This window comes from Mercenaria mercenaria, chromosome 3 (assembly GCF_021730395.1).
Source record: "Mercenaria mercenaria strain notata chromosome 3, MADL_Memer_1, whole genome shotgun sequence".
Classification (NCBI taxonomy): domain Eukaryota; kingdom Metazoa; phylum Mollusca; class Bivalvia; order Venerida; family Veneridae; genus Mercenaria; species Mercenaria mercenaria.
This window is the reverse complement of record NC_069363.1, coordinates 83,716,943-83,861,121: the sequence shown is the minus strand read 5'-3', so window position 1 is coordinate 83,861,121 and position 144,179 is coordinate 83,716,943. Positions and strand designations below refer to the sequence as shown.

Here is a 144,179-nt window from a genome sequence, read left to right as displayed (position 1 = left end):
ATACCATGTATTTGCATAAGGACTCAATATTTTTCCTGTCAGGAATATCTAGCAAAGACGGAAAGTGTTTTTTCTTTGATAACGCCAGCATTTTGGCGCTAACTTTTACCGTGGTTTCTTCTGAGTTAAGCTTAATGTCATGTACATAATCTTTAGTAAAACAACTAAGCCTTTTTGGCAGCTATCTTTGTGCATTTTGGTTCACATTTTGGTAAGTATTTCACACAGATATCATCTGAAATACTTTCTAGCGAGTCTCGAATTTCGCTAATGTACATTAATCCGCCATTTTGAAAGAAGCTTGTGGGAAACAGCAACAATAACTAAGGGGCGGAGTTGATTGATCGGTTTACGGATCCATCCATTGGAGAATGCTTTCGGCCTATGTAGGTCAACATTCATGAGGGGATTGTCCATCGTCAGCAGATGAGCCTTTTTGTATAAAGGTGGAACATTCAAATGTCATGGTCACAGTAACGAAGATGGTTATTACCAATAACTGGTTAACACTTGGGCATACGAACTTCAGACTCAGTGGATTCAATGGATGGTAAAATCTGTACTGGTTTGGGAATCCGTAAGTCAGAGTGTAATTACATTAACAACTTCCTTCTGGCGTCAGTACGTCACAGGTCAAGGTCATATTATGACCTTTAGAGGCCTTGTGACCCTAAGACTGATAAAAATGCTTAGTCCTGTGACTGTGAACGATTGTCCTTGGTCAGTTTGAGTTTAAACATATTTTATTGCTTATATATACATGTATATATACAGAGACAAGACATTTACGATATATTGAAAAGCAAAAGGGTCTTTTTGTATTGGGATCGTAATATCAAAGTTGTCGAAATCAGATTTCCATTGACAACTAGACGACACTAAACTATACAGCGTTCATTCTTCATAAGATGATATCCTGCGGGTAATAGATGACCTATTGCGTTTAATGAATTATTTGGTCAAAGTGTACTTAAGACTGAAAATTACATAACTCGTTCTACTTGATATGCCGTCATGAGGAGCACATGTGTTTTTATAAAATCTTGTTCAAGCTGAGCCTAAGGATTGTTTAGTTTAGTAAATCAGCTCTCGGGCAATGTACATGTATATATAACTGGTTTATTTTTAAGCATTTTGCTTAACAACCCGGGCTGAAACATATTTCGTACGACAATTTGACCTTGATCAATGACATATATATGTGAACTGCGATACGTACTATTATTTAATTGTCCCATATATGAAGCAGGTATTTCAGGAGCCGACGGATGGACGACAGAGAACAGACCATACACATACAGTTAGCTGTTCCAGTCCCATTTTGTTCTTGTCACTCTTGGGCAGCTATTTCATGTAGACGGTTAAGATCCACATACATCGTCTCTTGAAATAACGAAAACTCACCCAAATGAGGACAGCCTGATCTGTCATCCGTCTGTTTTTCTTAAAAGAACATGTAAAATTTACAAGGAACCTTCGTGGTCTGGGTCAAAACCATAATTTCGTCTAAGCATAGACTGATAGAAATTGTTTAGTTCGCTGCGATTTCATTTCTTGCATTACTGCGACACAATCATAAAATCCGAACCGTGCTCCTTGTCGAATATTAATAAAATCTGTAAAAAGGTCCGTTGGAAGCAAAGAATGCAACCAAGAAGAATAATAGCAGACTCGGTTTGACCGAGTCTGTTCATGAGAGCATTATACTCTTAAAGACGCTCGTTTGGCTAAGTCGTCCATTTGTATATACTGTAGCTACTAAAAACGTAGACCTTTACAAATATGCGTTTTATACCGTAGCACTGATAAGAAATTTAAGAACGAAAGAAATCTGAAACTTGTCTTTTTATAAAAGAAAAGAACATGACCTGCTCGGCGCCGTTTCCATATCACATCATTCTTATTTGATATTTTTACTCATCTTGACAGTATTCATGATCGTTTTAAAGCTAATTATAACGTTTTAATGCAACTGTATCCCCATTCTCTAGTTTCAGATTACATAAGCGCCTGGAGTTATATTTTTTTCTTTCCCTCTCTCTTAGAAAGCCTGTCATAATTCTGTTTCTTACAGAATTAGCTTCTATATTTTGAAACGAATCAGATTTCATCTTGATTAATTACATGTAAGATTTTCAATATCGCGCCATATTATTGAATTTCAAGAAAGTGAGATGAATATAAGATTGTTTCCAAGAACAGCTTTAAAGGGACTCGCCTACAGATCTGTGTCAAAAGTTTCGAAACTGAGACATCATTTTATGTTAGCAAATGTAAATGAACATGAAAACAAAAGATTTGTTAGGATATTTCTGTCTATCAAAAGTACATATGAAGCTGTAAAATGGAACAAAACTCTGTTTCTCTTCAATTTACGAATGAATTAGTAAAATTATAGCTTTTCATGGTAGCGTACACAATTCACAATGTTCATAATTTCTTATACTCTACAAACATATTTTTATAGGCTATAAAAATTGTGGAATTTGCTTAAGTAAATCTGCAATTTCTCATACCTCAACATTTAGCTATAAAATGATTTTGCAAGTAAATCGGCATTTCTCATATGTACAGACATACTTATGGGCTATGATGAGAATTGTTAAGTAAATCTGCAGGCGAGTGTCTTTAAATTCATTAGAACATTTTCTGACATTATATCCTTTAATCACGAAACGACAAACGGGAAAGTGACATGATTGAACATCTCGCGTTTAAATAAAATAATTAGACACATCTTACATATAAAACGGAAGTTTCAAGGGAAGAAAATTTTCCTCTGACTAAAAAGACTGGATGATTCTATATCAATGAACAATTGACTTTGAAAATTTAAAAAACTGTTGTTCTGTTATAAAATCTTTTTCTTTTCGATTGTTCTGTACGATCACTATGTCTGCCGAAAGGTAAGTGACTGAAAGTGTGAGTAAGTTTCCAGTAATTAACTTCGTTCTTACAGCTTTTGCGGTAAAATCTGGCCATGTTACGAATTGCTTGAATTTCCAGAAAAAAAAAAACAACACATTTCTCAAAAGCTTTCTAGCCTAAAGCCAAAATGATAATTTCTAACTTAGATAAACGCATGAAACAAAATGTGTTTTGAAACGAATATAACTTAAATGAACCTATGCAGTGCCCCAAATGGGTAAATGGTTATAAATGTGAAAGCCGAATTTATTTTCAATTCTTTCAAGTTTGCGACTGTCTTCTCATCTGTAACCATTTTCACATTTGGGGGTCCTACAAACCTATGTACGCTTTAATCAAATCGCTATGAAAACGGTGCTTACAAACTCAAAGTTCAATCAACAAAAATTCTGCGAAATGAAAATTGTATTTTATCAGTTATAGAGTTGTTTGAACATACAAACATTTTTCAACCGGAATGTATTAAGGAAGGCATATAGGATGCCCACTACAATCTGGTCACTCGGCTGGCGTAAACTTAGAGCATCCAGTATCATTTGGAAGAGAGCTCTTGTTAAAAGCGCAGTCCAAAGTTTCATCATCCCTATTTTAGTAGCGTCATCCGAACTACTCACTTAAAATACTCCATTTACACAATTATAACAACCTTACTTTTAATAGATATTTAATACAAAATAGAAACTAACTACAAATCAGTGCAAACAGTCCTTATTGTCCCATCCTAATCTTTCAACCGAAAGATAGCTCTGACTCATCTCGGCAGAGACTTTACAAGTCACCAACATATCTGAAACCAACACTTTGAAACATGAGTGCATATTTAATTGGATGCTGGTTGCATAGTATTCCCTCTTCTTCTAGATTTCATATCCCGGCTATTTCCAGGTCAGTCAAGTACCTTCACTTCTTTGTCGGCGAGGAACTTAAATTTTATTCTCATTGATTTTGGATTATGGCATGGGGCTTAATTAGTTTGGAAAATGAATGTCCTCAGATATGTCTTTCAATCTATGTCAGATATCTTTTTCATTGCTGTGCCACAAACACGCTTAAACATTCAAACACTATTCACCGACATTGCACTCCCACCATTACGCTAGAGGGACTCTTCACAGTGTATAACATGCACAGTGATTTCAGTTTCTTAGTCTTTTTCCATATTCTTGCATGTCGCTAAAGCAACGTTAACGCAGCATACTTTTGTCAGTGAACATAATATTTCGCCAATCTTCCTATGTCCGTTCTCGGTGACTGACTGCCAATTTATGTAGTTTTAAACACTGTTTGCTGTTTAGAAATTAATTCTGAATAGCTTAGTTTAACTTAAAACCTAATCGTTTCAGCTGTCTCGAAATTGTAGACCTGCTAACAATGACTCCCGATTTCTTTAAGGTTTCTCTTCAGTTGAGTAAATGTCATTGAACTTCATACCGTGCATGTTCTGCTGATATGTGTAGCACCCTGTTTTAAACAGATCTACACATTGACCTACCCGATCTCTTCTTTTCTGTTATAGATATTATGTATCTATGTCAGTTTATAGAATTTGCATTAACCTATTATTTAGGTTGAAAAAGACTTACAATATCTGCAAAATTACTTCATTACTGCAGTAAAAGTTCTTAATTTTGCAAGCTTTTGATATACATAGTTAATAGCTGCAATCGGATTATTTACCAGACAATTCGAGTGTCATCATAAATCCATTTTACCATATATTACAGTAAAACATGGGTTTAGAGAGCACCTGTGAACACAGACCACGTGACACTACAGGCCACATGATTTTTTTTCCGAAGTGTATTTCAATCTGACAAAAAGTGTATTTCAATCTGACAAAAAAAGATCACAGGCAAAACAGACCATCTTAGCTTTCCAAAAGTGCAGTCTTTATACCCAGGTCTTCCTGTATGTCTGAATTTTTAAATTAATATATGACTGTTTCTAATAGTTAATAATATACTTCGCATTTGCTTTAGGCTTCAGCTGTCTTGCTACTTACAAATGTTTTGATTATCGCTTATAATTTACATATAGTGGCAATAATAGATTAACATACACCGCATGATTTCAGCTGTCTAGCAACTTACAATTGTTTTGATTGATTATCGCTTATAACTTACATATAGTGGAATAATAGATTAATATACATTCCATGATTTCAGCTGTCTAGCTACTTATAAATGTTTTGATTATCGCTTTTAATTAAGATATAGTGGCAATAATAGATTAACATACACCCCATGATTTTAGCTGTTTAGCAACTTAAAATTGTTTTAATTGATTATCGCTTATATGTTACATATATTAGCAATAGCAAATTAACATACACCCAATGATTTCAGCTGTCTAGCTACTTACAATTGTTTTGATTGATTATCGCTTATAATTTACATATAGTGGCAATAATAGATTAACATACACCCAATGATTTCAGCTGTCTAGCAACTTAAAATTGTTTTGATTGATTATCGCTTATAATTGACATAAAGTGGCAATAACTGATTAATATACACTCCATGATTTCAGATGTTTAGCAACTTAAAATTGTTTTGATTGATTATCGCTTATAATTGACATATAGTGGCAATAACTAATTAATATACACTCCACGATTTCAGCTGTTTAGCAACGTAAAATTGTTTTAATTGATTATCGCTTATAAGTTACATATAGTAGCAATAGCAAATTAACATACACCCAATGATTTCAGCTGTCTAGCCAATTACAATTGTTTTGATTGATTATCGCTTATAATCTACATCAAAGAGCTATAAAATAAACTTTTATACTTCTTTGTTTACATATAGTGGCAATACCGTACATACACCCAATGATTTCAGCTGTCTAGCCACTTACAATTGTTTTTATTGATTATCGCTTATAATTTACATATAGTGGCAATAACATATTAACATACATTCCATGATTTCAGCTGTCTAGCAACTTACAAATGTTTTGATTATCGCTTATAACTTACATATAGTGGCAATAATAGATTAACATACACCCCATGATTTCAGCTGTCTAGCAACTTACAAATGTTTGATTATCGCTTATAATTGACAAGTAATAGATTAATATACACCCCATGATTTCAGGTGTCTAGCAATAAAAGTTTTAACTGTTTCAAATAATATGCATATAGTGGCAATTATAGATTAATATACACCCCATGGCTTCAGCTGTCTAGCCACTTACAATTGTTTTGATTGATTATCGCTTATAATTGACATATAGTGGCAATAACTGATTAATATACACTCCATGATTTCAGCTGTTTAGCAACTTAAAATTGTTTTGATTGATTATCGCTTATAATTGACATATAGTGGCAATAACTGATTAATATACACTCCATGATTTCAGCTGTTTAGCAACGTAAAATTGTTTTAATTGATTATCGCTTATATGTTACATATAGTAGCAATAGCAAATTAACATACACCCAATGATTTCAGCTGTCTAGCCAATTACAATTGGTTTGATTGATTATCGCTTATAATTTACATATAGTGGCAATACCGTACATACACCCAATGATTTCAGCTGTCTAGCCACTTACAATTGTTTTTAATGATTATCGCTTATAATTTACATATAGTGGCAATAACATATTAACATATATTCCATGATTTCAGCTGTCTAGCAACTTACAAATGTTTTGATTATCGCTTATAACTTACATATAGTGGCAATAATAGATTAACATACACCCCATGATTTCAGCTGTCTAGCAACTTACAAATGTTTGATTATCGCTTATAATTGACAAGTAATAGATTAATATACACCCCATGATTTCAGGTGTCTAGCAACAAAAGTTTTAACTGTTTCAAATAATATGCATATAGTGGCAATTATAGATTAATATACACCCCATGGCTTCAGCTGACTAGCAACGTACAAATGTTTTAAATATGATCGCTTATAATTTACATTTAGAGGCAACAACTCCATAACTTTTTAATTTCAAAGTGCCTGTAGTGTAATTAATTGTCAGTCATATTCTAGTGACCTAAATAGAAAGACCAGCGGGTAAATAAGCCTTACTTAGTCTAGCTCTATCTGACAAGTTTCTAGAATTCAAACTCTGTTCACTTAAAAGAAGTTTTCCATCAATATTTAATCACAGTACTTTGGCATTTGCCATTATATTCCCTGAAACACAAACCTCGGTTCTTTGGTTAGATCAATACACAAACCCTAGCTTACGGATATTTTATACAAAGTGCTAACTCAAACAGTTCAAGTAACACATTTGTTTATATACTGTTATTTGAGCAGCAAGGTGATTAGAAGGAAGTGCTTTGGTAACACCATGCGTATGAGATATATTATCATTTATGTCTAAGGCTTGGAAAGGTTAGTTAGTGCTGTGCGCCTTGTCAGATACTAGCAAAAAATCATTTTGACGTATAGATGGTATATATGAAAAGTAAAAGTAGACTTGTTAAATGAAAGGATATGGAATGTGCAAACATCTCTGGATTCCTCTTTCGTCGCCCCGAGCGAAACTTTTATGTACGTAGCATTAAATGGATTTCATGATCCCACTGGACAAGAAATACTATCATTTATGCGTCAAAATACGGGTTGATCAACGTTTGACATGTATTTCTTTCCTAATGTTTTGAGAACTTTTACTGACAAGGTACCGTTTTATGAGCACATTATATACCAAGTAACTAATGCCAATAAGCTAGGGTCGTCACACTCTAATAAATACTAAGTACACACCGTAACGTTTTTATCGTTTCAATCGCCAGGGGAGGTGATTAGTGTCACAGAATTGGATTTAATTTCACTGTTCATGTTTGACAAATCATTGTTTGGCTTATTTTAATTGCATTAAGTTGGTCAGAAACTTAAATAACCTATCGCTAGGTTCCGTTTACACCGTTATTTGCTCTTCGACCATTGACAAAAGCATATTTTAATGATAGAATGACAATGGTAGAGGCATTAAAGCTTCTTCTCTCTGTCAATGACTGCTTCCGTAATGCCATATCTCAAGCCGATCACAGACGGAATCAGCATACGGGTACATGTAAGTTAGAAAATGCAAACCAAAAATATGTAATTAATTTTCCTGTCAAAAAGCGAAAGATGAAAAAGGGTCATGAGGTTTAAAAACAAATTTATACCTTTTAGACCACCTAAAAGAAAAAAATATGTTTACGGTGACGTACAGAATGATTAAGGTGTCTTTATTTGCTAAAATCTTCATAGTTAATCTTGGAGATAAAAAAAAACGATCAAAGGGCTTTTGTCTGCAAAAAAGGTTACGCCACTGAATAGAATAAATGACAAAGTCGTCATAACTTAAAAAAAAAATACTTACAGGTACAGGTAATAACTACCTATACTTAAAAAGTGTCTCTAGATTTTATACACTATTCTCTTGCGAGGGAGTATTGTGGCGAATGTTTGAAAATGTTATTGGCCTGTATGTATGATTAAGGGGTACAACACCTTGTCACTTCACATGATGTCAAATTTCTGTAACACTTTTCCCATAGCAGTAAATTTATAGGGTTTATGGTCACCCCTAGCTGTAAGGCGTATTTCATAATCTGAAGATATGTAAGACATTTTGTTTCTTAAAATGACCTATATTTTTTGTAGCGACTATGGGACTATAATCGGTTCTGCCTCTTCACAAATTGTATAGGTTTATATAATTTCAAACTGTAATCCTTTGATTACCATCTAACAGCATGGATATCAGACACAGTATCAGTGGAAAGGTCTACATTTGCGGAAGTCTTACCAAACACTTCCCGTAGCTACACATTCCTCAGCAAAGTGTGAATTGTGCGCACTTTGAGTTCACGTTTTAACACGTTATCCAAATATCCAAATTTACACTAAAAACTCTTTTTCCTGAAAGTAATTAATTGTATTATCATTTCTTTGGGTCATATATGGTGGTAAAGAATTCCATTTGGGCTGCATTTTAAAAGCATTATCTTATTTCTACAATCTAAAAATGTAGACACATGAAAGCACAACCAATGCTTATAATCAGGATCCCAGTTATAAGTTAAGGGAGATGAGCCTTTTCCATTTCTAGGCCTATATCAAAAGGTTTTCTCAGTCACAAAGTATCACTGTTCGGGCTTTAACAACAGAATGTATTGGTATATCACAATACATATCAAATAAGACCATCCGAGCAGATGTTAGATATTGACCACATAACGCATGCATAGAGTATCTTCCAGTAGAAAAAAAATCATTTCTTTTCGTCATATCAATTTTATAGCAATCATAATCACCATGCGCGATTTGCATGGCTTGTTTTACTTCTTGCAAATCTCTTAACTTATTGGCGGAAGTTCGAGACACACGTTTACCATTAGTATACATAGTTGTACTATAATTAGCGTTTGGCACTGGTGTAGTTTCGGTAGATGTGTGTTTTTATGTATCTCATTTTCTGAGGGAAAAGTGGTTCTATTGTGGCGTATAGGTATACTCATTTGATTTGTTTTGTACGACAGACAGTCGACGCTATGCTTCCGAAATAGTTTCATCTGCAAAGGCGTCTGCGCCGCAGCAGCCACCTTCTGGTTTGGCTACAGGGATAGAGAAGATTTAAAGGCGTACCTGCTACTGTGAGAGGAATTCATCGGCATCATATTCCTCAGCTCGAGAATATCCTAAAGCACCTGAAACTGAGTTGACATGTTCATCAGCAAATGATTCCTTTCCTTCCTGTACGTATTCACTTTGTGTAAGATTGGACAGTTTTAATTGTTTAAGTTATAATTACTTGCAGACTGTACCAAATGATATTGGAGGGCTAAATTTTGATATTCATACTTAGTTGTAAAATTGCCTTGTAAAGAGCACAAACACGGAATAAAACGGATGAGACGGAACTTTAGCGGGCTTCCTGATAACTTTGTCGATCGCCCTTCTATCAGTTACAATTCAAACTACCATAATAAATCTAAAATCATAGAAATAATACGATCATCTTTGACACTAATTACAGAGCGGAGACTTCAATTTTTATGTTCATTTATTAATTCTTTCATTCGTTGTGGGTAAAGAAGGCTTTTTTTGCCACCTCATTAGGTCGTCTGCTTTCCAGATTACAAATCTGACACCAATTTAAGACCTATGATGTTACGACATGCTTTTTCACGGAACCACGGTTAGCAGTACAATGTACATTTATTCCGAATGGTAATTATTTGTACAGTTGTCAAATTCTAGCCTGTCTGTTGTTATAAAGACAACATGAATGCAAGACATTTTTATAGACATTTTAAGTATATAGGAAGTCTGTCTTGAATATACAGATGTTACAGTTTTGATAGACAAATTAATGAAAAATGTGTTATTTGCAGACAAAAAAATAAATAAAATGACTTGCATGTGATAAACTTTAGCCAAATTATTATTATATCAAATAGTAGATCTAACCAGGTTGATGACGCTCATTTGTGAAGAGATCTCAATCACAGTCAAACCCAATTCCTAGTATTGAGTGTGGGCGGGAATAGGGGTAGGATGTAGAGCGTGGGTGGTCAGCAGAGGTATCGTGAGTAATGGCAGATTATCGAAATATGACAATTTTGCCTGATAAAACTTGAAACAGAGTATATATTCGCAGTTTTATCATGCCATACTAAATGTTATAATCAAGGCGCGTAAAGTGATGATATTAAGTATAGTCAGTTGTGCATATATTGACACAAAAAACTTAAGAGGTTGAAATGTTTGCATGTTCGTGAATTGATAATAACACTGTGCAACAAAGAAATCCGCTGCCTCAATATATGTACGTAAGTACAGATTTATTCGTCGGATATGTGTTTTCAGACATGATTTATGCTAAAATTGTTTTGTTATGTTCCTGAATTAAGACAAGTGCACGCTTATTAAAAAAAAATACGCCTTTCTGCAGAAACGAGGTAAGTTAAATAAGTATAAACGCAGATTACTCTCGGGCTAAGGTCTGATGTACATTCATAAGTTAACCAAGATAAAAACGAATGTATCACTAAAAATGATCGATGATCTAAAAGGCCGCATAAATTAGCTCGGTGCACTTTCACTCAAACAAACACACAAACAAACAAAAAGAACAAAACAAGAAAAACAGTGTTACAGAATGTCAAAGCGTTTTCATTTCTATAACAAATGCATCTTGTATATGTAATATCTAAATTACGTAAACGGCAGAGAAAGCGTTTAAAAACGCAAATTTGGGTTCGACTTGACCAGTGCTCTTTCAAAACTAATTAGCTCAAACCTCAGTATAAAGCCCAGTTGTATATTATCTTCGACATCTCACTTATTTCCGGTTGCAGCCTTTATCACTGTCTTTTTGTCGCTTAAATATAAACTCTTATTTTAAGTTTTGATTTACTTTCTGATTTAAGGAATTATTGCTTGACTTTCATAACGTTTAATTAAATATGTAGACTTCACCGCGCGAAAGAATGCCGTTGCAGTACGAATGAATATATGGTTTATGGTCGAGTCTGTAATAAGATGAGCCGTGCCATGGGAAAACCAACATAGTGGGTTTGCGACCAGCATGAATCCAGACCAGCCTGCGCATCCGCGCAGTCTGGTCGGCTCCATGCTGTTCGCTTTCAAAAACTATTGTAATTAGATAAGCCATTAGCGAACAGCATGGATCCTGACCAGTCTGCGCGGATGCGCAAGCTGGTCTGGATCCATGCTGGTCGCAAAGCCACTACGTTGGTTTTCTCATGGCGCGGCTCAGATAATTGTAATGCCTGTTATTTATAACTCAAAAGCACAGGGTTATAGCATTTTTGAAATGCACTTTAATGTTTTATGGTGTTATCCACCTTTTTTCATGAGAAAAATTAACAGAGTCGACTGGGTTCCAGACAGAGTTGACAGAACTCCAAGAAAAAATGACACAGTGTCGACGATCTGAGACGAAAACGATATTATAATCAATTATTTTGACTGTATCTACCATCGGTATGTTACAGACTACCGTCACTGACTTGTCATAAAAGGACACAAATCAAATTCAACCAGGCATCCAAAAATAGTACAAGAGCCTTAAAAGTCAACAAAAATACAAGAGCAATTTACATGGTAACAGTTATGTGACGATGTTTGGTGGTTTTAGTTAATTTGATAAGAATCCCGTCAGAGATCTATACAAAGAGATGTCAACCAAAATACACTGACTGCTGTATGCCTCTGAGTTTTCGGGCAATTTATTATCATGTTTTGATGATAAAACATTGTTTTCTTCTTATTTCATATAAAATATTCTTTAAAATGTTACTATAAATATGCGATGTAATGGAATTTAAGTTATCCATATCTCACATAAAAACAAGATTTACTAAAATCTTTGATGAATGAAAAGGACGGGTCAAGAAAGACTGTATACATGTTGTACCCAATCTAGGGATATGCACCACATGGCCTTTTCGAAAAATCATGGGAAGTAATTTGTCTCGTGAAAAGCATGAATAATATAAAGATAATTCCATATATAACGTTATAAGAATCTTTCGCTCGGGAAATGTCTGGCTTTTGGGTAACTGTTTTGCGGTAACCGCCTGAACAGCTACCCCTGAGCCAGACATTTCCATCCACACCCCGAAAGCCAGATATTTTCATAAGCACTTTCACTTTAGCACTATTTTATTATAGTAGCGTATGAATTTACACATTCATTCATAAATCACAGCACGTGAGTCATCTTACACCCCGGATGAAAGACGAGTTTTTCCAGCGCGGACAAAAACACGAGAAAATACTAGCCGGCATGCATTGCACGGACTTCACGGACGAAAATATTAGCAGATCGCGTCATGAAATTTAAAGCTCAATGATCGGATTTTGTGACTGAATAGTTGTCTAATTTGAATGTTTTTACCATATAACTGTAAATTTATGACAATTGATAAGAATATTTTAGTGGTAATATTACCGCATGATAAATCGAATTATTTGAAATCCTGAGTATAGGTGAAAGTAGCCAAGCCAGGGGGCTTCATTCGGACGGACGGCTGTATACAAATGTCCTAGTAACGGAGATGGGTAATTGCGTAAAACCATAGTGGAAAGGTCACGGAGCAGGACTAAAGAGAGAAAAAAACGTCTCTAGGTTATTACGAGGAGAAGAAAGAAGATGAGTATTACTTGATTACTAGTCTCCTTTACACTTATTGAGTGGCTGGTCAACCAATAAGTAAATTTATCATAATATGAGCCGCGCCATGAGAAAACCAACATAGTGGCTTTGCGACCAGCATAGATCCAGACCAGACTGCGCGGATGCAGGATCCATGCTGTTCGCTAACAGTTTCTCCAATTCCAATAGGCTTTAAAAGCGAACAGCATGGAGCCTGACCAGGCTGGTCTGGATCCATGCTGGTCGCAAACCAACTATGTTGGTTTTCTCATGGCGCGGCTCATATAGTTTTGATTAGTGACTGGCTAGCCGTATTGCATGATATCAGGAAAAGATTTTTCAAAGGTTTATTTTCTAGTTTTGATTTATTAGTCCAGCAGTTATGACTGTGTTGATTATAGCACCAGTTATGGTTCGGAAATTTGTATAAAGAGTTATGTAATGATTAACAGATTAACCATGGAAACTTTGAAAATCGGATCAAACGCTTTTTTCTCTACCTTTCACTATCCTTCAGCTAAATAATAAAAGTTACTAGAGTCGCCCATATATATTAGCGGTTGCTTAAATATAAGCACATTTCAGATGGACGGTAAAAAAAAAGATGATGGCGCATCCTTAAACTTAAAAGTAACTGACGCGTGGCTGAAGCCCCTCTTCATAGTACGTAGGAGTAATGAAGAGGTATTTGGATTTTTTAGGAACGTCGACTGGTAAAGTTTTGTGTATATTTCAAGTAAAATAGTATACAAGAAAAAATCTCTTGAATTTACTTAATCTATACATATTTCGAAATATACATGTAGGCGGTTTCATGTAATCCTTAGTGCAGTTTCATAATGGATAATTAAGTTTTTACAATCCACAAATAGATAACATGCCGATGCCTGGTGACCCCATGTTTTTGTATCATTTGAAAGAGTTATGTCTGCTGAACAAGAATTAGTAAATAAGATGACCATAATAATATTCACGACTCACCATAGTCATGTTTATTAACTGCGAAATGATAAATTTTCTGTTGAAGTATCATTGAAAACCATAAATAAAAATAAAATAAAATAAGAATTCTGCAACATATTTTTTTCATGTAATTTATATTTTCATTTCCAGTAGACAATACAGTTTCAAATGATACCAATATTTTTTACCTTACCAGGCATCAATATTTGAACTCGAAGCGCCTGGACATCAACTACTGGTCTTGATTGACTTCTGATTTATAAAGGAATTTTTTAACAACAAAGGTAAGTAAATACTAACTGACAATGGGTATATGGGTCTGGAGATAAGGAGTCGTATCCCTAGCTTTTACAAAACATATAGATCTACTTGAAAAGATCTTCCCGGTTGGCATAGGGTTTTCAGTGCCATTGACTGTCAATACTAGTTTTAGGCTTGCTTTTTTTGGATTAAACACAATTATAATATACATGTACAATAAAATGTGCAATATGCACATTACAAACTCTCTGCAAAATTAGGCTGCAATAAAAACAAACATTAAATTATGTTTTCAAGACCGGTAGTAATCGTTGAAGAGGCAAGTAAGTTTTTACTTGACTGCCGTTTACATTATCAAATCCACCGATCTAAATGCATTCATCTGTACCAATATTTCAGTATTAACGGCTGCTGTCTTTACCTAAACACCAAAGCGTACCAACTTCAAAAGTAAATATCTTTGCAGACAAAGCGGATTGGAAGCTGTGGTTTCGAACAATTACAGAGAAATAATTGAACTTTATCATGGAATATTTCAAATATTTCAGGTTTGCGAATAAAAAAGAATATTTGCGACCGATTCATCAAATGATTTATTTTGTCGAAAATTTGCACACTGTTTTTTCTGCAATTTCTTGCTGAATGATATCCTGTTTACGCCATGATTTCGTCGGTAGAGTCCTCTTCAAACAGGGAATCAATCTGTATCATTCTTTCTGCTAAGATATTACATCAGGCCAATACTCACTTTTACCAAAATAGGTACATGTATCGTCGGCAGATCAACGGCATTCACTAGATTCGGTTGAACTGTGTGATATAGAACTTGCTTATTTGTGGACCGGATACCTTTAAGCCGCAATTGCCGTGTGTAAAGGTAGTTTTTTGAATATCAGGTGCTAGTTTTCTTAGATGCAGAAGTTAATTTAGACCAAAAGAACTTAATTGTCGATCCACATATATTACCATAGCATTTTTACTGAAGCAACAAAGTTCTGTCGAGCAGTAAATATAACAGTGAATATTTACATTTACATGACCTTTCGGCAAAAGTTGTACACATTTGACATTGAATAATATTGAACAATAGGTAGATCGCATGTGATTACTGGATTAGCGATCATATTGATAAAAAGTAAAGAAACATCACGCATTCCTCAGTTTTCTAAATAGAAACTCCTTACTTACAGGTAAATGATCCTTGTGGGAAAGGTGATTTTTGATATAAACAACAAGCTGAATAATTTGACATTATTATATCCTCAATTAAAATGATTTAATTTATTACCTCTTTTCGCAGTGATCATAATAACTTTCGAGATATATATTTCACGACACTGGAATATCAATCTTATTCCAGACTTTTTAATGTGTCTTTAAAATAGTAGCTGAGTAATTTCAAATCTAAAGCACAGAGACAAGGTCCTCAGATTTGTTTCTCAACAATCAATGCGATTATACGTCAGTCGTTTCTTATCCTCAGAAAAATAATGTTTATTTTATGTAAAACGTAATAATCAAAATAAGAAAATTCTCATCTGCTGAACTGAAATCTCGTGTATAAATTCGATGACGTAAGAATCTGTGTTGTTCTGTTGTAGGAAGGGATTCTAAACTGTTTGTGAAAGATAACACTTTAATATCACGTATTTTGAGAAACGTATTAGAAAACTACAGAAGATGTGTTTAGAGTGGCATTTGAAAGGGGTCACTGGGAATATCAATAATTAAAAGTTGCGTACATTTTACAAATGGACTAAGCAATCATTGAGACGCTACATTATAAATATTTCAAGGAAATAAAGCGCTTAGGTAATTTTCCCACATATTTATTAATTCTTTGATATAACCAATTACAAAGTAATATGCCGCTGTACGATATAGATTAAGGTAGTCCTTCCGTGAGTCTAGTTACCTCGTCTGACCGTCCGTCTTAGCTGGGTTCAGATTAACGTACATCATTATAAAAAATAAACACTTTGGGACCTTTGATCTGGTTAAACATTGGACAGTGTTATATTTTCCTACTTTTAGAGAGGATGAATAAGTCGGTCCCCTCCGGGGAAGCTTGATTCCCCTTCCCTATTCAATGTTAAGTTTTATCTGAAACCCAAAAAAAAACCTAGGGTCCCCATGTAGAGCTAGGCTAAAACAAACTTTGGGGCCCCGGGTGCGGTGATCCAAAAATTTAAAATAGTTTTTAAAAAAAGGGCCCTCTAGTTTCTTAAAAAATTAAATTTTCCACCAAAATCAAGCAAAAATTTGGGCGAAAGTTTTGCTCAATTTCCCGAAAAATATGTAACAAAAAACAGTCTCTTTTCTTTTTTGTTTTTTTCTTTAAAAAGAATAAATATTTCAGAAAAAAAAAGAGGGAACAAGTTTTAGACTGAAGAGGGGAATTGGGGTGTGCATGGTATGTGCGTGTGTGCACGGTGCGGTGTGTACGTGCGCATACGCGTGCACATTTGGTACTGACAAATTTTCCCAGTGGGGGGGAAAAAAAAACTGGGAGGATTTTACGGAGAAAAATTTCCCCATTTTTGGTGAATTTTGGGCCTTCCCCCCCTAGGTAGAAAAAAATTTTTAAAGAAAATTTTTTTACATCCCCCCTTCAAAACCCCCCAATTTTTTGGGGGGTTGTCTTTTTTCGGCCCCCCCCTACCCTTTAAAATGAAAGCAAAAACCGGGTTCCCAAAAATGACCCCAAAACTCAAAATTTCTTCCAGGCCCCCGCCCGGGGAGAAAAAATGCCGTTTTTTTAGGGGTAGCTTTTCGGCCGTTTCTTTATTATATTTAAAGTGGGTAAAGTGCTTGGTCTTCGGGGGACCACCCTCCGATGAAACACCCCCAAAAAATCGGGTTCCCAAAAATGGACCCAAAAAAATTTGAATTTTTACAGGTTTCCCGCCGGAGAGAAATCCCGATTTTTTAGGTAGTTTTTTGGGCCCCCGTTTCTTACTTATATTTAAAAATTGGGTGGTGTTTGGGTCTTCTAGGACCCCCCTAGCATAAAAGGGAAGCAAAAAATCCGGGTTCCCAAAATGACCCCAAAACTCAAAATTTTTTACAGGCCCCCGACCGGGAAAAAATGCCGTTTTTAGGGGTAGGTTTAGGCCGTTTCTGTACTTATTTTGAAAGTGGGTGAGTGTTTGGGTCTTCGGGCCACCCTAGCATGAAATGAAAGAAAAAAACCCCGGGGGGGTTCCCAAAAAAAAATGCCCCCCAAAATTTCGAATTTCTTACAGGCCCCACCTGGAAAAAATTTGGGGGTTTTTTAAAGGGGGGGGTTTTTAGCGTTTCGGGGCCGTTTCTTTTAACTTATTTTTGGGGAAAGTGGGGGGAAGTGTTTGGGGGTCTTTTTTAGGCCCAAACCCTACTTTGAAATAAAGAAAAAAAAATCCGGGGGGGGGGGGCCAAAAAAAAAAAAAAAAAAAGCCCCCAAAAAAACTCGAAATTTCTTTAACAAGGGTACAAAAAAAAAAACCCCTTGGGAAAAAAAAAAGGGGGGGGGGGGCCGGGGATTTTTACGGGGGGTTAGGGGGATTTTCTGGCCTTTTTTCCCCCTGTTTTTTTATTTTTTAAAAAGGGGGTGATTGCTTTTGGTCTTCTAGGACCCCCCTTTACCCTGAAATGAAAAAGCAAAAAACCCGGGTTTTTTGCCAAAAAATGACCCCCAAAACTCGAATTTCTTACGGGCCCCCCGCCCCTGGGGAAAAAATTCCGGGTTTTTTAGGGTTTTAGCGTTTCTGGGGGGGTTTCTTTTACTTTTTTTAAATTTGAAAGGGGGTGAGGCTTTTTCTTTTTTAAGGCCCCAACCCTACCCGGGGAAATGCAAGAAAAAAAAAACCCGGGGGGGTTGGGGGGGGCCAAAATGCCCCCAAAAAACTCGAATTTTTTTTAAACGGGGCCCCGCCCGGGAAAGGGGAAAATTGGGCCCCCGTTTTTTTAGGGGTGGTTTTTCTGGCCTTTTCCCTGTACTTAATTTAAAAAAATTTGGGGGGTTTGCTTGGGTTTTTTTTCTAGGACCCCCCTAGCATGAAAAAAGCAAAAAAAAAAAAAAAAAACCCGGGGGGTTGGGGGGCCCCAAAATGACCCCCCCAAAACTCGAATTTTTTTCCCGGTTTCCCGACCGGGGAGAAAAAATCCCGGGAATTTTTAGGGGTTTCCCGTTTCTGGCCTTTTTTTCTGTATTATATTGAAAGGGGGTTTGAGGGGGCTTGGGGTTTTTTTCCTAGGGCCCCCACCCGGCATAAATGCAAGAAAAAAACCCCGGGGTTTTTTTGCCAAAAAATTGCCCCCAAAATAAAATTTCTTCCCAGGCCCCTACCCAGGAAAAAGAAAAGGGCCCCCGGGGGAAATTTTTAGGGGTGGGCGTTTCGGGGCCTTTTTCTGTATTATATTTGAAAATGGGGGGAGGTGTTTTTTCTTCTGGGGGAACCACCCTAGCATGAAAAATTGAAAAAGCAAAAAAAAAACCCGGGGGTTGCCAAAATGCCCCCCAAAATTTCAAATTTTTTTCTTACAGGCCCCCGACCTGGAAAAAAAAAAATGCCGTTTTTTAAACGGGAAAGCGTTTCTGGCCTTTTCTTTTTACTTATATTTGAAAGTGGGGGGGAGGGGGGGCTTTTGGGTTCCTTTTTTTTTAGGGAACCAAACCTGCATAAAATAAAAGAAAAAAACCCCGGGGGTTTGCCAAAAATGCCCCCAAAAAACTAAATTTTCTTCCCGGTCCCGCCCCTTGGGAGAAATCCCGGGAATTTTTAAAAGGGGGAAGCGTTTTTTTGGCCCCGTTTTCTGTACTTATTTTTAAAAGTGGGTGGGTGCTTGGTCTTCGGGGACCCCCCCTAGCATGAAATGCAACAAAAAACCCCGGGTTCCCAAAAAATCCCCCAAAACTGGGAATTTTTACGGGGCCCGCCCTTTGGAGGGGAAACCCCAAAAATATTTTTAAGGGGTACGTTTCTGGCCGTTTCGGGTACTTATTTTTTGAAAGGGGGGGGGGGTGAGTGCGGGGTTTTCTGGGACCACCCAGCATAAAATGCAAGCAAAAATCCGGGTTCCCAAAAATGCCCCCAAAACCCCCAAATTTTCTTACAGGCCCCGCCCTGGGGGAGAAATGCCGTTTTTTTAAGGGGTAGGGGTTTCTGGCCGTTTTTCTGTACTTATATTTGAAAGTGGGTGAGTGTTGGGGTTTTGGGGCCCACCCCTGCTGAAAGGGAAACCCAAAAAACCCGGGTTTTCCCAAAATGCCCCCAAAACTCAAATTTTTCGGTCCCGACCGGGAGAAAAAAGCCGTTTTTTAGGGGTTAAGCTTTTCGGGCCTTTTCTGTATTTAAATTTGAAAGTGGTGAAGTGCTGGTCTTCTAGGACCCCCCCTAGCAAAAATGCAAGAAAAAAAGGGGGTTTTCCCAAAAATGCCCCCAAAACCCCGAATTTTTTAACAGGCCCGACGGCGAGAAAATCCGTTTTTTTCCGGGTGCGTTTCTGGCCTTTTCCTGTTTTATTTAAAAGTGGGTGATGAATTTTTCCCTAGGCCCAAACCCAAACATGAAATGCAAGCAAAAAAACCCGGGGGTTGCCAAAATGCCCCCAAAACGAATTTTTACGGGTCCCCCTGGAGAAAATCCCAAATTTTTAGGGTAGCTTTTTCGGGCCGTTTCTGTATTTATATTTGAAAGGGGGTGAGTGCGGGTTTCCCGGACCCCCCTGCATGAAATGCAAGAAAAAAAAGGGGGTTTTCCCAAAAGGGGGCCCCCAAAATCGAATTTTTACGGGCCCCGACCTGGGGGGGAAAAAATCCCAAATTTTTTACGGGTAGCGTTTCTGGCCGTTTTTTGTACTTATTTTAAAAAGTGGGTGAGTGCTTGGTCTTTAGGCCCACCCTAGCATAAAATCCCGCAAAAAATGGGGTTTGCCAAAATGCCCCAAAAAAACCGAATTTTTTACAGGTCCCCGGACCGGGAAAGAGAAATGCCTTTTTTTAAGGGGTAGCTTTTTCTGGCCGTTTCTGTATTTTTATTTGAAAGGGGGTGAGGCTTGGTCTTCTAACCCCCCTAAGGGGGGGGGCAGGGAAAAGAAAAAAAAAGGGGGTTGCCAAAATGCCCCCAAAACCAAATTTTCTTACGGTCCCCAAACTGGGAAAAAATCCCGTTTTTAGGGGTAGCGTTTGGGGGCCGTTTCGGGTTTTAAATTTGAAAGTGGGTGAGTGTTTGGGTCTTCTGGGCCCCCCAAAGCAAAAATGCCCAAAAAAAAAAGGGGGTTTTGCCAAAATGACCCCAAAACTCAAATTTCTTACAGGCCCCGACCGGGAGAGAAATGCCGTTTTTTTACGGGTACCCGTTTCTGGCCGTTTCTGTACTTATATTTAAAAGGGGGTAAGTGCGGGCTTCAAAGGGACCCCCCTAGCATGAAATGCAAGCAAAAAACCCGGGTTCCCAAAAAGGGCCCCCAAAAAACTCAAATTTTCTTACGGGTTTCCGACCGGAGAAAAATGCCGTTTTTTAAAAGGGTTTCGTTTCGGGGCAAGCAAAAACAATCCGGGTTGCCAAAATGACCCCAAAACTTCGCATTTCCTTACAGGTCCCGACCAGGAGAGAAAATGCCGATTTTTACGGGTAGCGTTTCTGGCGTTTCTGTCATATATTTAAAGTGGGTGAGTGCGTGGTCTTCTAGGACCACCCTAGCAAGAAAATGCAAGCAAAAATCCGGTTGCCAAAAATGACCCCCAAAACTCGACTTTCTACAGTTCCCCGACCTGGAGAGAAATGCCGATTTTTACGGGTACGATTTCTGCCGTTTCTCAGTAACTTATATTGTGAAAGTGGGTGAGTGCTTGTCTTCTAGGACCACCCTAGCATGGAAATGCAAGCAAAAAAAAAAAACCGGGTTGCCAAAATGGACCCCAAAACTCGAATATCTTAACTAGGTCCCCGACCTGGAGAGAAATGCCGATTTTACGGTAAGCGTTTCTGGCCGTTTCTGTACTTACATTTGAAAAGTGGTGAGTTGCTTGGTCTTCATAGGGACCACCCTAGCATAAATTGCAAGCAAAAAACTCCGTGTTGCCAAAATTCCCCCAAAACTCGAATTTCTTACAGGTCCCGACCTGGAGAGAAATGCCGATTTTTACGGTAAGCGTTCCTGCCGTTTCTGTACTTATATTTGAAATGTGGGAGAGTGCCTTGGTCTTCTAGGACCACCCTAGCATGAAATGCATGCAAAAATCCGGGTAGCGCAAAATGACCCCAAAACTCTAATTTATCTTACAGGTCCGACCTGGAGAGAAAACGATTTTACGGGTAGCGTTTCTGGCCGTTTCTGTTCTGTACTTATATATGAAAGTGGGTGAATGCTTGTCTTCTAGGACCACCCTACATGAAATGCAAAGCAAAAATCCGGGTTGGCCAAAATGAACCCCAAAACACGAATTACTACAGATCCCGAACCTGGAGAGAAATGCCGATTTTTACGGGTAGCGTTTCTGGCACGTTTCTGTACTTATATTTGAAAGAGGGGTGAGTGCTTGGTCTCAAGGACCAACCCTAACATGAAATCAAGCAAAAAAATCGGTTTCGCATAATGACCCCAAAACTCGAAATTCTTACAGGTTCCCCGACCTGAGAGAAATGCCGATTTTTTACGGTAGCGTTTCTGGGCCGTTTTCAGACTTATATTTGAAAAGTGGGTGAGTGCCATGTTCGTCTAGGACCACCCTAGCATGAAATGCAAGCACAAAATCCGGGTTGCAAAATGACCCCCAAAAACTCGAATTTCTTACAGGTACCCGACCTGAGAGAAATTCCGATTTTATTAACGGGTCGCCGTTTTCTGGCCGTTTCTGTACTTATATTGAAATGGGTGAGTGCTTGGTCTTCTAGGACCACCCTAGCATGAAATGCGAGCAAAAAATCCGGGTTAGCCAAAATGACACCCAAACACGAATTTCTTACAGGCCCCGACCTGGAGAGAAATGCAGATTTGTTACGGGTAGCCGTTACTGGCCGTTTCTGTACTTATATTTGAAAGTGGGTGAGAGCTTTGTCTTTCTAGGACCACACCTAGCATGAAATGCAAGCAAAAAATCCGGTTGCCAAATGACCCCAAACTGTTCGAATTTCTTACAGGTCCACGACCTGGAGAGAAATGGCCTATTGTTTACGGGTAGAGCGTTTCTTTCCGTTTCCTGTACTTAGATTTGAAAGTGGGAGAGTGCCATGTCTTCTAGGACCACCCTAGCATGAAAAGCAAGCAAAAAATCCTGGTTTGCCAAAAAAGGACCCCAAAACTCAATATCTACAGGTCCCCGACCTGAGCGAAATGCCGAATATTGACGGGTAGCGTTTCTGGCCCGTTCTGTACTTAAATTGAAAGTTGGTGAGTGCTTGGTCTTCTAGACCAACCCTGAGCATAAATGCAGCAAAAAATCCGGTTTGCAAAATGACCCCAAAACTCGAATTCTTACAGTCCCGACTCTGAGAGAAATGCCTAGTTTTACGGGTATCGTTTCTGGCCGTTTCTGTATTATAATTGAAAGTGGGTGAGTGCTTGTCTTCTAGGAACCACCCTAGCATGAAATTGCAAGCAAAAAACATCCGGGTTGCCAACAATGACCCCAAAACTCGAATTTCATACAGTCCCGACCTGAGAAAATGCCGATTTTTTACATGGTAGCGTTTTCTGGCCGTTTCTGTACTTAGCTATTGAAAGTGGGTGAGTGGCTTGGTCTTCTAGTACCACCCTAGCATGAAAATGCAAGCAAATAAATATCCGGTTGCCAAAAATGACCCAAAAACTCAATTCTTACAGGTCCCCGACCTTGAGAGAATGCCGATTTTTACGGTAGCGTTTCTGGCCGTTTCTGTACTTATATTTGAAAAGTGGGTGAGTGCTTGGTCTTCTAGGACCAACCCTAGCCTGAAATTGCAAGCAAAAAATCCGGGTTGCCAAAATGACCCCAAAATCTCGAATTTCTTACAGGTCCCGACCTGAGAGAAATGCCGATATATACGGGTCGCGTTTCGGCCTTTTCTGTACTTATATTTGAAAGTGGGTGAGTGCATGTGTCTTCTTTAGACCACCCTAGCTGAAATGCAAGCAAAAAATCCGGGTTGCCAAAATGACCCCAAAACTCGAATTTCTGGAGAGAAATGCCGATTTTTACGGGTAGCGTTTTCTTACTGGCCGTTTTTCTGTCTTATATTTGAAAGTGGGTTAGATGCTTTGTCTCTAGGACCCACCCTAGCATGAATGCAGCCAAAAATCCGGGTTGCCAAAATGACCCAAAACTCGAATATCTAACAGGACCCGAATCCTGGAGAGAAATGCCGTTTTTTACCGGGTAAGCGTGTTCTGGCCGTTTCTGTAACTTCTATTTGAAATTGGGTGAGTGCTTGGTCTTCTAGGACCAACCCTAGCATGAAATGCAAGCCAAAAAAACCGGGTTGCCAAAATGACACCCAAAACCCGAATTTCTACAGGTCCCGACCTGAGAGAAATGCCGATTTTTTAACGGTAGCGTTTCATGCCGTTTCCTGTACTTATTATTTGAAAGTGGGGAGTGCTTGGTCTTCTAGGGACCCAACCTGCATGAAATGCAAGCAAAAATCCGGTTGCCAAAATGACCCCAAAACCGAATTTCATACAGGTCCCGACCGGAGAGTAATGCCGATTTTTACGGGTAGCGTTTCTTGCCGTTTCTGTAACTTAATATTTGAAAGTGGGTGAGTGCTTGTCCTTCTAGGACCACCCCTAGCATGAAATGCAAGCAAAAAATCCTGTTGCCAAAATGACCCCCATAAACAAGATTTCTTACATGTCCCCGACCTGGAGAGAAATGCCGCTTTTTCACGGTAGCGTTTCTGGCCGTTACTGTAGTCTTATATTTGAAAGTGGGTGAGTGCTTGGTCTTCTAGGATCCACCCACCATGAAACTGCACACGCAACACACCATCCGGATTTTCAAAATGAGCCCAAAACTCGAATTTCTCTTACAGGTCCCCCCGAACCTGGAGAGAAATGCCGATTTTTACGGTAGCGTTTTCTGGCCGTTTCTGATACTTATATTGAAAGTGGTGATGCTTGGTCTTCTAGACCCACCCTAGCATGAAATTGCAAGCAAAAAATCCGGTTGCCAAAATGACCCCAAAACTCGAATTTCTTACAGGTCCTCGACCTGAGAGAAATGCCGATTTTTAAAACGGGTAAGCGTTCTGGCCGATTCTGAACTTATAATTGAAAGTGGGTGAGTGCTTGTCTTCTAGGACCACCCTAGCATGAAAATGCAAGCAAAAAATCCGGGTTGGCAAAAATTACCCCAAAACTCGAATTTCTTACAGGTCCCCGTACCTGGAGAGAAATGCCGATTTATATACGGGTAGCGTTTCTGGCGCGTATTTCTGTACTTAATTGAAAGTTGGTGAGTGCTTGGTCCTCTAGAGTAACCACCCTATGCATGAAATGCAAAGCAAAGAAAATCGGGTTGCTCAAAATGACCCAAAACTCGAATTTCTTACAGGTCCCGACCTGGAAAGAAATGCCGATTTTAACGGGTAGCGTTTCTGCCGATACATGTACTATATTTTGAAAGTGGGTGAGTGCTTGGTCTTCTAGGACCCCACCCTAGCAATTAAATGCAATGCAAAAAAATCCGGGTTGCCAAAATGGACCACAAACACTCGAATTTCTTACAGAGTCCCCAGAACCTGAGAGAATGCCGATTTTTTACGGGTAGCGTTTCTGGGCCGGTTCTGTACTTATATTTGAAAGTGTGGTGCGTGTGACTAGTTCATCTAGACTCACCGGCTAGCATGAAATGCAAAGCAACAAAATCCGGGTTGGCAAAATGACCCGCAACCTCGAATTTCTTACAGTCCCGACCTGTAGAGAAATGCGTGATTTTTACGGGTAGCGTTACTTCGCGTTTCCGTACTTAAATTTGAAAGTGTGGTGAGTGCTTTGGTCTTCTAGGACCACCCTAGCATGAAATCAAGCAAAAAATCCGGGTTAGCCAAAATGACCCCAAAAACATAACCCTCGAATTTCTTACAGGACCAGACCTGGCGAGAAATGCCGAATTTTTAACGGTCAACTGTTTCTGCGTTTCTGTACTTATCTTTGACAGTGTGTGAGTGCTTGGATCTTCTAGACTAACCACCTAAGCCTGAATAGCAAGCAAATAATTCCAGGGTTTGCCAAACTCACCTCCCAAACAACACGAATTTCTTTGACAGGTCCGACCTGAGAGAAATGCCGATTTATAACGGGAAGCGTTTTCTGGCCGTTTCCAGTACTTATATTTGAAAAGTGGGTGAGTGCTTTGTCTTCTATGACCACCTAGCATGAAATGCAAGCAAAAAATCCGGTTGCCAAAGACCTCCAAAACTTCGAATTTCTTACAGGTACCCCGACCTGGAGATAAATGCGATTTTACGGTTAAGCGTTTCTGGCCGTTTCACTGTACTTATATTTGAAAAAGTGGGTTGAGTGCTTGGTCTTCTAGGTACACCAGCATGAAATGCAAGCAAAAAATCCGGGTTGCCAAAATGACGCCCAAAACTCGCCATATATACTACAGAGTCCGACTGAGAGAAATGCCGATTCTTTAACGGGTAGCGTTTCTGTCAGACGTTTCTTACTTATATTTGAAAGTGGGTTCGAGATGCTTGTCATTCTAGGACAACCAAGCATGAAAAGCAAGCAAAAAATAATACGGTTTGCCAAATGACCCCCCAAAACTCGAATTTTTTACAGATCCCAGACAGGATAGAGCAAATGCCGATTTTTAACGAGGTAGCGTTTCTGGCTCGTTTTCTGTACTTATATTGAAAGTGGTGAGGTGCTTTGGTCGTTCAGGACCACCCTAAGCATGAAATGCAAGCAAAAAATCGGGTTGCCAAAAATGACCCACCCAAAACTCGAATTTCTTCATACAGTCCCGACTGGAGAGAAATCCGATTTTTTACGGTAGCGTTTTCTGGACCGGTTTCTTGTACATATATTTGAAATGGGTAGCCGCCTTGGACTTCTAGGACCACCCTAGCATGAAATGCAAGCAAAAAATCCGGTTGGGGCGCAAAATGACCCCAAAAACTCGAAATTCTTACAGGTCCCGACCTGGAAGAGAAAGACCGATTTTACGGGTAGAACAAGCGAAGTATTTTTTCTGGCCGTTTCTGTACTTATATTTTGAAAGTGGGTGAGTGCTAGGTCTTCTAGGACCACCCTAAGCATGAAAAGCAAGCAAAAAATTGACCGGGTTGCCAATATCGGCAGTGCACCTCCCAAAACTCGAATTTCTTACAGGTCCCAGAACTCGGTAGAGAAATGCCGATTTTTTACGAGGTAGCCTTATCTGGGCCGTTTCTGTACTTATAATTGAAAGTGGGGTGGAGTGCTTAGGGTCTTCTAGGACCACCCTAGCATGATATGCAAGCAAATAAAACCGGGTTGCCAAAATGACCCCAAAACTCGAATTTCTGGAGAGAAATGCCGATTTTTACGGGTAGCGTTTCCGGCCGTTTCTGTACTTATATTTGAAAGTGGGTGAGTCCTTGGTCTTCTAGGACCACCCTAGCATGAAATGCAAGCAAACAATCCGGGTTGCCAAAATGACCCCAAGAACTCGAATTTCTTACAGGTCCCGACCTGGAGAATGCCCGATTTTTACGGGTTAGCGTTTCTGGCCGTTTCTTTCTGTACTTATATTTGAAAGTGGGTGAGTGGCTATGGTCTTCTAGGACCACCCTAGCATGAAATGCAAGCAAAAAAATCCGGGTTGCGGCCAAAAAACCCCAAAACTCCGAATTTTCTTTTACAGGTCCCGACCTGGAAGAAATGCCGATTTTTAACGGTGCGTTTCTGCCGTTTCTGTACTTATATTTGAAAGTGGAGGTGAGTGCTTGGTCTTCCTAGGACCACCCTACATGAAACCAGCAAGCAAAACATCCCGGGGTTGCCAAAAAGACCAATGACCCCAAAACTCGAAATTCCTTACAGGTCCCGACCTGAGATAAAATGCCGTTTTTACGGTAAGGCGTATTCTGGCCGTTTCTGTACTTATATTTGAAAGTGGGTGAGTGCTTGGTCCTCTAGGTCCACCCTCAAAGCATGAAAAGCAAGGCAAAAAATCCGGGTGCCAAAGATGACACCCAAAACTCGAATTTCTTACAGGTCCCGACCTGAGAGAAATGCCGATATTTTTATCGGTAGCGTATCAGGCCGTATCTGTACTTAAATTTGAAAGTGGGTGAGTGCTTGGTCTTCTAGGGACCACCCTAGCATGATATAGCAAGCAAAAAACCGGGATCCAAAATGACCCCCAAAACTCGAATTTCTTACAGGTCCCCGACCTGGAGAGAAGATTGCCGATTTTTATACGGGTATCGTTCTGGCCGTTCTGTACTTATATTGAAAGTGGGTGATATGCTTTGTCTTCTAGGACCACCCAACATGAATGTCAAGCAAAAAATCCGGTTTGCCAAAATGACCCACAAAACTCCGAATTTATATTTTCTTACAAGGTCCCGACCTGGAGAGAATGCCGATTTTTTACTGGTAGCGTTTCTGGCCGTTTCTGTACTATAGTTGAAAGTGGGTGAGTGCTTGGTCTTCAAGGACCACCCTAGCATGAAATGCAATAGCAAAAATCCCGGGTTGCCAAAAATGACCCCAAAACTCTGAATTTCTTACAGGTCCCCGACTGGAGAGGAAATTCCGATTTTTACGGGTACGTTTCTTTTCTGTCCGTTTCTTTACTACTTAAATTTGAAAGTGGGGTGATGCTTGGTCTTCTATACCACCCTAGCATAAATGCAAGCATAAAAATCCGGGTTTGCCAAAATGCCCCCAAAACTCGAATATCTTACAGGTCCCGACCTGGAGGGAAATGCCGATTTTAAACGGGTAGCGTTTCCTGGCCGTTTCAGTACTTATATTTGAAAAGTTGGTGAGTGCTTGGGTCTTCTAGTCCCACCCTAGCATGAAATGCAAGCAACAAAAATCCGGGTTGCCAAAATGACCCGCAAAAACTCGAATTTCTTACAGGTCCCGACCTGGAAGAAATGCCGAATTTACGGTAGCGTTTTTTCTGGCCGTTTCTGTACAAATATAGAAAGTGGGTGGAGTGCTTGGTCTTCTAGGACACCCAAGCATGAAATGCAAGCAAAAAATACCGGTTGCCAAAATGACCCCAACACTCGAATTTCAAACAGTTGTTCCCGACCTGGAAGAATGCCGATTTATACGGGTAGCGTTTCTGCGTTTTCTGTACTTATATTTGAAAGTGTGGTGAGTGGCTTGGATCATCTAAGTACCACACCCTATCATGAAATGCAGCAAAAAATCCGGGTTGCCAAAATGACCCAAAACTCGAATTTCTTACAGGTCCCTACCTGGAGAGAAATGCCGTATTTTTACGGTAGCGTTTTTCTGGCCGTTTCTGTACTAATATTTGAACGTGGGTGAAGTGCTTGGTCTTTTCTATACCACCCTAGCATGAACTGCAAGCAAAAAAAACCGGTTTGCCAACCTATACCCCAAAACTCGAATTTCTCTTACAGTCCCGACCTGGAGAGAAATGCCGATTTTTACTGAAGCTTTTCTTGGCCGTTACTGTACTTAAAATGAAAGTGGGGTGAGTGCTTGTCTTCTAGACCAACCCTAGCATGAAATGTCAAAGCAAAAATCCGGGGGTTATTTTACTGCCAAAAATGACCCAAAACTCGAATTTCTTTACAGGACCCGACTGGAGAGAAATGCCGATTTTTTAACGGGTACGTTTCTGGCCGTTTCTTTCTGTACTTATATTTGAAATGGGTGAGTGCTTGGACTTCTAGGACCACCTAGCATAAAAGCAAGCAAAAAATCATCCGGTTTGCAACAATGACTCCCCAAACTCGAATTTCTACAGGTCCCTACTGGAGAGACATGCCGATTTATAACGAAGCGTTTTCTGCCGTTTCTGTACTTATAATTAGCAAGTGGGTGAGTGCTTGGTCGTCTAGGACCACCCTAGCATGTACAACTGCAAGCAAAAAAAATCCGGGTTGCCAAAATGACCCCCAAAACTCGAATTTCTTACAGTCCCGACCTGATAGAATGCCGATAATTTAACCGGGTAGGTTTCTGGCCGTTTCTGTACTTATATTGAAAGTGGGTGAGTGCTTAGGTCTATCTAGACCACCCTAAGCATGAAATGCAAGCAAACAATCCGGTTGCCAAAATGACCCCCAAAAAAACTCCGAATTTCTTACAGTCCACGGGGGGGGGGGGGGGGCGACCTGGAGAGAAATGCCGATTTTTACGGGTAAGCGTTTTCTGGCCGTTTCTGTACATAAATTTGAAAGAGGTGTAGTGCTTGGTCTTCTAGGACCACCCTAGCATGAAATGCAAGCAAAAAATCCGGGTTTCCAAAATGACCCCAAAACTCGAATTTCTTACAGGTCCCTACCTGAGAGAAATCGATTTTTACGGGGTAGCTTTTCATGGCCGTTTTCTGTACTTTATATTTGAAAAAGTGGGGAGTGTCTTGGTCATTTCTAGACCACCTGCCTAGCATGAAATGCAAGCAAAAATCCGGGTTGCCAAAAAGACCCCCAAAACTCGAATTTCTTACAGGTCCCGACTCTGGATAGAAATGCCGATTTATATACGGGTAGCGTACACACTGGCCGTTACTGAACATATATTTGAAGTGGTGATGCTTGGTCTTCTAGGACCGACCCCTATCATGAAATGCAAGCAAAAATCCGGTTGCCAAAATGACGCCCAAAACTCGAATTTTCTTACAGGACCCGACCTGAGAGAATTGCCGATTTTTTACAGGTAAGCGTATTCTGGCCCGTTTACTGTACATATATATATGAAAGTGGGGTGAGTGCATGGTCTTCTTTCTAGGACACACCCTAGCCTGAAATGCCAAGCAGTAAAAAATCCGGGAGTGGCAAAATACCCCAAACTCGAATTTCTTACAGGTCCCGACCTGGAGATAAATTCCGATTTTTTACGGGTAGACGTTTCTGGCCGTTTCTGTACTTATATTTGAAATGGGTGAGTGCTTGGTCTTCTAGGACCCACCCTAGCAATGAAAATGCAAGCAAAAAATCCGGGTTGCCAAAATGACCCCAAAACTCGAATTTCTTACAGGTCCCGACCTGGAGAGAAATGCCTGCTTTTTACGGGTGAGCGTTTCTGGCCGTTTCTGTTACTTAATATTTGAAGTGGGGTGGGGAGTGCTTGGTCTTCAATGACCACCCTAGCAAGAAATTTGCAACGCAAAAAATCCGGGTTGCCAAAATGACCCCAAAACTCGAAATTTCTTACAGGTCCCGACTGGAGAGGTAAATGCCGAATTTAAACGTGTAACGTTTCTGGCCGATTCTGTACTATAATTGAAAGTGGGTGAGTGCCAAGTCTACTAGGACCACCCTAGCATGAAATGCAAAGCAAAAAATCCTGGTTTTCCAAATGACCCAAAACCTCGAATTTCTCTTACAGGTCCCGAACCTGGAGAGAAATCCGATTTTTACGGGTAGCGTTTACTGGGCCGATTCAGTACTTATATTGAAAGTGGTGAGTGCTTGTCTTCTAGGACCACCCTAGCTGAAATGCAAGCAAAAATCTCCGCGTGGCCATAACCAACCCAAATTTCGAATTTGCTACCGTAGAAAATCTTACACCCTTGCATATTTAAAGGAATGACTTGAGCGACACCATAACAGTTTACTTGAAGAAATTTAACTACAAGAGATTCCTTATAAAGACTAAAAGAGGGATCAATAACTAAAAACTTCTTTAAATTATTAGAATAACAGAAATTAAACAAATTGATAATTTCTCAGAAATAAATAACTAAATTTCGATTTTTTCAAGACATAAATGCCCCATTAAACGGATGAGCTGGATAAAATTGATATCATTTTGCCCGGAATAATGGTATTTAATGGTGTTTTCAATAATATCATTTACTGCCGCAGATATAGCATGCACGTGTTTAGACATGCAAATTTGAGTTCTATTTAAAAACCTTTTAACAATCCCATTCACAAGAAACTGTGAATTCAGCAGTTTAATTTCCGCTCTTAATATTACTGGTTTATTTACCGAAGAAACTAAGATTTTTACAAGGCACTTATATCTTATGTGCAAAAATAATTATCTGACAATCTCGTTAAAATGGTTGGAGGTCATTACAAATGGGTGAAGAGTTGGGAGAAAAAGAATCTATGAATGAAAGTACGAGACTAGAAAGTAACATATATTTATAAAAAATAACATACTTTTTCAGGATTATTTCTATATTAACTCAGAACTATAAACGGAAAATGCATGCTATATGCCAAGCAGTCTAGACAACTCCGTTTTTGGTATTAAGAGTGTTTGTAAGGCTTGTATGCTTACCAGAAAACAATAAAGAATATTTTTTAGAAACGTTTTAAACAGCACACGAAAACCAGCAACAAAACAAAATTTTCCTTAAAAGGAAATGAAAATATCAAACTTTCGGACGATAGAAAATGAAATATGCGGTTACCGTAACCAAGATCTATTGAAACGTTTCAATAAATCTGTTATGAACACATTCTCTATGCTGCAACATATTTCAATTTTTACATTGAAAACCAATTTGAATGGAACTAGACTTGACTAGAACTTTGGCTTATACAAAAGAAGGTTTACCAACATCAGTATGACTGACTTCATCAGATTCCCAAACTTGTTAAAAATGTTTCTATAAGAAAAGAATACATGAAAAAAAAATCTTAAAAATATATTAGCACTGTCGACACATCCGACAAAAGAGGAAAAATAAAGTGATACTAAATGTAACAAAATAGAAAGAGTCCGCCCGCTTTTCTCAGTTTGGAAAGCGTAGATTTACGGATCGCGGAGTCTATAGTTCGATTCCCGTACGAAACGTATGTTCTCCGTGACGATTTTCTTTGCAGTCATTCATCCTCAGCCTCTGATTCATGTAATACTTTTGAAAAATTATGAATCTTAACCAGTCAGCGCCGTTTGAATCATTACCACATAATGTGGAAGACAAAACGACACTAAAAGTGACTGACACATGACAAATCAAAAACAGTCAGTGTCGTTTGAATTATTACCGCATATTCTGGACCGTTCAAAAAGACAAAACGATACTCAAGGTGACTAAATTGCGAATAATCTAAACCAGACAGCTTCTGTTCAATCATCAGTGTCTTTATTGTGTTACGTTATCAAGAAGATATTTTAGGACATAAACCTGATGCGCACGCATCTAACTTTCCGTTGTGTCCTATTCAATACACTACCGGACATGCATTCTTATCATGCCGGTACCATATAGTTTGTTTCCCTTTGAGTTCCTCGAATTGTATAGGTACGTAATTTGAAACCGCTAATCAGGAGATAAAGCAGATGCAGAAGCCATACCTCTACCATTTAAGAAATTAAATGAATAAATATCCTAGTATCTTCCTGTTTGTTGCAATTTTCTAAAGATTTAGCGCTATTAATAGTAGGTACAAAATACTGTAAATAACTGTTAGGCATTTCAGTGAATATGAATCCCATAGTTTATATTCATACATGACTAAAATGACTAAAATCAGAACCTGAAAGTTGACGTAGAAAGAGCTACCGTATAAGTACTTATTTCTGCGGGCTGTAATAGCTGCTGGCGATTTTTCCAAAAATGAGTGTGGTATAAACTTTTTCTGCGTACCTTATTTCGGCGAGTGTCTTCCTTAATCAAAGTTTGAAGTGAATTTATTCTGCTGTTCTGTATCTACGGTTGTTTCATTGATTTCCAAATAGACAGGTACGTATTTTGACAGTAATATTTTGGCTTCTGATGAAAATTAAAGTTGACTGTACTGATGTAACATCGTCCATCATCACATAATTTTTAATTCTTAAATGCAAGGTGAAACAGTCATTTATTATACGATCATCCAAACAGACACGAAAATGCCTGAATCTATATTTTGCAAACATTCTCATATGTGCATTTAACGGTATGATATTTAGTTAATCACGCCTTTTATAAGTCCCTACAATTAAGCGGTAAACAAGACCATCGCCAGGGGACGGATTCGTTGACAATAGACACAAAGAGACAATGTAGTGTTTGTCACATAATTAATAGAAAAATGCAACTGACAGCCGCCTGCTAAATATGGTGAACGAAAATCAAAACAAATATCGAATTTTTTATCATGGTTATTAAACAGTCACAACATCTTGTCAGACTCATTTCAGCAGCAGATATATTGACAGCCAGGACTCTCGTGTGGGGTTTTTTTTCTCCAAGAATTAATCTATCTAGGACTTATCCGCCCACTTTTTGGCTAATGGTTGTGGAAGACATATATTTGGCACTATGATCCAGTTTTCCAGTCGTATTTTTAACGCTCACGCACTATTCTTGTTCGTCCTAATCGACAGAAAAAATGTCAAAAGTAACACATGTTGAGTTGGCAGAGGAGAGAAATTATTGATCAAACATATTCAAGGTTCAAAAACAGACCAAATTTGATGACCCAAGACTAGACCCAGGAAAACAATCCCGTTCTTGAAAATAATTTACAGCTTCAGAACTTTGTCATAAGTCTAAATTGTTGTGAGTGAAGGCATTGGCGCAAGACATCTGTACATCTGCGTCTTTTGCCTTTTCATAAATTTTAAAGGGAAAGGCAATGTTGTTCTTATGTTAATTTCATCAGCCGGGATTCATTTAAAGAAGTAAAGAATTTTCAAAATTGGAGTGAAAGTGAGAAAATTATGAGCATTTAAATATTCGGTCAAACTGGCGGCCATTTTGTTTCCATGGCAGCAAAAACAAAAATGGCGGATTTATAAATTTTAGATACACATTTGAACTGCATAAACTTATTTCTGTAAAATAATTTCTACACTTTTTACAACTATAATGAAAGAAATTATCATGTTTTACACCTTTCCTCAAGAAACAAGAAAATGAATCTATTTAAAAGGTTATTTGCTAAATAAAGAATTCAGCAGTATATAAATGACATGATAAACATACTAAAATGGCTGCCTCCATGATCAGCCATTTTCTTAAATTTCAAACTGACATATCTTTTTCAATAGTGGTCCGATTTTAAACATTCTTTCAGTGTTATGAAAGGCTTGAGGATGACTTTCATATATAATTAACTTATTATCAGGCATTCTTTATCCTTTAAGTCATTTTGCATTTTTTGTTTGAACCGTTTCCACACACACAAGTCTCAGATTCCATAACAGAATGTCAGTGTGTACAAAAGATATTTCATGTTTACCCAATTTCTGCCTCAGTAATATGAAATTAGGTGCTACCTTAAAGGCAGAGCTCCCTTGAAAAATCACCAGTGCCCCTTAAAAATTGAAGGAGCGGTGTTGGAATTGTCTGGAATTATGTATTCGTTTAGGAAGTTTATGTTCTATAAGATCTATTAAAATTATAAGTATTAATGATAATTCATGATTTCTGAATGCATGTTTTAGACTGCATCAAATTTAATTCTTGACATACATGTATGTGAAATACTCGAAAGATATTCTGTATATAATTAAAAGAAAGTTCGATATAGATTAACATCTGCTCAAAGATAAAGAAAAAAACGTATATGAATAATTTCTGTTATTCTTATTAAAACGTACTGCATCAACAATTTTACATAAATTATTATCATACTGGAAACCAGTCACAAATGATAACTCCTTCAAATTGAAAAGCTTGAACCTTGAAAATTTCAAACCTAACAGAATCTCATTAGGCCAATAGCCAAAGGAATTCTGTCTCTTTGCATGTGAATGTTTGGCAATAAGGACTTAATGTAAAAAGTTAATGTTCCAATTCCAAAGTTAATAGAAATTAGAATTTACGTAATCCTGGAAATGACTAATGTAATTCTTTTAAATGTCATTATTGTCATATTTTGGTTCTTTCTGAAAGGAAGAATGATTGTGTCCAACTTTCAGTCAAAAATACTGCTATAATAGACGCCTGGTATGGGAAAATTGCAATCATTTACATGACTGTACAAAGCTCTTTTAAACACAAAAGACTAGCAATTTTTAAAAGTTAATGATCAGAATTTTACCTAAGTAGAGAAAAACAGTGTTTGCAGAAATTCTCGAAAACCCCTGTTTATTACTGAACTTCTAAGTTAACATATCTATGGCTTTTTTATGGTTAATCTTTTAGCACTGTAGAATAGGGATGGTAGTAAGAACCTTTTTGAGGTTTATTGATAATTCATCGCCAATAGTTTTAGTTTTTTTGATAAATTCTGGTCAGTGATTTTAAAGCTAACGGATGAAATATATGCGAACGGGGAGAAGAGCATTATTTGCTTTTCACAGTTCAATGCCTGTATATTTTGATCCTAAAGCTTTTTTTCTTTTTTAAAAAGTTATGTCTACTGACTACTGCACAGGCACTACATTGGAACCTGACATCAAAACTAAACACTTGTTAAATTTCACATGAATGACTTTAGTTATACAATATTTTCAAAACTCATAATAATACAAAAAAAAACTGAAATAAAAAAGGAATTGAAAATAAAAATCTGGTCCAGGTGAGGTTCGAACTCACGACCTCTGGTTTTCAACGAGAACTCGATAACCACTACACCACTGTGGAGTTATGACGTCATCCTGACAAACATAAGTATATATGATAAATTCGGTAATGGCAGCGTGACGAAAGTCGTTTCAAAATGAAAATATTGTATTTTATTTCTTTTTTCTTCGTAGAAAATGTATTTAGCACTAATTTTTTATTATCAAACGCGCATTTACATTTTTATTCAATATTCAAAGCAATAAGCGAGACGCTTTTGTCAACCGTAAACAGTAAGCGTCTACTGACGTCTTTACTGATTAATTACTGTGTGCATAGTGCACATGAAAAAATTCGAAGAACACCGATTCCAAATAGTACCACGAATTTTCAACTCGATAGTATACACAGTTAGATCTCTCTATTCGTTTTCTTGTTCATACGTCTAACCGTAATGCGACGCTGCTCTGCTACTACTCTCATCTACGTTTCTATTCCTTATCCCCGGCGTTTAGAATTGCCACATACATGTACGTACCATTTAAACAAAAAATAGGTTAATCTGGGCCATGACCGTTTGGTCAAAGTGTCTTGTGAATACGATCTCAATAATTTAATTTGTAATTGAATTTCAATTTGCATGTCTAGAACTAAGATTAAAATTGAGGGAATTCAGTACACTTGCATTAATCTGAAGATACTGATGTTTTTTAACAGAACGATCATGGTTTATGGAATCTCATTTTTGCTGAGTATTAAATACTTTTTCTTCAAAGGACAATTTTCAGCAAAATAACATAAATTTTTTTTTACCACTCCGTTTGAACCATAAAATGTTAATGTTTTTTGGAGTACGGACGTGCTACCAGTGCTTACATGTAAATTCCAATGGCTAGGAAGTGCTGTCAGGTTTCGCTATATGATTGCAAATGTTTAGAACTTTACAATATATGAAGATAACCAAATTACTTATGTAACATAAAAAAGACAATCAATGAAAATACACTGAAAAATGGTGGCTTTTCATTCCCAAAGAAAGGCCCTTGGTTACCTGACATATGCCGAGACTGAAATATTAATCTAATGACATAGTTAAAAGACCCAATGACGTAACTGGAACAGAGATCAATATGATAAGCTAAAGACATAGTTAAAATAGATGAAAATAATAATGTGATGGCTTATTTGAGCGGCGCCATGAGAAAACCAACATAGTGGCTTTGCGACCAGCATGGATCCAGACCAGCCTGCGCATCCGCGCAGTCTGGTCAGGATCCATACTGTTCGCTTTCAAAGCCTATTGCAATTAGAGAGACCATTAGCGAACAGCATGGATCCTGACCAGACTGCGCGGATGCGCAGGCTGGTCTGGATCCATGCTAGTTGCAAAGCCACTATGTTGGTTTTCTCATGGCTCGTCTCATTTAGAGATGAAACTATTGAGGTCATGGCACAATTAGAATACACATGGAAAGTAGCAATTAGTATCGTGGTTTCACAGCTAGAGCTGGGAGAAAATAGTCGTAAACAATTAGCACAATATTTTCAGGGAAAAAACAAACAACACCATATTATAGAAATTATAGAATGAAATGGTTGTTTTACATGAAATTTAAACAGAGTACAAAACATGTTTATTCATCTACAAGACAATTGTCAATTTACTTATATGTAACTGAATTCCGGAAAAAGACTGCATACATAAAGGGGCCACACTTTCGGACAGTTAAACGCCCTTAAACACTTACCATTTTCAAAAACACCTGTTACATATCTCCGTTTTGATGCATTTGCAAGAATTTCCCAGTGCTGAAATTTTACATAACTAGGTGAAACATTATTTTCAATATTTGTTTATTTTTATTTCCTTACAAATGTCATTCATTTTTAAAAGGGCAACTTTTCTAGAATATTTTAAGTATCTACGGGAGACGAAATGGAAAGGTAGATTGTTGGTAAAGATTTTGTTTGAATACCAAATATTTCTGTGTTTTGATGATGTACTCCTGAACCTTAAGAATTAGATAGATGTATAGTATAGTTGTAGAGAAAAAGATTACATCCTTCACTTTTGTAAAACCGTGCTAGCTGAGCATTAACATTGAAAACCAGATTTGACGCAGTAACTTTGGAAGTTTCTAAAATATTAAAATAATTTTCATATCATGTTGGAGAAAAACGATAAAAATTGGCTGTTTCGATTTGTCTTATGTTGCTTCAACCTGATCTAGTCAAATGAGTTCAAAGTTTAATCTAATCTGATATAAAAATGTTGCCGTAAGTTGTTATGTTTAAGGTAGCGAACCACTAATAATATTCTGCGTATGCAATTTCGACATTCTCCACCATGTACCGATATGAGCAGCATTCACGGTCAAAAAGAGGTTAAGCTTACGGGAATATGCAATCGCAAACACTGCATCAGCCTACTTTGATTGTCCAACCACCGATACCCAGGTTGTTGTTGAAGAGTTAACGGAGCTATCACGTGTTCACATTTCTGATTCCCCTGCTGCTTTTCGCAAGAGTTAAACAAGGAAACAAGCAAAACAAACTGCTTGTCCGGTCAATCATTGGGTCAGTATTGAATGCATGGAACCTGGTTTACTTGGTTCAGATTATTACGAGACAGTGTCATTTACATTAATTTTATTGAAAATGAACGGTTTGTCCGATCATGCATTGGGCCAGTGTTGAATGCCTGGGACCTGGTTTACTTGGTCGACACATACGACTGTGAATCAGCTTTACTATTCCCGCGTAAACTGAAGTAAGCATACTTGAATTTAATCTGGTTCAGATTATTACGAGACGGTGTCATTTACATTTATTGAAAATGACACTCCTGTGATGACTTTCCATTTCTGGAAAAAAATGATACAGCATATTGCCTTCTGTCAAACTCGTAATTGGGGTTTCGAATCGTGATACATGTCTTCTAATCATCTTCTGGAAATGATTGGATTCGGTTCATGCTTTTGATTGTCGCTATCATTTTTGAAGCCATGATACAATTATTCCTAAGTTAAGATTTTTTTTAAAAAAAAAAAAACAACAGGGATAGAAACCACTAATTGGACTGTACCAGGAACTCGGAAATGTTATCTCTGCTTATTAATATGTCCAAACGAACAAAAATCTAAATATTTTAGTTTTTGCTAAACAAGATTTATGCATTTTGAAACTTTCCTCATCATGTGAATTAGGTCACGATGACAAAAGATACAGTTCGAAGAAAAAAAAGGCCATGTTTAAATTTCAGAAGGTTCATGTTAGAATTTGTTACAGATATCAAATAACTAACATGTATTTCACAAGAAACAACAGCCATACTTTTAATTAACCAAACAAAAATTCACAGCAGATGTCAATAAGTGATTTACTAGTTTGCTTTAAAGAAAGGTCATGTCAAAAGAAAACATTCTCGCAAACGTTTCTTGCCAAAACGGCCCTTTATATCCAGTTTTTCCATTGCACGATATATACCATTAGGCCAGGCAAACTCGTTAACAAATAGCGTGATAAACGTTCCATTACTGGATATTGAGTGACCTTTCGTAGATTATAATCCGAAGGATATAATTCACTATGAGAAAAAAATCCATTTGATATTTCCCACAAAAAAAGTGTTTTACTTGAAACTGGCACTAAAACTGATTGGTTTTATTACCATAGCTATTGGTTTCAGTGCAGAAAAACAAAATGTTGTGTTCGCCAAACTTTTTTCATTCGATATATTATTTTTGAAATAATTGCACATGCGAAGTGTGAACGTCTTTGAAGCTGGGGACAGAAGCCTTTTGTACAGCTTTAAACATTGTCATACTGAGTTGTATTGCAAACAATATGCATCTGTAACCGAGTCACTTGATCTTGATATTCGCCGTTGAGGGCTCGAAACCTCCCTTAGGATGTAAAGGGTGTAGGACTGTTTATAGTTGAGTAGGTAATGCAGCTGGTTTATGGAAGGTAAACTAAATGTGATTAGGTTGTTGAACTAAACAAACATGAAACAAGCAATTTATTCAGGAACTGTCATTGACTCGTCTATTTTCCATTCGGTCTATGATACGTACAGTTTAATTAGCTTTGCATCAATATAATCTTTTTTTTTTTTTTTCATTTATAATGAAATAAATCAATTCGGTTTTCTGTCGTAGTAACGCATCATGCACAGTTTCTGTCATGGACCGAGATCAATGACGTAGTCTTCAGGGAAACATCTTACTTGTCACTTGTTATCAGTGTTACAACAATAGAAATGCATGACGCTTTCATTAAAATCCGAATTCATTTATTATCTCGTTATTCTACAGGATATAACGATCAAACTGAATGCAAATCCCATAACATATTCACAGAAATAAGTAAGAAAAACTTAACGCTTACTCCTACTTGATAATATGTATTCAAGTGTTATCACATAACGGACTTGCACAAACTGCCTTTAGATTTTCCCTTTCTCTGAATTTTATATATAACAATTACGAGGTCGTTATCCGTAAGCATCTTGGTTTGAGAGCATGTCACCCAAAATTTGTTGAGCTGTCAAAAAGCACATGTAACCTATTTTTAAGAACACCATGTAGTTCTAAGGACCACTATTTTTACTTCCATCTTGAATGTCGATTATATCGTTAAAGTACTTAATGTCGCTATATTATATAAATTTAATCTGTTGGTTTTGAATAATGTCCTACTTGTGCAGACGACATATTATGTAATCTGAATTTCCCAAAGGACATTGAATACACTCATCACATTCTCTTCTATTACTTAAAGAGACATTAAACCTGCTTAGAATATCAGGCGCAAGATATTCCATTTTAGCTTGTTTCCAAATGTCTACAGTTGAAAATACAAATGCTGTAAATATTGTATACAAATTTACTAGTGTCTGATACGAAATCCGGCTGATTTACGGAACACACTGGATAACCGGCTATCCTGACGCCCGCTGGAAATGTTACCCAGCTGGAAATGTAACCCAGCTGTAAATCGGTAGGTAAAGTTTTTCATTTATTTCCATTAAAACGAAGCCAATTCTTGCAAATCTACTTGACAGTTTTGTCAAGGAATGACCATGGCTTACAATTACAATTTCTGGGCCAAATACGATCGTTACGTTTTGAGATATTCGCTAACAATTTCTTCAGTTTGAAAAAATCGAGCAAAAATCCAAAGTTTTGCGCAAATTATTTTGTTTAAGAACAATCTGTGAAAACCTTTATCATTGGTTTAACAGATGTGTCCTTTCGGAACACCTGTGTAAAGTTTCCTGGTTCTACGTTATTCCTGAAAAAAAGTATATTAGCCGTTAAATAGGCACGGTCGAAAAAAAAAAGACTGTCGAAAACAGCCGCTAGTGCTGTCGTTGAACTCGGATGTTAACATTTATAGACTATCCATTAACTCTGATGATTTGGAATACTTTTGTATGATAAAGTATTACTGACAGTGATTTGACGGAAACGTAATTATTTTTTAAAATGGCGCTTTCATTTCAAGAGGCTTTAGGGCTATATTCCTTCACACCCGGGCTCATTTTTAACCTAGCTCACGCCTTCTTCCCATTTTTCCGCCATGCGAAAGCCAACCATATATTTTTTTGCAGTTACACCGAAGCAATATAGTACATATTGCCATTTTGCCAGCTTTTGATGGTGGAGGAAAACCACTACAGGTGCCTCCGGTCTACTACAGAAAGTAATTTCACCTCGGGTTTTGCAAGTGCAAATGATTGCTTCTGGTCGTCAGTCCTTTGAATTTCGTTTGAAGAATTCAGTATCTTTAATGAATCTCAAATGCCTGTTCTTGTTTTGAAAAGTGTTCTTAGTGCGGTGCTTGATAGGTTTATAGTCTTATTTGCTCATACATAATTATTTAATTGCTCCTATTAAATGTAAACCTGCCATTTTGTTTTATTCATAAGTACCTTTTCAACAAATACCAGTTTATTCATGGTCTAAAACTGCAAGTTGTTGATGTAAAGAGGCAAACGATTGAAAACGATTGTTTCAAATCTAAATAAGCGGAACTTTGCAAAATCTCACATTACTGTTAAAAATCAGTAATTTCTTAACATGGGAGCCACGTGTAGCTTTAATCAACAAATAAAAAGGTACATCGGAACTCTTCTTTGCTTGTTTACGATCTTACACAGTCAGCTATCAAATAAAATCGCATGAAAATAAAAGTTCTACTATACGACACAACGTATTTGAAATTTTGTCTATGCATGTAGGAATTGCCAGTCTGACACAAAATACTTATTTATAGCTCTGTGTTAAAGATTTTTTGTTATACTGACATTGGAGGTGGTCATTAATGAATGGGCCTCACTAATACTTGTATCATCGGTAACACATATTTGAAGTTTAAAAATCAATACTTAAAAATCAGTCCATGCATATAGAATCAGAACCCGGACAAGATACTGCAGGCGGACGGACGAAAGGAACAGAGCAACTTTTAGACCCTAAACCAAAAAGACAATTATAATGAAATCTCGGCGTGGCAATAAGGACCATACACAAACTGTTTACTGACTGCAAGTATACACATTTTACACAAATGAAAGACGAAAGAAATCGCAAAAACACAGACTAAACAGATATAAAATATACATAAAGAAGAGACACTACGGGGCATATAACATGTCTACAAGACAGATTTTTTACTTTTATACAGCTGTATTCTCGATAGCCGACAGCTGACTTCAACGACTGCCTATTTCAAATACAGCGGCCGTTTTCGACAGTCTTTTTTCTCGACCATGCCTATTTAACGGCTAATATACTTTTTCAGGAATAACGTAGAACCAGGAAACTTCACACAGGTGTTCCGAAAGGACACATCTTTTAAACCAGATGATCAAAGTTTTCACAGATTGTTCATAAACAAAATAATTTGCGCAAAACTTTGGATTTTTGCTCGATTTTTCAAACTGAAGAAATTGTTAGCGAATATCTCAAAACATAACGATCGTTTTTGGCCCAGAAATTGTAAATGTAAGCCATGGTCATTCCTTGACAAAACTGTCAAGTTGATTTGCAAGAATTGGCTTCGTTTTAATAGAAATAAATAAAAAACTTTACCTACCGATTTACAGCTGGGTTACATTTACATTTCCAGCGGGCGTCAGGATAGCCGGTTATCCAGTGTGCGGAAGGTAGGTGGTTCTACCCTGGTGTATATTTGAGTCTAATATAATGCCCGGAGGGACACCTGGGGTCTTCTACCACCATGAAAGCTGGAATTTCGCCAAATGACCTATAATTGTGTCGGTTTGATGTTAAATCCCCCTCTCAAAAAGCAACAACAAAACAAAAAGTATCTGATAATACCAATCACAATTACCAGGGGATACTGATAAGTTCTTTTTAAGGCATAATAAGATAAAAAAAATGTCCTTTCTGACACGTCCACCGCAACCAAACACTATAAATGCACTCTTGATTTGATTGAGTTGTACTGAAAAGCAGCCCTACTTTCACCCTGAAAAGGTTCTCTGTTTTTCAGTTACATTGCATGAATTCTCTGATCCAATTAAACCAACCGAGTGAAATGTTATGTAGTCCTTGTTACGGTCACCACTCGGCTCTTTAATACAGATGATGTCATAATAAAATAGAAAAAGTGGAAACTCCACAGGTCGCTCAACACGAAAATGAAAATGTGCGGGCTTGGTTTGACTGAGCCTGTTCATTTACAGTAGTGGAAAGGCGTGCTACCGTCCAAGCCCTCTAGCCCCGGGTTGAGCAGAACTCAACATTTACACATGTTACAAGTTCCAAAAGAACAATTTAGAAAATCGACAGGTGTGTTCATACGGTGGTGCACCTGGAACTTCAATAATACACTAGTGTGTAATTCCACGAAAAGCGGCGTATGGTCCCAAGTTGAAATAATGCGCTTGCCTTAAACGAGAAAACAATGGGCAGAACTATAGAAACTGGAATTTAGAAAGGGGATTAGAGTTACGGAGCCTGTATATCACAGAAAATACCGAAATGACAAAATTAGATGCCGGCACCATATCCAAGGGATGATTATAAAAAAAAAGCGCGGATATTGGAACCACCCAAGCCGAAATGTTCAAGCTGAAAATCTCAACTGTACCAATAACACAGCATAAAAGTCGTGCTGAACAATCTGAAAAGATCGAAATATAACAGCCCTGACTAAACGTACGGTAAGATGTTTTTACTTTTAAAAGCGCATGTAACCTTGATACGCATCAATTTCATTCATTTTCTGTTTTAATGACATGAAATTATTCTCTTCCCTCTGGTATTAATACGCCTTGTTCAGTGTCTATCATAGTCCTAGATTGATGCATGAGCAAGGGTAATGATGTCTTCAGGGACACTTCCTGTTTGCATTTTGTCACTTGTAATCAATTTTATTACTTAAGAATAGTATGCTTTGATTAGAACAGAACAGAACATATTTTATTTCTCACAAAAACTATATACAGTTTCTAGTGACAAGCAATAACATTTTAATATTCTCTTGAATGTTGAATGCATGCAGTCTCGCCTTATTGTTCAATACATATCTGGCCCGCCTTTTTACAACTTATTCATGACCATAACTGACAGAATTTGAACACTTGCTCGTATTTAACTTAGGTCTAAACAAAAAATTGTTTGTTTCCGGTATCCCGACCTACCCTAAATATTTGGCCCAATCCTAAATGTTTTTATGGTCTTGGAGAAGTTTTTTTTCTCAACTTTTTAACAAAAAGTTGCAAAACTGCACTTTTTATGCTTTAAATATGGTCAGTGATGTTAGAAATCAACTTACTGATGCTCTAAAGGGATAAACCCCCTTATTTGTATTCAATTTTGACACAAAAATAATTTCCGAGAAGTCCCATTTTATAAAACAAAATTCTTAACAAAAAAAAGAAATACCTGCCTGCCAGAATGTTTTTTGCATGTTACTGGAAACAAACATTTTTTTTTTTTTGCTTGTTTCATTCCAAATAATTCATAGGAATGTGAATAGTATCATTAAATGAAATACACCATTTAAACTTGAGAAATATATCTAAATTTCTACCGTTTTTTACAGTATCCAAATAAAATTCTTATTAAACATTAAAATTAATTAATTTCAAAATTTCTCGAACTGGAAATTTAATTTCCATGTCGGGAAGCTCATGCATAAAATAAAGAATTGCTTGTCTTTCGCAGAGTACCTAAGTCACACAATAATACATATATACTGAGCAAAACTTCCATTTAGACCTCTACATTTTGCCACGTATCATCAGGGTTACTCAGTCAGACACATGCGTTTTTATGAACGTACTGAATGTCACTTCTGAATAATTGTATTCTTGTGTAATGGTATAAGAGAACTGTCTTTCAAAGAATATTGACAATTGTAACATAATTCACAATGCTTACCTGACGTCGTGACATTCCTGCTTCCAACATTCCTATAGCACGCGTCCTTTCATCGAGCGAACCCAAGGTATATTCAATTTATTTCAGATATTTTCTGATTTTTGCTTTCACAAAACGCAAGGCTTCTTGAGACACACAACAAAAAATAATTCAACCAAATTTTAAGAATAAAATGACAAAATCACGATTTGCACGTGCACAGCCAAGCACGAGATTTTTGCAGAAGTAAGAAAAAAATTACCGATGTTTGTGTATACATTTATGTCAATAAAACGATGTTTAAAATTAATTAGCTTACCTTTTAAAATACATGTAAAAAAAGATATCTACATATCATCATTCTTCAAGTGTCTGGAAGTTTTACTCAGTATATATAATGCTTTTTAACGTTGCCCTGCATGTTTATATTATTGCTAAAACAGTATCTCCAGACTTACTTTCAGGCTTCAACACTTACTTCTGACAAATACACAATTAATACTCATGCATGCACATACAGTTCTGGTTTTAAATGTTATGTTTCCTAATATCAAACTGGGCCAAAATCATTTTATGCGATAGTCTGCACCTGTAGATCTAAAAAAAACCCCATCAAAACAAAATATGAAAAGATGATTTTGCTTCTCAAACGGGAAAGAAGTAACTATATTTAGTAACAACTTTCCCGTTCGGAAAATAGGGAAAAAATGATTTCTCGAACGGGAAGTTTCCTTCTAGTGTTATAAACAAAAATATATAGATATTTATATATCATCAATTCTATGAAATAGAAGCCATTTCGGACCTCATGGTTTTTTCTTTATATAAGCCTGAACAAATAATATTATGGTATTGGTGATAAACGTATGTAAAATATAAATGAATGTCGAACTTGAACTTAAATTCTTACTCGCTATATCATGACCTACAAAGTTCGTATGCATTGATTTACCGTACATGGTAATGCTTATATAAGGAAGACAAAATGTTAATGGTCTCATTGTTTGCAAAATGACTTCCGGTGCCGTTTCATGTATAAAATGCCTTCGTTACTATTTTCTGTGTAAACAAAACAAATTATGATTTTATCAGCATTTCCAGGATTCACTTCTTGCGAGACTACCATTGTCTTGGTTGATAAAAAATACAAAAAAAAAAGAAATATGTTATTTGCCATAATACAATGAAAAAAAAGTCACTAAGATTTTTCACAAGGAATGACAATGAATTGCCTCAGATATGTATTGATCAGGTTCTTACAAGCATATAGAGTTAACTTTCCTTTAAAATAACTGTATACTAAGTTACTCTAGATCTGTCGAACAGATAGAAAACTCGATTGAACTCGGTCAAATATTATGTATGGTCAGAATCTGCTATTGATTTTTCCATAGGCTTACGTTATCAGAAATGACATTGAATCTTATAGGTTTCCCTACACAGTTTTTCAGCCAGTCCAAATCCGTCATTCAATAACAGCATTTGACAGCATTTGACGTTCGCGTAAATGTATGAAATCGCAACATTCTTTAGCATCATGTACATCATGCTCTACATAACCTATTATCAAGTTCGATATATATCATCTTTCAAGTATTTCATTACTTACCAGTACGATTCCTTCTCAAAATTCAAGTAAACAGATTAAAGGTGTATAAGCAGAGTCATCGCGTGTGGGAACCAGCTATTTGCATCCAGAACTTCCGTGTCCAATTACCGTCAAGTAATTGCACTGCAGTTGTTACTGAACAGTTCATTTCTCTTGGAAAGAGGCTTGACACTGAGTGAATTCTCACCCCAAGGAATGAAATAGTCAATAAAGAATCCATCTATCTAATTAACAGAAATAATCATGTGTCAATGGAGATCATTTCAACGAAATGTCGATTCTGTAACGAAAATCTGGTTTAATCACTTTCAAATAATCATTTACGATAACATGACTTTGATCGCATTCAAATTCACTCAGTTCTGTCGCGTTCTTGAACATTGTAATGGTGTTGTTGGTTTTTTTTTTTGTATTTAAAACAGGATACAACAAGAAATATCTTTAAAAAAGATGGTCGGCGTGATGTAACTGAAGCACAAGTTATATATGGGCAGAAACCTGTATTTTAAATCTTTTGGCAATGTTGAAAGGGGCCTCTGTGAAGTTTTGTACAAATGAGGACAGTAGTTCATAAGAAGACTGTGTTTAGAAATTGTGGAGGGACACACGACGGACACCAAACAATCACAAAAGCTCACTTTTAGCCTTTGGTGCTTAAAAGATGGTAACAGTAAGCAAACAATATTGAAATACGTTCTATACTTTATTTCTGGAATTGTTGGAAGCAACATGAACCCTTACCCAACTTCAGCTTATTATCAAATTTGTCTATCATTCAGAATATGTACAGTACTGTTTTCATCGGAAAGATTTATTAAAATTTAGAGTCTAAAATTACACAGTTTCGGACATGTTGTTGCAGGTTAGTAATGATTTGCACTGGTTAGAAATTGTTGCTGTAATGCAAGGTAAGAGTTAATGACTGTATAAAACAAATAACCTTTTTGTAAAAATAAAACTTAAGGAAAGGACACTTAACAAAACAAAAATAACTTAACAAGACAACTTAACAAAACAGAAATATGTCCGGATGAGGAGATGAATATTTGGTTTCGTACACCTGTTCAAGTGGTACGCATACAACCCGATGGTGCTGTACTTATAGAGGTAGATTATAGATGACGAACGCGTTGTCATTTCACTCAGTGTCACACATGACTCAGAATGAAGCATTTTCAGCCTTTCCTCCAATCAGCGCCACTCTTACAAAATCTCGCATTATGGCTGAAAATACCGATAATACCTAACCAAGCAATCCGATTGGTACATTATTCAGGCGGAATAAGGTCATACGAGGTCATAAAATCGTGCTTAATACGGCACGCCGAAAAAGTCTTCTAATTGTTATTTCTCTCCTTTTGGCCTCATTTCCTAAAATTAAGAGATTCGTTACGTTATTAGCTAAAAATTGTTCGAACAACTAATATTTTCCGCTCAAAGTTGAAATATGAATTCAAAAAATGTACCCAATTTAATATCTTTGCTGATTTATAGCTCCATAAATGAACCGTACCAGCCTGGCAAAATGGTAAATCCTTGATAAAGGTAATCTGTTTGTCATCACAATGGTCAGTTTTAGCATCATTTATTTTTTATGAAAAATCTTAGTTAAACGTATTGAAGCAGTTTCGATTAAAATTGCGGATTATGCATTTATGCCCTTTAAGTCATTTTTGAAAGACTTAATTAATCTTGATGCCGCATGTATTCTAGCCTCACGTCTGGACCGCATTAGTTTTATCGTTTACACGGATCAGAATATGTATGTATGATGTATATATGTATGTATGTATGTATAGTTTAAATTGAAAATGAAACTGGTGGTCTTCATACCGGTGGTCTTGAACTAAGTAAGGATCATGTATTATGATTATTCATTCTATACCTTACTATAAATAGAAACTAAAAAACCATTGAAAACGGTCATTAAAGACCCATTGATGCATGCCTCAAGCGCCGTTATTAAAATGGTTTCATAATGGCCCTCGGGCAATAATAGCACTAGGTGTGCCATTATGGCAAGAAAACACAGCAAAGCCTTATATTGACCTCTTAGTAATAGTAATCCGCAAAAATAATTACTAAAATTAAATTTTTTCAGTAAAATATATTTGGAAAGATATATTGCATAGTGTAACAACTTGTGACTGCGCATCAAGATATTATTTTATACTGAAACCAACGTGTATGAAATAGAATTATTGCGACAGTTTTGTTGTGCATGTGGTACAATATCTTGAAACGCAGATGGTTTGATGGCTAATTTCTAGTTTTAGAAAGTTATTAGTGAACATATTTCATTGATGCAAAAAAGCAAAAACTAATTAAGTCTGGAGAGAGACATTTTCTGATGTTTCTGAAATGTCTAACTGAATTGAATAGTGCAATTAATTTCCATAAATAAAAGAACGAAGGTCAATGTGAAGGTAAGTATGACATTGGGCTATTATTGTCGCCAATTAAGGTAGTTTTACACGTTTGAAACACCGGAAGTGATAGCGTAACGTCATTTATCCTTAAAACATGGACCCGGCATACGGAAACGAAAATCATTTGAGCCGCACCATGTGAAAACCAACGTAGTGCATTTGCGACCAGCATGGATCCAGACCAGCCTGCGCATCCGCGCAGTCTGGTCAGGATCCATGATGTTCGCTTTCAAAGCCTATTGCAATTAAAGAAACCGTTAGCGAACAGCATGGATCCTGACCAGACTGTGCGGATGCGCAGGCTGGTCTGGACCCTTGCTGGTCGCAAATGCACTATGTTGGTTCCTTCATGGTGCGGCTAATTTTATGAGTTATTGTCAACCCGTGAGTAAATTTATTAAAACGGCAAAGTTGCTATCTTTCTAAATATGATATTAAAAAGTTTGACACGTTAAATAATTCCAAATAATGTCTTAAAATCAGCTTGAGATGAGCGAATCTCTTAAATCATTAGAAAATTTCTCAAAAACAAGCACATGGACCTAATAAAACACTTTTTTATTTCTCCATATTATAGAGCATATGTTCATCTTTGAATGTGTGAAGTTTCATTAAAATGTACATTGTAGAAAAAAATATATTCGCGAAAATGTCATCAAAATTGCGAAAAAATTATATGAACGTGCAGAACTGCCTTAATGCAGCCGTTGCTGAGATTCTCAATGGTTTATACCGTTTTAAGCATGCAGTGTGTAAGGACATGCACGTTGTAGTTATAACAAGCCTCTAGATTGCTGTAGCATTGATTTACATAATGCAATTTGTACATTTTAGTCTAGTTGAAAACCAAAACCATCATAAAGTATTTATCTATTTAGCCATACAATCTAGATCAATACATGTATTATTTCGATTATTAACCACAAGAGAAAAGTGTCTAATGCCACATTAATTTAATTAGGTAATTTTTATGATTATTGTTACCGCTTTCAAAGAAATTAATTCAGTTCAATTAAAAGCTGAACCTTTCAATGTCATATTTCTTTCGCACCATCCTCTTGTGTTTAAACCTTACTGTTTACCATATTTCAAATTGTGTGCAATAAAACAACTTTATATTTGAATAACTTACCCTTTTTATGTTTGCGGCATATTCGAGCTGCATTATGAGAAAACCAACATAGTGCGTTTGCGACAAGCATTGATCCAAACCAGGATCTATGCTGTTCGCTAACGGTTTCTCTAATTGCAATAGGCTTTGAAGCGAACAACATGGATCCTGACCAGACTGCGCGGATGCGCAGGCGGGGCTGGATCCATGCTGGTCGCAAACGCACTATGCTGGTTTTCTCATGGCGCGGCTCATTTATTGTTTTCCTCATCGGTCGGTTTGTTGGTTTGGTCTGCCATCAATAATTGAAGAGTGATTTGACATATGGACGTCAAGTTTCAAAGGGTGATTGTCTGCAGGTAGTATCTGACTCCTATTGTTTTTGGGGTTCGTGTGTCTAAGGTGGATGTCTGGGTTCCGCGCGATAGGAATTGAGCATACGCTATTTTTACTGATAGAATTAATGTCAGTGCTAATTCGATAGCCATATAACTTTCAGGGATTTGTACGTCAAAAGTCAATGCCACAGTAATGATTTCAAATGAATAACTGTTATGCAGTGATCAAATTTATAGGATGATAAATGTCTCGCATTGTATGCGGAGTAGATTTGTAAAAGGTGTACCATTATTTTTATTTTATTTCCTCATTTTTCAAGCCTCATCATGTCTTCTGAGTATTTTCTTCGAAGCTTGGAATGAAAGACAGTTGTAAACAGGACCGAAATACACTTTTAACTGCTCCAGTCCCATCTTGTTCTTGTCGCTGCGGGTCGCTATTTGCTGTTGATGATTGAGTACATCTGGCATCTTCTCCTGAAAATAACAACTGCCATGCGACTGTTCATGCTAAAAATGAACGAGCAGACCGTTTTCTTTTTAAGCTTTTCGTAAAAGTGATACTGGAAAGAAAACTGTCTTGATTTATTAAGTAAAAACGATATGGAAAAAAAAACAACAACGAAGAGTTGAAGTTGTACTGAACAAAGGCTGCCAATTACCTTTAAAGCAAAACATTCAGAATCATCAAGAAACCATTTAATATCTTTTGAGGTTTACATGCTGCTTTCAAACGAGAAAACATAATTTATTGTTTTAAGTCTCGGGGAACCAGGATAGAACTCTTGTATGCAAGAATGACTAGATTATGGAACAACGACTTGCACAAATCTAACCACTCGAGTTGCTCTGTTGGCAGTAGAGTATTGAGGGGTATATAAGTGATTAATCCTCCGGAATCATGGACTCATGTCTATACAGACGGATCAGCCACATGCGCCGTCAAAGATGGAGGAGCAGGAGTTTTTATTCAATACCCATCTGGCAAGAGAGAAACACTACATGCAGCCACAGGAAAACACTGCAAAATTACAAGGCAGAGACTGAAGCACTCATGTAGGCCGTCTCAATGGTTGAAGACTCGGCAGAAGAAAGCTCCTCAGTCGTCTTTCTCACAGATGCACTGTCTGTCATGGAAGCTCTGATCAACAATAAAGCTCCGCAGCTAGTCAGGAGAATGCAGAGCCTGAGTATAACGTGCAAAGTAGCACTTCAGTGGATTCCATCCCATTGTGGACTTGCAGGCAATGAAGAGGCAGACAAACTGGCTAAGCTAGGAGCTCAGTCAGAACAACCAACAGAACCTGTGAGTTACAAGGAGAAAGTCACCATCATCAAGGCACTAACGAGACCAAGGATGGAGGAAGTTGCTGTTTATCTCCTTGATCGGTCTGAACAAGTGATGATGGTCAGGCTCCGCTCAGGGCAAGCTCAATGCTCACATGTACAAGAAATACAGACTGACATCATCGCCAACTTGTCCATGTGGTGAAGAAGATCAGACTGCGGAGCATATACTTCAGAGATGTAAAATGCATGACCAGGAGCGAGCTGCGACTTGGCCGATTAATACCTCAATCCACCAGAAACTGTATGGAGGCATTGAGGATCGGCAAACCACAAGTTTCATCGAGGCTACTGGTCTGACAGTGTAGTCGCGAACGACAAGAAGAAGAAGTGATTAATGATTCTAAAGTTATCCGTGCTCCGTAGAATATATTTTCAAATATTATTAATCTTAACTTACGTTGTGTAGATAATTGATGGTCTTCTATTTCGACGAAATACGGGAAAGGAGAGCTTTATGTTACGAAATTAAGGCGACATAAATCCTAGCAATCACATTTAATGCTGTAACCCGCAATTACAGGCAACTGGTTAATATTGATGTAACTCTGTATCAAACTGAAAAATTAAAGTTCATAATATCCAGTGACAATTATTAAAATCGTTTTATGAGAATCTTTTATGAAATTACCGTTACGGTAATAATTTCAATTATACTACCGCAGTTAATATATTTCCGCATTGACTGTGATGCAGTTTGCATTGAATTGTAAAAATGATAGAATAATCTTGTTTGGTCTGTAATAAACTTCAACATATTCTATTTTTTAAAGAAGTATAAAAGTCTATTTTATTTTTCATCTACAATACTAGTAGCGCTGGTGCTTTAGACTTTTGGACGCTGCATCATTATACTATCTTTACACAATAACTTTTATTTTACACACCGTGCCTTCTGTTATACTTGCGTGTGTAAGGGATTCACCGTACGAGGAGAATAACTCATTTGAGCCGCACCATGAGAAAACCAACATAGTGCATTTGCGACCAGCATGGATCCAAACCAGCCTGCGCATCCGCGCAGTCTGGTCAGGATCCATGCTGTTCGCTTTCAAAGCCTATACTGCAATTAGAGAAACCGTTAGCGAACAGCATGGATCCTAACCAGACTGCGCGGATGCGCAGGCAGGTCTGGATCCATGCTGGTCGCAAATGCACTATGTTGGTTTTCTTATGGTGCGGCTCATTTGCCTTTTCATGTCACTTTGGAACATTGTGGGAATTAAGAGTAAGGGGATGTGGTCAATTAACGGGTTCATGCTCATATGGAGTGTTTACCACTGCCCGTTTCCAGGAGTGTTTTACTGGTATGTATTTTTATCATTTTGCTAGTATGTGTTTGTTTTTCGGGACGCATTATGTGGAAGCCCGTTCGTCCGTTCATCCGTTTGAGTGTCTGATTCTCGTAATATTATATGTCGGGAGCATAACTCAAATACCATACAGTGTATTGAATTCAATCTTGGCAGATAGGTAGATGGCGACAAGATGAAGTACCGAGCACATACACCAGGTTGGTGGGTTCAAGATCAAGATAATAAATGAAGCTAAAATATCAAATTTGTCTGTCAAATTTGTTTTCGGAGTATAAATTAAAAACCGTTTAAGATATCGATTTCAAACTTTGCATGTATGTCGATGGCGATGTGATAATGTGGAGAGCGCATAATTCGGGTACTAGATAAAAAATTAAGGTCACAACAAGGTCAAAACTATACATCATATTTCGTGTCATGAACAAAACGTTATAACCGCACCAAACTTCACATATAGGTAGATGGTTATGAAACGATGTGCAGAGCCCATATACATGGTCAGTGGGGGATAAAGGTCAAGTTCACAAATTGACATTTGCTTCAAATCTGTCCAAAGCTTCGTATTTCGTGTCCGGAACACAGCTTAAAAACAATTCAAAATATTCTACTTTAAACTGAAAATATGGGTAATTCTTCTCGTACCTCAGTATTCCATTCCCCTCGTTCTGACCGTGATTCATGTCCGTACGGACACTTCTGGATTTCTTCATGTAAGGAAGCCATCTAAAGCTGGTTTACGAAAGGTCGGTGGTTCTACCCGTGGCACATGATTGTGATGAAATAATGCCCGGAGGGGTACCTGGTGTCTATATCCACCATCAATAGCTTGAAAATTGCCATATGACCTATAATTGGGCTAATTCAGTCGGTCGAATGAATTCTATTACATCATCTAAGCGCTTATTCAGGATGAAGGATAACAAACAAGGACGTAGTATTTTTTCTGTATTCTTGGACCATCTTGTCCACACAACCCGTTGGTAGGTAATCTCATTTGTATAAAATCTACTCTGACATATCGCAACGATTCTAAGAACAAAATTATTTATTTAACAATTATAATTGATTCCTAGTAATTTGTTAAAACTAACATATATAAATGCAACGCAGGTATGTACATGTGGAAATTACAATCTAACGGATATAAACGAGCTTCCACTTACTAGCAGCTGACGATATCTAAAAGCCCTATCACAAAATACAAAACAAATACTTTTTATGAAAATCATAGAATCTATAGTTTTCATTCTTCCTATTGAAAACTACACAAAATCTGTCTTATATAGAATATTTAAGAATCCTTCAATCCGGGAGAAATTTACCAAAAGTGTACTCAAAAATGAAATATCTTCAGGGATAATTCAGAATAACAGAATAATGGAATAATGGAATAATACTACGAGATTTCAAGAAACAAATGGATATGCGTAAATGCCGTACGCCATAATAAACCTCTACTGAAAATGATCTGATAATTTAAGTAAATGCTTAGTAAATGCAGAGAGCATTTCAAGTGTGTTCGTCTTATTAAAAATATACGTACCATCAAGCGTACGCGTGAGACTATCCAATCTCGTTTTAAACAAGGGGAGACGACTGTAATCTACTGGGTCCGGTAACAACTACTTTCTAAGATTTTTAGACATTTTACATGGCACTGTGTACTTATAGGGAACTATGTAACATTTGAAAATACTTTTGATGAAACATTAAAACTAACTGGCGAATATATGAAGCAAAAAAAGACATTTAGATTTTAACAATTTTATGAAATGGCCGCCATTTTGGTCAAAATGACGTCAGCGTAATATAGGCAAGAACAGAAAGTGAAATAGGAATAAATGCGGAACTTTATTTCTTTATATACTCTTTAATCAAATTAAGAATCGGGTAGTATTATGACCTACAAATGTTATTATCTTGGCTTTTATTTATTGATTTACCGTACATGGTATTGGTTATATTAGGAAAGAATAATTCCTCAAATAATCGTTACCGTTTCATAAATTGATAGTATTCCAATGGCTATATCTGTTTATGATTTGATTTTCATGGCTGTTTCACCAGGCTTAATATTTCACCAGCCCATAATTTCAGGTGTTGCATATTTCTAATTTGCTCTTCAACATTCCCCATAATGTTCATAAGCAATTACACAGAGAGAGTTGATTTGCCCTATGTCAAGAACCTCGAAATAAACGCCTTTAGACAAGTACAAGTTTTGCCAAACATTTCAGACAACATGTTAAAGGCACATCAGACAGTTTTCTTCTTATAGATAGTGTTTGCTCATTAGTTGACTTCAACGAATCCAGAACATTGCATTCTTTTAAAATGTATAAAATATTACAGGTCTCGGTGATCATTTTGAATACAAAAAAATCGTCTTTGTTAGAATGTTAGATAAAAACAATTGTCACAAACACAAAGACATGGCTTTTTGACCTTCAAAACTTTTTACGAGGCCATTTTGATATTTATATGAAGGTTTGGTGTATTTTAAAGTATTCAATCCGAAAACAAACGACATATAAGCAAAATAAACTACCAGGTGTGCCTTTAAATGCAAGTTTCACAATGTTTTCTCATAGTAACTGCAACTTGACTGAAATGTTCAGTTCAATGTAGTAACTCTAACTGGAATGTTGACGACTGAGATCTATTAATAGCACATTTCCTAGTCAAGTCAATCTTAGCAAAATGTTAAGTTGAAAAACAAATCTTAAGGCCTAAACCTACATGTACAAATATACAATTTCGTCTAGTATGGATACGCGTGAATTTAGACTAGGGTTTTTTTTTCAGACCCAAATTTAGGATTTTGTAAGCGTCATTCCTAACATTGCAATTTTCATGTAATTTAACAAACATAGTATCCTACCTCTAATATTAAAAGATAGAAACATCAGAAATAAAAGTAAAGCCTAGAACTTGATTTCTAAGCTTCCTCAAGCAACAAAGATATTTTATAGATCTGAATTTTATGAAAGTTTTGTTAGTATTATAACGTTTTGAGATGTTTTGTGTCTGTGTTCACAAGAAATGAAAGCTCTTGTCACTGATACGTACTTACATCCAAGCATAGATCTCTATTAGTTTAGATTCCTTACGCTTCTACAATTGCGTGGAAAATAAAAGAACAAAAACATGTACGATATAGTCGTCTGGGTATGATTTACCTTTGATATTTACTTAAAAATGTAATACAACATTTCTAATATAAAGAAAGAACAATTCAGTATTTCATGGCGAAAATATTACATTCCTGTTTGTAAGAAAATGTCACATTTATGAACAGGTTTTGTAGCATATGACAGGTAGGATAATTAAATGGTATCGTATTACCGATCAATAAATGATACAAATAATAATCCTACCTCATATGTATCTATGCAACTGTATGACACCAGTTGAAAGGAAGAATGGAGTAATTCTATATTGCTGATATTGCTAATTTATTTCATTTAATTTATTATTTAAGGACTTTCTTTCTCTTTTTGTTTTGTTTTCATAGATAACACATAACATTATGAATAAAATTCTGCTATATTACATGGCGTTTGTATTGAACTTGAAACATTCTCTGATGCCATAAAATATGCATATATTTGACAACTATTTCAAACAAGCTCTTCCCGTAATAATCCATTTATAATCGGGGATTATATATTTATCAATTGCTTGTTGCAGGGGAAATTATATGGAAATAAAATAAGATATTAAATTATATGCTTAAATGTTACACACACACACACCCATTCTTAGTTTTATAATTGTTTTATACTTAAAATTTTAGGTATGTGTAATTATACTGATATATCGAAATCGCTTATCTCAAAATTCCGGCTGTCTCGAAGACATTTTCAAGTCCCGACCCGAAAACGCGTGCACAAAATATCTTTTTAAGCCGAATTTTGGTTACCTCGAAGTAAAACGCTCGATCCCTTGGAATTTGAAATATCAGCCGTGCCATGAGAAAACCAACATAGTGGCTTTGCGACCAGCATGGATCCAGACCAGCCTGCGCATCCGCGCAGTCTGGTCATGATCCATGCTGTTCGCTAACAGTTTCTCTAATTCCAATAGGGTTTGAAAGCGAACAGCATGGATCCTGACCAGACTGCGCGGATGCGCAGGCTGGTCTGGATCCATGCTGGTCGCAAAGCCACTATGTTGGTTTTCTCATGGCACAGCTCATATACGTGTAGCGAGAAGCTCGATTGAATCGGTCAAATTTATGAATAATGAGCGTAAATGTACGCAATCGCAACTTCTAAAGTGCCATATACAACAGTTTATTAGGTTAGGTTTATAGCAGTCATTTCTAAGTTCGATATTCACCACCTTTTTTTTAAACATTTCAGTATTTACAAGTACGGTACCTTCTAAAAGACTGAAGGTGAAAAAAAGCAAACAGAGTCAATTTAAGAATTTCCGTGTCCAATTACCGTCAAGTAATTGCACTGCAGTTATTACTGAACTGATCATTTCTCCTGGAATAGGTTTGACACTGAGTAAAGTATCACCTCAAGAAATAAAATGGTCAATATAGAATCCATCTCTCTAATTAAAAGAAATAATCATGTCGCACGAGGGAACATTTCAACAAATTCCTCTGAAAGGTGATTCCGTATCGAAATCCTTAATTAATCGATGTTAGAGCACTCATATAACTCACGATAACATGACACCGACTGCACCCGAATCACTAAGTTTTCTTGTCCGTTTCTTGAATATGTTTTACATAATTATGTTGTTTTTTTTTCAAATGGTGTTGCTTCAATTTGTTATGTTATAAGCTCAATATATTTTGCAGAGAACTGGTATTGTTTGCCTAAAAATTGGAATGTAAATTTCTTTAAATGTACGAAATCAAACATTTCATTTAGTGCACAGTTATGTACCTATATGTTTTTACATTAAAACTCGTACATGTTTCAAATTCATGGATGATTTTACCTTTTTATTGAAATTTCAAAAATTATTCTTTAAGGAGGCAAGAATGTAGATTCTACTAATATCAACTGCCGTCAAGCCAAAGATTAATAATTTGTAATTTGTGTGTCTGAAAACTGACCATTTAAACTTTTTCTGTCATATATCTAAGCTAAATCCAGTATATCAGTTTTGATATAAAAGTGTGCCCGTTAAGGTACTGGTCCCATATTTATAATCGGCAATTTCCGTGCAATCACGTATCATCGTATGCTAATTCAGCATCCTTCGCCCGTAACAAAAAATGCTTTTTTTTTTCAAAACAAACGGAGAATACCGAAGTTGCGTACAGAGATAACTCGACCGAACGGAAAATACGGATTTTCATTATATGCCTACTTCTTTAAATCGCCTTTGAAAGATAAAATCACCACTGAAGCAGTATGTTCCTCAAGAAACACAATCCAGCCGCAATAGTTGCTGAATTTGTTGACTGGACAATTGATTGTTAATTTTTGTTCCAAGCTGGTCTGTCAACACAACAACGTGTATTGCTGAAAACTAGCACAGAGCGAGTTCTTTCAAAACGGATCGAAGCATTTCTATTTTGTGACTGAAGAACTATTTTCGTTTATGCTGTTCTTGCATAAATGTTGTCTTTGAGGTTGTATTCAATGTTCCTGAATTGTGAATCACTGAAAGAGATGTTACAGATCCTACAAACAAGTGGCTGTCAACTTGCATTGAATGTTCATGTCTACCGTGTTTGAATAACACGAAGAAAATCCTACATATAGCTTATTTAGATTTAATATTTTCTGACCGATTTCATGTCTTAAAAGTTGTTGAGGATCCTACACACAAATTGTCTGTTAATTATCTTGCATTTAATGTCGTTGATATATCTATAAACAAGTTGCTTCTAAACTTGTATTTACTCCCGACTTCTGTATTTGCAGAAATTACAAACACGTTTTTTATCAACGTGAATTAAATGTAACCGCGTCTGCCGTGTCTGGAGAATTGTTGAAGATTTTACAAGAACGTTGTCCTTCAACTTGAATTTAATGTTTTATGACTTCCTCAGAATAAGACAGGTAGTAGATCCTACAAACACGTTTCCTATTAACTTGAATATACTGTCCCCGCCTCTCAATTGCCAGTAGAAGAAATCTTGAAAATCCTATAAACACGTCTGTCAACTTGTATTAACCGGAGGACTCGCAGATTTCTGAGAAGATGGAGTGCTGGTTGGCTTGGAACCATCTGAAAGTAGGAATATTAGGTAAAATTACATTATGCGTGTTGATGTTATATTTAATGAAAATACAAGCTAAAGAGCCCACATTGGAAGAGCCCGGATAAGGCATCTGTAGATACGAGCGTCTATTCATAGGTCTAAATGTATTGCAAATTGAAACAGCACAGCAAAGCTGTCTATACCGACTGCTTTGCACACATGTTTGACAGTAGATATTAGATTCATTCGAATTAATTCTTTCTTTTAAACAGGACGTGTGTTTCCCAATTTTCATCTGGAATCAATACCTTGTTGGCAAAGCAACCACCAACAAAGAGCTTCTGCTGGTCAACAGCTGCGAAAGGTTAATAATAGTACTTATTTACCTCATGTCCTCTAGCGAAGTAATCAAAGCACCCTATGAATAATAGCAATCCACGTATTACTAAGAACTGTTGCTTAGCGTTACATATTTGTGATTGCGGGTATATCTTTCTAGAGACAGTTCCTATAAAAATGACATGTCTGGGGTAGAACTTTTATGACAATGTTTGGTCTTCATATGTCGCAATACATTTGTATAGATCTTGTACTGCAGTTCTTTGGCTGAATATCTAGTTTCAGAAAGCCGTAAGAGAAAATATTTCATTGATACAAATAAGCAAAACCTAGCTTTGTCTGGTGACATTTTCAGCTTCTGAAATATCTAAATATTTTCAATAGTGGTATATCAAATTTAAGCCCACAGGACGAGAGTTAATGCGAAGGTCAGCAAGCAATTGTGCTCTTATTGTCGGTCATTTATGCAACCAATTCTGATGGCTCTTGAAGATTTATATTGCCTTTAGTCTGCAATATGCTAGAAATGCATGTTGTCGATTTACAACATATTTTAATTAGCTCAACACCATCAATTTGCACAATGCAATTTATACAGTTTAATCTAGTTTTACATTAAAACCTACATAAAATATCTATCTGTTCAGCCATATAATCTGAATTAATATTCCTTTGGTATGCAAGCACGAGAGAATTTTGTTTTTATTATTACTATTACTGCTAATGTTACAAACATTTATTAATAAAACTGAGCAATTAATTTTTTATTTAAACTTAATTGTCCATGTCAGGATTTCAGGAAATAATTGGGACATGAAGGACAGTTTAATTGACTCAGTCAATACGGATGCATAGTTGGATCAATGAATTCGGAAGAATACGTTTGAAATGATGGTCAGTACAGTACAACATATGGTCTTCATATATTACAGTATCATACTTGCCTTATGCTCCATAACGGTTTAGGGATTTTTACGTCAAAAGTCAATGTCACAGTCACTTTCAGACTGAAAGTGGTTTTCGATGAAAAACTAGAGAATGCTTAGGCAGCCAACTGTTAAACTATGACTCATGTTGTTTATGGAGTACATTCTTCAGTGTGTTACTCGCTATACGTACCATTATTTTTATTGCCCCATATTTCAAGCAGGTATTTCAGGACCTCAATATGTTTGCTGTACTCTAGAGTCTCGTCGTCGGAGCCGACGGATGAAGGACATAGAAGGACAGGACCTAAACACACTGCTAACTGTTCCAGTCCCATCTTGTTCTTGTCACTGTGGGCCGCTACTTCATGGAGATGGTTCAGCACCACTGACATCGTCTCCTGAAATTTACAAAATTTCGGTCAGCTAGTAATCGCTAAAAATGTCAACTAAGCCGGGTTTTTTTTTCTAAAATATCCCCGATATACATGTATAAGAATAATAACTGAATGAAAAAAAGAATGATTTGCCACATGTAAACAAGAAGCAATCGAAAGTGATAACGAGTATAAAATCCTAGTGTAACCGCCTCGATAGCCTAGTGGTAGAGCGTCCGCTTCGAGTGCGGGAGGTCGTGAGTTCGATCCCCGGCCGCGTCATACCAATGACGTGAAAACTGGTACCAGTAGCTCCCTTGCTTTGCGCTCAGCATTAAAAGGGAAACTGGCCTCTTCTCTCATACCCTCGTGGCGGTGGATTCCGTCAAGAATGAGGTGTCGAGAGGGATTAATATAAGTTTTAGAACATGTTTCACAATCGATCTAAAATAGTATAAACTAAAATCCCAGTGTCAAAATAGTACTGTACAAAGGCTGCACTTTATGCCAATAAACGTACGTTCAAGACATTCAGATCTCTCTATAAAACGTTTGACGTCTCTAGAGAGTTACATTCCTCTTTAAAACTAGACAAACGAATTTATTATTTTCAAGTAAGTTTTTGTGTGTTTTAAAAGTGGTTGGGTGCAAAAAGTAATTTACTTTAACAGCGATAATGTTTCTTTCCTAGCTTCATCCCATTCTAATTCGTCTGATGTTTAATGTAACATATGGTCTGAAGACATATCGGGGAACCAGGATTCAAATCTTTTATGTGAGAATGACTGGATTTCATAAAACCACCGGTCTACCATAGACCAATGCATATGACTTCCTGACTTGAAGGAATCTAACCCTTGCGTAGCTCGGTTGGCAGCAGAGTGGTAAGGATACATGCTTAGTGATTCTAAAGCAACGGCATTTAGCCAGAAGGCATCGGGTACTCGGAAAATATATATTTATATCTAATCAAAGTTGACATCCTTTGTTTAGATAACTGATGACATCTCTGTTTCGACGAAAAACGGAAAAAAAATATGTGAGAACTATATGACAAGAAATTACACGGATGACCTGATTATAAACCACTACATTTTAGGCTTTAAGCCACAATCCAGACAATGATCTGTCTAGTAAATGCCTGATGGTGAATGTTGATGTTACTCTGTATCAGTTTACTATAAATTCGTAAAATTTCGCGGGTATTAAATTTGTTATTTTGACCAAAATTGTTACTTCGTTGGGATCTGGAACCGTGGATTTCCTGTTTTGAAGAATAATTTTAATGAATATGTATTTTCTTTTTTCGTTGATATTAATTCCGTGGATTAGTGCACCCGTGAAATCCATAAAAATTAATGACTGTGACTAAAAATAGACCTGGAGCACCTATGATAAATTACAGACTCATATATATAACGGATTCAAGCAATTTGAATAATAAGTATCTTTAATGTGTATATTTTGTAACCATAGTAATCCTAACATTTACCTTTAGTCAGTATATTATACACTAAATGCGTGCGGACGTATTTTTGCCGTGCGCTCCGACTGATTTATCATTTCCTGACATGCGCAGAAGACCGCCTCAGGTCTGCAGTGAGCAACATCTAAAATTAATATTATTACGAATAGTACAAGAATACTTTACGAAATTGTGCTCTGTTGTAGGTCGTTAATACCATTCTCTAGTGTTTCTGATACACCTTGCATTGAATTGAAAAAACATACGGAGTAATATTGGCTGGTCTACAACAAACTCAAATATTTAAGTTTTTTTTTTCTCCAATTATTAAAAAGCAAGATTCACTTTTCATCTACAATGAAAGTCGTGTTGGTGTTCTCATATTTAATAAATCGCAAGTTGACGCTGCATTCCTCGAGTTTCAGATATTAATCTTAAATGAAGACACTATTTTCTAAGTAAGTAAAATATTACATATTTGGAGAAGGCATAATACTGTGTGTCAGTTAAAATATGGTCTGAAAACTGAACTAAGAGAAACAACTCTGACACGCTAAAACGGAAAACATTTGTGATCTGTATGGCTTATCTCCCTTTCATTGCGGGTGCTATAAGGTTGATCCACCAAAACATACTCACAAAAATCCCCAGAAACTTTCTTTTCAGCAGAGAAAAGTTCATAAGCTGCTCACAGTAATATCACTGCTACATTCGTAATAATAAAAAAACGGTTTCTGATCGGCATTTTTTTAATTAATCATGACCGTATGTAACATAACTGTATGTCTTCTAATGCGATTGAAGCGTAACTATTCCCAGTTTTCTTAAGAGCCTGGAATTAATTTGTTTTTCTCCAAGCTTCCATCAAATCTATTTTATAGAGAATTACCCTCAATATTTTGAAACAAATCAGATTTTATCTTCATCAGTTACATGTAAGACCTTCAATATTGCGCCATATTATTGAATTTCAAGAATGCAAGATTAATATTAAATTACTTTTAGAGGCAGTTTTAAAGGGACTCGCTGAATCAGGTCTATGTCAGAATCCGAAACTGGGAAATATAATTATGTAACTATAAATATGCATTAAAGGTAGTTAACCAGCTTTTGATCAAGTAATGTATATTTTTTCAACACTTTAACATACGAACATTTACACTTATTTATGTTCACTGAGTCCTTAATCCATGTTAAATCTTTACTGGAGATGTCTGTAAAATTTTATTTTCATTGTTTCCCAACCAAGAAAGAGTTATTTTGATACAAGTATAATAAGCCTTGAGAAATGATATGCATATTAGAACCATTGCATTATATTTGACAAAGGCTTGCATTTACAACCCTATATTCAGCAGAATTTCATGAGAAATGCAAGTTAATTATTACCTCCATCTGTTTTGCATATTCTGGTTTACGCGGAAATAAATCAATTCCGAAGTTACCCAAAGTTTTAAGACTTGCATTTAGGTTAAGATGTTTGAAATACCTCGATGTCTATCGTATGGAAATATGAAGGTAGAAAAGATGCTGAAATCGAGAGAAATATCATTTTAAATGTTTACATATTGAAGGGAAGGCGTTGTAAATATAAAGTTGTATAATACGACATACATTAACTGTATGTAATGGATCTTTTTGTTCCTTTAAAAATATCTTAACAAAATATATGAAAAGTGAAAAAATATCATAAAACGTTTCTTCAATGCGAATGACCACCTTTTGATTAAACAGTGTTAACCAGAGGGTTTTTTGTTAGGAAATATCTGTTTACAAAAAGTACTCGTCAAGTTTTAAAGTGTAATTAAAATCTCTGTATCGATTACATTTTTAATTTCATTTCTTTATAGCGCCAAATTGTGAAACATAATTCACGCCCATTTATATTTTTAACACCATACAAACGGATATCTTTCGAATCGATTAAACGACACTGTAAATGGAATGCGTGGGAAGATGGGAAGACACATCAAGAAAAGTGAATCCGTTTTAAAACGGCATTTAATTTTAATGACAAGAAATCCTCAACCCACATCCTTCATATAAAAATCGGAAGTTGCATAAAAGGACATTATTTTCTATAACTGAACAGATTGGATCCCGCGGAGACTCGCTTCTATATCAATTAATTAAGTACTAAGTTAATGGCAATGATCCTTGTGCAGCTTCCTCGGACTTTATACTGTGTTTGGGTCTAATATAAAATAATTTCCCACACATTTTATGTTGCTCTTTTTATCATTTCTGTTGTAATTTACGATCGATATTTCTGCTGAAAAGTCAACGACTGCTTGTGTGAAGAGAAATAAATCTAGTAAATAATTTTTTATGCATAGCTAGTTTATAAACGCCGGAACTTAGCTCCAATCTAGACAAGACGGACAAACGCACCAGTAAAAAAAGCAATTTCAAAATGGGCGCCATGAAATATTTATATACAAATGGCCTTTTTCAAAAGTACAGTGTAAATTGTTTAAAATCTTCGAAATTGCACACCATTTCGAATATATCGAAATATTTTTATTTGTAAACCGTAGCTATTTATAGATTTTCAAGTTGGTCACTAACACAAACTATCTGAATAAGAAAAGAAACTTGTATGGATACATTTGAAATAAAATACTTTGGACATGTACCATTTGTATATGCATTATATATGTTTTGTTCTTGCCTTATTAAGTTGACTAAAATACGAATGCGAAACTATAGCGAATGGTAGATGAACTGCTGGGAAAACTGCGTAAACAGAACTGAAAAAGAAAACACTGCGAAAACGGAACTCTCTTAGTCAAATTGCCATGAAAATGATGCTCATTTAACCAACTTTACCAATCAAAGAATCCCTTAAAGGTCCATTACTAAGGGAAAGTGAGTTGGCAATTTTTTTCATAGCCAGTGCATAGACTTCTGCAAGACACTAAATAATGAAGATTGGCAGGTCAAAATTTACAGAAGGTCTTTGGAACTCAAAGAAATGTACGTGTATTATGTTAAAATTTCAATGAATCGACAGAATGACCCCCCAGGTCTTTTTAACTTTCTTCATACTTCATAGAAAAATAATTGTACATATACTGCGATTTATTTCGAATTTCTACATACCAACTTTCATTTTCCAATAAAATGAAATAGTTTCTGTGCTTTTTAAAAGAAATTAAAATGTTCACTTTCCTTAGTATTGGACCTTTAAATGTTTATTTTTAAATAAAATGAATAACGCAATATACCTGATTGGATTTTGGAAGGCACTCTAGGATGCTCAACATAAGTTTAGCACTGCCATCGGGATCACTCGGTAGGCGAACACTGAGGGCATCCAACATCATCTGGTAGAGGGCGTTGGTCACCAGCGGCTCCGATAACTCCCGAAAATAATCTTTGAGAACACCTGAATTAGATATAGCAATCAAATCAGTTTACCATAAGCAAATATTATGGACTGAACTGTTGTCTTTCTTGTAGCAAATTTTACTCTTTTTAACGGATGCTTTATTGCTCTAGCGGTTGTTATGGCATAAGTCTTCATAATAAGCCATTGCACGTTTGGCAAAAGGACTCGTCTTGCGTCCTAACAGTAAAATCTGGACGTTTTCAGTTGAAAATTCTAAACAAGTCTTCTTTTGTATAGAAAAGATATAGTTTTTAGCATGTTATGCATATGAAAAACGTTGAAACCCTTACACGACTGCTTAAAATAAATCCGACGGTCCGTAGCTGGTCTGTGTTCAACACGTTTCTGCTAGGCAAAAATCAAAACTAGGAGAACAAAATTGTGAAAATTACAAGCTGACACTCTTTGCTTTCTAAAAGCATTGATTGCATACACAGGTCTGACTATATGTCTTATAATACCAGAAATGACATTGCTGTAGACTAGAGATATGAAGCGAAATACAACTGTAGATATACTTTCTTGCTACAAGACGTATTGTGTATGTAGTAACTCTAACAGTTCCTTCTATGGTTTTTATTTCTTTCCTTTTTAGCTTGACTTTTTTAAATGTTTTAGGTATTATTATAGTGGAGGGTTTGAAGAAGTCAAGTTGTGCTGTCTTTGGACAGTATGTGGTTTTTATGAAATATTATTTCTTCTGGTTACCTCTTTCTATAATACTGTATTACAGATATTATAACCATCTTGGTAACTAATGTATATTGTTTGAGAGGATGGTGTTAATCTGTTTACGCCTGATCTGATCTGGTGTAATAATTGACTTTTTAGATTCATTTCTTAAGTCGTGCACCTTTGTGCCAATATCGCCGATCATCTTTTATTTTATTTTCTTATGGCAGATTTTAGGCTTATTAATGTTAGCAAATTAAGTCAAGATTAATACCATCAGCTCAAGTTTTAACTTTAGTTAGATAGACTATGCAATATTGTTGTAAATACTATTATAACAGTCTCTTATAATTCTATCTTTGAATGGTCTTGCATTTTTAAATGTATAAATACTGCTGTTTTTATGAATGTATATGCAAGAATGAGACTATAATAAAAAATGTAGTAATATAGAACCAAATTATTGAAACAATTTTTCAAGGATAGAAACACATTAAACAAAGTCTATTGATTTCTAAAGCTTTCAAATAGTAATATAATTTAAATTTATATGAATTTTAAGAAAGTTTTCATTTACATCAATAACTGAATTTTCAAGATGTTTTTGTTGGATTTTCTGTTTGTTTTTGTATCTGTGATTTCAAACCACAGTTTGAATATGGTTTGCGTATTTATGATTTACCATTGCTTCACTGCTTCCAATCTTTTTGTTAGTTTAATTATTAAAAAAAAAATAGAAAAAGAAAAAAAAATCGACGATACAGTTTTAAGACATTATATCTTTCCTTGTTTCTTGAAGTGCAAATGTCACATTTACGAACAGGTGTTGTAATGCTTAAAACATAAGATTAATAAAGGTGTAATCTGTAGTATGAAAGCCTAACAAATGTTTTAATTATCACATTGCTTATAATTAACATCTAGTGTCAATGTTTTAATTATCACATTTGCTTATAATTAACATCTAGTGTCAATGTTTTAATTATCACATTGCTTATAATTTACATCAAGTGTCAATGTTTTAATTATCGCTTTGCTTATAATTTAAATCTAGTGTCAATAGTAAATTAATGTAAACCTCAAAATTGTCGTTTACATGCGTTCCTTTAATTGATTCATGCCGCACATTCTAGTGACCCAAATAGACAGCCCAGCGGGGGAAATAAGCTTCCAAAGTTCTAGATTACGTGTTTCGTGAATTCCAGCATTGTTCAATTAATGAAGTTTTCCATCAATATTTAATCACAGTAATTTGGCATTTGCTATTGTATTCCCTGAAACACCGAACTACTGCAATTCTCGGTTCTGCGGCTGGATCAATACACAAAGCCTAGCTTACTGATAATTTCTACAAAGTGATAACCTAAACAGTTCCAGAAACACATTTGTTGTCTTGCTTTTATGAAAGAAGACAAAATTGGTACAAACGTGTGTATAACATTTTGTAATTTAATGCAATCATGCTAGCCTAGGAAAGCTTAGTGTGTGCTGTGTGTTTTGTCAAGAACCAGTAAGCCAAATCCCTAGAAATATCGAAGTAAATGACGCAGTCAAAAAAAAAAATGTTTATAAGAGGTAATGAAATGTGCAATATCTCTCATTTCCGCAGCCAAGCACTAGCTTAAAACTCTAGTGTACAGCAGCATTGGACTTCATAATTTTAAATGACGTAAAAACGTACAAATGCGGGTGCATCGTATTTTCTTTTATACTGCAACCGGCACTACTTTCTGGCCATACCAGTGATTTGTCGTACTGATTTACCGATCACGTTTGACAATTCATTGGTCGGCTTGAAGTTGGCCAGAAACTTTGAAAACTCCTCATAAGCTTTCGTTAAATCTTCGTTTACTCTTAGACCCTTGAAGGGAAAATAATAAACGACATAATAGCAATGGTAGCAACATTAAATCTCCATCGATCTAAAATGTTTTCCTGTGAAGGATTGCTACCGTAATGCCATATCTGAAGTAGATTCTTAGATGGAATCCATACAAGAATAAGTTGGAAATAGCGGATAAAAAATTATATGCCATTTCCTTGTCAACAAGAGAAAGATAAAGAAGGGTCATGAGGTTAATAAAGACGTTTATATTGCAAATCAATTTCTCTAGTCCCTCTGAAGGAAGACATATGTTTAAATGAACGTATAATACTAAACTATTCAGATGTATGTATCTTTTAACTATATTTAGAATGCCAATAAACCTATCCACTTTCAAATTTCTGAAGACTGAACACCACAAAATCTAGCTGTTCTTTATTTTATATAATAAAATTCACCTACTTGATAACGCTTATCGACATTTTCTAGCATAGAAACAAGAGAAATCATTCTTGGAAGACACTTGGCCCCTACTTTTCTCTCCATCTTATGTCAATTTTATCATTTTTAATGAGGTAATGGTTTATTCTGCGAAATGGGTCTAGCTATATGTGGCAGTCTTGTGAAAATTGCCAATTTTCTAAAGAATATGAGCCGTGCCATGGGAAAACCAACATAGTGGGTGTGCGACCAGCATGGATCCAGACCAGCTAGGCTCCATGCTGTTCGCTTTTAAAGCCTATTGGAATTGGAGAAACTGTTAGCGAACAGCATGGATCCTGACCAGACTGCGCGGATGGTTGGTCTGGATCCATGCTGGTCGCACACCCACTATGTTGGTTTTCCCATGGCACGGCTCATATATTTTCCTGAGACTGTTACATTTGGAGCAGCAATTTAAGTATTTATTACGTCATTTTCACACTGTTAAATTCTTTATTTAGTAAATAACCTTCTGAATTCTGAATATGTTTATATGTTTCTTGAGACTGAGATGTTGACAAGGTGATTTATTTCGTTATAGCTGAAAAAAAAGTAAAATGATATTTTACAGATGTGAAGCTATACAGTTCAAATAACAGTCTAGAAATTTAATAAATCCGCTATTTTGTTTAATGTTGCCATGGAAACAATACGGATGCTATCTGAGTTCAGAAATGTCTAAGTTTTAAGCCTATTTTTAAAATTATGTCGCTTCCTTAAGTGACCAAAAAAGCTCCTCGAGACAAAACGAATATTTTAAGATGAAACTTTCTAGCTTAGGCGGTATTGATGCACTGCAGATCGATTCCTTTTCTTGCATATCTTAATTTTCAATTAATAGAAGAGATTAAATAAAATCAACGTTTTCCTTTTTAGCATATTTTTATTATAGTAGCGTTCATACATTAATTACAGCATGAGAGTCATCTTACACCTCAGGGTGTAAGACGAGTTTTACCAGAACCGGAAAAGACACGGGAAAATTCGGTCTGGCATGCAAGAATAGAACAATGTTGTCTTTCCATGTAACAATACATGGTATATAGACACTCCTCGATATAATTAAGGTTTGTTGTGGTTGCCTGTCTAGCTACTTTTAATCAACAACTCCATGTTTTATTGATATATTAAAGAATCGATCAAAGATTACGTCCATTCATTTTAACTTTATACCTTAGATCTGTAATATTCATTTGCAACTGTATAGATCTACATGTTGTCACAGTGGTCAACATCTATGTATATATCAAATATAAATAAGTTTGCATGTGATACTTAAATCCAACAGATTTTTTACTCTTTTTTTTACGATTTTGCATTACTAAAGTAGTGAATACGTGTATTTGATAATGGTATACATTTCAAATGACAAACACATTGGTCTGACAAAAACTGCGACAACGCATCGTTGGTCTTTTATACAGTTATTTCTCAAAAAGACTTACCTGTAACAACATGGATATCAGATACATTATCAGGAGACAGGTCCACATTTGCAGAATTCTTCTCGAACGCTTCCCGTAGCTGCGCTTTCCGTCGCGATGACCCACAAAGTCTATATATTCCAACAACATCCAAACCACGACGTTCAATTTCTTCTATACTTTTCACAACCAAGAGAGGAATGTGCGAACTTCCGGGTTCACGTTTTATCACGGTATCCAAATCCACACCAAAAACTCCATCACTTTTCACAGAAGGTAATCGTTGTAGAATTTCTTTGGGTTCTTTATAGAGAACAGTGAGGTAAAGAAGTCCTTTGGGTTCCATTTTAAGAGCAATTTTTTTCTTCCTACCTGGGTCTATAAATCCGGGTAAAAATAAAGACCCATGGAAACACAACCTATGCTTATAATTAGGATCCCAATTATAAATTAAAAAAGACACGTCCCTTGCATTTTCTAGATCTATATCAAAAGCCTCGTCCCAGTCAAAATTGACTGCACCCGTCCGTATCATTGTTCGAGCTTTGTTAATAGAATCTATTGACACAACGCAGTACAGATCACGTAAGGTCATCCGAGCACACTTTAAACCTTGACCACATAACACGTGCACACATAAAATTCCATCATGCCCGTTTGCACGAGCAAATTCATTTCTTTTCTTCAGATCAACTTTATAACAATCAAAATCACCATACGCGATCTGCAATGGTCGCTTTGCTAATTGCAAATCTCTGAACCTACTGGCGGAAGTTCGAGTAATAGTTTTGCCATTAGTATCTATAGCTTTACTAGCCTCGGCGTTTGACGCCGAAGTAATTGAGGTAGATGTGGTTGGGGGCACTTTTTGCCCCTTCGATGAAGAATGCATATGTGGCTTTGAGTATCTCGCTTCCTGAGTGGAGGGGGGTTCTATCGTGGCGTATGGTTCCTCCATTTGATATGTTTTGTACGACAACAGACAGTCGGCGCTATGCTTTCGAAGAAGTTTCACGTGCGAAGGCGTCTGCGTCGCAGCAGCCACCTTCCGGTTTGGCACGGGGGATAGAGATTTAGTGGCGTAGCTGCTACTTGGAGAGGAATAGATAGTACCATATTCATCAGAACAATAACCCTCAGCTCGAGAATATCCTATAGCACCTGTAACAAATAATGAAAATTTCGGTAAGTAATTATAAGAATATTCATAAAAAAAAAATGAAAACAATGAAAATAAATCGTTCTATCCCAAAGTCCGTCTACATACAAACGTATTTTGTTTCTTTATGGGTGGTGGTATCCTAGAGCATACAAGCATCCAACTGTCCGTCCGTCCGTTCGTCCGTTCATTTATTCGTTCGTTCGTTCACTCACTCACTCACTCACTCACTCATTAATTAATTCGTTCGTTCGTTCGTTCATTCATTCATTCATTTTTCATATAAAAGAACCATATGTCCACACTATATATATATTTTAGCTGTATTTCTTTCAGTCACTACTTTTAAGATAATGTTTTAGGTGCATATGGATATGTGCATGCATGTAGCAACTATGGAAGCCCTGGAGGGATAATTAATTTCCGTACTTCCCACTTCTGACTTCTAACTTTTGCACTTCTCACTTCCAACTTCTTGACTTCCTACTTCTAACTTCCACACTTCTAACTTCCGCACTTCTGACTTCCAACTTCCTGACTTTCGACTTCTGATTTCCAACTTCCACACTTCTTACTTCCGACTTCTTGACTTCTTACTTCTTTCTTCTAACTTTCGCACATTTGACTTCTAATTTCCGCACTTCCGACTTCCAACTTCCACACTTCTTACTTCCGACTACCAAAGAGAGAAAGTTGGAAGTCAGAAGTGCGGAAATTGGAAGTCGGAAGTCAGGAAGTTAGAAGTCAGAAGTGTGGAAGTTAAAAGTCAGAAGTGCGGAAGTTAGAAGAGGGAAGTAAGAAGTCAAGAAGTCGGAAGTAAGAAGTGTGGAAGTTGGAAATCAGAAGTCGAAAGTCAGGAAGTTAGAAGTCAGAAGTGCGGAAGTTAGAAGTCGAAAGTGCAGAAGTTAAAAGAGGGAAGTAAGAAGTCAAGAAGTCGGAAGTAAGAAGTGTGGAAGTTGGAAATCAGAAGTCGAAAGTCAGAAAGTTGGAGGTTAGAAGTGCGGAAGTTAGAAGTCAGAAGTGCGGAAGTTAGAAGAAGGAAGTAAGAAGTCAAGAAGTCGGAAGTAAGAAGTATGGAAGTTGGAAATCAGAAGTCGAAAGTCAGGAAGTTGGAAGTCAAAAGTGTGGAAGTTAAAAGTCAGAAGTGCGGAAGTTAGAAGTAGGAAGTAGGAAGTCAAGAAGTTGAAAGTGAGAAGTGCAAAAGTTAGAAGTCAGAAGTGGGAAGTACGGAAATTAATTGTCCCTCCAGGGCTTCCATAAGCTACAGATGTAATTCGTAAACGTCAGCCTTTAACTTTAACAAGCGAAATAATGATTTCCAATTTGTCCTTAGCGTGCTTAAAAGGCCGTAAAATTCATCCGTAAAATTCATGTCAATACATAGAACTTCTCTCAGAAAAAACATGCCTGCTGTCGCTCAATAATAGTGCACGGAGTTGACATATTCGTCAGCAAATAATTCATTTGTGTTCTCAGCAACAGTGTTCTTTTATACACTTACACCTATACCCATAATTCCATGTCCAATGATGTATGGGCGTCTGTGTTCTTTGAATATGGCTTTCCTGTTGGCATTTTGACTTTGTTTTCTTTCTTGTTAGTGTGTTTTTAAACTAAATGTGAAGCACAGTCAATCGTGGTTTATTTTCGAGTAAACCTTCAGCCAATATTTGGTAAAAATGTCCATTTTTTATCAAGCTATTTATATATTTTCAAGGTCAAAAAGTGTCCGACATAAATTTGTATTACAACTATTTAATTAATACCGGTATTTATTTCATTTTTATATCTACATCAGATTTAACCTGACTTGAAAAATGCAAAATATTTCTGTTACATAATGAAGTTATAAATTCAGATGTTTACACCAGCAGATCTAGTCATTATGTTGTTGACGGAAGACAATTATTTTTAGTTTTTAATCATACATGTCAGCATGATGTAAAAGATGCTTTTGGAAATTCTTAAGAGAAGAGACCTCAGCTGACTTCGAACCTGCTACCCGAGGGCTGCTTACCCGGCACCTTATCGATTACACTATGATGCAGCATTACTTGATAATTTCGTATGCACGGGAAAAATATATGAGCCGCGCCATGAGAAAACCAACATAGTGGGTGTGCGACCAGCATGGATCCAGACCAGCCTGCGCATCCGCGCAGTCTGGTCAGGATCCATGCTGTTCGCTAACAGTTTCTTCTATTCCAATAGGCTTTAAAAGCGAACAGCATGGATCCTGACCAGGCTGCGCGGATGCGCAGGCTGGTCTGGATCCATGCTGGTCGCAAAGCCACTATGTTGGTTTTCTCATGGCACGGCTCATATACAAATAAGACATAAATATTATAGCTCAGACTTTTCAATTTGTATTAAATTCGATGTGGGTACAAAGGTCTGCCATTTCATTAGGTCGTCTGCTGTACAGACTACAAATCTGACACACGGTTTAAAGATGAAAAGCTCTGAGAAAAGAGTTATTCTGCTGTTACGACGTTATTTCATGGGAGCCATTGTTAACAATATATTTGTCCCGAATAGTAATTATTGATACAGCTCTCCGAGTCTAGCCTGTCTGTCATTATGAAGACAACATGAATAGAGTAAAAGAAATTTTATAGACATAAGTATATAGAAAGATCATCTTGAATGTATGGATCTTGCAGTTTCAATAGAATAAATGAATGTATAAAAATGGTACGAATTGCATGGAATAACGTTTAGCCAATTTATTGCCCAGATTTCATTAAAAATAGCTAACACATTATACCAGGGTGAGGGTTCTCATATGTGAGGAGAGACATAACCTTGATTTCAATTATAATCGTGAAGGGTTAATGGTGGAGTTCTGTTCGTGGTTGTGAGAGGGGATAAGGGTCGTGGGCAGGGCGTAGGTGGTCAGCACTGGTGTTTTTTTTTTTGGGAAAGCTAAAATATTACACCGTATAAAGACACAAATGGCAATCAGAAAGTTTCGCCCTTATAAAGTTTCAAACAGAACATACGCAATTTCATCTTACTATACTAAACGTTATAATTAAGGCGGACAAACTGTTAATTTTAGAGGTTGGACGAAGAGGTTGAGATTCTACATGTATTTGAAGTAATACATCTCAATACACGTAAAAAAGCACAGTCTTATTCTCAAAATTAGGTTTCATCACTTAACTTTATCGTAAATTTTGAAGTAGTGGTGTTTCTTACTTATGTCATCTACGACTGGCTGAAAATAATGAATACTCGTTCGTCCTGTTTTCTACATAATTCAGCTAAAGTACAAAAGAAGGAACAAAGCTTATGCTGGCGCTAAAGTGAGTCGTACATTCATATGCTAACCAAGATAAAATGAATACATTACTTAGAATAATTGATAATCTAGCAGACTGTATAATGAGTTCTAAGCTCTTTTACTTCGGGTAAACACTATTAGAAAATGTCAAAGTACTTTTCATTCACAATAACACATACATTTTAAATAACGTCAATGGCTAAGGACATTACAAGAGAGCGTTGGAGAAACGCAATTTCATGAGACAAATTGGTCGGGTTCAAATGTAGGGAGGGATGGATAGACAGTCAAACTAAACAATATGGTTGACATGTGGTTTTGATGAAACAATGACCATGTGTGTCTGTAAATGCCGTTTCAAATAACTACGAAATATTGCTAATTTCATGTTGCCGTAAAATGTTTTAAATAACCTTACTTCGAGTGTATCGTATGACGTAAACAGACTTCTCACTTTATGAATTTATTCTTACAACAAAGAATGTATTTGTTTACTTTCGTAACGTTTGATTTAATTTGATTTAATGAGCAGACAGAAATCTGTACTCCGTAAGAACGGAGTCGTACCATTAATGAAAATATGATTTATGGTCGTGAGTAGAATAACGTCATTATAACGTCTGCTAGTTATAAATCAAAAGCACAGAATTATCATAACCCTGCAATTAATTTCAATTTTTTATGATGTTACCGACCTTTTCTCATAAGGAAAACTCACAGACTTGACGGGGTTCTGTGGACAAATAATACAATATAGACGATAAGAGACGACAACGATATAAAAGTAAATGAAAAGAAAGTGTTTAGCAGTACCTACTGCTGTTAAGACCTAAGTACTGGTTTGTCAAAAGTATGGACAAAAATTATATTCCACCAGACATTCAAAAACGATGAAAAATCATAAAACACAAAAGAACTACCAGAACTTTATTGTTTAAATTTTATATAAAAGTTTTGTGGCAATGTTTTGCAGGTGAATTTTTTTCAGTGTCATCTTTTTAAGTATGTCAAAATTTACTAGGAATCTCATGAGAGATACAAAGCACTAAAATCAGCTTTACAACGTCATTTCCAGACGTATCTCACAAAACAAATGTATAAGATTTTGTAACAAGTAGGAACACTTACAAAATATTTAAAGAATACATTACTTATACAGTATTAATAGCGTGGAATATAAAATAAAGCTGAAGCCTTTTACGTAACAATTCTACTGCGTGATTAACCCCGTAGATACAATTTCCATCATTTGACAGAACACAATCGTTTTTTTGTTGTTGTTTTTTTTCAAAAGCACTGACTCAAAGATTGTTCATTCTTGTTTATTATTTCTTTGCTAAAATTCACCGTCGCACATTTTTAACTTTAAGATCCAACTGATTTCTTGTAAAAAAGTACTTTCCAAATTTCAGAAATCTGGATGCTTGCCATATCAAAGGAGTGACCACATCATAGTGTGAGTTCTTATCCAAAACGTTTTTGCTTAAGTTTGCAAATGTTATTGTTTTGTTTGGTGTATACAGTTAGGCAAAAGACTAATGTTAAATATCTAATCTCATATGAATTATTTCATGTCAAAGAATACCGACTTTAACGCATTATTCAGACGCGTAAAGAAAATGAAGAACAGCAATGGTACATCTATAATTTTTAAAGAAATAAATGCCTTTCTATTGCTCCGAAAAAAATAATCTGCTTTTTTTGGGGGGGAGTGGGGGGGTCACACACAGACATTAATTTTGTTCCTCTTTTTCATCAATGATAACATTTTACTGTTGCAAATATTTTGAACTTGAGCACATGTCTAGACATGCTAGTTTGAATCAACAATCCCATTCACAAGATACTATGACGTTAACAGTTTAATACGATTTTTTTAAATTCGATTTTCTGTTTGAATATTATTGCCAAGGTTTCACGAAGGAAATAATTTCCATACGCGTTGATTTGTCACATATGAAAAAAATAACTGTCTGAGTATATGCTACAAATGGGTCTTGATTATGAGAGTAGAGTTTAAAAAAACGGCATTGGTGTGAATGAAACTCATGAATCATGTTTGTCAAATCTGAAGAAACTTTCTATAAGTTAATGCCAAATTAATTCGGGTAAAGAATGTACATGAATATTTATATAAAGGAGTATTTTGTAAGGTTTAATGCTACCAGAGTAAAAATATTTTTAGAAAAGTTTAACGGCACATGTTCATCATCTACACAACAGCTTTCCTCAAAACGGAATGACCATGTTCAACTTTGAGATATATGTCAACAAAAAATCAAACAGGCGGTTGGTCTTCTTTAAAGTCTTGTCTCTTCCGACGAAAATAAAAGTTTCAGTAAATCAGTTCCCATGTAAACATGGACCAACACGTACCTATGTTTCAAGATATTTACTTTTTTAAATCAAAGTCCTGTATAGATGGAAATCCTTTTAAACTTTTCAAAAGAAAAGACTGGAACTACAGTATACAGAGAAAATGTTAATAAATATTTTTCGAAATAATTGTTAATAATTGCATCTCAAAGAAAAATCACACAGACGCACACACGCATGAACACACGTACACATTTTTATATTTTAATTAAATAATTTCAATAGTATTGCAGTTATATTTGTTCGTCACAAAAGTAGGAATGAAGAACAAAGAAAATAAAACTTGACTGTAACGTTTCAGGTGGCTAAAAGTATAAGGTATCTTAACCAGTAACTGCCCTTCAAAATTGATTTGTGAAATTAATTATACATACACATCTTTCTTTTTCATTGTCTAGCCATGTAATAACTAAAACTGAGAGAGGTTAATTCCTTCAAACCAAGCCTGTACCATTTTGGTGGTGTCTGCTCTTGATCCCTAAGATTAAAAACACATTTCCTCAAATTGTATGCCTAATGTCATATGACAATCAATTTCAGCTTGACCATACTAGAAATGGAATCTTGAATCATGCTAAGCAAGCATTTCGGTAAGCATATATTCATAGGTAATTCAAATGGAACCAATAAGCGTCTGAAAGTACACGTTGAAAGTGCTATCTTGCAGACACAGTTGTAGCAGACAATATTGATTTGTAATCAGCCGAGCTTCTTGTGTTTGTTATCTAAGAATGAGTCAGATTTCTATATAGGGATTTGTTCTAGAACATGTTCATCTGGGTTTGACTTATCCGCCCACGTGTTAGCCGATAGCTATAGGAGACAAAGATGCCGGTTTAAAGGCACTGGCCTCCACATCGTTGGACAACAAAAAAAGAGACGTTCTTTCAGATACTAGTATCTGGAAATTAATGCTATATTTTTTAAGAATGCTTGGAAACTTAATTACTGACAGACTATATGTTACGGAAACACATGAGAATTAGTTTCGTGTACTACTTTTTACGATGAAAACGTTTGTAACACTTTACATGAGGTAAACTGCCTCGATTATAAATACCTATATTTAACGCAGATTGAACACTAAATCCTCCATAGCGTTATATTGTAACGACAGCGGAAAATTTCTTTATTGCTGCGGCGGTCCAGGTTCAATTCCCGGCGCGGTCATCTTTATTTCTTGATTTGGCATTTTTAAAACTGTTTAGAATTAAAAGCTTATATTCGAATGTTCATAATATGACCAAACTTCAATTTGAAATAAAGATCATTTTTATCCAAAATCTGGAGGTCAGTGCCTAGTTTTATTTACTTTGCATGCTTTGACGCCTGATCCAGTATCTAAGTCATGTCTTATTATTCATGTTCTTCCTAACTGGCAGTAGGAATACATTTACATCTGGAATGTACAGAGAAAATATAAAAAAAAATGAACTGGAGGTCCAAAGTTCGATCTTCGCTCACGTATTCAGACAAACAATTTAGACCCTCCTATTGAAAATAAAACAATTTTTTCTAAAACCAACAGCGTCTGATTAAATCCAAACAGAAGATTAGATTTCAAAGGCAATGGTGAGCTCCGGACTGTCTGGTAATCATATCTTGGTGATATTATTGTAATTTCTATACAGATTTAGAAGCCTGTTGAAGTCTAAGGATTTAGATCTACGGACCGCAAGGTCGGGAGTTCGATTTCTGGGCGAGGCATATGTTCTCCATGACGATTTAATGAAAGACATTGTGTCTGAAATCATTCTTTTTTCACTTCTGATTCATGTGGAGAAGTTTGCAGTTACTTGCGGAGTGTACAGAATCCAGTAACCTGCCGGCCGTTACAAAGCTCAAATACTGTTAAAAACGGCGCTAGTCCCAAAACAAACAAACAAAAGAACCATGTTAGAAACTGAGGAAATTCAGCATACATGCATCAATCTGCAGATATTGTTGTTATTGATAAAACGATTATAGTTTATTGAACCTGATCTTTGCTGATCATTTAGTACTAAGTCTTGATCACATCTTTCCAATTAAGTATCAATACTTATGCAGAACCCGAAAATGTCGTAATTTCTTGGAGAACCAGTGTGCTACCAGTGCTGGCAATGGTTGTTCCATTAACCAAACACCTTACCAGGGGATGCTGTTAGGTTTCTGTGTATGATTTTACATCTTAATTACCTTACAATGTACTGAGTAATGTGACAGATAAAAGACAATCATATGATTTTTTATTTCCAAGGTAACGTCCTCCCGGTAATTACCTCAACAGTAGAGATTGATATATCAACCTAATGACACAGTAAGAGCGGACATGAACATATTGTCCTAATGGCACAGTTAGAATGAGATAAAAATATCAACCTTAATTCAGAGACAGAACAGAGGAAAATATTGACCTACTCACAAAGTAAGAAGAGGACATAACTGGTATTGTGTCATAATTATAACTGAGATGTAAATATGAGGTTCACAGCAGATGGAACACATCCGGAAAATAGTATCCTAACGCCACAGAGAAGAGTAAAAACAAGTCGTAAAAATTAATAGAGTGCATGAACATTTTCGTATTTGTACAGAGGTTTGGTAGAACAGATCTGATTGGGCATTCACCCTGAAAACCAAATGTAACTTTCAAACGTTCTAAAATCCCAAACTGACTTTCAAAACACAAATAATGAGGAGAGTTACTATAGAAGTTTTAGTTAGTATGAACTCATTGTCTTTCTCCCGTAACTTCCGACGAAACGATACAATACTGGTTGTATCGACTTTGTCTTCTCTTTGCTTGAATCTGACCTAACCGAATAATTTCAAATAATTATTAATTCAATTTTAAAGTCCAGCTTGTTACAAAACAGTTGCCGTATGTTGTTATAAGGCAGTGAACCATTAATTTAATAACATTCGACGTTTTTCATTCGAAACCGTTTTTTTCTATATGCAGTTTCAGCCTTCTCTGGATGTTACAGAAATTCATAAGCTCATTGCCGAAAATTAAATCGTACACACTACATTGGCCTACTTCGATTGTCCAACAACTGCTACCCTGGTCGCTATTGAGAAGTTGACGGTCCTCCCGAGTGTAACTTGTCAGCAAATGAAATCAATCATACAACACACTAGTTACTGCCCTTGTGCTGCTATTTGCACAATGGCCAAGCTAACATTGGGCGAGTATCGAATATAGGTGAGACAACTTAGGCAACACCCTTACTTCGATTGTTATCACTAATCAACAAGCTTAGAAAATACTCGCGTGAGTCAACGTAGTCAAAGTTGAGTCCAGTCAGTTACTGTAACAGCAGTTTTTCGTCCAATGTACTAGGAATATTGTAATATTGTGCCATTTACATTTATGGAAATTGACACCCGTGTGACGACTTTCCATTTTTGTATAAATAATATAACATATTGACTGCTGTCAAACTAGTAATAGAGGTTTTGCTCCAATCTTGATACATGCCTTCAAATTCTCTCCTGGAATTGAATGGATTGATTTCATGCTTTGGATTGTCGCTACCATTTACAAAGTAAATAATGCAATTATTTCCAGTTGTATATTCTGCTATAATGTACAATTTATTTTAGGTGATTCTGTATTCGGAAACCAGCGCTTTGAGCTGTTAAATTGCACCCGTCAGATAAGCAAACTGATGCTGCTACGAAAGGCTGCGTACTCGTACTAGATTCTATTCTTGCGCTTAAGCCACTCTCCCTATATAAAGGCAATCTGTTCTTCCTCATTTAACCTGGCTTCTCATATCTTCATCCCGGGGAGAGACAATGTGATATTCTTAAGTTGTTTGCTTTAAATGCTGGATTAAATCAGTTTAGGTTTACTCCATTTTTAAGTACCCAGTGACAGCTATCACACCCTAGCTCTATATTGAATGTGAAAAACTACGTTATGAATTTTCCAATCAAAGGGTGGTATTCTACGATTGTACGTATAAACACAATCATACTCAATATCCATCCACCATTTGTTGTGCTGCAATGTCGACCATAATTGTTTTTACGTAATTATATCCCTGGTTAACGCTATTTGTAGAGTTGTTGGATCTGTTCATGCAAGTTCTGATCCTGACTATGGTAGCGGCAAATTATAACAGAATCCTTAATAGTGACCTAGAAGAAGACACTGTACCAGGACAGACGAGCCTTCCCTTTTAAACGACTGCGTGTAAAATACAAAGTTCTAAACACTTTATAGTCTTAATGATGTCTTAAACAACTTCTGTAACTTTCGAAGCCTTCCTGACCAAACGAAATACCCAGATGACCCAGAAATAACAGTTCAATCCTTCTCTAAAATTAACCGTTTTAAACAAAACAGATGGTAGGCAATGTCAACAGATTGAATATCTAAGAGACATTTCTTGATGAAACCATCCTTTATACCACGTTGTCCCTTACATGCTGTAATTGTCAAACGATGTGTATCATAAAGGCAGGAGAGCTCGTTGAAAACTTACGCAATTAATGGTCCTTACCTGGAAATTGAGCAAATGTTTGTAAAATCTATTTTGGAGGATACAATTTACTGTTAGAAAAAAAAAATCGTTTTATCTTTAGCCAAAAATGTTATAGTTTTGCTAAAACTGGGGTCGGAACCGGCTGATTTTATCACCATAACAACTGGCTTTAGTGCAGAAAAGCAAAATGTTGTGTAAGACGAGCTTTCCAAATCATGATGGCTAATGCGATTCCAAGTTTATAACAAGCCTTAAAATTTTCTGAATCGTTATCATGTGTACAAATGGATATTTTGATTGTTCATTGTAGTGCTAAGGTTTTTAACAATTGTGTGTATAAACTGCACTAGAATTGATGAAACTCCATAAGCCCAAAGGATTAGTAAATACATACTTTAGGACAAACTTTGTGCACAGTTAACAAACAATGGAAGACCTATTGAAATGTTTTTGACAAATAGATTCTCGTATTTCTCAATATTTTTATTTAATTTGATCCAACAATACACATTTTTGTAGCGCCACTATCCAAATTAGTTTTACACGGTCGCCAGTTGGTACAGTTAATATCGTGTATGTCTGCATGTTCCGTGAACAAGACCTTCTCATCTCTGTGCCATAGACGACATGTGATTCTACATGAAGCGTAGCGGCAAAGCATTGTGCCAAAGTAGCCCATTCTCCGCTTATAAGGGCCCCTCATTCAACTCCTTTATGCTGATTGTTCTTGTTCAATTTCCTTGCAAACGTCTGATAAAAGAAATCAACTGTAGCTGCCGATTGAACACTAAACTGTTAAACTGAACAAGAGGGTGGTGCTACAAAAATGATCATGAAACATTTATTTTTGCATCAAAGTCATATAAACATATGAATAGTGTGTATTTATTGATTTGACCAGAACAGACAATGATAATTTTCCTCTCATGTCATTTACATTTCTTTTCTTAATTGTGCATGATTTCTTGTCCTTAAGTATAACAATACTAAGTTCAAGTGCGGGAAAACTTCTTCCGGCAGTCATTAATGACACTGAAATGATAAAAGGTATTGAAATCTAAAAAAATTCGTCATTCTTGCACCCCAACCTTTTGGAATTTATTAAAAGCACAAAGACATAGGCTACATGTACCAAGGCTACACATGGGCTTTTTTTCCATTTTATGAAAACCGCATAAGATTGATCGAATAATAATTATGTACTATGCAAATTGTTAGCTTAAAATCATCTCTTGGCTTAATAATTTACCATCCAATCTAGGACACGGACATGTTTTCTTGCTTCGTATCAATTTAATCTATTTTTCCTGTTTTAATGAAATGAACCCATTCACTTCCCATTGTTATTTGTGCGCCCCCGTACAGTGTCTGTCATGGACCTAGATTGATGTATGAGCAAAGTTTACTCAGTCCACAGGGACAGATCTAATCAATTTTGGAACAATGGAACTGCATGCTTTCATTAATGTCAAATTCATGTATTCCCGTGCTATTCTACAGTGTATAAATCAATGCACATCGTCCTGTATTCTTATAACTTATTTACAGAAATAATTAACAAAATCTTAACGCTTGCTTGTGCTTGATAATTAGACTAAAAATAAGTATTCCTACACGAACGAGCATGGTCAAAGATAACACTTCACAACATGCCTTAAATATTCTTATGCCCATTAGCCGAAAACAGTAGAAATAAAAATACTCAAACTAAATGCCAATGATTTTACTACAAATTATTGTAACAATGATTCTTTGGTACTGAACAATATTCAGGGCGATATAGATATAGGTATGTGTGTGTGGTGTGTGGGGGAGGGGGGAGAGGATGGTAGGGTGCTTGCGCATGTCTTTGTGCGCGCGTTTTCATAGCCCCACCGTTTACCTGTATGGGTGACTCCTCAAGAAAACTAGCAATTTTAGTTGGAATTACAGAATACGCCCCAATTCCAGAAGGTTCCCTTGTATTGGAGTAGGAATCGAACTCATGACATCTGCTTTCATAGTTAGACAATGTTATCACTGGATCACGGCGTCCGTTCATTATTAGTATAACCGTTTCTTGACCCGTCGGTACATTTCCATTCGCTGTATTTTCATCCACTCCTGTCAGCTGATTATTGAACTTTGTACGGTACATACCTGCCCTAAATACGTTTTGTTCTAAGTTTAAAGTCAGGTTTAAACTTTATGATGTGATCGGTCCATGGTAAATTTCAACTGAATTTAGAAACCGGTTATATAAGTCTTAACATAATTTAGTAAAATTGGCACTGGCAGCAAAACCTATCTCTTCCAGGACAGTCATAGAATTCCGCGGATGCTAAGGGGCGTGAGAGGTGATGCACATTGATGCACATTTCATTACCTCTTATGAAAAGACTCTATCAAACTGAATCTGCTATTATTTTGCTTGGTTGCATTCTATACTTCCAAAGGATCTTCTTGCAGACTTTATTCATATCTTTAGAAACTTCTCTTATCCATGTCAACTGTATACGCTGGCGGCCTGCCATAAATACTTATCTTAAGACCGATTGCTTTGGCATTAACAAATACTTACGACACCTTACTAGCTTATACTATAAATCCTAACCCAGCCGATTTGATACAGCAACGATAAGTGTATTAGAATACAATTTAAAAGATATCTCTAGAGAAAACTTCAAAACAAGTTCGGACTTAAGTTCAAAAACAATAACACGTCGTTCTGGAACAAAACTTTGGTACCGGTGTAATGAAGTATTTCGACCCCCACAGAATAACGACCCCCCGGTCATTATTCTATAGAAAATGTGACTCCTTTCCTGTAAAATATTGACTCCCCTTATAAAAAACTGACTCCCTTTGAAAACTCTATAGAATAACGACCCCCGGCCATTATTCTTTAGAAAAACTGACCCCTCCAAGTAAAATACTGACTCCCTAAAGACGACTCCCTTCGAATCTCATAGAATAACGACCCCGGTTATTATTCTATAGAAAAAGTGACTCCTTCCATGTAAAATACTCACTGCCGAAATTACTACATTCGAACTCTCATACAATATCGATTCCCGGACATTATTCTATTTAAAAAAGTTACTCTTTCCGTGTAAAACACCGGCTCCTAAAAAGACTTTCGACGATAATATCTATTAAAAGTGATCCCCACCAAACCTAACGGATAATTTTACTAGATCTACAACTCTAATACCCTCCATTGCCAATAGTTAACATTTTGATTGTACTACTACTACTGGTGCCGTTACTTCTATTGCTATTACTACATGTACTTGTTCTTCTTCTTCTACTACTACTACTACTTCTACTACTACTACTACAACTGCTACTACTGATACTACTATACCTGCTTCCTCTAATACATCTTGTACATCTACCTCTTCTTCTCCTGCTGCTGTTGTTGCTGTCACTTATTCCTCTGCTGCTGCTGCTGATGCTGCTGCTACTGCAACTGCCACTACCACTGCCACTACTACTACTACTACTACTACTACTACTACTGCCACTACCACTGCCACTACTACTACTACTACTACTACTACTGCCACTACTACTACTACTACTACTACTACTGCCACTACCACTGCCACTACTACTACTACTACTACTACTACTACTACTACTACTACTACTACCGTCTATTGTTGCCGCTACCGTACTTTACTGCCACTGCTAAGTATTGCAACTTCTATTAATACTAAGTTCTATGCTAGCAGTTTCTTGTTCAGTTTTCTTCTGAAGAATTACTTCATACCGAAGTTTGCAGGGATTATTGACACTGGTGTGTTTTGTGAACGTATTGTGAATTGTTATTTTCCTGAAAAAAAAATGTATACACCAAGATACTCCGTCTAGAAATAGGATCCCTTTTCCCGTTGCGGAATGCTCTGATTTCTGTGTCAAGTGATGGTATCTGGGGCTAATGGTCAAACGGAAGGACGGACGGACGGACGGACAAGGGCAAATCTATATGCCCCCCTCCCCCGAGTGGGGGCATAAAATGCAGCAATTAGGCCTTAGATACACGAGTTATCACTAAATTTGACCAAATGACCGGGGGTCGTTTTTTATGGGAGTCAATATTCTTCGTGAGGTTCAGTTTACTTCACGTGGGGGAGTCATAGTACTATGATCTGGCGGTCATACATTCTCGCATACCAGAGGTCTACCGTGGTTCCCCGGATTCTCGCATACCAGAGGTCTATCGTGGTTCCCCGGATGAACCTCTGGCACATTTCGCCGATATTTATGGTTTGGTTACAATACAGGTAAAACGTTTCAGCCAATCAGCGTCGTTTCGCGACAAATCGTAGCGAACCAATCAAAATCGTCCGTGAAATGCGTGACCGCGTCCTTTCCGTATTATCGAGGGAATACGATGTCCATTTACGAAGAATATTATTATTTCTTGATGTAAATCTCTTAACGTCGAATTACAGGAATAAATCTTTATTTATCGCAATCATGGAATACAGCCTTTATCCATCGTAAGCAATTATCTTGTTTACATATTTTTTGAAGTTTCAATTCGGAGTTCCAAATAATGGCGAACAATGATTGGCTGAAACCACTCCCGATAGTAATTACGAGTGCGCATGCTCACCAAGTAAACGATGGAAATAAATCAGAGGTTCGTCTCGGGATTTTGCCGAACCTCTGATGGATGAGAATGAGAATGGCGGTCATAATACTATGACCGGGGGGGGGGGGTCACTTTTTCTATAGAATAATGACCGGGGGGTCATTATTCTATGGGGGTCGAAATACTTTATTACAAACGGACGGACGGACAAGGGCAAATCTATATGCCCCCTCCCCCGAGTGGGGGCATAAAATGCAGCAATTAGGCCTTAGATACACGAGTTATCACTAAATTTGACCAAATGACCGGGGGTCGTTTTTTTATGGGAGTCAATATTCTTCATGAGGTTCAGTTTACTTCACGTGGGGGAGTCATAGTACTATGATTTGGAGGTCATAATACTATGACCGGGGGGTCACTTTTTCTATAGAATAATGACCGGGGGATCATTATTCTATGGGGGTCGAAATACTTCATTACACCGGCTGGGCATCTACAAATCGTTTGAACTTCAACTGAATACCATATAACAATTTTAAGACTGGCTCTTAAAGATAAATGTACAAATAAATATCTTTATTTCGTTAGATTTAATCAATATACTTGATTTGCTTCGAATAATTCCCTGCCAGCACAGACGACATATGATGTACTTGAATTTCCCAAGAGGCTACGATTAAACTCGCTTAACGCCATCTCTTCAATAAAATGTCCTACGTTTACAAGCTAAACTTACATAAGATGTAATGCTCAAGATGTTTCAATTTGAGTCTATTTCCAAAGGTCAACATTTTGAAATCTAAACGGTATGAATTTCCGCCTTATTGACATAAAGTTATGTACTTATGACGCGTAAAGTACGTAGCTACGTTCTAAGAAAATGTGTTGTTAGACGTAGGAGAATTCTATTTTACCAGAGGTCTTGCGTACCATTATCATAAACAAACGATAATGATAAAAACAAGAGGGTCATTGACCCTAAAACCGCTCACCTGTGTACAAGGCTTCAAGTGTGCTTGTATAAGTACAGAGTTAGGTTTCTTCTATGTTAACCCAATAGTACATACATTTACATACACTTTTGAACCTAGGGCAATAATATGAAAAATTATGTAGACATTACAAATCTGATATCACACACCAAATATCAAGGCTCTAGCTATTCTTGATTCAGAGAAGAAGATTTTCAAAGTTTCTTATATAAAAGCCTATAGTAAGTACATGTCAGACACAGGGGTGTGGCCATCTTTTGACCTTTGGGCAATAATTTTAACAAGTATGGTATACATAAAGGGAAAAGTGACCACTATATACATATATACATATAGGGAAAAGTGGCGACGCCCTCTGGCAGCCATGTTTTTTGACAAATCAAAATAATTTGAACAATCTTGGTAGAGGGTCACACGAGGACTATTTGTGAAAAATTATTCTAACATCGGGCCAGCAGTTTCACACAAGAAGATTTTTAAAGTTTCCACTACATACATATAGGGAAAAGTGACCACGCCCTCTGGCGGCCATGTTTTTTGACGAATCAAAATAATTTGAACAATCTTGGTAGAGGTTCAATCAAGGACCATTTGTGTAAAATTATTCTAAAATCGGGCCAGTAGTTTCACAAAAGAAGATTTTTAAAGTTTCCACTATATAGGGAAAAGTGACCACGCCCTCTGGCGGCCATATTTTTTGACGGATCAAAATAATTTGAATAATCTTGACATAAGGACCATTTGTGTGAAATTATTTCAAAATCAAACCATCGATTTAGGAGGAGATGTCGTTTGAAGATTTTTCTATTTTTAGCTTAGGACTATTTGTCTAAAATTATTTTAAAATCGGGTCTTTAGTTTCACAAACAAGATGTTTAAAGTTTCCGCTATATACATATAGGGAAAAGTGACAACGCCCTCTGGCGGCCATGTCTTTTTACAAATCAAAATAATTTTAACAATCTTGGTAGAGGTTCAATCAAGGACCATTTGTGTAAAATTATTCTAAAATCGGGCCAGTAGTTTCACAAAAGAAGATTTTTAAAGTTTCCACTATATAGGGAAAAGTGACCACGCCCTCTGGCGGCCATATTTTTTGACGGATCAAAATAATTTGAATAATCTTGGTAGAGGGTGACATAAGGACCATTTGTGTGAAATTATTTCAAAATCAAACCATCGATTTAGGAGGAGATGTCGTTTGAAGATTTTTCTATTTTTAGCTCTGGCGACCATGTTTTTTGACAAATCACCATAATTTGAACAATCTTAGTAGAGGGTGACATAAGGACCATTTGTGTGAAATTATTTCAAAATCGGACCATCGGTTTAGGAGGAGATGTAGTTTGAAGATTTTCTATTTTTTTAGCACTGGCGACCCCTGTGTGCAACCAAGCGGAACTGTTTGAACAACTATTCCAAAAGAAATTTGCAATTCAGACACACTATGCAAGTGATATTGTGTGACATTTAAAGCCTAATATCCTACATAATTTCAATACTTATTATTTAGAAGAATACAGTGTTTCCTGACGATGCATTTTTTTTTTCAAAATTAGAATTTCCTCACATAAAATAATTAAAATACATATAGAAATTATGCAAAATATTAGAAGATCGACTGGAAGACCAAACAAATATTCTAGCTGACTCGGTATCAATATTGCCAATCGGCAACTTCTGTATTCTCCCCATGCGATATCGGTATTTTCCTTTTTTGACGGAGATTCACGTGCACGTTGAGCTACATTAACGTCCGAAAAATGCCGACGTGCCTAACGAGAAGACGTAAGCATACGGAAATCTGCCAGTGTCAATATGGGTCCATTATCTTTAGCGGAATTTTATACGTTTACACTGAATGAAACCCATGATCCTAAAGATTCGATAATGATTGCAAACAGTAAAATATGACGTGAAAATGACAATTCCTTCACGTTGTCAATACATTCATTTTTATGAGGTTGCCTTAATCTTTAGCCTGCAGGCAGCAAGTGATTCTGCCTTTGCGGCCAGCGCAGACCAAGATCAGCCTGCACATCCGTGCAGTCTATTTTAGAAATATAGCAGGGTAAAGGTTAAATTATCAATATTAGTAATTATGAATATCATACAGAAAAAAAATTCAAATCGGTAATAGGTACGATTATAACATTATCAATGAAAATAGTTTGCATTTGCAGTCAGTTCACCTGGGACATTATTCTTCAAATGTCTAATGGGATAATGGGATTACTTGTACCTTATCAATGTGGATAATCCAATTCTCATGGGTTACAACGTCCGCAAATAGATCAACGCCATGCAGTTGTTAACAGAGGGGATGAGTAAGCCAACAGCGAAGACAGACCTATCATCGATTTGCAGTTTCTAGCAAAGAGTGGCGACACTCTTTACTTCACACTAAATATCCATAATATGATATAATGGGATATATTTATCACGTCTATAGCATATATGGCTAAGATAGTCCAATTATTGAGTGTTTCCATATCGTCTGCTCGTATTCTCTTTCAGAACATGTAATCAAAGCGTCTGCCCAAAGATTACATTCTGGAAAAGATTTTGTCTTTGGGAACTCGCCAAAGGGAAAAAGCAGAAAATCATTTTCATTTCATATTCACCTTTTCAAAACCTTAAAATCCACTAGCACAGTATTTTTGCAAGGAAAAAAAGAATCATTCAGAAATTTTGAAAGACCAGCAATGAAATACTATTACGAAAAGTTTTTATTCGTTGACACAGAATTGTTTCTTACAACAAAACCTGTATTCAACAGCTGGCTAGACACCAATTGACTAATGAGGTACATTTTTGACTTACATTAATATATCAAATTTACACCAGCAGATATAAATTTATATGAAGAGAAACATATATTCATATATTATAAAACTGTTACTTTTAGCTGAATATGTTGACTTCAGACGCAAGTGGTATGTCATTCACCTGATCTCGATCCTGTCTAAAATCGACGTTCAGGAAATAACGCGCACCTAAGAAAATTTTCTAGGTTTTCTACCTCGTACTATCTTCTTGTTTATTATGTCTGTGTCTTTTCAGTACGTTTGCACTGTAATTATTTCAGCGTTATGTACTATTATTACGCCATATAAAATCTTCAGAAAATCGCGCGCTAAACGTTCTATTATGCGGAGATGACATCCTTTATATGAATTTTGTTCCAGGAGTTATAATTTACTATGGGAAATCGATATAATATTATCAATCTATCTTTATCTTTTGCCACCAGACGCTGTATTTTTCGCATCAGCACGAATTATAGTATCGGTCATTTTAAAAGGCGTCGATATTTCTAAAGCCAGCGATTTTTGCATCGTCCTAAGTCTGTCCCGGATTCGAAATCCAGTCTGATTTAAAGTAAAATCAGCCACCAAGTGATGTTTCTTGAGAATATCGTCTTTTACTGGAAAAGCTTTCGCAGCAAGATAACATTAAAGCTAGGAATATTACCCCATATGTCCAACAGAAAAAAAAACGCGCTAGCTGAAGATGAAGGCTTTTGCTATGTCTACATGTCGACAAAAAGTCGGTCCTGTCACTTGAAATTAAACGTCCAGCTGAATAGCTTTATCTCATTAAACATTACATTTGGGGGAATAAATTACGAATAAAGAACAACAGAATCTTTTTCTATTGCCAGACTTGCGGTAAACGGTCTATCGTTTCATGTTTCTGTGTTGGGTTTAGTGCCATTCTCAACATTTATTTTCAGTCAGTCTACTTGTAGCAGTCAGCACAATAACAAACCTCTTTGCTGGAATATCATGCCGTAGACATGTAACATTGTACTGACGTCGGGCTGACCAGTCCTATAGGCATACAGACACTAAATAGAAAAATGGCGCGAAAAAAAATGGTAGTCGCATAATGGCGGATACAAATAGACCTCAGTTTTTTCGCTGTGTAGAGCTATTTTCCTTATTCTTTGCAAATTTTTTGGTAAATCACATGACAGATCTATGCTTGACATGAAGATAGCATTTGATCATGAAATAACACCATGACAAAATTTTCATGGAAACTTAGATCATACACCACCAGTATAATTTGGGTCTCATTTTTAGCTGATTTGCATTGTGTGTTTGACTGAAATATTTTCTTGCATCAACATACCCCCACTTTCTTTGATTTTTAGTTAGCACTGACAATATCTTCAAGAAAATGTAAGTTACAGAAATTTAAAATGGGTCCTGTGTGTGCTGCGGTCATTGGAAATAGGTCAATTTTATATAGAATAAAGAACAACAACTATTTAGTGTGTTATAACCTACGTCAGGGAGAGAACCCACAACATCCCGTACTCAAAACGGGCGCTCAACCACTAGGCTACCAAGAAAGTATCTATCATTTCATCATCGCAGAGGAAAAGTCCAATGTTGTGTGTATTATTCGACTAAAAAGTATCATCATAGTTTCATACGATTATTTTATTTTGTACAATCGTCAGGTACGAACAAGTCTTTGAAAAATATTTCTATAATATAAGGTATAGGAAGGAAGCCAAGGACCATATGTACTGGTCGTTATTTTCAATACATTAATGAGTGAATATATGAAAGGGGACATATAACTGAATTGTTCATACTGCAAGTTGGAAATGTCCCATCAATCTAAGGCCATGACTGGCGCGCGCTGTATTGCGCATTAAAAAGTCTGGGAGGATAATTATTTCATTTCATTAGAGCAAACATACTAATGGAATTGATGCAAAGCAAAGCTACATGTGCGTGAAATAGGGCAAATGGAAGACTGGTGAGTCAATGACGGTTTTACGAGAAGGATCCATTATGCTTTATTGACAAAATGCATCTTTAATGTCTGTTGATTCAACTTTAAAAATTGTATTCACAATTCATACAAGTGCTTTCGAGAAAAACAAAGCAACTTGTTTGTAATAGCGCATCTGCCATGATACTGTCTGTTCTACATGTAGTATTGTATAAATTGATGTATTGTTTAAAAGAAGTGGAAAATAAAGGGGTTATCGTTAGATAACTAAAAAAAGATTTTCAATTTCCATCAAATAAAGCTTACCAGCAGTCGCGTTTAGCACACTAATATGGATATATGGCACTTAAGGTTGTCGATTTCTCGTCATAAATTGTGTCTTTTAGAACAAATTTCAAAAGAAGGATATTTTAAATAATAGTATGTTTATTGTCACATTTTCTTATGTATGTTTATAACGAGTCAGTGTAAAAGCTGTAACCACTAACTCTAGCATATTATTGTCATTGAATTCGGCGAAAAAATGAGTGGGTTTTTCATTTTATTCTTTTCAGTCAAATACTTATAGATTATTCGGCATGAAAACAATTGAAAACGTGATTATTTTACATCATATACTGTATTGGTTGTTTAATATAATTTCACATTCCGCGAAGATGAATAGAAAATATGTCTTTCTTATACCACTAACCGTTCTATAGACATTGCAGTACATTTCCCAACAGCAACAAGAATACAGATAGGCACTATAATCAATATTTATTTGATAAAGTAGCGACACCAATTCTTGTGCTGAATTTGCCAATTTCAGCAATAAAAGAAGACTGCAATTTTCGTAAGATTTAAGCTGTACAAAAGGTCTAGGTCATCCATTATTCATAAAGTGCAACATGGGAATTTGTTACTGCATGCGAAATTATTATTACTGTTAAGTGTATGTTGATACAGACTTCGCTGTTGGCTCACTCATCTCCTTTCGTACCAATATAGAGCACTGATCTGTAGGTGGCCCCCTGAAGATCAGGTTAAATACATTGAGTAGTAAATAGTTATCTAATCAGCCATTAGATGAATAGTCTTAACAAATCGTTGAAATAGTTAAAAGCCTGTACAAATACTGGAACATAGTTATAGTCATTCTCAGTGACACCTCATTCTGGTAAGTAACGAACACCTCTCACCGTTTTAACATACAGCAGTCAATCTAAATTAAAAACAACTCTGATAATTCATGTGGGGAAGTTGGCAGTTACTTGCGGAGAATAGGTTTGTACTGGTACAGAATCCAGGAACACTGGTTAGGCTAACTGCCCGCCGTTACATGACTGAAATACTGTTGAAAAACGGCGTTAAACCCAAACAAACAAACAAATAAAAACAATTATACGAACGGTCTGGCTGGACAAAGGAAGAGGCTTATAGTGGGAAACAAACATCCTCTCATAAACAGACGCCTATGAAAGTAACAAAAGCGATGCCATCCTAATAGGAAAAAAAAAGAATTGTCCCAAAATTGAAAATCTTATAACTGGAAATAGCTGATCATTGACTTATAAATGAGAATGACATTCAAAACGATGAAGCAAATCACGTGTGAAGAACTGAACACGAATTAGGAGTTAAAGGTCTATTTCGTGTTTGCTAGCAGTCAGTACGTTTCCTTTTATATAAAGAATTAGAATCTAATCTCAGAGTTGTCAGTTACCATAAATGTAAGTGACATTATCTGTCAATTTTGATTCCATGTGTCACATACCGAAATCAGATATTATACATTTTGTCATTGCAAGAGGCGCATTCGGTGAGTACCGATACTTATGGTTAAGTGATGTGGACCCGGTCTGAATAACAATTAATAGGTATTATTTACTTCAGTAACCTGTTTAAATATTTTAATCCTATTTACTTCAATAACCTACAAAAGCTCTTTAATCCTATTTACTTCAATAACCTACAAAAGCTCTTTAATCCTTTTGCTTCAGTAACTATCATATTTCTTTTATCCTATTTATTTTTACAACATATAAAAGCTCGTTTATCCTATTTACTTTTACAACATATAAATTAAAAGCTCTATAATTCAATTTACTTCTTTTATCTTAGTTACCCCAACAACCTTTTAAATTTCTTTAATAATTCTATTTACTTCAATAAAGTATAAAAAGTTCTTTTATCTTATTTTCTTCTTTCATCCTAGTTACTCCAATAACCGTTCAAAATTCTTAAATAATCCTATTTACTTCAATAACCTATCAAAGCTCTTTAATTCTATTTATTTATATAACAGGTCTACGCCCTTTAATCTTATTTAGTTCATTTACCAGTTAACACTCATTACACCTATTTTTATTAACTTACTGAAGTTCCTTACTGCTATTTACTTTAGAACGCATTTATGTTCAAGTTTTCATAATCAATGAGTTTAGAATACAACTCTAAATTCTCTTAAAGTATAACTCTATTATTAATCAAAGTTTTGATGTGCGTTTGGTAACATGTATGTAGGTGTTACATTTATGAACAAGAAAGCGGGGAGCATTCCTTAAGTGATTCAGTTTTACATTAAATTAATCTAAATAAATAGACTCGTTTGTATATATCGTGTGCTATTGCGTTTTATTCTAAAACAGTCTTTATTTAATGATTCTTCCAGCGACCTATAGTCTTCTAGACTTCACTCATATCACCGTGTACCCTAAACGATTGTTTACAGAGCGACATAATGCCATTACCCACTACTAATATGACAGTCTCTCTTTTTATTAATGTTTTATCTAGGGAACCCCACCAACATACTACTTTTATATAGTTAGACGATCAAATTCGAAATATACTAATATCTTATATAACACGAATCCTTGTAGAATTCACTTACCGGAAAGTTAGCTGCACGAATTTAATCATATCTCTTAATCTCTCTATTAATTCGTTGTTTCCTCGTGATACTGTTATCTTTCAGGGAGAGAATATTTAACTTCTATGGTCCCGGTCAGTTAAAATACTAAAATGTCATGATAACACAGATTTGAGTGCATATGCCAATGATGAGCCTGTAACAATGTGTAGTATATATTAAGGAGCATTGAAACTTTGTCTATATTGGGTTAGTGGATTTGTTGTGAAATATGTATGCTCATTTGTATTACTATATATCGGTATTTCATTACTTCGAAACCTAGCGCAGTAAAACAGCAAAAAAAACCAACACAAATTGCACGAACCGTTTGGAAATTCAAAACAATTCAAATAGTTTAAACAATCATCATCTCTTTGTAACTGGAAATCCTTTTTTGTAGAAAAATATTCTCAGCAATACAATTTCTTAATAAATATGTATATAACGTGTCCTATGAGTATTATATTGTAAGTGCAAGAAACGATATCGGTCTGGCTATGTCTAGTATTTTTAACTTCAACATTCTATTCATTTTTGAGTTGACATCTATCGGATACGCATGTTTTGTTTAACGTCTGATAAAATGTTGAGCAAAAGACCTTGATATGATCCACTTCTTTTACACATAGGTCGCGGTATGAATTTGGTCAAATTATGGAAGACTATGTATAAAGGAAGCTGATTACCTCAGTAGGTGGTACAGTCACCTTGCAAGCGAGTAGTCCTTGGCTCAAGCCCCGGACTGTCTGCATTTTTTCCACCCTATGTGACACGTATTTGTTCCACCACAAGAAATACAAATAGAAATACGTGATTTAACATGTCAGAATACTTCTCATCAAGAAAGAACCCAAAATGAATGTCGATGGTAAATAAAGTGTCGTTTACAAGCGCAATATAACTTTTACTGACTTTCCACCACAAAATTATACGTAATCTACACATTAAAACTAAATTATAGTGGGCGTAAAAACCAACTTCATACAGCAGTGATTCTACGAAAATATTTCAAGAGCATTTTTTTTTTCAAGACACATTATTGATCAGCTAAGACAATATTTTTAATGCATGCTCGAATTGTGAAACTTAATCGTAGAGATATCACCTTTCTCTTAGTAAGGTGAAATTATGTCTCCTTATACATCTAAACTGTTTCTCTCGGCTTAAATATCCTTGAAAACTTGAACAAATACATGGAAGAAGGCGTGTAAAGTTACAAAATTTCCAAAGAAAATCTAAGGATATATTAGTATTGTAACACTTTAATATAATAGCCGGATAACATAGCCATTTTTATTCATATAAGAATTCGGTTTAATCATTATGTGTAAAAACGTACACATTTGTCATTTATATCTGCGACTATGTCATAAGAAGAATTGAGATGTTAACTAAATGTAAGAATGGTACTTCTTCTAATTAACACGAGAAACTCGTGAATTCAAGATTTTAATAACGTTGTGTTGTCCATCATTTATAACACAAGCAATTAATCAAATGTGAAAAGTAGGACATCTCCTCGAGGACAATTCTGCTCTTGCTCAAGAATCAATGTAGGAGCATGTCACTGACAATGTACATAACACAGTAATAACATAAGAAAGAAGGGAAATTAGTTTGTTTTACCATTTAACCTGCTGGCGGCAAGTGATGCTACCTTTGCGATAGATCATGATCATGGTCTGCACTGTTCGACATTCAGTCAGTACATTTTCAGTGAACACCACTTCGAATAATAAATAGTATTGCCCAAATTGAATGATGGGTCAGTAGATTTTTGAAATTTAGCAGGGTAAATGTTAAACGAAGTATAAAATCTACATGCGAACCAGCGTTCTACGTGTATCTATTAGTAAGAAATAATCTGTCGGTGACAATATGTTAATGATAATATGCAATGACTATGTTTGTTGGAATCAAATGTTTCAGTATCCACGTGCAGTTCTTGTCATTAGCGGTGTCATGAATAGAACTAAAGTTAATATTAAGCATTCCACTACAATTTGCTATTAAAAGTGATGTGTGTCACTTTGAAGTTATTCTATGAAGTGAGTCATACGATCTTTCGCGTTCAAAGGATATGCATCCACATTATTTCTTCCTAGGATATCATGAAAATATCCTAGCAAAAATAATTCCTGTATCCATGTCAATGTGAAAAAAGTAGCATAACGTGAATAAAACAAAACAGAACATTGTAAGTGCAAATCATTCATCCTCTAGTCAAATATCCCGGTCTGCATCTGCAACCAGTTTGAGGGTCTTGTAAGATTACGTGAGCTCAGTATATGTCCCTCCAAGTGTTGGTTTTTTCCTGAAAAAACATCTGACCGAAATATTTTTCAAGAAGCATTAATCTCTGGTACAAGCAGCTGTTAAATCATAGAATATATCGCTGGATTATGAATCGATTTTGGCATCAGTTAATTGATTTTCCTTCTCCAAGTAACGTTAACACTTGAAGAGGATATAGCAATGCTGAACTCTTTGGTCGTCCTATAACGGAGACAGCACAGTGGAAAAACGGGAAACTAATTAAGAAATTAGACACATTTTTTCTACAAGTAAACCCTTGTATAATGAATAAATAAATTGTTTAAAAGCAGCTCCAGTCCATGTTTAATTTGTTTAGGCACAAGAAGGATTCGCGAAAACAAAGTATTATGCTTTCTAAATGGTCTAACATGTCCATATGAAATGATTTTACAATGAAAACCATTTAAAAAGTCTTTGATCATTGTCGGTTTTCGCCGCGAAAGAACATCAAAGCTACGAACTATCTCTTTGTAAATTTACAGAAAAAAAAACGTGGGTAACTTTTATGACAACATATTGTTTCCATCTGATATTGCTGGCTATTTCAATGAGTATTTATATATTTAAGACTGTCATGTCTTTAAAATTACACTTCCAGTTGAATTGCGTAAAGATTTTGGGGAATGATTTACAAATATAGACCAGATAGTCATTTTATCTGGCTGACTTGTGGTGAACGACTTGAACAAGTCGGTTACGGCATGTATATAATTTATATCAAGGAAAATTCATATATTTTTAATATAGACCTATGTCTTACATTTCAATATTTATTTTTGGTATAATTATCAGGTACAGACAAACCTGCTCAAATATTTCCGTAAAATAAAGTATAAGACTGGAGACGGGGTCATTACGTATTGATTGTTATTTTGTAGAATATCGAGATAATACGTGATTGAACAGTTTTAAAATTGATCACAAACGACAAGTAGGCCGTATTCTCCTATGTTAATAGTTGACCACTTGCCTTTTTAAAAAATTTACGATTTAATCAATTCATAGAGGATATTTGTTTGTTTGCAGTGAGATATCGAAATATATCATCACCGATAAGTGAGACAATTGAATATTTTCGCGAAGGCGGAGCCTGAGTGAAAATATCAGAATTGTCTCCCTTATCGGTGATGATATATTTCGATATCTTACTGCAAACAAACAAATTTTCTTTTTATTTTATGCTAGCTTGTGAAGATCAACGAATTTTCTGTTTATTACGTGCATAAATGTTCATATAAATCCAATATTTTATGACGAAATTCGGATTTATTTAAGCTACCGTGTTACATATGATACATCCGCTAAATTACCATGGACACTTAGGCACATTAATATCGAATATTGGTGATTAGGTTCATTAAATCAACACGACGCCATTTTGTTTTTAAAAACAGAAGGCGACAAACAAAAACTGCATTTAAATATTTTGTGTAAAAATACACAGTCCGCGGCTAACAGAAGTAGAAGCATAATTAAATCTTTTCGGGTCAATCCGTCAGTTCGTTGAATAACCGGAAGCTTGCTTTGTTTACCAAAACACGCTGAAGGTCAGATTAAAAAAAAACAACACGAAAAATCTAAACAACTGAGGAATATGCGTATGTCCATAGAAAATCAAGCTGCAGAATTAAATATCATCATGGATTCAATAGAAATAGCTAGGAAATATTGATCTAGGAGCTGCATAGCATAGCAAAATGCATGGAAGTTGGAACACAACTGGCTGGGCTTGGAGTGGGAAAGTAAATGCTGGCATATTACGTAAGGTTGAATTGATGTCTTGTGATAATTAACTAAGACAACAACCAACTAAATGTGCTGTCGCCAGTAAAATCTACCACACGATAGTGAACCAAATTATGGAAAAAAGTAGAGGAAACACACATATATCTGTAGCTACATGAAATAATGGCAAGGCCTAGCACACCAAGCTGACAAAGGTAACATTATTTCTTTTGCAAATTTAATTATATAACTAGCCTGTTCTATATAGGATTGTCTAGCAGTTCATGACTCGTGTATGGCTTGAGTATTAGTATAATCCAGTAATTTTAAAGGCAGCAAAGGGAGGTATTTAAAGAATATATATTTCAAGGGAGATAATTTATCTGGAAAAAAAAAGAAGTTCGGCACTGTGAGTGATATCGATTTATATCTCACTGCTATTTTCCAGTATTTCACCAATAAGCATAAAATAAAAATGTGTATTTGATATAAAGGCATCAGTCTTATGTCATAGCAGGCATTATGTACTGAGCATTAATAGGAAAGGCAGATAATTATTTCATTTCATTAGAGCAAACAAACTTATGGAATAGATGCTAGAGCAAAGTTGCATGTGCATCAAATAGAGCACATGGAGGACTGATGAGTCAATGACGGTATTACGGAAATAATTATTGATAAAATGCATTTTAACTGCTAAAGGTTTGCGTTCACAATTCATGTGATAAGAATTTCAAAGAAGGGGAACCGATGCATGCAAATGTCAAATACCCTGCTTTTGTACAATGTATTCTATAACTGAGTGTACAACTCGGCGACCTTGTGTGGTTCTAGGTGACAATCGCACTTGCTTGTCTCCGCTGTCTATTTTGTTAGTGTAGTGAGTCTTTTTGCTAAACATTTGACCGATTCAGTAATATTTTTGGTACTTTTGTTGTGAATATACCTTGTGTGTATTTGGAATACAATATTTTTCTTGTAAGTAATGTAAATCACACTGGTATCTGCAAGAATATAAAGAAGTATATAAAACTGTCATGTTACTCTAACGACTCAATAAGTCAATCAGAAATAAGACAATGTAACAGATGTAATACACCGCTTAAACCGGTACTAGTTCCGTATCTATTATTATATATTTTAGCTGTGTTCCACACTTCAAAACCATCTTCTCATAAAAAACAAACTAGTTTGGTACTAACAGGCCTACCTTAATTCTTCTCCAAAGCTACTGATTTTTTGGTACTATATTTATTTGGTGATTTTATCAAAGAAATACGTCATTCGTCATTCGATTTGTGTAGTTTTGCATGCAGTGATGCAAGTCATAAAATGAATACCATACCTTTGTTGTGTTTTAAAAGAAATTTCATTTAAAGTACAAGAAACAATTGAATTCCAATAATAAAATTACATCTAAAAGCATGTTCATATATGTTGTACATCAAACGTCCTTTTATCCTGCCCCCAAATGTATAGATATCGAACAACAATTTACCAGCAGATGGATTAGACTGGAATACGATCAGGCAACATTTAAACTAAAGTTATCAATATTTATTTGATAAAGCAATGCCAGTCCTGCTGTTTTCTGTTTCTGTGCGTTAATTGAAGGTTTGTCCTAAGCTGCACACTGTATCAAAGACATTCTCAATTCATACAGTATGGCACGGGGAAATTATGCAAAGAGAACCAGAATTATATTTTAGAGCTTAAATAGGGAAAGAGCAATCACTGGCTGTAGTAGCTTGTTCAGACAAGCAGGTTCTATCTGCCATAAGATGACTATTCGTAAGTTGAGACATGTTCATCTAATTAAAGATATGTGAATGGAGGAGAAATGTTAGGTTTGAACCATTACTCTACCCAGTACAGTATGGTTCAGGTCCCTTTCTGTTACTGCCATAGAGCTGTCAATCCAAATGTTTGAAAAGTTGTACAAACGGTCTGGATGGACTAAGAAAAAATCAAGTAGTGCAAACTAAATGCCATCTTATAATCATATGTATGGTGATGTACGATAGCCCTGCTACAAAAATAGCACCATTCTAATAGACAAAAGAACTGACCCAAGATTAAAATTGAATTGTACAGTTGGAAAAAATTATAATGACTTATTAATGAGTATGACAATCAAACCAACGAAAAAAATCTTTCCAGCGGAAAATTGGAACACATATAAGATTAGAGTAGAAAGCCTATTTCGTGTTTGACAGCAGTCAATATGTTTCATTTAATACAGAGAAATATAATCTCATATGAGAGATGTTACTTCGCTTAAATGTAAGTAGCACGATCGGTCTATTCGGCATCCATGCTTCGGCTACCGAAATTAAATATACCCGTTGTGTAACGGGTGAGTGCGCATGCGTATAAATGGATGCTCTATGTAATGCAAACGGTTTAGGAATGCATTTTGTTTCAAGAATCTGTCAAATCTCTTTTCGAAGTCCATGAATATAAATCAAATGAACTCTCTATTTCAATGACAGTTTCTTGCGCATCTGGTACAGTACTTATGTAGGCGTTTAATTTATGACAGCAATATATCACACCAGGGAACGATGATCATTTCTAATTTGAGGTTTCAAGGGAAAACCATAGTAAACTTATTCTATATAAATATATTTTCTCTGTATGTATTTTGATTATTTGTGTTTTGCGGTAAAGGAAGTTTATATCTAATGGTACATCAAAGGATCTATGGTCTTTTTTCCATCATACATATCTTCCCTAGGCGCTTTTTCACCGAACGATTTAATGCTATAAAGCAGTCTTGATACAAAATTCTCCCCGTTCCTTTATATTTTATGAAGGGAAATCCAAGCCATATCTTTATAGTTTATTATGGGACAATCACATTCCAAAATGCAACTAGGAAAGGTTAAGATATCTAAATGACTGCAATAAGGGAAGTGGGAAGGGTGTTTAAATACAGCCTAATGGTTACCAACAAATCGCATAAAGGACCGTGCTAAACTGACTTGTAACAGTGTCTTATCTTTCACTCTTTAATATCTTAACAGAAATGTCTAAACCTAAAGACAAAGCAGGTGCAGAGAATGACGAGATCAGGATGTTGCTGATGATGATAACATCCATATAATACAAAATGTAGTATTGTCGAAATATATATGAACAGACGACAGTAAAATGGCATAAAAACGTAAGTTCTGCGAATATTTCTGACATCCAAACAAGACAAAAAGTTTGTGTAAAAGAGTGTTCCTTTGTTTGCGTAACCGATAGCAGAGCAATAGAAAATTCATTTTGTAGAAAAGAATCTAAAATGTTCGATTATGTTTACTTCGTCATGTGTAACCTTTACTGAATAATGTTTTCAGGAATATCGTGTTAGATAGGAGTAATTAAGCGGGTAAAAACGTGGAAAAGGAGATCTAATTACCAAACATTTGCTATGTAAGTATTTCTTTTGACCTGTTGTAAATTGATGTTGGTCAGTATGTGTGTATTCTGTATCTTTTATCAATAGCTTTTAGCTTTGATTTGGTACGTATATGACAAACTATCCTCTAAGATATAGTCTAAACAAAGATATTTACGTTTAGCGTTAGCAAAACGATTAATAATAAATAAGTTTTCAACATTTGTTTTGTCCGGAAACCGTACTATCGATCGGCTAAATGATGAAAATTGCTGGAAGAGATATCATATTTCGCTTAGTAAGGCGGAACTATGTCTCCTGGTATAAAGAACCGTAAACGCAAACATGTACGCGAGTAACCTTCAGTAAGACATATTCACACTTACAGTAATTATAACTTAAGTCTTGACTTAGATAAACTTGAGATGTATGGAGCAAGACATGGTGTGTATATAATTGCTGCGTTTCGGGGACACACTAATGTTATAATGACCAGTGAACATTGTAAATTCGTTATGGAAATAGGGGGTTACAAATTCTGTAAAAACTTTTCTGTATTATGAATTTAACAGTTTTGGCCTATGGTCCAAAATGCTTCAGTTCTCATTCAAGTTCTCGTCTCTAATTCCATTTCTCGTATATGTGTATATGTCTTAATATTTCATGTATGATAACACGTGCTGTTACCTTTACGCATTGAACTTTACAAGTCAGTAACACGGCGTACGTGTAGCAATTTTAACTGCCGTCATTAGGAACGCATCATCCATTTGATAATATTTGAAAAAGTGTAAAACACAAATTTACACATCTTATTTTGCAGATTCTGTGTAATGAAGATACACAGGCCGTTAGCCAAAGCTCTGTAGTGCGAAAAGGGCATCCACCGCAAATGTAAGTGTGGCATTTGAGATAATGCAAAGGTGGTCAATAAATAATGGATAAGGAAACCACTGTCATCCTGGATAATGTGCGGGATCTGTTAAATAGAAAAAAAAATGGAAACAAATACTGTGCAAAATGATTACCATGATATAAGAATTCGATTTAATCATGAGGTGCAAAAACGTATACATTTTTCATTTATTACTGTGAATCATGTCATAAGAAGGATTGTAACGTTAACTGATTGTTACATCTTACAGATTAGCGCGAGAAACCCGTGAACCCGAGATTTTAATAACGTTGTGTTGTCCATCATTTTTTAACACAAGCAATTAATCAAATGTGAAAAGTAGGACATCTCCTCGAGGACAATTCTGCTCTTGCTGAAGAATCAATGTAGGAGCATGTCACTGACAATGTACTTAGCAATGTTATAACATAAGAAAGAAGGGAAATCAGTTTGTTTACCCTTTAGCCTGCTGGCGGCAAGTGATTCTGCCTTTGCGTCCAGTGCAGAACAAGGCTGGTCATTGTCTGCACTGTATGCTATGCAGTTTTCAGTGAGCACCCCTTCGAATAATAAATGGTATTGCCCAAATTGAATGATGGGTCTGGCGATTTTTGAAATTTAGCACGGTAAATGTTAAACAGAGTATAAAATCTACATGCCAACCAGCGTTCTAGTAAGAATTAATGAGTCAATGACTATAAGCTAGTGACAACATGCAATGACTAGGTCTGTTAGAATCAAATGTTTCAATATCTGCGCCCAATTCTTGTCATTAGCTGTGTCATGAATAGAATCATAGTTGATATTGAGCATTTTAATACAATTTGCCATTAAAAGTAATATGTTTCAATCGGAAGTTTTCCTATGAAGCATGTCATACGATCTCTCCCGTTCAAAGGATATGCATCCACATTATTTCTTCCTAGGATATCATGAAAATATCCTAGCAAAAGAAATTCCTGTATCCATGTCAATGTAAAAAAAAACTAGCATAGCGTGAATAAAACAAAACAGAACATTGTTAGTGCAAATCATTTATCCTCTAGTCAGATATCCCAGTCTGCATCTGCAACCAGTCTGAGGGCCTTGTAAAACTACATGAGCTCAGTAAATGGCCCTCTTAGAGCTTTTATTTCCTGAAAAAGCATCCGATCGAAATATTTTTCAAGAAACATTAATTACTGGTACAAGCAGCTGTTATAAATCGTAGAATTTATCGCCAGATTATGAATCGATTTTAGCATTTGTTAATTAATTTTCCTTAACACTTGAAGGGAATATAGCAATGCTGAACTCTTTGGTCGTACCATAACGGAGACAGCACAGTGGAAAAAACAATACACTAATTAAGAAAGTAGACACGTTTTCTACAAGTAAACCCTTGTGTAATGAATCAATAAATATCGAACAAAGAAAAATAAATTGTTAAAAAAGCAGCTCCATGCCATGTTTAATTTGTGTAGGCGCTAAAAGGATTTGCTAAAACAAAGTCTTATGTCAATATGAAATGATTTTACAAGGGAAACCATTTAAAAAGTCTTTGATCATTGACGATTTTCACTGAAAAAGAGCATCAAACCTAGGAACTAGCTCTCTGTTTTTTTACAGAACAAAAACGCGAGTAACTTTTATGACTACATTTTTGGCTGCCAACTGATATTGAAGGCTATTTCAACGAGTGTTTAATATATATTAAAGACTGTCTTGTCTTCCAGTTGAATTGCGTATTAAAGTTTGAGATATATTTTGCAACTATAGACCAGACAGTCTTTTTATCTACCTAACTTGTAGTGATCGACCAGGACAAACAGGTTACGGTACGTATATAATTTCATACTAGTTATATCAAGGAAAAGTCATACTTCTTTTGTAAAATACCATTAGAATATAGAGTCTAGACCCATCTCTTACATATCAATATTCACATTTGGTATAATTATCAGGTACAGACAATCGTTCTAAAATATTTCCGTAAAATTAAGTATAATTCTGGAGACAGAGTCATTACGTATTGATCGGTATTCTGTAGAATATCAAGATTATAAGCGATTCAACAGTTTTCAAATTGATTACACGCAACAAGTAGACCGTGTTCTCCTTGCTATAAATGCATCAGACTTATGTCATAGCAGACACTGTGCACTGAACATAAATAGGAATGGCAGATATTTATTTCATTTCATTAGAGAAAACCAACTAATAGAATAAATGCTAGAGCAAAGTTGCATGGGCATAAAATAGAGCACATGGAGGATTGATGAGTCAATGACGGTATTACGGAGATAATTATTGATAAAATGCATTTTTACTGCCAAAGGATTGTGTTCACAATTCATGTGATATGAATTTTAAAGTATGGAGAACCGATACAGGCTAATGTCAATACTCTGCTTTTGTAGAATGTATTCTATAACTGAGTATACAAATTGGCGACCTTGTGTGGTTCTATGTGACAATCGCAATTGCTTGCCTCTTGCCCAGTTTAGTAATATTTTTGGTACTTTTTTCGGCGAACGACGTCTAACAACGATTTTGTGACTTGGACTGACCCGTGCCACGTGACTAAGTTTGCAAATCAGACTACTTGATAACGCATTAAAGATAATTTATAAAAATGAAAGATTTATGCAAAACTCTGCCTGGTTGGACGAGGGTGCCTTTTTTCACTCTGCTGATCGTGCAACGCTGAGTGAAATAAGAGACGAAGCGTTTGTCCTTAGTGACGCTGATTAAAGTTTTAAAGCTACGTTCTGCTAAGTATATTTAAAAAATATTGATATATCTAAACAAGAGGGTCATGATGACCCTGGATCGCTCACCAGAGTAATATGAGCTACATGTTTCAAATGTCAAACTGATGATTTTTAGAAATTTTTTGGAAGATTTTCCAATGTAGAATCAAGTAACCCCTGGGGCGGTGCCAATTTTACACCGGGGGTCATGATTTGAACAAAGTTTGTAGAAGTCTACTAGGCAATGTGACATGTCAAATATCTAAGATCTAGGCCTTCTGGGTTTTTTTAGCAAATTTATGAAGATTTCCCTATGTACAATCAAGTAACACCTGTGCATGGGTCAATTTGACCCTGGGGGTCAAGATTTGAACAAATATTGTAGAGGGCCACTAGGCAATGTTACATTTGACATATCTAAGCTCTAGGCCTTCTGGTTTATTTTTAGAAAATTTTGAAAATTTTTCTATGTACAATCAAGTAACCCTATGGGGCGGAGTCAATTTGACCCCGGGGGTCATGATTTGAATAAATTTTGTAGAAATCTACTAAGCAATGCTGCATGTCAAATATCTAAGATCTAGGCCTTCTGGTTTATTTTTAGAAATTTTTTGAAGATTTTCCTATGTAAAATCAATTGACCCCTGGGGCGGGGTTAATTTTGACCCCGGGGGTCATGATTTGAACAAATTTTGTAGAAGTCCACTAGGCAATGCTACATGTCAAATATCTAAGCTCTAGGCCTTCTGGTTTATTTTAAGAAATTTTTAAAGATTTTTCTATGTACAATTAAATAACCCCTTTGGGCGGGGTCAATTTGACCTCGGGATCATGATTTGAATAAATTTTGTAGAGGTCCACCAGGCAATGTTACATGTCAAATATCTAAGCTCTAGGCCTTCTGGTTTGTTTTTAGAAATTTTTTGAAGATTTTCCTATGTAAAATCAAGTGATCCCTGGGGCGGGGCAAATTTTATCCGGGGGTCATGATTTGAACAAAACTTGTAGAAATCTACTAGGCAATGTCACATACCAAATATCTAAACTCTAGGCCTTCTGGTTTATTTTTAGAAAATTTTGAAGATTTTTCTATGTACAATCAAGTAACCCCTGGGGCTGGGTCAATTTGACCCTGGGGGGTCAAGGTTTTAACAAATTTTTAGATATCCACTAGGCAATGCTACGTGTCAAATATCTAAGCTCTAGGCCTTCTGGTTTATTTTTAAAAACATTTTGAAGATTTTTCTATGTACAATCAAGTAACCTCATAGGGCGGGGTCAGTTTGACCCGGGGGTCATGATTTGAACAAATTTTGTAGAAGTCTACTAGGCAATGATGCATGTCAAATATCTAAGATCTAGGCCTTCTGGTTTATTTTTAGAAAATTTTTGAAGATTTTTCTATGTACAATCAAGTAACCCCATGGGGCGGGGTCATGATTTGAACAAATTTTGTAGAGATCCACTAGGCAATGCTATATGTCAAATATCAAAGCTCTAGGATGTAAAATCAAGTGACCCCTGGGTCAGGGTCAATTTTGACACCGGGGGTCATGATTTGAACAAATTTTGTAGAGGTCCGCTAGGCAATGCTACATATCAAATATCTAAGATCTAGGCCTTCTGGTTTATTTTTGGAACATTTTGAAGATTTTTCTAAGTACAATCAAGTAACCCCATGGGGCGGGGTCATGATTTGAACAAATTTTGTAGAGATCCACTAGGCAATGCTATATGTCAAATATCTAAGCTCTAGGCCTTCTGGTTTATTTTTAGAAACATTGAAGATTTTCCTATAGAAATCTATGTAAAATCAAGTGACCCCTGGGGCGGGGTCAATTTTGATCCCGGGGTCATGACTTGAACAACTTTAGTAGAGGTCCACAAGGCAATGCTGCATGTCAAATATCTAAGCTCTAGGGCTTCTGGTTTTTGAGAAGAATTTTTTTTTTCAGATTTTCCTATGTAAAATCAAGTGACCCCTCGGGCGGGGTCAATTTTGACAAGGGTGGACATGATTTGAACAAATTTTGTAGAGGTCCACTAGCCAATGCTACATGTCAAATATCTAAGCTCTAGGCCTTCTGGTTTATTTTTTTTTAAAAATGAAGATTTTCCTATAGAAATCTATGTAAAATCAAGTGACCCCTGGGGCGGGGTCAATTTTGATCCCGGGGTCATGACTTGAACAACTTTAGTAGAGGTCCACTAGGCAATGCTGCATGTCAAATATCTAAGCTCTAGGGCTTCTGGTTTTTGAGAAGAAAATTTTTTCAGATTTTCCTATGTAAAATCAAGTGATCCCTGGGGCGGGGTCAATTTTGACCCTGGGGTCATGATTTGAACAAATTTGGTAGAGGTCTACTAGGCAATGCTTCACACCAAATATCTAAGCTCTAGGACTTCTGGTTTTTGAGAAGAAGATTTTTAAAGTTTTTCCTTTCGGTTGCCATGGCAACCAGAGTTCTGAATGGAATTCAACTCTTTGAACAATTTTTGTAGAGCTTCACCCAAGGAACATTCCTGTGAAGTTGGGATGAAATTGGCTTAGCGGTTTATGAGGAGATGTCGTTTAAAGTAAAAGTTTACGGACGACGGACAACTGACGACGGACGCCGGACGGTGAGTGATCAGAATAGCTCACCCTGAGCCTTTGGCTCTGGTGAGCTAAAAAAAGATAAGTAAGTTTAATAAATATAATAAAAACCTGTTCAAATACCAACATATATCAATTTTCAGAAAAAGTTGAATACGGTCTGCGTATCACATTAATAAGGGTGTGATTATTTAATCGATTAAGGTCTTCTAGGTGAAGAAGTGTCTTCCAGATCACTGCTGTATTTATTCGTCGAAAACTTCACCCCTACGAAACTTTTTTGAAAAATCTAAAGAGAACCATTTAAATTGTTAAAGTATGGTGGTTGGTTTTGCTATTTGAAAAGTGTTAAATAGATGACAGAATAACACAAATAATATGAAAACCTCATAAACTTTTTGTTTTATTACAATTCGCCGACCATCCTTTTTAAAGATATTTCTTGTTTGTTAATATACCTAATGTTCCTTTGGAATACATTTGTTTTCTATTTGACAGGGAGTCATGTAAATAACAATGTCATCTGCAAGACCATAAAGAAGTACATAAAACTTCCATGTTTCTATAACGACTTGATGTGGCAAACGGAATTGAGACACAGTAAGATGAAAAACACCGCTTAAGCCGGAACTAGATCCGTGTCTACTATTATATTTATTGGTTGCGTTTCAAACTTATTCTATACATTCTAGTTTGGTGACTAACAGGCATAACTTTACCTTCTCCAAAGCTTCTCATTTTGGTACTATTTTTATCTTTTTGGTGATTTTAATTTAAGAAAATTGGTCATACTCCCTTCAACTTGTGTAGTTTTGCATGCAGTCATGCAAGGCATAAGATGAATATCACGCCTTTCTGGTGTGTATAAAGCCATTTTGTTTAAAACACACGAAACAACTGAATCTCAATAATTAAATCTGAAAACGTTTATATATGCTGTACAGTAGACGTCTTTTTATCTGGTTCCAAAATATTTGATAGCCTTCAAAGTCTGGAAAAGCTTTCAGACTTTGATTAGTCGGAGCCGCATTTCTTAGTATCCTCTTAACAAAGAACTTGGTTTTTGATATCTAGATCTATAAGAACAAACGATAAAATAAAGTCTATAAAATATCATTCTAAAGCATAGAACGCATTCAGAAATAACAGCAGACTCGGTTTCACTGGGTCTGTTCACGGGAGATTTGAAAATGCAATCTTTTGTCATTTTTGCCTTAGGATCTTTACTTTTGGAATCTGATCCGTCGCTTCTGTGGAAGAGGAAAAAACTGAAGTTTAACAAGGAATGTTGTATCGATGTCTTATCGTAAATTATATTTTTCTGGTCAAATTTCCTATATGGAACCTAATAATAGAATGTTTCCTGTGCGATTTCCTGATATTTTATTGTTCATTACGTTTCACAATTACAGTCTCTAAAAGGCATGGAAAAATCCCACACAGACATGATGACGAAAGGATAAAAGGACCATATGAGAAACAATTCTAGGATAGTGTTAATGGCTTCAGTTTTCAGAAAGGATGGGCTATTCCGTTCGTAAAAAAATTTATTGTATATTATGTTCAGTAAAATAGCTAAAGGTCATGGACATATAAGTAATTTTCTATATGATAATTCTACAAACATAAGTCTGTTTATTAGCATTTCACATGCCATGAGGAGTAATAAATTATTTTCCTTCTCATACCACCTGTATAGAAATCGAACAACAATCTACCAGCAGATGGATTAGAATAGATACGAACAGGCAAGAATTAAATTAAAGTTATCAATATTTATTTGATTAAAAGGCAATGCCAATCCTGCTGATTTTCTGTTTCTGTGCGTTAACTGAAGACTTGTCCTAAGCCGCACGATATATCGAAGAAATTCTCCATTCAAAAAATATGGCACGGGGAAATTATGCAAAGAGAACAAGAATTATATCTTAGATCAAAAACAAGGAAAGAGCAAACAATGGCTGTAGCAACTTGTTCAGAGAAGTAGGTTATCTACATCTATAAGTATAAAAAGGTTCGATCTGCCATAAGATGACTTGTCGTACGTAAAGACATGTTTATCTAAGTAAAAAATGTGAATGGAGGAGAAATGGTAGCATGCATTATAACTCTATCCACTACGGTATGGTTCAAGTCTCTTTCTGTTACTGCCATAAAGCTGCCAATCCAAATGTTTGAAAAGTTGTACAAACCGGCCTGGATGGATGGACTAAGATAAAAATCAAGTAGTGCAAAATAAATGTCATCTTATAACCATATGTTTGTGAATGTACGATAGCCCTGCTTCAAAAATAGAACCATTCTAATAGTCAAGAACAGCTGTCCCATTATCAAAAATGAATTATGTAGTTGGAAAAAATTATAATGACTTAAAAATAAGAATGAAAATCAAACCAACGAAACAAAATCTTTTCAGCGGAAAATTGGAACACGTATTAAGATTAGAGTAGAAAGCCTATTTCGTGTTTGACAGCAGTCAATATGTTTCAATTAATACATAGAAATGTAATCTCATATCGCTCAAATGTAAGTAGCATGATCAAACTATTCAGAATCCATGTTTCGGATACCGAAATCAAATATTATACCCGTTGTGTAATGGATGACTGTGCATGCGTATAAATGGATGCTCTCAGTGATGTAAATGGTCTGAATTACTGGTTATAGCAATGCATTTTGTTTCGAGAATCTGTATAGCTCCTTTTCAATGTCCATGAATATAAATCAAATGATCTATCTTTTTACAATGACAGTTTCTTGCGCATCTGGTACACTACTTATGTAGGCGTTTAATTTATGAAAACAATATATTAAACCAGGGATCGATGATCATTTCTAATTTGTTGTCTCAAGGGAAAACCATCATAAACTTTCAGGTATATAAATATATTTTCTCTGTATGTATTTTGTTTAATTATGTATTGTGGTAAACAAAGTTTTTTTCTAATGGTACTTCAAAGGATCTCTGGTCTTCTTTCCACCAAACACCACCGCCTTTCCCAGGAGTTTGTTCACAGAACGTTTTAATGCTATTAACCAGCCTGATACGAAATTCTCCCCGTTCCTTGATATTTTATCAAGGGAAATCCAACCCTTAGCTTTATAGTTTATTATAGGACAATCTAATTCCAAAATGCAACTAAGAAAGGTTAAAACATCTTACTGACTGCAATGATGGAAGTGGGAAGAGTGTTTAAAAACAGTCTCTGTTATTTGTCCAAATGGTTTTCAACAAATCACATGAAGGATCTTTAATATCTTAACAGGAATGTCTAAACCTAAAGACATAGCATGTGTAGGGAATGTCGAGATCATGATTTTGCTGATGATGATAACATCCATATAATAGTATTGTCGAAATATAAATGAATAGAACACAGTAAAATGTCATAAAAACATAAGTTCTGCGATTACCTCTGTCATCCAAACAAGACAAAACGTTTGTGTAAATGCGTATTCCTTTGTTTGCGTAACCGATAGAAAAGCAATAGAAAATTCATTTTGTAGGGAAAAACATGTTCTCAAATATCCGATTATGTTTAATTTATCATGCATGACCTCTGACAACTGAATAATGTTTTCAAGAATATCGTGTTACATATTAATCAAAACGTGTAAAAAATGCGGAAAAGGTGATTTAAATTGCCAAAACGGTTTGCTCTTTAGTTGTTTGTTAGTGTTTCTTTTGACCTGCTGTAAAATGATGTTGGTCAGGGTGTGTGTATCCTGTATCTTTTAAGCTTTTAGCTTTGATTTGGTATATATGTGACATGCATCCACTAGTTCAGAGACAACCAATTCAAAAAAGTACGAAAATAACTTAAAAAAACTATCACTATACATATGTTTGGTGGAACTAGGATAGATTCTAAAAAAATGTGATGCGATTTTTGGAAGGCCGTATACGCCATAATGTCATAATGGAAGTCTATGGGAAAACAATTGGTGGTCTCTAACCTATAAGATATTGTCTGAACTAAGATATGTACGTTTAATGTTAGGAAAACGATTGATAATAAATAAGTGTTATCAACATTTGTTTTCAAGAAACACTATCGATCGGCTAAGTGCTGAAAATTACTGGAATAGATATCATCTTTCTCTTAGTAAGGCAAAACTATGTCTTCTGGTATAAAGAACAGTAAACGCAAACACGTATGTAAGTAACCTTCCGTAAGACACATCCGCACTTACAGTAATTATACCTTGTCTTGACTTAAATAAACTTAAGATGCATGGAGCAAGACATGATGTGTATAACTGTTGTATTTCGGTGTCAATCTACTGATATAATGGCCAGCGAACATAGTAAATTCGTTATTGAAGCAGAGGATTATTAATTCTGTAAAAAACATTTCTGTATTATGGATTTCAATACACCGTAAACAGTTTTGGCCTAAGGTCCAAAATGCTTCATTTGCCAAATCCAGTCCTCGTCACTAATTCAATTTCTCGTAATAAATTGAAATATATGTCTTTATGTTTCATATATGATAACACGCAAAGTGCGGTGTTACCTTTACGCTTTGAACTTGACTAGTAAAAATAACACGTCGTATTTTAACTGCCGTCATTATATATATAGGAACGCATCTTTGAAAAAGTGAAAAACACAAATTTACCCATCTTATTTTGCAGATTGTGTGCAATGAAGATACACAAGTCGTTAGTCAAAGCTCTGTAGTGCGAAAAGGGCATTCACCGCACATTTAAGTTTGGCATTTGAAATAATGCAAAAGAGATCAATAAACAACGGACAAGGAAACCATTGTCATCCTGGAAAATGTGCGGGATCAGTTTAATAAAAAGAATGGAATCAAATACTGTACAATATGACTGCCATGATGTAAGAATTCGATTTAAATCATGATGTGCATAAACGTACATACTTTTCAATTATTTCTGTTGCTACGTCATAAGAAGATTGAGATGTTAACTGATTGTTACATCTGACAGATTAACGCGAGAAACTCGTGAATCCGAGATTTTAATAACGTTATGTTGTCCATCTTTTTTAACACAAGCAATCAATCAAATGTGTAAAGTAGGACACCTCCCTAAGGACAAATCTGCTCTTGCTCAAGAATCAATGAGCATGTCACTGACAATGTACGTAGCGCAGTAATAACATACGAAAGAAGGAAATCAGTTTGTTTTAACGGAGTATAAAATCCACATGCGTACTACGTGTATCTATTAGTAAGAACTAATGTGTCGGTGACAATAAGTCAGTGATCACATGTAATGGCTATGTTTGTTAAAATCAAATGTTTCAATATCCACGTTAGCGGTGTGGTGAATAGAACTATAATTAATGCTAAGCATTCTACTACATGATTTTGTGTAATATGTGTCTATCGGAATGTTTTCATGAAGTAACTCATATGTTCTTTTCCGTCCAAAGGACATACTTCCTCATTATTTCTTCCTAAAATATCATGAAAATGTTCTAGCAAAAATAATTCCTGTATCAATGTGAAAAAATGTAGCACAGCGTGAATGAAACTGAATAGAATATTGTTAGTGCAAAATATATATCCTCTCGTCAGATATTCCGGTCTGCAACTGTTTAATGAGCTCAGTACATGTCCTTCCAAGTGTTTTTTTTTTCCTGAAAAGAATCTGATCGAAGTATTTTTCAAGAAACATTAATTACTGGTTCAAGCAGCTGTTATAAATCATAGAATTTATCGCTAGATTATGAATCGATTTTGGCATCAGTTAATCGATTTTCCTTTTCCAAGTAATGTTAACACTTGAAGGGGATACAGCAATACTGAACTCCTTGGTCGTCCTATAACGGATACAGCACACAGGAAAAAAGACACACTAATTAAGAAATTAGACACATTTTTTTCTACAAGTAAACCGTTGTGTAATGAACAAATAAATTGTTTAAAAGCAGCTCCATGCCATGTTTAATTTGTTTAGACGCCAGAATGATTCGCTAAAACAAAGTCTTATGATTTCTAAATGGTCTTTGATGACCATACGAAATGATTGTACAAGAAAAACATTTAAAAATTTGATCATTGTCGGTTTCCGCCGCAGAAGAACATCAAATCTAGGAACTATCTCTCTTTATTTTTACAGAATAAAAAACGTGAGTAACTTTTATGACAAAATTTTGTGCCAACTGATATTGCAGGCTTTTGCAACGAGTATATATATATTTTAGACTGTCTTTTCAAATTGCACTTCCCGGTGAATTGCGTTTTAAATTTCGAGGAATAATTTACAAATATACACCAGACAGTCATTTTTTTTTATCTGCCCGGCTTGTGGTGAACGGTTAGGAAATGTATAGGCTGTGACTAAATACAGAGTTGGTGCGCCCGTGATATATTACAGACTCCGGTATATACCAGATTAACTAAATTTGAACAAAAACACCTTAAATTTATATATTTTGTAACAGTGGTAATTCTAACCCTAACCTTTAGTCAGTATATTATGCACATTATACACTAAATGCGTGCGGACATGCAAAAAAATGAGTATTTTTGCCGTGCGTTCCATTTGATAATAATTCCGCGCATGCGCAGAACGGCTGCACCAACTCTGAAATGAGAAACATTCAAATGTATATACTTCCACACTAGTTATCTCAAAGGAAAGTCATACTTCTTCTAAATAATACCATTAGAATATAGACCCAAGTTCTGCATATCAACATTCATTTTTGGTATAATTATCAGGTACGGACAATCGTTCTAAAATATTTCTGTAAAGTAATGTATAAGACTGGAGACAGGGTCATTACGTATTGATCGTTATTCTGTAGAATATCAAGATAATACGTAATTGAACAGTTTTAAAATTGATCACAAGCGACAAGTAGGCCGTGTTCTCCAATGTTAATAGTTGACCACTTACCTTTTAAAATAGTTTTACGATTTAATCCATTCACTGAACATTAATAGGAAAGGCAGATAATTATTTCATTTCATTAGAGCAAACAAACTAATGGAATGGATGCTGAAGCAAAATTGCATGTGCATCAAACAGAGCACATGGAGGACTGATGAATCAAAGACGGTTTAACGGAAATAATTATTGCTAAAATGCAGTTTGTGTTCACAATTCATGTGATAAGAATTTCAAAGAAAGGGGAACCGATACAGGCAAATGTCAAATACCCTGCTTTTGTAGAATGTATTCTATAACATGATAACTGAGTGTACAATTCGGCGACCTTGTGTGGTTCTAGGTGACAATCGCACTTGCTTGTCTCCGCCGTCTATTTTGTTAGTGTATTGAGTCTTTTTGCTAAACCTTTGCCCGATTCAGTAATATTTTTGGTACTTTTGTTGTGAATATACCTCATGTTTCTTTGGAATACAATATTTTTCTTGTACGTAATGTGAATAACAATGGTATCTGCAAGAATATAAAGAAGTACATGTATATAAAACTGACATGTTACTCTAACGACTCAATAAGTCAAACAGAAATGAGACAATGTAACAGATGTAATACACCGCTTAAACCGGTACTAGTTCCGTACCTATTTATTATATTTTTTAATTGTGTTCCTTTTGTTTGTTTTGTTTGTTTTGGGTTTAACGCCGTTTTTCAACAGTATTTCAGTCATGTAACGGCGGGCAGTTAACCTAACCAGTGTTCCTGGATTCTGTACCAGTACAAACCTGTTCTCCGCAAGTAACTCCAACTTCCCCACATAACCAGAGTGAGGACTAATGATTTCAGACACAATGTCGTTTATCAAATAGTCACGGAGAACATACGCCCCGCCCGGGGATCGAACTCACGACCCCGCGATCTAGACCAACGCTCTTACCTACTGAGCTAAGCGGGCGGGCTAATTGTGTTCCACACTTCAAAACGATCTTCTCATAAAATACAAACTAGTTTGGTGACTAACAGGCCAACCTTAATCCTTCTCCAAAGCTACTGATTTTTGGTACTATTTTCTGTTTGGTGATTTTGTCAAAGAACTACGTCATTCGTCATTCCATTTGTGTAGTTTTACATCTAGTCCTGCAAGTCATCAAATGAATATCATGCCTTTGTTGTGTGGATAGAAATCGAACAACAATCTACCAGCAGATGGATTAGTCTAGATACGAACAGGCAAGAATTAAATTAAAGTTATCAATATTTATTTGATTAATAGGCAATGCCAATCCTGCTGATTTTCTGTTTCTGTGCGTTGACTGAAGACTTGTCCTAAGCTGCACAATATATCGAAGACATTCTCAATTCATAAAGTATGGCACGGGGAAATTATGCAAAGAGAACTAGAGTTATATCTTAGATCAAAAACAAGGAAAGAGCAAACACTGGCTGCAGCAACTTGTTCACAGAAGTAGGTATTCTACATTGATAAGTAAATTAAGTTTGATCTGCCATAATATGACTCATCGTAAGTTAAGACATGTTCATCTAAGTAAAAAGTGTGAATGGATGTGAAATGGCAGGCTATTCATTACAGAATGGTTTAGGTCCCAGTCAATCCAAATGTTTGAAAAATTGTAGAAATGGCCTGGCTGGACTAAGAAAAAAAGCAAGTATTGCAAAATAAATGCCATCTTGTGAATGTACGATAGCCCTTTTGTATGTGTGATCAGTCGAGTTCAAGTGCAGTATGCACTAACCGTAGTTTCTGATCAGTACCTTTAGTGCTTTGATCTTATGACGTCTATTTTCGTTTCAAAGACATATTTGGGTTACTATACTTAAGGCCGCCAAACATGGGGGTAAATTTATGCTTTGTAAGCCCGATTTCTATAAGTTACTTTGCAAAACGTAATATTTGGTCTCCGGTTTTTTGTTTTATTGATACGATGAAGCTGGAATGCAGGTTGGTCCTAATTTTTGGAACGTTCGGAGTTCTAAGTGTGTTCATGTTGTTTTCGCACTAAATTCCTAGTGTAATACCGGCTAGCTGAGGGTAGCCAGCATTACTGGTTATAGAAATGAATTTTGTTTCAAGAATCTGTCAAACGTCTTTTCAATGTCCATGAATATAAATTAAATGAACTCTCTATTTCAATGACAGTTTCATGCGCATCTGGTACACTACTTATATAGGCGTTTAATTTATGACAACAATATATTAAACCAGGGAACGATGAAACATTTCTTATTTGAGGTCTTAAGGGAAAACCATCAGAAACTTATTCTATATAAATATACATTCTCTGTATGTATTTTGTTTAATTGTGTTTTGTGGTAAAGAAAGTTTTTATCTAATGTTACTTCAAAGGATCTCTGATCTTCTTTCCAAACATACATATCAGCGCCTTCCCCAGGTGCTTGTTCACAGAACGATTTAATGCTATTAATCAGTCTTGATACGACATTCCCTCCTTCCTTTATATTTTATCAAGGGAAATCCAACCCATATCTTTATAATTTATTATGGGACACTCACATTCCAAACCGATCTTCTCATAAAATATAGGTTAATATATCTAAATGACTGCAATGAACAAATCGCATGAAGGATCATGCTAAACTGACTTGTAACAGTGTCTTATCTTTTACTCTTTAATATCTTTGCAGGAATGTCTAAACCTAAACACAAAGCAGGTGTAGGGAATGACGAGATCAGGATGTTGCTGATGATGATAACATCCATATACTAGTATTGTCGAAATATATGAGCAGAACACAATAACATGTCATAAACAAGAGGGTCATGATGACCCTGGATCGCTCACCAGAATAATATGAGCTACCTGTTTCAAATGTCAAACTGATGATTTTTAGAAATTTTTTGGAAGATTTTCCGATGTATAATCAAGTATAACCCCTTGGGCGGGGCCAGTTTTACGCCGGGGGTCATGATTTGAACAAAGTTTGTAGAAGTCTACAAGGAAATGTTACATATCAAATATCTAAGATCTAGACCTTCTGGTTTATTTTTTAGAAAATTTATGAAGATTTCCCTATGTACAATCAAGTAACCCCTGGGGCTAGGTCAATTTGACCCAGTGAGGTCCACTAGGCAATGCTACATGTCAAATATCTAAGCTCTGGGCCTTCTGGTTTATTTTTAGAAAATTTTGAAGATTTTTCTATGTACAATCAAATAACCCCATGGGGTGGGGTCAATTTGGCCCTGGGGGTCATGATTTGAACAAATTTTGTAGAAGTCTACTAGGCAATGCTACAAATCAAATATCTAAGATCTAGGCCTTCTGGTTTATTTTTAGAAATGTTTTAAAAAAAATTCCATGTAAAATCAAATTTTGACCCCGGGGGTCATGATTTGAACAATTTTTGTAGAGATCCACTAGGCAATGCTACATGTCAAATATCTTAGCTCTAGGCCTTCTGGTTTATTTTTAGAAAATTTTGAAGATTTTTCTATGTACAATCAAGTAACCCCATGGAGCGGGGTCAATTTGACCCCGGGGGTCATGATTTGAACAAATTTTGTAGAAAACTACTAGGCAATGCTACACGTCAAATATCTAAGATCTAGGCCTTTTGGTTTATTTTTAGAAAATTTTTGAAGAGTTTCCTATGTAAAATCAAGTGACCCCTGGGGCGGGGTCAATTTTGACCCCGGGGGTCATGATTTGAACAAATTTTGTAGAGATCCACTAGGCAATGCTACACGTGAAATATCTAAGCTCTAGGCCTTCTGGTTTATTTCTAGAAAAATTTTGAAGATTTTCTTATGTAAAATAAAGTGACCCCTGGGGCGGGGTCAATTTTGACCCCGGGGTAATGATTTGAACAACTTTAGTACAGGTCCGCTATGCAATGCTACATGTCAAATATCTAAGCTCTAGGGCTTCTGGTTTTTGAGAAGAATATTTTTTAAGATTTTTCTATGTAAAATCAAGTGACCCCTGGGGCGGGGTCACTTTTGACCCCGGGGTCATGATTTGAACAAAATTGGTAGAGGTCTACCGGGCAATGCTTCACACCAAATATCTAAGCTCTAGGTCTTCTGGTTTTTGAAAAGAAGATTTTTAAAGTTTTTCCTTTCGGTTGCCATGGCAACCAGAGTTCTGCATGGAATTCAATTCTTTGAATAATTTTTGTAGAGCTTTATCCAAGGAACATTCCTGTGAAGGTTGGATGAAATTTGCCTAGCGGTTTATGAGGAGATGTCGTTTGAAGTAAAAGTTTACGGACGACGGACGCCGGACGGTGACCCATCCTAATAGCTCACCCTGAGCCTTTGGCTCTGGTGAGCTAAAAAACATAAGTTCTTCAAATACTTCTGACATCCAAACAAGACAAAAAGTTTCTGTAAAAGAGTATTCCTTTGTTTGCGTTTGGAAGGAGAGGATTACTATTTCTGTAAAAATATTCTGCATTTTAAATACCATTACACCGTTAACAGTTTTGGCCAACGAACCAAAAACTTCATTTCTCATTCTATTTCTCGTAATAAATTGAAATATATGTCTTAATGTTTCATATATGATAACATGGGAAATGCTGTGTAACCTTTTACATTTTGAACTTGACAGGTCAGTAACACGTCGAATGTGTAGCAATTGCACGCGAAAAAAGTGTGAAACACAAATTTACCCATCCTATTCAGTTGCAGATTCCGTGCAATGGAGATACACAGGTTGTTAACCAAAGCTCTGTAGTGCGAAAAGGGCATTCACCGCACTTTTAAGTATGGCACGGGAAATTAGCAAAGGAGATCAATAAATTACAACCGGATCTAAATGGATAAGGGAATCGTTGTCATCCTGAAAAATGCATGGGATCTGATTAAATGAAAAACATGGAATCAAATAGTACGCTATATGATTGCCATGATAAAAAATGTAGGGTTTTAGTTGAAATACGCTTGCCATTTGATCTGGTAAAATCATTCACATGGATAAAACTGTTTCGGAAATTCAGCAAAGGAATCCTTCCTGATTACTATTTAGATTGCTGTTTCTTTCAATGCTTTTTTAAATTCATACCAGCATTTTCTGAATGAACTAGTGCGACACTAAAGTACCGGTGTCTAACACATGTTTAATCTTGCCGCCTGCCTAATGAATCCAACGAATTCTAATTTATTTGGTGAAAATGGTACTTAAATATCGATGTTGCCCAATGCAGACCAGGTCTTCTGCGCATGTCCGAAATTTATTATCAATCGGAGCGCACGGCAAAAATACGCAAATTATTGCATTTCCGCATGCATTTAGTGTATAGTGTATAATATACTGACCAAAGGTCATGGTTAGGATTACTTTGGTTACAAAATATATACATTAAAGATACTTATTATTAAAATTGCTTGAATCCGGTATATACCAGAGTCTGTCATTTCTCACAGGCGCTCCAGGTCCTTAAAGGTTATAACACACTAAATAGTTGTTGTTCTTTATTCTATATAAAATTGAGCTATTTCCAATGGCCACAGCACACATCAGGACCCATTTTAACTGTCTGTAACCTACATTTTCTTAAAGAATATTGTCAGTGCTAAATAAAAATCAAAAGAAAAGTGGGGGTCATGTTTGATGCAAGAAAAATAATTACAGTCAAACACACAAACTGCAAAATCAGCCAAAAAATGAGACCCCAGATTATACTGGTGTATGATCTAAGTTTCCATGAAGAATTTTGACATGTTGTTATTTCATTATGAAAATGCTACCTACATGTCAAGAATAGATCTGTCAAGTGATTTTAGCAAAAAAATTGCAAAGAAAATAAGGAAATTAGCTCTACAGAGCAAAACAACTGAGGACTATTTGTATCCGCCATTATGCGACTACCATTATTTTCGCGCCATTTTTCTATTTAGTGTCTGTATGCCTAAATATATCTCTAAGAGTATACGAGCAAACGTCATAAAATCAAACTTTTGACAGAATCATTACATAGACAGTATGTGTTATATATCTCTGTGTTATTTGCAATATACCTTTTAAATACCTCTTATAATATCATACTTCCAAATATTAATGATAAATGCTGCTTAGTGAGATCTGGTGTGTCGCAACTGTCTTGCAGGGAACTGCAGGTCAATGACAGATCGCCACTGTCTGTTTGGGAACTGTATATCAATGAGAGACCGCCACTTTCTTTTTTGAGAACTGCAGACCAATGGCAGATATCCGTTGTCTGTTAGGGAACCGATCGCCACTGTCTATATGGGAACTGCAGACCAATAACAGATCGCCGCTGTCTGTTTTAGGAACTGATCGCCACTGTCTTTTTGGGAATTACAGACCAATGACAGATCGGCACTGTCAGTTTGGGAACTGACCGCAACTGTCTGTTTGGGAACTGAAGACTAATGACAGATCGCCACTGTGTGATTGGGAACTGAAGATCAATGACAGATCGCCACTGTCAGTATTGGAACTGATAGCTACTGTCTGTATAGGATTTGCAAATCAATGACAGATCTGTCTGCACTGCTGGCTGACTCACACCCTTTACAACAATGGTATAACATTGATCTATGTGTGGGAATAATATCCCAAGAGAATCGGGTTATATACATTGATTAGAAGGTAATTATTAGATAAGGCATCTAAGGAATTTTCTCTGTAAATAACGCTTGTTTAATGGAAATGTAGTGGGAAATGTTAACAGTACACGGTAATTTAATTACCGTCCGTTACTATGACTGTCAACTGTACATGTTACATGGCTGTCTGTGCTACATATTTAGTTATGAAAAATCTTGTCATTAGATAATGAAAATGCATTATTTACTCCATTTATTGATACTGCCTATAACTGATGCATGCGTGTCTAAATTCAGGGGAAAACATTCGGACAAAATATCTAGACGTTGAGAATTCGAACTCAACGTAATCATGTATCTTTGCAACAAAAGTAACTTGTTGTTGTCTCAGACCTGTGACCACTGCACGTAAGTTTCCATCCTTTTTCAAATGTTTTATATCAGCCCCGTTTTGTTTTTTCCCAGTACGCAGTGCTGGGGACAAGAGAATAGTAAATTCCCCCAAAAGTGTTTTTATTATAATTGTAACCTCTGGTAACATGAATTTTGAAAATACCTTGCAAAATATTTCTATACTGACAATGAAGTTTTCTTTGTTTTTAACGGCTGTTTAATCAATATGACCTTGATATGTTTTTCACTGTCAGAAAGTAAGTGTACAAATACATCAAACATGTACATGGCACCATTTCAACTACTATTTCCGATCTATAAACAAATTACACATGACATCGAATTGCTCTTAAGCCAATAACGTTACATTTAATCACTGATCCATTTGATACAGATGGGACTTAGGAAATCTATTTTTGTAGAAAAACATTCTCAAGTTTTAATGAGAGTGACATTGCGGTTTTTCTCAACAGCTTCAAGGTCATCACACACGACCTCTATCAATTGGTTCTTGTACTCAAATAGAAATAATCATAGTGCAATATAGTGTGTCATTGATTTTGCTATAACAGTTAGTTGTATGGAAACGCAGACTCGTTTTCCCTTTGTAATGGTAATTATTGAATATCTGAAAAATACTCATGCTTTGTGCAACCTTGAAAAGGCCAAAGGTGTTTTTTTGCTTCAGGTTAAAATTGAATACTGGGAATACGTTTGAATATTTTGAAATTTCAAATTCTATTTGTTACGAATTCAATAAGATAATCCATAACAGGCTTTCGGCAGTCAATGATTAACTGGTCTACACTAGATGCATAGCCTGCCATGTATCCAGCGTCTACTCACCAAACAAAAACGAAAACAGAAGACCTGAAAGTTAATAATTTCTTAAAAAGGTTTAATCATTTTGGGGGATAGATGAATCTGATGAACAAAACACCAAAAATACATTTTCAATTCAAGAAACACCAGATATATTTTGAAGCTTGTTTTCAACAAATATTGTTAATGATAACACTGCTGATTGTTATGATAATGATGATGACAACGACGAAGATGATCATGGTGTAGGCAAAGAGACAGAGAACTCACGAAGACGTTCTAAATTTGTTCATCAATCGTCAGAAGGTACAGGAATTTAATATATAAAGCATGGTTTCGGCTAACCCGTCTGAAATCTAAATAAATTAAACATGACATTCAGTTGTTCTTACATTACATAGTGGTTCTTTTAATACAGATGGGAATTATGAAATTCATTCTAAAGAATGCGTTCTCGATTAAAGGCAGTATGACAGTGCGGTTTTCTCAACAAGTTCAATGTCATTGCGCACGACCTCTGACAGTCTCTTTTGTCCAACTGTCATCATCAATACAGAAGAAATTCAGATATTGTAAAGTAACATTTTAGTAAGGCCAGGAGTAAACAGATGTTAGAACTACTGACATTTTATTTGCAGCTTTTTCACGCTTCATCCCACCAAGACAATACTTTAAAATCTTCCTATGAAAAAAGCTAATTTCTTATCGATAGACGTCGCATAATGTACAGTGTTGAATGAAGAATACCTTTGTTTGTTGTGTGTTTCAAAAAAAATGTCAATTTAATTCGTAAAAATAAAATCTAGTTTAAGCAGTTGAAAATATCTGCATCACTAGTGAAATAGAAAAGTTTAGCTACAATGTTTATAAAGTATATTTGAGTGTATATTTACGGAATACTATTAGGCATACGGTTACCTTTTCTTTTACCAGTTCTAAAATTATTTAGGTCCATCCCCTATAGTTTATTTATGCCAATGAGTGCTTACCCTGGCTCCTTTAAATAAAGTTCGTCGTCAGCCATAAATAGCTTGATAATGGAGGATAAAATTACCATTTGAAGGAAAAACCTTATGACATGGCGTATATTTATGTAATATTATACCCAGATCTTGTTAAATAAAAACTAATTACTAGGTACGTCAGAGCAAGATATGTTGTCATAAGATATATGAAGACAGGGGTGATTATATACAGTAGAAATAAACGCTAGAATACACGAATTCGAGACGTTAGCATGCCGTTTAGTTACAAGTGCAAAGAATAACGTTTCCCTGAAGACAAGGACATCATTCAAGGACAACGATTGACAAGACACTGTTAATCACATAGAGAAAAGAATGAATGCATTTCAGTCAAGCAGAAAAACTAGATGCCAACCAAATTAATAAGTGTATACATGTATAATAGAAAGAATGCCAATGTGGTTTTGAGATAGAGAGAGAGTGAAAGAAAGAACAATCATTAATAAATATTCAAGTTTTTTTTCTTGCATATTCCGAAATATTCTTTTGCCCGAATATACTAATACATTACTAGGTGAATGTTAAACATACTTTAAAGTAGGCAACGAACATGTATATTGCTATAAGTAATCATATACTACAAGCCCTGTAAATACATTATATATATATTCAAAAGAATGTCAAATATTTCTTCGGCCTAGGCGTCGTTGCTGCTAAGTATACTTCGTGCCAGGTACGAAAACAAAAATATTTTGCATTATTTACTCTATTTGCAGTATATGATTGTAATATAATAGATTCATATTATACATTGCTTATAAACCTCGCTTTAAGGTTGGTGTTTTACAGACCAGTTTTCATTCCTCTCTGAATCTTTAAGAAAGCTATAGTACTGCTATCTTCGGGCTCCTTGAAATTCATGCTTTTATAACCCCTACCCTGCTAAATTTCTATAATGAACTTGTCCATCTTTCAATTTAGACAGTATCATTAATTGTTAAAAGGGGTGCATACCAAAAAGATACTGACTGAATGGCGAACAGTGCAGGTCATGGTCAGACTGCACGGATGTTCAGGCTGATCGTGATCTGCACTGGTCGCAAAGGCAGACTCAACCGTATCCAGCATGATCAGGGATAATAATCAAATCATCTAATTCCTACATTAATGTCAATAAGGAAAATACATCTCCCCGTGGACTAAAATAAATAAGGAATATTCAATTGATTTCCTATCACAAATTTTTCCTCTAGGAACATTTGTCATACAAGGTTGTCATCTTTGTATAGCAGAACGTTTAGCGCGCGATTTTCGAAGATTTGACTGATATAATTCTTGTTAAGAAAGAATAAGATAAATTATACGTGTTTACAAGCGTGGAAAAAAGCAACAACTGGGTAAAGAGAGGTTCACATGAGCGGAATGGATCTCGCAGATACTTTTTCACGACGACCTTTAATACCTCCCCACTTGGACTTACTGTTGTTATAACTGCTTTGTGATCATAGAGTCTATTCCATGTTCTTGTATAGGTTTCAACACACTAAATAGCTGTTCTTCTTTATTCTGTATAAATTGACATATTTCCAATGGCTGCAGCACACATCAGATCCCATTTTAAATGTCTGTAACTTACATTTTCTTGAAGAATATTGTAAGTGCGGAATATAATTCCAAAGAAAAGTGGGTGTCATGCTTGATGCAAGGAAAAATATTTTCAGTCAAACACAAACTGCAAAATCAGCTAAAAGATGAGACCCAATATTGCAGTGGCGGTGTATGACCTAAGATTCCATACAAATTCTGTCATTCTACCATTTCATTATGAAAATGCTTCCAAAATATCAAGCATAGATTTGTCATGTGATTTCAGCAAAAAAAAATTGCAAAGAAGCTCTCTACATCTAGCAAAAACACCTGAGGACTATTTGAATCCGCCATTATGCGTCTACCTTTTTTTTCACGTCACTTTCCTATTTAGTGTCTGTGGTCTGCTTAAGACGGTTCTGCCAGATTTCTCTCACAAGTAAAGAGTTAGTCATATGAACTTTTTGTTGGCAGTTCTGAAAGTTAACCAGATGTTGTTCAAAACAAACATTGCTCCTCGTACTAAAACCCATTCTGTACAAAATAAGAGAACACACTTTTCTACGAACCTTTATAAATCGTTAACGCAGGTAAAGTTTAACCAAACACACCGAAAATGATACGTTTCCTTTGTTCTCGTTTACAAATGACATAATTGAGCCGCGTCATGAGAAAACCAACATAGTGGGTTTGCGACCAGATGGATCCAGACCAGCCTGCGCATCCGCGCAGTCTGGTCAGGATCCATACTGTTCGCTAATGGTTTCTCTAATTGCAATAGGGTTTGAAAGCGAATAGCATGGATCCTGACCAGACTGCGCGGATGCGCAGGCTGGTCTGGATCCATGCTGGTCGCAAACCCACTATGTTGGTTTTCTCATGGCGCGGCTCATATAATATGTGATTTGCCTATTAAGATGTCCTTTCTTAAGGACTTCTAATCTTTCAGACTGACATTTTGATCACACATTATGTAACATATCACGAGCAGACGACATAAAAGAACGCTGTTATTAACCTCTATCTCAGCAATTATCGTCTGTAGACCTTATAAATATTTCACATTATATCATTATTATGCAGATTTAAAAACAATATATATCAGTGAGAATTATGATGCATCTCTACAATCGTTTATCTTTTTTGTTTATAGACCAGTGATGGACCGTCTCCACTTCTAGCTGATCCATCCATTCTCTAACAATGGTACAGCTTTATATGTAGATACCTTTTCCCCAGGAAATCTAGTTCTATACATTGATAAGAACATAATTTTACATCACAGGAAACGTTGCAGGGGACAGATGTTCTAGATATTACATCTACAAGATAAAGTGGCTCCGTTTGTTTCTTTGAAACGTTTCAAGTACGCACAGCTTTGCACACTATTGAGTCTATAAAAAAGTGAGCTGATCCTTGAAAATGACTAACTGATCGTTACATGTACACGTGATTTGTTCCTCAGACTTGACTTAAAAATATAAAATATCCCCTCATACCTTTATTCAAGGTCCTATGACAGGACAGTAGTTACAAGAATGTATTCTAATGAATATGCAATATATTTAAGCATTTACTACGAAGAGCGTAATTACTGATATAGTGACAAATCAAATGCACAGGCGTTCCATTAAACTTTAACCTCAAGTATTGTGTCTACAGTCTTCGATCCAAATTTCTTCTTTCTCTTTTTTTTTTCTTGGTTACCGACTACTCAAGTTTCATACATGAGGATGAAAATTTAAAAACAGAACGGTCTCTCTTTAATTACATATTGCAATGTATTCCCAATATGAAACACGGATGTGGCGTCGGCGAGCGCGACATCATTAATATCCCGTATAATAAGTGTGATTTGTAACTGGATCTAAAATTGATAGCAAAATCATTGCCAACACAAGGACTGTATCGAATTTAATAGAGCCGAATCTTATTGGAATAAGCTATATGATCAATCAGCTCTGATAAGGAATAGAACCCATACATTGGGGTTAAGTAAATAAGTTGAACTGATAAAATCATCTAATAGACACTATAGTTTGGGAAACTAAACAGGGTTTACAGATTACTGTTAAGTTGCTGTTTGTTTTTCATGTATGAGACAGCGTGACACAAAACTACCAAACTCGAACAATCGTTATTAATTGAATTATATAATTCTGAAGACAAGTGAATTGCTGCAATTCTGAATAAACGTATTTAAAGACGCTCCGCAGAATAAATGTATTCTTTTGTATTTCCATGATGGGAATAATACATGATTTGCATGGAGAAAATGAGAAATACAAGTATCTACTTACAAAGTGACAGTGATGTAGATAAAGTCATGACAAAGTTTTTAATTTTTATTGAATGAACGTAGCAGTATGCACAGTATTTGATGTATTAAGTTGAACGTAACCACACTATTTCTGCAGGGTAATATAGCTTTTTATTAATGTTTTGAAATCTATACTGAAAAGGTATTGATTGTATAAGTTTGCTGACGAAGATGTGAAAATACACTAATTCCGGGAGGGTCGAGATTGTCCACCTGTCATCTTGTAGTATAATTGTATTTAAGCAATATTATTAGAACGATGTTCACGAGGTTAACGAAGGAAAATGTAGGTCACTAGGTTGCGATAGGTCTTTAAGAGGAAATAAACGGAATTAGTATTTGTCTATCAGTCTATACGAGCAGAAGACATAAATCACGTATTTAATACCCTCATTATTTGGGTAGCCTTCATTATATCTTTTTCCAATTGTCTGTGATTTATCTTACAAACGTCTAAAATAATATCACATTTTTACAAATTAATGACAAATGCTGTAGAGTGTGAAATAAAAAGTGTCTGCTGCAAACTACAGATCAATGATATATCTGTCCTCGCTGTAGGCTGACTCATCCTTTCTCTAACAATGGTATAGCATTGATCTATTGGCGGCTGTAGTGTCCCCTGAGAGAATCAGGTGATATACATTGATTAGGAAGTAATTATCAGATCAGGTACTACAGGAATATCAAAATATTGCTGTAAAATAGTTTAGAAATGTAGGGGCATAGGTTAATAGTTTGACAACAGTGGCAAGGACGAGCATCTTAACTGAGAAGGTTGCGTATCCTTCTTATTTTTATGAAAATTTTGATGGTAAAAATGAATTTTATTAAATAATGGTGTAACTTTAGCTCTGTGCGACAAAAAATGGAGGATGTCCAGCAATTAATACACAAAACCACTATTGCCTAAAATGCAAGTGCGCCCTTTTAGGCTTTTAGACCTTTGACAGATTGCACGTAATTTTCAGATTACTTTAGTGTGATATCTATGCAAAATGTATATATTAAAGGGATCGGTCCCGGAATAGAAAATAAAATATTCAGCTGGAAATAATTGCATTACTGACTTTATAAATGATAACGGTAATCAAAAGCATGAAACAAATCCGCTCATTTCCAGCAGATAATTGGAAGTCCTATCAAGACAGAGAGATTTTACGGCAGTCAGTATGTTTTGTTAATTATACTGAAAGGGGAACTCATCAGTAAAGTTTACTTTTCCATGCATGCAAATGACACGATCTCCTTTCTGAATCATTTTGTCCAACATTATACGCTCTGTGAATATCGTAAAGTGCATAATTAAGTAAGCTGGACAAGTCCAGAATTAATTTAGTAAATATGGTAAAATACACACTTATACGCTGTTCAAATCCACACTTAATTTTGATGTACCCGCTAACAAATATTAACTGTACAGCCCACCAGGGTAGCATTTTTGGGTGGGGGTATCTCTTGTCAAGGAGGTTCTTTTGCTGAATTCATTGTTACTGTATGCATATTTTTACTAAGTCAAGGGCTATAACTCTGGTCTGACTGTGTGAAATCCCAATTAAAACATTAGGTACATAACTCCACAGGCTGAATAAAAATTCTGTTAGGTTTGATGACTTTCGGTTAAATACTTTTTTAAACTAAGTGCCCCCCCCCCCCCCCCCCCCCACACACACACACACCTCCCCATACACACATACACACTTCACTTCAAAAAAAATAAAAGAAGATTAGAGGGCGAGCACAAACATTAAGTTTTACATTTACATTTGACACCAGTACTCCTATGAAAGCAATATACTTTACGAGAATGTGATGAAAATATTTAACTGGATGTCTCAAGGGAAATATATTGTCTACAAAGCCAAGAAATTATTCCAAACAATCGAGTATCTTAATTTAATCAAGCGAAATAAAACGTAAGATTGTTAACATTTTGTTTTATTGCTTTTTGGGGTAAAATCAGACTGGCTCAGATTTTACAACGTTCAAAATCAATGGTTTGTTGGCCGACGTTGAGGTCACATCATGACCAGCGTCTGTTTAAAAAGCAGCTAAAAGTTGTAGCCTATTCCCTTGGTCAAAGACTACAGGCATTTTATTCTTTATCGTGGGACCGTAGCTATAGGATCTAGGGACTCCCTACTTTTATGCTTATAGTTCATATCTGAGCAAGGAAAATATAGGTCATACAGTAAAATCATTTCAAATGTTAATTAACGAATATATGGAATCGAAGGACTAGAAATACTGCTGTTTTAAAATACAATTGCCAAACTTATCTTTCTCTCGCTAGAATTTATAACTCTTGTTTTAATACTGCTGTTTGTAATGAGAATGATTATGATCATGCTGTCGCCAATGAAACAGAAGTTACAGAAGATGCCATTGATTTTTCGTTCTAGCCTCCGTGTACCATCTCTCGACCCAGTTTTACTCTATTTTGTGGTAATTATATAGGTTGAAAAATAATCAAATATAAGATACCGATATTGACTGGTAGACTGACCTTTTTCAAAGCTGTGTATTTTATTTGTGGATGTTCGCTTCAACTACATGACGTAATACAGGTATGTAGATGTAGGTAGGTTTGATCGATAATCACATTCTACAGAGAACCAATTCCCGACCTTTCACCAGTACTGTCTTTACGGTGTCATGACACCAAATCAGACAAATTTTTCAGCAATAAAATTTAATGCATTTATTTGAATAGTATTTAAGTTTATATATAGTCTCATCAAAGTGAGAACATTTGAACACATGTTTGTGTTAGATCTGACAGATGGGAAACATATCAAAACATAAACAATTAGATTTTCTTGTAAATTTTATGAGGTCGATGTACTTTGTCAGTTAGAAAAGGATATGAATAAAATATTCTATAAAACACTTACCAATACTTTGCTCAAAACTGACAAAAGACCAATGAAAATGCCAGTAGATTGTAAAAGTACCTTTGCAGAAAGCGGTAATCCAGTGATATATTGAAATCGATCGAGAGATGGTAGCGTTCGATAGTTGGTACAAGGAGGCTAGAGGGTCAATGAACTTACTAAACTGAACATGTACAATGCACCGTACCAGTAAACCCTTCTGACGTTTAATGACATTAAACATGACGTTGATCTGCTCTTAAATCATTAAATATTGATCTATTCAATACACGCAGAACCGAGGAAACCCATCTTTTGTAGAAAAAAAACGTTATGAAGTTTTAATGACAGTGACATAGCGGTTTCCTCAACAATATCAAGGTCACCATGTACGACCTCTGAAACTGTTTCTTGTATTGAAAAAAGTGATGATATTAGTGTAGTGTAATGTAACGTCATTGATTTTGCTGTAATATAACGCAAAGTTTTTATTCTTATTGTAATGATTATTTTCCAAGTGATCTGAAGGGGAGCAAAGGTCTCTTAAAGTATGGGCCGTTCAATACAGGGGTCGTGGGTTCGATCTCCTCTTGGGGTCACAGTCACACCTTATATGACACCAGTACAGGTTTTTCCTGCAAGCGGACTCGAGAATAGTTCAAATGAAGCTTTCATCACAATCGACCTTAAATAAATTAGTATAAACTATATAAGTGGTTCAGATACCTGAAAATACACATATTTTGTGGCATCTGGAAAATTTAGATATTTTTGCTTCGGTAAAACTTGGATTTCATTATAGAAAACTTTGGTAATATTTACTGTATATCAAACGTTCAGTTTGTTTGCTTTCCTTCTTGAGATAAAATATGTCATATTACACGCATTCCTTGTCGCTCGGTATCTAAATATTTTTGTTTTACCAGTTCCAGTGTTTTGAAAAAAGACATATTATCCTCCAAAATTCAACCCTTTAATAAAATTAGTATATTTACATATTCTTACTTCCCTTAAAAGTTAAATGACAGTTCATACATGACAACGACACACAATACGTTGACGATGTGCATTGATTGTTATACCCTGTAGAATAACGCGATAATACGTGAATTTACGAGACTTTAATGAAAACATGCAGTGGCATTGTTCTAAAATTGATTACAAGTGACAAGTCAGATGCGTCCCTGAAGGCAACGTTGCCCTCGCTCGTGCATCGATCTCAGTGCACGACAGAAACTGTACAGGGAAAGGGGAAAACGTGAAGAGAGTTACTTTAATGTACTTGTTTAAAAGCAGAAAAGGCAGGAAAAGCAAGACGTGAATTGAAGTTACCAGCGCGCCTAATAAAATAATGGCAGATTTACGAGTTGTAGAATCGTTAAATTAGTTCTCAAGATCGATCAACTTAAAGCATGCACTTAATAACTTATTTAATAAGTATATGAGGCACAGAATAGAAAGAAAAACCTCTCCGAATGCCATGACATCTTCTGTTTTATAATCGAAACGTCCAATTCCCGCGTCAATGCCAAATATAACTTCTAGTAGATTAAAGTAAATAAGGAATATCAAAGAATACCTATTGTGGCAACGTTAAATGTCGCAACGCCGCTAAATGTCGCAACCACCGTTATATGTCGCAAGGTTGACGTTAAATGTCGCAACCACCGTTAAATGTCGCAAAATCGTCTGCCGCTAAATGTCGCACCTTTAACGTTAAATGTCGCAAAAATTTGCCCACCGTTATATGTCGCAACTCCAACGCTAAATGTCGCACAGCAAAATAAGGTAAGTTGAACAGTCTTTACAACTTAGAGATAAGATTGGGTAATGCATGCTTGCATGCATCAGTATGCAATGTGTTGATTTTGGAAGGGCTAAAATGACCTTTCACTCTAATCTGCACGTTTGCTTTTCAGTGGTCCCGCACCACACGTACGTTTTATCTTTTATATATAAAGGTTTGAGCACTAACGTAGTACTCGCCGCAGTACTAAAATTATTTCATGTCTGAACTATGTAATTCTATGGAGTCCTGATTAGCTCATGAGATATTAAGCTCGCGCTCCGTATTGTCGCGCGTTGTATCGCATGTCTTGAGTCGACCTAAATTTCGTTACACAACAGCCCGGGGGCCAGCAATTGTTGATAGAGGAGGGGGGAGGGGGCACCAGTTAAAAACAAAAGTGTCACCGGCGACGTGCGGTAGGTACAGGGTTCCTCTATCCGTATTTGTGGGAAAGTTTTTTTATGTACAGGTATGAAATGCTGGCCTGTGTGGTGCATTTTTGTCTATTTTATGAGGAACGCACTAGAGGGGCACTCCACTTATTTTAGGTGGTTAGGGTCTTTTCCCCTTCACAATACTGGTATGGAATGCTGGACTTCTATTGCATTTTTTGTTCAAAATTTCGGTGCATGGGAGGGTTATCCCTGCCATTTTCGAGGGCTCAGGGGCTCTCCCCGGGAAAGTTTGAAAAACAGATATAAAATGGTTGCCTCTGGTGCATTTTTGGTCTTAATTTTAAGGTACTGGAGGGGTCAAGGGTTTCCCCCCTGGGGAATTTTGAAATATAAGTGTAAAATGTTCGCCTCTGGGGCGTTTTGGGTCTACATTTTGCGAAAATATTATTTCCAAAATAGTCGGGTGTAACCTAGATGAGTATAAGTCACTACTAAGTCAACAAGGGTGAGGTTGGGGGTGGGGGATCGGCTCGGGCCGCGATCAGGACCTGTTACACAACACGATGTTTAACTACGCGATACGAAGACTGTAACTATGTTTTGCTCCAGCTGTAGAAAACCGTACGAAGATTTTATATTGGATTATATTTCTTTGTTTGGAGGTTTACATTTAAAGTCATAAGGTAAATATTAAACTTCAATGGCGGAGAAAGATCCTATGTGGCCCTCTGTACATTTTTAAGTAAAGCGGGAATTTTGATATTATTTTACTTTTAGTCTCTTAAAATTGTTTTGTTTAGTCTCATTCTCCTAATCACCCTACTTTTCCGCCTACCCACACATAACCCCCTCTCTCTCACCCCCAAACACCTCCAGTGTTTGTGTCTTAGATTTCTGTGTCGTTATTCACCCCGTTCTCCAACCATACCCAACCCCCACAAACATACAACATCATTACCAAATCGTATTTAGTTAGAAGAAACATCAGAATATTTCTGTCCTAAACACTGGTCCTATTACAAAATAATAAATATTTTTCTTGCGTGACTGTTCAAGCAAGGTTTGGAACTCAGGTGAGCGATCTAGGGCCAACAAGGTCCGCTTGTTGCTATAAATAACAGTACTTATCATTAAGATAATTATTTGTATTACATAAACCTGTTAATTATTCTTCCCTCAAAAAGTAAATATACACAAGGAATTGATATTCATAGTGTCAAATAGGAAGTGCGACATTTAGCGTTGGTGTTGCGACATATGACGGTGGGCAAATTTTTGCGACATTTAACGTTAAAGGTGCGACATTTAGCGGCAGACGATTTTGCGACATTTAACGGTGGTTGCGACATTTAACGTCAACCTTGCGACATTTAACGGTGGTTGCGACATTTAGCGGCGTTGCGACATTTAACGTTGCCACACCTATCATAAATTGTTACTTAGAGCAGTTGTCATAACAGGATGTCATCCTGTACATAAGAACGTTTAGCGCGCGATTTTCGGTATTTGATTACATGTATTTGAAATTGTTCACTGTGAAAAGAACAGATAGATTTCACTTTAATATTTCGATGATTCACTGAAAACATGTAACGAAAACTTGTATTTTTATGTTTACATAAACTTTATGTAGTAATCGTTAATATTTCAAAATGTAATATTTGGACCTAGTACACCTTTAAGAAATGTTCTTCACTATTTGATTTAGTGTCTAAATATACAGACTGACGTTTTGATCAAATATGATGTTATAAAACGCGAGCAGACGACATAAAAATCACACTTTTTAACAACCCTAATCTCTGCAATCATCCACAATAGGCCTGATAATATTTCATATTATATCATAATTTCACAGGCTGATGATAAACGCTGTTTACTGGGAAATAAAGAGTGCCGCTATTGTCTGTTAGAAACTGCAAATCAATGATATATCAGTATTCGCCTGTCGGATGACTCATACTTTCTCTGACAATGGAACAGCCGATTGATCTATATGCGACAACAGTATCCCTAGAGAATCTGGTTATATACATTGATTAGAAAATAATTTTTCAATTAGAGGATAGGTCGTACAGAAAAGTAGTTCCAGATACCATCTTTTAAAGATAGCTGATCGTGCACAATGTAATTGACAGAAGATAATTGTATAAACTTCCATTGCGAATTCCCTTGAAAGCCATAAGAGTTTCGAACTTGTTTACTGCTGAGTGCCGAAATCAATGTGTTCGTGACAGTATAAATAAGATTAACACCTGAGTGAATCCGAAATCTAAAATGCCCAAACAAGGCGTTTGGTGAATCTAATTTGAAGTCCTATTACTATAATAATGCAACACTGAACAGAAAGGTTCGCAATCCACGATTCCATTCAATATTTATGTAAATTCTGCACACTAGTCAGGTTAATAGAGAAAGAGTGTAAATGAAAAAGGTTCAGTTAACAGGATTTCGAATAAGTAATGTTAAATGTGTAACTTGTGTCAGGACGTCATGACCTGTACAGTATAGCAAGAGAAAATCGGAATAACATGGTTCCCGGCTACATGGTGTCTTATTCAGTATATTTAAGCTTGTCGGGGTTCAGCAGCTAAATCTGTGAATTATTTAAGTATTTTGATTTGATGGGTTGCAGATCATAGAGCTTTTTTTTACCTACGGCCCAGCTGAAGTGCCGAAATACTGCCCTTTTAATTGTTACAAGTCATACAAACAAGCTCTGCATTACGTATAAAGGTGTTAGTACTGATAAAAGCAAAGATCCTAAAGAAATGTCTCAAAGTATGCGGTTTATACATTAAAGACTCAATTACGAAGTGTGTAGATGGCAACACAAACACCTCAGATCCTCTTATCTCAATGGTGTTCCAGTCATGATACTTTCTTTTAGTTTAAACATATCTATTTCGATAATTTCTATTCTATTTCAGAATTTTACAGGTATACATATATTTCACAAATACGAAGGGACTGGAACGAAAGAAACCTTATATAATTCCTCTCCCTCTCTTGAGAAAACGGTATTGTGGTTTCATGAATGTCACTTCTAAAATCTGCATTTCCTATAACAAAAAAAAGCAGATTTGGTGATACATATTTATTTACGAAGTCATTCATAAATAAAATGCAAAAACAATAGTATAAAGAAAAGTGCTTCTTTTGAAAAATAACAGGAACTGCTTACTCATTCAAGCGTTGTATTGACATGCCATTTCATCTAACGCTTCACATGGTGCAGATATAAACATTTTAATTAACTGACTGCCTTCAGCATCGCATGCTCCGGTGTCGTTAAATGATGACTAATTTCATTAGGTATTGTTTATTCCTTTTACAGATAGTGATTGTTCGTTTAATCTCTACCATATATCCTTTGCGGTGCCTTAAATTAATCTGCGTTAGAATTGTGGCAGAATAAATGTGGGAACTTTATTTCAATAACGGGTTATGTTACCGTAAGATTTAATGGAACAATTTTAGCTGTAAAAGAAATACAGGAAAATTAAGTTAATACAAAAATGGTTTTAAGAAGATGATGCTCAGCTTGTACAATGATTACTATTTACCATTTCGTGCATTCAATTTTATGGCTTGTCCCGGCCACCATATGATACCATTGCAGTAATACTGTGTGCGTTCTAGTCGCTTAAGAATTCTCATACATTGATACTTATATGAATAAATAAGTTTATCTACACATTTTTATTTACTTCGAAATCATTAAATCATACTTTATTTAAAATATGTTGCTTTTATACATGTTTTTAGTTTTCAATCTGTGTTACAACTTTATTTGCACTGTATGTATATGTTTAGAGGACATATGAAATACCTACTGTTTTTATCATTATTTTAAAGGAAATGTATATATACATTGATATATGGGCAACAAGTCTGGTTGAAAGAAGATGTTCTGTACGACTGTCTTGTAACTAAAGTGGTATAATTAATTTGAGAATTCCATGTTATGTCCCACAATATTACAGCGCCCAGGCAACACAGAATTCATATCTTGGGCTACATAGACAGACAAATATATTGCCCGGTTTCTGTTTCTTTTTTTTTTTTTTTTTTACAAATGGGTTAAGGGATATATAAAATGTGTTTTCTGTCTTGCTCACAGCATATAAATAAACACAGCAAGTTCCTAAAAACGACCAACGCACATATTGAATATGCATAGATACGGGACGAGAACTAAAAATAGTAATAATATTTTTAAAACTTACCTGTAGATCGGTCCCGTGCCGTGAGCTGTTGCTGTAGACGGTTTTGCTCCGCTTGCAGCTCGTGTGAGAGGGTATTGAACTTCCGAAGTAGCATTTGCAATTCTGTGCTACTGCTGGATGAGATCGGTTTGGGAACAGCATACACAGGTTCTTCGTCACTCACTGCGCCGGCATATGTTTCATAATCCGAGGCAAAACCCCTAGAGTCAGCCGCGAGAACACCGCCGCTGGGGCTCGTGTATAACACCTCAGAATCTGAATTATAACACTCGGGAGATCTCGGACGTGGCATTTTGCCACCGTATTTTGCTTTGGAATGTATCATTTCCCTGAAACCACCTATATACCGTCTGGAACTGTCACTGTAGCCTCGAGAACCGTACCCACACTCGGATAACGCTTGGTATGTATCACTATAAGCACCTCTATCGCTGTCCGAACTATAATACCTAGTTCGGGCAGGGGTATGAGATATTGTACTGCCTTTTGAAGGCGATCTTTGGTGACCGGGGATGTATTTTTGTTGTTGTTGTTGCTGATCTTTATGAAGTATTCGACCATATTCACGCTCTAATGAATCACTCTGTGGCAGTGAGTACGTTGGTAATGAGCTTGGTGCGAGGTAGCCATAAGGATCTTCAGGAGTGACCATCGCAGCGCTATAACCTCGATGGCCCGCATAATGGTCTTTGCTGCCTGAATCTATACTACGCGGTAATGAGCCTTCACTAGAATGGTCACTATTGTTGTCATCACCAGTCAATAATTTAGCCTCAGCCTTATGAGGAGATATGAAAATACTAGCATATTGAGAGGTAGTGCGTTCTTGGCGAGTTAAACGTTTCCCTAAATAATCCGTATCTAGATGAGGAGACGGTTCGAACATGTTCGGGATCTTCTCGGTCATCTCCAACTGAGTGTCCGAGTTGGCCCGAACATGACCTTTCTTTATCACAACCACTGGTGGTTCATCTTTTTCTGTCACAGCTAAAGATGGGCATGACACATTTTTCTTATTACAATTTTTCTTAGACCTAATTTTAAGTATCAATTTTCTAGGAATAGACATTAATATAACAACATCGTCTAAAGACATTTTACCCACCTCCACGGTATTCACAGACACAATTTCATCTCCTATGTGTAATAATCCATTACTTTCTGCTACTGTTCCAGCTTGAATCCGCGAAATAAACACTCCTTCCTGTCGGTCCTGACCATTTCCCTCGCGAATATAAAATCCAAGAGTTTGACCAGGTCGTTTGAATATTTCCACTGTTTGAATCACTGAAGAATTTTCCATTTCTATAGTTTTTATGCCCATTTCCGGGGCTCCACTGCGATTGGAAGTCCTGTTTTTAGCACCATAACTAGACTGGAACACATCCTCGCTACCTGGTTGTTTTAGCAATGACTCGTCTGCTGAATTTTCGCCAGTCGATGACTGAGCGCGATCTGACACATAAGTTGCGTATTTGTACGGCCTGCTTTCCGCGCTCAGCGATCGTCTGCTCGCTCTGACCTGATGTGAAGTATGTCTTTGCCTGCCCGCGTTCTGACGACCAGGCCCCTGTGCCATGGACTCTTCTTCCTGAAAAGGTAGCAGAAGATATTTTGAGCAGACGTATTTGTGCTTGCTGGGAGACAGAATTAAATTAATCACGCTTCACGATCAATACCGCGCTCAAAACAGACTCCGTTTTCCCTTCAAAGTTATTAAGGTGCGTTTACACCGAGTTACAGCGCGCGACTCACCCGATAATCGATACTGATCAACAGCCGACACTAAATATTCTAAATTTAGATACATCAGTTCAGAAATGGAAAAATGTTATGTACGACCTGTCGTAAGTAGCTGAAAGTGTACGACACACATTCATTATACGGATTTCCACGCGTTTAAAAATCGTTTTGTACATTCAGCCTAAATTGATGGTATGTGTCATTCTCTGTAAGAAAATCTTTACGGGCTTCTGAGGATACTGCGTGTCTCAGATCTGACGGTTTTACCGATAATCGATAACCCAGATGTATGTGACAGAGGATAAACTATTATATACAACTCTAGTGCGGCAAAACTAACAACAATAGCTGCAATTGTTTCCCTTAAATAACAAGACTTGGATCTCTAATGACAGAGCGCTACAAAAATGACTGACATTCATTATATATTTAACAAGAAATATCTTCAAAAATGATGGTCGGCGAATTGTAATAAGGAAAGAAGTTTATGAATTTTCCATCTAACATTCATCTTTCATCTAACATTTTTCAAACTGCAAAACTAAACACCGCACTTTAACAATTTAAATGATTCTCTTTTAATTTTTCGCAAAGGTTTCGTAGGGTTGCAATTTTGTTTCGTTTATCCTTAGACGAATATTTATAGCAGTAGTTTAATGAAGATTCATAAAGCGGTTCATGAGAAGAGGTCATTAAACGTGTTTATATTTTTAGCTAAATTGGTCCCTATCCCCATTTGTAACAAAATAGCAGGAGACCTTACGATATTGTTACACATCGAATTTGATAAAAATCCATTACATTTTAGTGGTTAATGCGAAGAAAGGCATATCTACTTTTAGCTATAGTGGTCCCTAATAGGGCCCAAGTTCTTATATAAATAAATTTGGAAGAGGACCTTATAATGATGCTCCAGACCAAGTATGACAAAGATCCACCAAGCTGTTTATGAGACGCTGTATAAAGGCATTTCTAGTTTTAGCTCTAGCAGCCCCTAAAAGGGGTTAAATGTCCCAGCTGAACAAAGTTGGCTGCGGGCCTAATAAAGATGCTACAAATCAAGTTTGATTAGAATGCATGAGAAAAAATCAATTAAAGGATTTTTTATTTATTATTTTTATTTATGTCTAAAAATAGGCCAACTGATCCCGCTTTAACAAATGCATATTCGCTATTCATGAATCTTTGGACAATGACGTCACACCTTTAAAAAAGTGAAGGTCAAGCAAAACATACAATTGTAATTATTTCAATATTTCTGTTTCATAAGCAAAGTTTGACCGTAGTCATATCACATAGATAAACTGTATGCAGCGTACCTTCATTTCAGTGTAATGAGATTCAGTCATTATATAGCATATATATAATAAAACAGATTTCAACTGAGTTCAATATTTGCATACCATACTCAAGAAAAGTATCCATATATAATAAATCAGGTAAATAATCTATAACAAATATATCAAAGCAAACAAGCACTCATTTTAATATGCAATCTGAATAAGTCACAAAAGCAAGAAACCTTTTCATATACAGACGACAACTGTAACAGGGAAAATCTTTTAAAAAGCACTTCTCTACATAAAAGACTCTTATCACACCCTTATTCATGTGATACGCAGGCCGTATTCAGCTCTTTCTTTAATTTGATATATGTTGGTATTTGAACAGGTTTTTATCATATTTATTAAACTTACTTATCATTTTGAGATATATCAATATTCTTGCTAAATATACTGAGCCAAAGTTAGCTTTAAAACTGTGAACAGCGTCGTTTAGGATAAACGCTTTGTCTACATTTCACTCAGCGTAGCACAATCAACAGAGTGAAAGAAATTGACACTCTCGTCCAATCAGGCAGAGTGTTGCATAAATCTTCCATTTTGATAAATTATCTATAATGCGTTATCAAGTAGTTTGATTTGCAAACTGAAGTCACGTGGCATAGCTAACGAAAACAAATTTAGACGGCGTCGCCGAAAAACATGTTCTTTCTTCATTCGATTTTACGCTAGGTAAAAAAGAAACGCACGGTTTTAAATGTTCAAGTAGATCTTGAGATATTTAAAATAAAACAGTTAAGCCTCTGAAATTCTGAAAATCAAAGTAAAGATCTAAAATAAAAACGTCATTTCTTTTCACAATACTTTTTAAGACTGCATTTATATTTACTCATTTTTTATCAAAGGCAATGTTCTGAATAGTTTAAAATATATAGTATCCAATTTAGATAGAAAAATTAATTAATGCAAACATGTGACAATAAAGTACATGAAATGTGAAGTAGGTAATATTAAATTACGCAAACATGTAATTTTATTCATTTTGCTACCAAAACCCGTTTTTAGATAGTCACAAAATACACATTTAGTAAATGAAAATATACAATTTATAGAAATAAGGAAATGTTAATTTTTTACTGGGAAATGTTTAAATTTCACACACATTAAAAGCACTTTTACGATAGGGCATGACAAGTAAGTAAGTAAGTAAGTAAGTAAGTAAATTGTTTATTGTAGTGACTTGTGTATACATAAATTCCAAATACATATTAATATAAATACATCAAAAGACACCCGACCCATCGGACCTATAGATCACCCTAGCACTGAATTCAGCGTAAGTTGTGAACAATACTGAAAAAGCGAAACATAACTGATATTAATGAACAGCTCTATCATAAATTGAACAATGAAAAAAAGGGTCAAAACATATTACATGTATTGTGTACAAAAAATTGAGTAGTATCTCTTATTTACTTATCTTAAAGCTTTTTTATTTTTTTTAGATATATAAAAAAAAAATAACAACATGACAGATAGTGAAAAACGTTCGTTTCTCTTAAGATTAAATAGTAAGTAATTTTCGCATGAAAATTGAGTCTTAAATATTTTCTATATCCTTAACTTAAGGCATCTTTTCATAATCACTTGGGCATGTAATTTTCTTCGCTCATAACGTATGTCGCTAGTTTATAACTTCTAAATGTTTTAGTGTATTTTTTTTTACTTTTCAAAGATTGGTTGAAATCGTAAAATGAGCGAATTTATATGACAGCATAATTTGATTTGTTTGGAAATTGTGAAAAGTTATCAATTCAATTCAATTCAATTCAATTTATTTTATTATTTGTAACGTAAACAGATACTGTTTCTAGTTACATACAGGAAAACATATAAACATAATTATAGTGACAAGTTTACACATAGAACATCATAAATATCGTAAACCTTCAAAAATATGTTGAAGTTAACAATACGTGAGGTTGAAACTCAAAATATTTAATTATATACTGATGTAAGTAATTAAGCATTTCTTGACAACAGCATATTTCAAAATTGTGCGTTCAGCTAATGGCGGGTTAGCTGTTTTATTCACTTAAGTAACCAAACTAAAACCTTCTCGTGAAGTAAACAAATATTTACATAAAATAACATTTTCGCGAAAGAAAAATGTAGTACTCACGTAAATTCAACATTTGGCAATAAGTAAAAAAAAATTGCACATTTTACCGTTAATATCTAAAGTTTAGAAATGGAAAATGACACTGTTTGAGCAATCTTGAATGTTGCAAATCGATAAACATAACAACAAAATAGCAACAAAGTATTCAGTAGTAGCATGGTACTGCTTGAAAACAGTTTTCTACTTGACTAACTGGAATGTTGCCCATATATCTACGTTTTAGTAAAGTATCAGCAGGAAACTGCATGAAACAGTATTCTACTCAGCTACATGACTGGAATGTTGCACGCACATATACGATCAGCAGTGTAAGCATGGTACTGATTGGGAACAGTTTTCTGCTTAACTAACCGAAATGTTGCACATAGACATACCTATAAGCAACAAGAATTTTCGTATGTTAAAACATATCTTTTGGTCATATTGAACAAAAATTCATTTAGCACGTTCTAGTGCGAATAAGAAAATTAAACGTTAAAGACTTCGGCCAAAAATATGATAAGTTATCACAGCCTCGGGAGTAGGGTTTGGGGGAAAGTCACAATACTTTGTAAAAAACCTATTTTTAACCTTTAGCCTGCTGGTGGCAAATGATTTTGCCTTTGCGACCAGTGCAGACCAAGATCGGCTGATCATATAGTCTGCAGTGTTCGCTATTCAGTCAGTTAAATTTTCAGTGAACACCGTTTTGAATAATACGAGGAACGTTCGATATGTAATGTTACTCTGTATGTAGTTCCGTAACCGCTTATTACTTTTAGATGCGGTTTTCGGCACATTATAGAGCAATTTATTGGAAACACAATGCTATATAAATTATTAAAATCGGCAGGTTCAAAGTAAAAATATAATCATTTTAGTGAGGTGTACTCAGGTATACTGGACCATAATTATAAATTAGGTTTGTCCTGGGAATCCAGAGTCTCAGAAAAATAGAATATCTTGTAAAATCACAAACTTCTATCATTTTTCTACGAGGTACAGCAATTTATGGTGAGTTTGCATTTGTTTTAAACTATTTATTGCATTTTTGATTTTACAACACAACTATAAAATCTAAACTCGAGGTTGATTTCATCTGGAATGGGTGTTCAGAGCGATTAGTCAAAGTTGTAAGAACTAGTTTCGCAATCGAGAATTAAGGTACTAGTATCAACTTAAAATACATGAATTTTGTAAACGATGATTATTGCCACTGACAAAATTGCAGAGGCTTATTGTACTCACCTTATCATTTTTCGAGTAAAAATATACACACTCAATTTAAAACTGTTATAAACCTTTTTATTTTAGTTTTCATTTGTTTTTGTAAAAAATCATGATTTGTTTTATGAAAATTGAACTATAGTTCTAGCTGTTGAATAATAGAATCAAGGAATTGCATATTACAATCTCAATATTTTGGACATAAAATTGTCCAGTATATCCGAGTACACCTGACTCAAATGATTATATTTTTACTTTTGAATCTACCGATTTTTATCATTTATATAGCATTGTGTTGTCAATAAATTGCTCTATAATGTGCTGAAAA

The 144,179-nt window shown here is 35.9% G+C and overlaps 1 protein-coding gene across 1 annotated transcript; it reads right to left on the bottom strand.

The window, feature by feature from the left end:
* Positions 1-57,583: 57,583 nt before the first annotated feature.
* On the bottom strand, positions 57,584-139,157 carry LOC123524223 (rho GTPase-activating protein syd-1-like). Its single transcript, XM_045302273.2, has 5 exons — positions 137,438-139,157; positions 70,502-71,641; positions 65,913-66,073; positions 61,037-61,244; positions 57,584-59,604 (listed from the first exon to the last, which is right to left on the bottom strand). The coding sequence occupies exons 1-5, from the start codon at positions 139,014-139,016 to the stop codon at positions 59,537-59,539; spliced, it is 3,156 nt and encodes a 1,051-aa protein (XP_045158208.1). The 5' UTR covers positions 139,017-139,157; the 3' UTR covers positions 57,584-59,536.
* Between the last annotated feature and the right edge of the window lie 5,022 nt (positions 139,158-144,179).

Excerpts from the sequence above, each read along its gene's own strand:
- LOC123524223 (XM_045302273.2), bottom strand. The coding sequence starts at position 139,016 with ATGGCACAGGGGCCTGGTCGTCAGAACGCGGGCAGGCAAAGACATACT. Across the intron at positions 66,074-70,501 it reads TGATATCCATGTTGTTACAG|GTGTTCTCAAAGATTATTTT; the intron begins GTAAGTCTTTTT and ends TATCTAATTCAG. Across the intron at positions 59,605-61,036 it reads ATGGGGCAATAAAAATAATG|ATGGTTCCAAGCCAACCAGC; the intron begins GTACGTATAGCG and ends TCCTACTTTCAG.